The following is a 144,179-nucleotide window of genomic DNA, read 5'->3' on the forward strand; positions in this document are numbered from 1 at the left end:
AGAATAAAAGATATCCCCACTCTACTCTCCCAGAAAAAAGGAGTCCCTTATTACCATTGGTATTTTAAATATTCTGAATTTTTAAACAATATAATAAGAGATCTAGAAATACTGACATAAGTTTAGCCATAAAAAATTAACAGTACACAAGAGAAATTTCAGTTAGATTCACATTAATGTCTTTTAAAGAAGAGATAGATTATTCTATAAATGGAGCAGCAATGATTGGTTTTTTAAATGATAAAATTCTCATTTTGTATAAATATATTTTAGATGAGTTTAACATTGAAACAGATGAAAATCATAAAATAATTAGAACACAGCTGAATGATTCTTATCTTTAAATGGGGAAACCATCTCTAAACATAAAAACAAGGAAGCAAGCAGTTTTATTATTTTTATTAATAAAAAATAAAAATTAGAATTTCTGTATGTCAAGTGATACTATAAACAAAATTGCAATGCAAGTGACAGCCTTGTCTCTAACTGCCAAAGAGCTCCTATTGACCTGAGTGTTCTGACTAATAAACCAGGCCTGAGAGGCATCCACAAAGCAACAAAGGCAAGGTGAAGGGATTGGACATTTTCAGAGACAGTACTTTTGACACTGCTTGACAATGGCGGTTGCTCTCTAAATGCAACAGTCACTATACCCACAGCAAGTGAGTACCTTCTGTTACCTAACAGCCAAAATTCTTGTAATCAAAAAAATCAATGGCCAGAAGTCTATGCAGCTAATTAGAGAGTCAGATCAATAAACAGCTATAATTCCCTAATCCATCTTTCAAATCCCCATTGAAATGGCTATGCCTAGAAGCGCAATGTGGAAAACAGACTTGACTTTACTAAATATACTGAATTCTACTCTCTAATTTAATGATAAAAATTGGATCCAAAACATGTTCAGAATCCCCAAAGTAATGAGTTTGAAAAGGATCTGAAGGATTTGGTTTGACGGTGGGAACAAATGTTAAATCAGTTGAAATCAAGTGCAAAAACAAAGTAAGGCAGACATCCAAAATTATGTTGTCAAACTCTAAATACATTAAATGTGGCTTAGGATATAGGAAGACCTAAAACGATATATTGGAAATAAAAATTATAAAACTCAGCTTTATCTATGAAAAAAAAGGAAAGCGATATGGAAGGAAGAAAATTTCCACTTCGGTTCATTAAATCTAAAATGCCATAAATGATTAGATGATATCAAAAATTCTGTATTTCTTTACTGTCTATATACTGAAAGGAAGCTCCAGATTTTAATGTACATCTTGCAGAAGTTGTTCCAGTATTACTAATTTAATGCTGATGTACTCTAGAGAAATTTTAATATCTCAAAGGTTCTCTGTCCTTCTGGGAGCTGAATTTCTCTGGGGTTTTGAATTTAACATTTCATTTGACTTGCCGTTATAATAATTGGCATGTGCTAGATCAGTGATTGATTGGAATCTTCAACAAATTCAAGTATGATTAATAAATCTGCCTTTAACACTATACAGTCAAAAGGTAGACAATTTCCATATAACAAAAACGTGTCAGATTCATTGAGCTACCATGTTTAATCTCACCCTAAGAATTAATCTAACTCCAAATGCTGCTTTTTTATTTCAGCATATGTAAAATAATTGTAGCAATTTAAACGTGGTCCATTGTGAAGGTATATTTGATTTTTTTTTGATAAGGAACCAGCATCTGGAGGAGTCAAAAACAAAGCCAATCAAGTATTTGGAAAATGAAGACGGGAAGCCCGCCAGGGTTATTAAGTTCAAAAACTCTTTTATGCTCTTTCTATAAATACTTTTAAACAATTTTACAAATTAGAGTGTTTACAATTGGAAGGCTTATTCTACTAGTCTATATTTTCAGATATTTAAAACCGAATATGTAGGCTAAAATTAGGTGGATTCTGAAAAGTAAAACATTACATATGCTTCTATGCTTAGGAAACTTTTAAGAACTAAATACTACATGAAGATGTTAGTTCATAGAGTCCCAAGTTGATGTTTATGTGTTTCAGTCATCAATAGGCCCAGAGTAGTTTTAAATTTCTAAAGAAACTAGATATTTCTATCCATAAATCCAACCCAGAAACAAGTCAATCATATGAATTTCAAGTTACTGTCTATAATGAACATTCCTTTATGCTTCATATTATGTGCACTTTGTTTTGGATTGTATCTTGTGTTTGCTTATACTATGATTCTATGAAATTTTTACGTTATAGAATTTATTTGCATGAATCACAAAATATAATTTTAAAAAGGAGCTGCTGAAAAATGAAAATGACATTTTCTAGGATAGATTTGCAACGTTTGACAGATAAATATTTGCAATAGTAAAAATATTTGTGGGATTTGAAATAAGAACAATTTGAATACCTGAACTGGGAGACAGGCCAAGTTTACAGACAGGAAATTAAAAAATAAATATTAATGTCAAAAGAGAATTTTGAGAAATTATTCCATTTTACTAGACACCAAGGAAATTCAAATGAAAGCTACGAAATAGCAATTTTTTAATTCATCATGTTGGAAAAGATTCAAACTCGATAATTGTACCAGTATGTGCAAGAGTGCTATGAAATTGGCATTTCCATATATTGTTGGTGAGAATGTGAAAAGACATAACTTTTTTTTGAGGAAAATTCGGATATATGCATCAAAAACTATAAGGTTATTCTTATCCTTTCATCCAATTATTTTACTCCTAAGAAATAAAAATAGAGATATATGATACATTTTTGAAAAATGTTTTTATTAAAGATGTCCTTTTAACAAAAGGAAACTTTGAAAATACATCAGGGAATTAAATAAGAGTACTACCATTTTAAAGTGAATAGAGTTTTTTTTTTTTAAGGAGTTGATGTTGATATTTCAATTTTAATTTAAAATTACTCCTGCAGAGAACTTCATTGTGGATGTAACATATTTCATTCATCAGTTCCCTATTGAGGGTTAATTTATGATTCTGTCAACTTTTAATTATTTAAAATAATGTTGTAATGAGTATCTTTGTGCTAAGGGCATTTTGTATTTTTGCAATTTGGTAAAAATTCCTGAAAATTACATTCTTGGATCAGAAGGCAAATAAATCTTTTATTTTTAGATACTGTATAGTCCCCTCCCTGTGAGTTGTACCACTTTGAATCCCCAGCAGAAAAATATATTTCTTGTTTCCCTGCAGCCCTGCCAAAACACGTTTTCAAACTTTTAAATATTTCTAGATATGATGAGTTTTTCTTTCTTTTTTATTTTTTTGTTCATTATGAGCAAGGTTGGGTATTTTTAAAATATGATTTTAAAAGCCATGTGCATCGATTGTTCTTTGATTTATTTGTTCATATATTTTGCCCATATTACTATCAAATTGTTGGTCTTTGACTCAATTTCTGTGACCTCGTTTTATATTAGGGACATCAACATTTTGTCTCTGAGATAAGTTACAAATATTTTTCTCATTTGGTCATTTTCCTCGTCAAGCCAAAGTTTACTTTTCTTATTCCTTTTCGTTTCTCTGGTTCAACTACCAATCATTTCTTTATTTCTTCTGAGTATGAGTCATGGTTAGGAGGATTTTTCTCTAATTCTAGGTTACAAGGAATTTACCTATTAGTTTCTTCCAGTACATTCCTGGTTTTACTTTTTTCCTTTTGAATTAGAAATCCATTTTGAATTTATGCTGATTTTTGATGTGAAGAATGGACTTAATTTTAACTGTTTCCATGAAAATGTAAAGATGTTACAATACTATTTATATAAAAGTCTGTCTTTACCTTACTGGTTTAAAAGGCCATCTTTACCAGAGTCCAAATTTCCTTCTTTTCTTGGTCTATTTTTTTTTTTTTTTTTTAAAGATTTTATTTATTCAGTTTTTTCCCCCCAAAGCCCCAGTAGATAGTTGTATGTCATAGGTTCACATCCTTCTAGTTGCTGTACGTGGGACTCGGCCTCGCGTTGGACGGAGAAGTGGTGCCTCGGGGCGCTCCCGGGATCCGAACCCGGGTCGCCAGCATCAGAGCGCGCGCACTTAACCGCCAAGCCACAGAGCCAGCCCTCTTGGTCTATTTTTGAATGTGTTTATTCATGTTCCAAAACATAACATTCCCTTAGTTAGAGGTAGGATTAGTCTGTTCTTATTGCTTTCTTTTAAGGATTGCTTAACTAGTCTTGCTACTACTTTTTCATATAAACTTAATGATCAACCTAACTAGTTCCAGAAAGAAATTTTTAGAAACCTAACAGTACATTTGTCAGTAGTAGGTTAAATTGATAAGTAACTATCTTTATGATGTTGAGTTTGTATCTAAGAAAATAGAGTGCTTTTTTCATTTGTTCAAATCTCCTTTTGTGTCTTTTAGAAGTTTGTGAGTTTTCCTTATATAGACATTTCCTTAATACACACATTTCTTAAATTTATGCCTAGTGTTTTTTTCCTATTGCAAATAGTTTTCTAATGTTCATCTAAATGGCTGTCTGCCTGTTTGAAGATTATTGATATAAAACATTCCTAAGTATATTTCTACTGTGAAATAAGAATAGTACCTGGTTGTAATATTATACTCTAGTTTTGCTAGATGTTGCTATTGGGGGAAAGTGGGTAAAGGGTGCATGTTATCTCTCTGTATTATTTCTTACAATTAAGTGTGAATCTGCAATTATCTTGAAATAAAAATAATTAAAAAATAAGGATAGTTATACTGGATTTTGATCTGTCATATACTTATCAAGAAAAATTTAAATAATGCATGTTTAAGTAATTTTCAGTGTACAAATATTATGAGATAGAAGATACAATTATTATGACATATTTTTCTCTAATAGCCTAAAATGTAAGGGGAATTGAGACTACAACTTAGAGAAAGACTTTTATCTTACCCATAAATGCAGGCTGTTCCAAAGTTTCTCCCTCTGCTATCTGTTAGGTATATATACCATGAATGGAGCAGGAATGTCTCCTAGCACAGTTTCAGTACTTCTTAAGACAACACTATAATGATTTAGAAAATTAAATATTTATGCATAACCATTAAAACCATAAGTATTTTTTAGTGGCAATAACATTTATAAGCAAGATGCAATTCCTAGAATCTGTGAAAAAAGGTATTAAAAAATAGGACATAAAAATTACTGCACAGCAAAAATACCATGAAGTGATAATATAAAATATAAAATGGAGGAGAAATTACAGTATAAGTGGTAGACTTAATATAACCAGAGTTTGAACAAATCACAAAGAGAAAAAGATCAGCAGCTAAATAGAAAATATAAAAAGAACATGATTTGTATTAAAATGAGGATGAGGTATTGCTTTTGTTCTATCACATTGTTATAATCCAGTGTTTGATCACACAGTGTTCTGAGGGTGTAGAGAAACTGTTAGCTCCCATGACTATAAATGTAAATTGGTCTGACAAGTTTGGAGCAATTTGGTAATATCTATCAAAATATACAATCATAATACCCTTTGGTCTCTTAATTTTAATTCTAGTTTTTTTTTTTACCATATAAAATAAACTTATGTGTGTCCTGGAAAACACATTAAAGTTTCTTCATTGCTGGAGTGTTTGTAACATTAAAAGGCTGAAAAAATATTAAATATCCTGCAATAGGAGATTGGTTATATTCACACAAGGAAATACCATGCAGCCACTAAAATTGAGATAAATCTCTACATTGATGTAAAAAACATTGCTAAATATATCTTTGAGTGAAGAAAACATGTTGCAAAATAATGTGTGACACATGACGTGTATCGTTGTTTGTATTTTACTCATATGTGTGTACCTGTACATATATAGTACAATAAAATGTTAAGAATGGTTATATATGCGGAGGAAGACTTAAGGGTATGGGCTGGGATGAAAACATTTTTTTGTATATATTTTTAATATTTGAATTTTTATTATATATTTTATTTTTCTAAAATATAATAAAATATTAAAATGGGAAGTTTTATATCAGTTTTGACTAATGTTCCAAGAAAAGGAAGACAAATTCTCCTATACAGATCCCCAACTTACGATGGTTCGACTTAACAATTTTTCAACTTCATGGCGGTGCAAAAGGGAAATGCATTCAGTGGAAACATCTCAAATTTTGAATTATATTTTTTACCCCTAGTTAGTGATATGCAGTCTGATACTCTCTTGTGATGCTAGGCAGCGGCAGTGAGCCGTAGCTCCCAGTCAGCCACGTAGTCTCAAGGGTAAAAGACTGATATGTTTACAACCAATCTGTACCCATACAACCATTCTGTTTTCACTTTCAGTACAGTATTCAATAAATTACTTGAGATATTCAACACTTTACTTTAAACTAGGCTTTGTGTTAGATGATTTTGCCCAAATGTAGGCTCATGTAAGTGTTCTGAGCACATTTAAGGTAGGCTAGGCTAAGCTATGATGTTCGGTAGGTGAGATGTATTAAACGCATTTTCAACTTATGATATTTTCAACTTAACAGTGGGTTTATTGGGACATAACCCTATCATAAGTTGAGGAATATCTGTATTCCAAAATAAGGTGCTCGACGACATGAATAAGACTTGTAGAAGAGATAACCAAGAACTGCTTTTATAATCCTTATCAAGACAAGAGAGGGGTTTTATATCAGAAAAAGGATTTCTTTAAAGACCGTTGTAAGTATGTAAGACAGGTGGGAGAATCTTTCAACTTCAAGTCATTTGAGGAGGGTTTCAACGGGACTTCTTAGAGAGCTCGTCCTCTTCAGTTTGGAAAATACAGGGAGGTCATGTCTGATTCATACTTGAGAAATTGAAAGGCCAGAGGCTGTGTCTAGAGCCACGTGTTCCGATGGCAAAACAAGAAGTAGCTCTGCTCTCAAAATTTGATGGAGTAAATGGTGAGACCTCACCAAAAAGAGTCTGGATGGAGTTGTATCAAATACCCAATAGATGAGGGAAGAAATATAAGTGACTCACTATCGATGATGAATTACCCAGGTCAACTTGGAAAAAAAGACACAGCTGCAGAACAAAGGAGAGCATTTATTTGGGGTCTTAGAATTACAATTTGGGGAATACAGTTTCCAGCAGCAGCCAGAAAAGTATCTCCCTGAGGAGTAAAAGTCAGGAGTTTTTATTAGCAAAAAGGAGGGCCCAGAACAATTACCTCAGTTGTTGGTTAAGATTTACGATTGGAGGGTAAATTTATGTTACAGTTCATTGGTTTACTCAAGGACATCTTGTTGCTACCAGAAAAAGTCTATTTTTGCACAGTCCTTCAGAAAGTCATTTCTCAGCAAATAACTCCCTTTTGGCAAGTTAGCAAGGTCAGCACAGTTTCATATTTTTAAGAAGATGGAGTCCAGAGTACAAGATGGAGTCACTGCTGACAACCTGTTTCACATCCAAGATCAAAAGAACTGCTGGTGAATGTGTCCCAATGTTGAGGGTAGGTGGAGGGATCTTCAAAATTACTGTGAAAGCCCAAAACTCGATGGAGCATCAGCTTTAAACACTTGATAAATGTTGATAAATACATACAGTCAGGTATCCACCACTATATCTATAAAGTATAGAAACTTTCAGTCATCCCCAAAAGTTCCTTCACTGCCCTTTACTAATCCATCCTTCCCACACTCTGGTCCTGAGAAGCCAAAGATCTGGTTTTTATTTAACCATAGATTGTTTCTGCCTATTCTAAAACTTCATATAATAGAAGCCAGCTAGACTCTTAAACAAAAGAAATCATAAATTTGTAGCAAGTCATTGTCTCAAAGACTTGAGAATTACATGGGAAAATGAAAGGTGCAGGACAAAGATTCTATTTAGTTTAGGCTTTGTCAGAGAATGTGTGGTAAATGTGTGTGCATCCTTTATACATGATGACTTTCCAGGAATATCGAGCTACAACATGCCCAAACTATTGGGCATAAAATATGTTTTAACATTTTAGTTAAATAAATGATTCTTTTGCCTACTTGCTAGTTACAAAAGATTAAAAATATCCATTTTTTGGACTTTACTTTTTCGTGAAGTTCACCTCCCATTGCACTCATACAAAAACGGCACATTTGTATCAGGCATAATCTAATTAGCTGATTAGTTTCAACAAAGGTTTAGAATGTAGTACACTATAAAAAGAGATATAAACAATGGTCTAAATTTGTTTATATATTTGAGATAGGAGTCCTTTGTCAGCTAAAAGGTTTGCAAGTTTTTTCTCTGTCTGTAGCTTGTCTTTTCATCTCTTAATTGGGTCTTTCACAGAAAAAAAGTTTTTAAATTTGACGATGTCCAATTTTTTCACTTTTTTTTCTTTATGCATCATTTCTTTAGTGTACTGTCTAGGAACTGCTCACCAGGCCCTAGATGCAGAATATGTTCTCCTATGTTGTCTTCTGGAAGTTTTATGGTTTTATGTTACATATTTGAATCTATGATGCTTTTAGGGACACCTTTTTTTTTTTTTGTCTGTGGATATCTGATTGCTCCAGGAGCATTTGTTGAAAAGACTATTATTTTTTCATTAAATTGCTGTTGTATCTGTCAAAAATCAGCTGGACATACTGAGGTGGGACTATTTCTGGGTTCTCTGTCCTGTTCCATTGATTTGTGTGTCTATCCCTCTGCCAATACTAGAGTCTTGATTATTGTAGAATCATCTTTCTAATTTATTCTTGTTTTTCAAAATTGTTTTGATTTTCTAGTTCCGTTACATTTCCATATGAATTTTAGAATGATCTTTATATGTACAAAAATCTTCATTGAATTTTTGATAAGAATTGCATTAAGACTGTATATAAATTTGAGGAGAATTGACTTTTTTTTTTACTATGTTGAGTCTCTGAATCCATTTAAATCGTATTTCTCTCAATTTATTTAGATGTTATTTCATTAGCATTTTGTCATTTTCGATATGCAAATCCTGTACATGTTTTACTAATATACAAAAGTATTTCATGTTTTTTGAGTTATTGTAAACAGTATTCTGTTTTTTGTTTGTTTTTTAAGTCATGGATGCCACGTTCTTCTTCGGCTGCCTCAGCCTGGGAGGGGAGCAGCAATGTCAGCAGGGTTAGGAGCGCCCAGTACCACCTCAGCCCACACAGCTGTACCATAACCGGGTCCAGCCAGCAGCACAGGACAGGTCCCTTGGAGCCGCAGGCCAGCCACCGCGGTCTCTCGATCAGGTGCGGGAAGACCCTTGCTGTGCATGCACACTGGAGAGCCTGGTGGTCAGGTGCCGGTGGTCCCACCAGGTCTACGAGGTACGGGGCCAGTGCTCAAGCCAGTGTCTGGGGAGGTTTCTGGGAAGCTCCTTTCTGGGACCTTCGGTGTGCGGACTCTCTACCTTATACACTCGTGATGAAGTTAAAGTTGGCTCATAAGTCATCTCTTTGCCCTTAGCAACGATAGTATTGTGTTTTTGATTTCAGTTTCCAAGTATTCACTTCTAGGATCTAGAAATTCAATAAATTTTTGTCTGGTGATCTTGTATACTGCAACTTGGCTAAATTAACTTGTTACTTCTAGGAGTTTGTTTATAGTCTTTGGAGTTTTCTATGTAGACGTATCTGCAAATTGAGAGGGATTTATTTCATCTTCTCTAATTCGTATGGCTTTTATTTCCTTTTCTTCCCTTATTGTTCTGGTTAGAACTTCCAGAACTCTTTTGAAGAGCAGTGATGATTGTGGGCACCTTTGCCTTGTTCCTATCTTTGGTGGGAAAATTTCAGCCTTTCATAGGTAGGTGTGATATTTGCTATAAGTTTTTTGTAGATGTTCTTTATTTACTTGTGAAAGTCCCTCTATATCGCTATTTTTCTGAGAGTTTTTATCATGAATGGGTGTTGATTTTTTCCAAATGCTTTGTCTGCATCAATTAATATTTTCATGTAATTTTTCTTCTTTAGCCTGTTGATATAATGGATTACATTAATTTTCCAGTTCTGAACTAGCTTTGCATACTTGGAATAAACACCACTTGGTCATGGTGTATAATTTTTAATACATCACTGATTTATATTTACTAATATTTTGTTAAGAATTTTTACATCTAGGTTCATGAGGGATATGGTCTGTACTTTTCTCTTTATGTATTATCTTTCTCTGGTTTTGATAAATAATATTGGTTTCATAAAATGAGTAGGAAAGTGTTCCCTCTCTCATTTTTGGACAAGATTGTGTACAATTGATGTTAATTCTTCTTTAAATGTTTGGTAGAATTTGCGAGTGAAACCATCTGGGCATGGAGATTTCTTTTTTGAGAGTTTTAAAATTAAAATTTCAATTTCCTGAATAGTTAGAGTGCTATTCAAATTATCTATTTCAAATTGAGTGCATTGTGGTAGTTTGTACTTTTCCAGGAATTGGTCCATTACATCTAAGTTGTCAAATATGAGTAGTTGTTTGTAGTATTACCTTATTATGCTTTTGTTATGTGTAGGGTCTGTAGTGGTATCCTCTAGTTCATGGATTTTCTTTATTGACTTTTTCTTTTCAATTCCATTGCTTTCTGCTCTTATCATCATCATTTCCTTCCTTCTGTTTGCCTAGTGTTTTTAATTTGCTCTTTTTTTTCTAGTTTATGGAGTGTGGCTTAGATTTTTGAGATTTTCCTCTTTCCTAATGGAAGCATTCCATGGTATACATTTCCCTCTCAGAATTACTTCAGCTGCTTCCAACAAATACTATATTTTCATTTTCATTCAATTCCATCTTTTTTTTTTAATTTTTATTTAGACTTCATCTTTAATTCTTGGATTATTAATGTGTGTGTTTAGTTTCCAACCCATTGGAGATTTTCCTGTTATTGGTTTCTAGTTTGGCTCCATTGTGGTCAGAGAATACACTCTATATGATTTTAATTCTTTAAAATTTGTTAAGGTTTGTTTTATGGCCATTGTATGTCTATTTTTGGTATTTGTTTCTTGGGTCCTTGCAAAGAACATGTATCCTTGTGCTGTTAATTTGAGTGTTCTATATATATGATTAGATCCTGTTGGTTGGTGGTATTGTTGAGTTATTCTATATCCTTGCTGGTTTTTTGTCTAGTTATTCTATCAATTGTTGAGAAAAGGGTTTTGACATCTCCAAATATAACTGGAACTGTTTATTTCTCTTTTTAGTTCTGTCAGCTTTTGCTTCATACATTTTTTAGTACTGTGGTTTGGTGCATGCACATTTAGGATTGTTATGTGTGGTTTAATACTTTTACCATTATGTAATGTCCCTCTCTACCCTGATAATTTTCTTTGTTTGGAAATCTACTTTATCTGATAAAAATATCCCCCATTTCTGTTTTATTTGATTAATTTTTGCATGGTATAGCTTTTTTCCATACTTTTATTTTTCAGCCTACCTCTATCATTACATTTGAAGATAATTTATTGTAGACATTATCCTGTTGGATCACTTTTTTAAATCAATTTTTGCCAATCTCTGTCTTTTAAATTGTTTTTACATAGTTTATTTTAATGTAATTTTTGATAGGTTAAGGCTTAAATATGCCATTTTGTTTTAATTTCTGTTTGTTCTCTCTATTTGTTTTTCTTTGTTTACATATTTTTTACATCCCTATGGTATAGTAGAACATTTGTTTAGAATTCCATTTTGACTTTTTCATTTTGACTTATAATGTTTTATGTGTATCTCTCTTTATATATATAAATATAAATATATATCTTTCTCATTGCTCTTGTATTACATTATGTGTACAAAATGTATCACAATCCACTAGAGTCAACATTTTAAAAGTTCAAGTGAAGTGTACTAGCCTTACTTTCCTTATGTCCTTTTATCTTCCTCCATCTATAATCTAATTGTCTTAAATATTTTCTTTACATACATTAAGATATACATTAAAGAGTATTGTAACTTTTGTTTCAATCATCAAACATAATTTAGAAAACTCAAAAGGAGGAGGCATGTCTATTGTATTTCCCATACTTTGCTTTTCCTTATTATTTCTTCCTTTCTATTTTTCCAAAATTCCTACTTTTGTTTCCTTTCTGTTTAAAGAATTTCTTTTAGGCATTCTTTTAGGATAGGTCTACTGGTGAAAATTTTTCTTAGGTTTCCATCACCTGAAAATGTCTTGATTTACCTCTTTGTTTGTTTGTACCCTTTTACCAGCCTCTCCCTATTTTTCCCACCCCTCAGCTCCTGATAACCACCATTCTAGTCTCTGTTTTGGCTTTTTTAGATTCCACATATAAGTCATATCATCACAGTATTTGTCTTTCTCTGTCTGACTTGTTGCCCTTATCTCACTCATTTAGCATAATGCCCTCAAGGTACTTCCATGTTGGTGCAAATGACAGGATTTCCTTCTTTCTCATAGTTGAATAATATTCCATTGTGTGTATATATATGTATATATATATATTACGTCTTCTTTATCCATTTATCCATTGGGAAACTTAAGTTGTTTCAGTATGTTGGCTATTGTGAATAATGCTGCAATGAATATAGGAGTGCTAATATCTCTTCAATATCCTATTTTCATTTCTTTTGGCTATATACCCAGAAATGGGATTGCTAAATCATATGGTAGTCCTATTTTTAATTTTTTGAGGAACCTCCGCACTGTTTTCCCACTTTATTTCTAAAGTATATTGTCACTTGATATAGAATTCCTGTTTGACAGTTTTCTTTTTCCTTAGCACTTGAAAAATGTACCACTTCTTTCTGACCTCACTAGGTTATCATGAGAAACCCTCTGTTATTCAAATCCTTTATTCAAACCTTTTTTCCCCTCTAGGTAATAAGTTTTGGGTTTTTTTCCCTTTATTTCTGGCTGCTTTCAAGAGTTTTTCCTGGTCTTTAATTTTTAGAAGTTTGACTATGATGTGTAACGGCTTATATTTATTTTGAGATATTCCGTTCAAGGTACTCTTAACTGAGTTGAGTCTATACATGTCTTTTGCCAAATTCGGGAAATTTTCAGCCATTGTTTCTTCAAATACTTTTTCAGGGCCAATATTTTTCTCCTACCCTGTGGGACTCCAATAACATAAATGGTAGACATTTTTGTTGTATTCTTTCATGTTCCTGAGTCTCTGTTCATTTTGTTGTTTTTGTTCAGTCGATTTTATCATTGTTCAGATGTTCAGATTGGGTAATTGTTGTTGTTTCATCTCAAGTTCTCTGATTCTTTCATCTTTTTTCTCCATTCTGCTGATGAGCCCATTCATTGAGTTTTAAAAATTTTGGTCATTGCAATTTTCAGTCTAAAGTTTCCACTTGAATCTTCTTTGTATCTTCTATTTTTTGCTAAAACTTTGTATTCTTTATTTGTTTCAGGGATATTTGTAATTGCTTGTTGTTGTTTCATGATGACTGCTTTTAAATTCTTGTCAGGCAATTCTCATATTGGTGTCATCTTGTTGTTGCCATCTGTTGATTGTCTTTTCTCATTGAAATTGAGATCTCCCTCATTCTTGGCATGATGAGTGATTTTCTCTCAAAACCTGTACATTTGGAGCATTTTCTATGAGACTGTAGATATTATTTAAATCTTGTGTTTTAGCAGTCCTCCTCTGATACGACTCCAAGTTGTGGGAGATGAGGACAGTTTCTCATAACTGCTGGATGTGGTTGGAGTCTAGGTTTTCCACTGTCTTCCTTTGACATCCAGGGTCGGGCAGAGAGGGACTCCTCCTCACGGCTGGGCAGGTGGCTGGACAGGTTGCTGTGCTGGTTTGCTCTTTCAGTCTCCCTACTCGATCTCTGTTGATAGTACCCTAGCTGAGAGGATGAGGTCACCTTGTTACTGCTGAGTAGTGGTGGAAATCCTGATCTTCCCTAGGCCTCCTCTGAAACTAGCCCTTTGGAGAGAGGAAGGAGACCTCCTCACTGACATATGGGGATAGAAGTATAGGCTCCCCTTGTGGTCTCCACTGACATCATACTAGGGGCTCATTACCACTAATTTGGGATGAGAGTTCCATCTCCATACTCTCACACCACCCTGGTGGAAATTGGGAGTGAGTCATTACATTCTGGTTAGTGTGTATGTCTAGGCTTTCCACTTGGACTTCTTGGGGAGCCAGTTCTGGGGCCACAGGTTTTTCTTTGATGCTTGCCTAAAATAGATTGGTTATGTTAGAAGTCTTCTGTCTTGCTAGCCTGCCCTTTTCCTGCTCCTTTGACTAGAGAGAAAAGCTTTTCTTAGGTTTTTTTTTTTTTTGGTCTATGTCCATTGACATTTCTGGTTTGGTGCCTTCATCAGTACCCAGCTACTCAGTTTGATATATATGAGGTGAAAGAAAATCCAGAGAAATCACCACTGTCCTCAGGTCCTAAGGACCTGGTTTACCCTTTTCTCTCCACCTTTGTCTTATGACTCTTAAGAAAAACAAACAGAAAACAAAGCAATTCAATTAGATAATGGGTAAAGGACATGATGAGACATTTTACTGAAGAGGATATACAGATGGCAAATAAGCACATGAAAGGATGTTCAATATCACTAGCCATTAGGGAAATGCAAATTAAGACCATGAAGAGATATCATTCCACATCTATTACGTCAACTAAAATAAACCATAATGACAATACCAAATGCTGGCAAGGATACAGAGAGACTAGATCTCTAATATATTGCTGGTCAGAATCCAAAACGGTATAGTCACTGAAAAGTAATTTGGCAATTTCTTTAAAAAAAAAAAACAAAACTAAACATATACTTACCATATGACCCAGCAATCACACTCCTGGACATTTATTCCTGAGAAATTAAAGCATGCAAAAACCTGTGCATGAGTGTTCATAGCAGCTCTATTTGTAATAGCCAAAACCTGGAAGCAATCAAAACGTCTCTAGATAGGTGAATGATTAAACAACCACTGCTAGAGCTACACTCTGGAATACTCCTCTGCAAAAAAAGGGAATGAACTATTGATACATGTAGGAACTTGGACAGATCTCAAGGGTATTATTCAGAGTGAAGAAGCCTATTTCGAAAGGTCACATACTGTTTGATTCCATTTATATAGCATTCTATAAATGACAAAATTATAGAGATAGAGAACATAGTAATAGTAGTCAGAATTTAAGGATGGTTTATTTAGTTTCCTAGGCTGCTGTAGCGAAGTGCTGCAAACCAGGTAGCTTAAAACAACAGAAATTTATTCTCACAGTTCTGGAGGCCAGAAGTCTGAAATCAAGGTGTTGGTGGGGTTCCCTCTCGAGGCTCTGAGAAAGGAATTGGTCTATGCCTCTCCTAGTTTCTGGTGGCTGCCAACAACCTTTCGCATTCCTTGGCTTGTTGTTGCATAACTCCAATCTCTGCCTGTCTTCACATGGCGTTCTGCTCTGTGTTTTTCTGTGTCCTCTTCTCTTCTTATAAGGACCACAGGCACTGGATTTAGGTTCCACCATAAATATAGGATGATTTTACCTCAAGATCATTAACTACTTCTTTCTGAAAAGACTCTATATCCAAAAAAGGTCCCATTCTGAGATTCTGGGTGCAAATGCATTTTTGAGGGATCCTATTCAACCCACTACCGATGGTGAAGGGGAAGAGGTGAATGTGACTCTAAAGGGGTAGCACGAGGGAGCCCTTTGGGCTGATGGAATAGAGCTATATCTTGATTATATTGAGGGGGGCATGAGTCTACACATATGGTAAATCGCATAAAACTTTAAACATTGACTGTATCAATATCAATATCTGGTTTTGATATTCTATTATAATTACGGAGGATATAACTATTGGGGAAAATGGGTAGAGGGTGCATGGGACGTGTGTGTACTATCGTTGTAACTTCTTGTGAATCTATTATTATTTCAAAATAAAAGTTAAAAATAAGGAGGCCAGCTCGGTGGCATAGTGGTTAAGTTCACGCATTCCTCTTCCGCCACCCGGGGTTTGCAGGTTTGGATCCTGGGCCTGGACCTACTCACTGCTCATCAAGCCATGCTGGGGCGGTATCCCATATAGAAGAGCTACAACTCTATAACTATGATACATAACTATGTACTGGGGCATTAGGGAGAAAAAAGAAAAAAGAGGAAGATTGGCAACAGATGTTAGCGCAGGGCCAATCTTCCTCAAAAAAACCTGAAATAAATAAACAGTAAAGTTAAAAATAGGGCCTAGTAATTTTCTTGCAGATGACAACAACTTTTTCCCTAATTATTTATAAATATTACTTGCTTTTCTTTGTGTTTAATATAAGAAAGAGATGATCTCTGCCTCTTCAGGTAAGGAAAAACCAATTGATAATTGCTAAAGTGTGTCATGAGTCATATGTTCAATATTATAATAGATTGCTTATGTTGTCACAGACTTTATACATCTGCTCAGAATGCTGTAAGAATAAGTTCCAATAATTGTCTTACTGGCTACTCCTGAATTGTATATCAGGCCTAGAGTGTCATTTTCTATATAATGAAGCTAAATTAAAACTCAAATTAACTGTAAAGTGTCATATTGCATCTTATGTAGTCAAAACTCCTTTCTACCCTCAAACTGATTTATGTATATTTAATGGGTTTAGTTGAAAAGAGGATGATAGAACGATTAAAGATTTTTAAATGCACAGAAGCCTTTCTCTAAAAGTAAAAGGGGACATATGCAATCTCTGTATTTGCATAAACCTTTTACAAAATAGATGAAATAGGATATTGTCCAGGGAAAATCATTAGCAATGGAAATTTACAAAAAGAAAAAAAAAAGGAAAAGAAAACCATCAGTGGTAAATGTGTCATTTAAAGTGATTTAAATATATTATTACCAAAAGAACTATTTGAAAATGATTTTTATTACTAAAAATTTTTGAATTTCTAAAATGTACAGAAGATTTTCCCCATGGCATAAAGCCACGTGATAGCTATATTTAGGTAACTGACTAGCAGGTGCCTGTTCTGTTGGAAATGAGATTCCTCCTCCTCTGTCCACCTCAAATTTAACATAAAATATGTTACCAAGGAGAATTTAGACCTGATTAGGATTGACACTTCTTTTTAGAGAAAACCTCCATAGGTGGAATCAAAATGTCATAAGGGAAATAAAGCTATAACAGAACAGAATTGCAAAGAAAGGAAAAAAGAATCACAATTCAGGTTATGGATCATTTGTAAGAATTATGATGCTATTTTCTAATTAGACTTAACTTTCAAATTTTGTATTTACAGACAGAAATGAGCCATGAATTATTATTTTGAACTATCATTCTTAATCTCAATGGTAGTAGGCTTACAATGAATTTTTAAATGATACTCTTTCCCACTTAGTATCATAGCATAAATATTAATATCAAGAATAATAACCTACACTTATCTAGTGTCATCAATGTCTAAACATCAAAAGATATCTTACAGATTAAGTGCCTCACCTTTGTGGTAGAATTCACTAGAAATTTAAAAGCAGTTACAGTACATTGCAACCTGGTCTCAAATGTGAGGTGAAGTGTATAATTTATTTTTCAAAATCAAATCAAGTTAAAATGGCCAAGATAAAACAATTAAATAAGGAAAAGTGTTAAATATATTTTATGAATAAATATTGAAGCAAATATGAAAACCATTGACTTAGATAATTTCATATTTTCAGGATGTTATTCAGGATTCAGATATGTTTCAGTACCCTTATTAATGCAAACTTATTGTCTGTCTAGCTTGGGCTGCTATAACAAAATACCCCAGATTGATCTGTGGCTCAAACAGCAAACGTTTGTTCTCTTCAGACCTCTTCCCATGTATCTCTACTCTGCTCTTCTTACCTTTTATTGTTACTCTATTTATGAGATGGCAGAATAAAGTAAAACATCCCTAGGAATGAGTCTTAATTTATATAAAAATGGATAAAAGTATATTCTCAAGTCCTTGATATTTTAAATTGAGTTTACATTTTGAAATGTAATCCATGGCTTGTGTTAACATGACTTGCCTCACAACGGTGATGACCCTTCTCAGTGACAGAGCCGGAAAGAATTGATCTTTTTTCCGCCAAATGTTAAATTTTAAGATTTATTTTCCTTAAAAAGTAGTAACATTTCATCACTAGTAATTTTGCCTTTTAATTAATATAAATCTTAACAACAGAACCCTGCTGTAGAAGCCTAGATTGGTTGTGTGGAGACTTATTCTGACACTTGTTATATTGGACTAAATCTGGATTTCTTAAGGCAATATGTATTAATAAGAATCAGAAGGCATTTAAGAGGAAACAAAAACCTAACTGCACCTTTGTTTGAATAATAATCATCTAGTAAGTTAACAATCCCAGTTCTAATTTTTGTGACTCAAAATCTATTACTTGCTCCTTATTGATTGTGGAAAATCCCTGCAACCTAGTGTCAGCAGAGTTCTGAGAAGTGGGTTGAGGAAAGATCTGAATGGCCCTGGGGGCTCATGTCCTTTCTCATTTTGAGAGTTTAATGGAGAACCTGCTCGATAGATCTGAGTTAGCCCAAGAGAAGAATGGGCTGATAGAGCATCTGTGTTCTAGAGGCTGACCCATTCTAACCAGGCCACTTTCTGGACAAGGAAACTTCCATTGTCACAATTCACATAGCTTTCCCTCCTCCACCTTGTTCCTGTAAATATGGAAAACAATGTGGGGACAGGATTCTTCTCCAATGGGACTTTGACCTTGGTGTATGTGGATTATTTTTGCCCAGATAAGCTATAAGATGATTAGATTTCCTGGATATACACTATATACTTCTCTACTGCCTATTTTAATCTAATAAAACTTTCATATCTGCGTTATACGCACACACACACACAAACACACACCACCACCACCAAATACTGGTTGGTGTCAGAATAGGAAAATGCTATACATGTGATTTTTTTTTTTTTTTTGTGAGGAAGATTAGCCCTGAGCTAACATCTGTTGCCAATCCTCCTCTTTTTGCTGAGGAAGACTGGCTCTGGGCTAACATCCGTGCCTGTCTTCCTCCACTTCCTACGGATGCCGCCACAGCGTGGCTTGACAAGCGGTGTATCAGTGTGTACCTGGGATCCGAACCCTGGGCCGCCACAGTGTGGTGCACGCACTTAACCGATATGCCACTGGGCTAGCCTGCTATACATGTAATTTTAATATACATGAATGAAATTATATGTTGTTTTTATCTAACTTTATGTGAGAAAGTCAAAGCATTGATATGTAACTCATCTCTATCCTGGAGATGTCCAGGCCATGAAGAAATCATGAGGTCAAATCTTGTAAACATACTAATCAGACCTTCAGGTAGTGTTAATTAGTGGAAATATTACTTTATCCTTAGAATTCTTTTAGTGGAGTATGTCTAGGTTGCTCCTGGTAAATAAGTTTGGAATGAATGAATTTATGGAGCATGGCCTACTGGAAATTGTCAGTCTATCCTATAATTGTTTAAGTACAAAATAAAAATATTTCATGATTAAAATAGCTCTCTTTGTGGAATTGATGCCCTGTATACATTATTTAGAGTTCTCAAATATTAAATCTGGGCCAAAGCTTGCCTTTATGCTCCAAGGGAGGATCTTGACAGTCTCAGATTTCTGTATGCTTTCCCTGTGCCTTCTTATTTTCTGTATTCTTTTCAGTTTTATTCAGGTTTGGTATCAAAAAAGATATCTGATTCTTATGAATATGTTTTGACAATCCGACCCTTTGCATTACTTCAGTTATGTTTTGAAAGAGTCTTTCTTTCAAAGAAGAATTGTTCTTTGTTCAGAGAAATGATTGATGTTGGTATTCTAGCCACTATGACAGCCTAAGAGGAAGACTTCCTGGGGGAAGTATGTTTGATACAGAGGGATGGCAACAGCTCAGTAGTGTGATCTTAAGTGTCTTGAAAATCCTCCAACTTGCTGAAAAAAATATCTTGAATTCTTATTGAGTACATGGCATGGGACAAGTCTTTTGCCTATATTATGTCATTTATTCATAACAACAAACACATGAGTTATGTATTAATAGCCCCTTTTATTTTGAGGAAGACCAGCCCTGAGCTAACATTCGATGCCAATCCTCCTCTTTTTTGCTGACGAAGACTGGCCCTGGGCTAACATCCATGCCCATCTTCCTCTATTTTATATGGGACACTGCCACAGCATGGCTTGACAAGCGGTGCATCGGTGCATGCCTGGGATCCGAACCGGCGAACCCCGGGCCGCTGCAGCGGAGCGCGCGCACTTAACTGCTTGCACCACTGGGCAGGCCCCATAATATCCCCTTTCAACAGTTAAAAAACTGAGGCTCAGAGAGGCAAACAAACTCTTATTTGGAAGTACTGGTTGTTATCAATGAATGGGAGACCTTTCCATTCAGTGATGTGTAATTTTATCTGTCAGCTTGACTGGGTTACAGAGTGCCCAGATATTTGATTAAACATTTTTCTGGGTGTGTCTGTGAGGGTGTTTTGGGGTGAGACTGTCATTTGAATAGGTAGATTGAGGAAAGCAGATTGCTTTCCCAGATGTGGGTGGGCATTATTCAGTCTGCTGAGTGCCTGAAGAGAACAAAAGGTGGAGAAAGGGAGAATTTGCTCTCTCTGCTTGACTGTTTGAGCTGGGACATTGATTCTTTCCTGTCTTCAGACTGAGACTTACACCATCGGTACTTCTGATTCTCCGGCCTTTGGACTCAGACTGTGAGTACACCACTGGACTTCCTGGGTGTTCAGCTCGCAGACTACAGACTGTGGGACTTCTCAACCTCCATAATTGTATAAACTAATTCCTTATAATACATCTTTTGATAGGTATGTAGATAGATAGATAGATAGACAGAGATATGGATATACATCTATATCTATATATCCTATTGGTTTTGTTTTTCTGGAGATTTTGGTAATGAGTGGTTCTAGAGGAACAGAATTTTAAGGATGAGTTTTATATATTGGTTCTGGGGTTTCTGGAATTGGCTCTTTAATCTGATTAGATTTAAAGATGATAATGGCTTTATATCTAGTAGTAAAGACAGCACTGATAGTCCATAGCATGAACTGACAGTAGAGATACACAAAGTATCTGCATTGGATACTCCTAATCAACTACCTATAAGAAGCAAGGAGCTAGGTGACTACATGTATGATACTTTTGAACATTAGTGGGAAACTAATGAATACAATGAGATTGAGTGGTTGCTCCTTATGTTATTGGACAAAGTAGTGAAAGGAAAGGATGAGCTCAGGGATTTGAATTTCCAGCTCAAGTACAGCATAAATGACCTAAAAGCACCTGTGTGTTCCCTGAAGGAGACCCTCATCTCCTATAGCCTCAGGGCTGAGATTGCTGAAAGTCAAATGCAGAATCTCATCCTGCACTGGCTGAATTACAACATAAATTGAATTCACAGTCTCACAGGATGCCTACTGCTAATGTGAGGGCATTGGTTAGGGTTGTAAGCAGAGATGGGACAGTAGGAAGACCTTGATGAAGCTGGAGATGTTGAGTCTCTAAATTTTGATGAATTTTCTTTGCCAGTGGAAGAGACCTCACTACCCGCAATGGAAGCAGCCTCCCCATCCTTAGCAAAAGTGGCTTCCCCACCACCAGTGGTATCAGCCTCTCCATCCCTGTCATCTGAGGTTTGTGGGAATTAACCCTGTATAGTCTGAGGAAACTGTAATGGCCTCTCCAGAGGCAAGTGCCAAGCAAGACAATACTGATTATCCTCAGGACCTATCCCCACCAATCTTTTTTCCTTCTAGACCTGTAACTGGACTTAAGTCCTAGCAGGCCTCTAAAGGTGAGGTACAAAGTATGACCTATGAGAAGGTGCACTACACTCCAAAAGAACTATTTCTAATTTATACAGACAGAAATCCAGGGAACATGTGTGGGAATGGATACAAAGGGTATGGGATCATGGTGGAAGAATGTAAAGTTGCATTTGGCCGAATTTATTGATATGTGCTCCCTAAACAGAGATTCTCCATTTAATATTGCAACTTGGGGAGTTAGGAAAGGCTCTACCAGTTTGGTTGGTTGGTTGGTTGAAACATGGGCCAATAGGTGGCCTACAGTGAGTAAATTGGAAATACGAGGTCTGTCTTGGTTTAATGTAAAGGAAAGGATTCAGAGGTTTAGGGGTGTTGAATGTTAGAATAGATTTGTCATTTAAGAACTACTCATTCACTCTAAGAGGGTCCAGAAGGCACATCTTTCATCAATACTGTGAGAAATAAATTTGTGATGGGAACCCTGGCATTCTTGAAGAGCTCTGTGATCGCTCTTTGTGGGCCAGACTTCACAGTGGGAACTGCAGCCACTGGATTGGGAAACCTAAATGCAATGGGAGTAGTTGGATCCCCAGGTGACAGGGGCCAAATGAGGATACTCAGTCGCTAAAAGCAAGGTAAAAGTAATTAGCATAGTGGACAGCAGAGTCAAAGCTGCAATTAGAATAATCTGCCTCATGCAGACTTATGGTGTTGGCTAATTGATGATGGTGTTCCTAGAAGTGAAATAGATAGGAGATCTGCTAAATTCTTACTTGATCTGTACAAGCAGAAAAATTCTAGGTCAAGTGAACAAAAGTCTAACCTGAATCATAAAAGCAGAGAGTCATGGTCCCTCAGTTAATTCCCAGACTTTAGGCAGATTACAGACCCAGAATCCATTGAATGAAAGGGAGGCTGGATCCCCTTGAGCATGCAACCTGGTAAACTACCGAAAATTTGTACTTTTAATCCTTTTCCCAGCCTTTCCCAAAGGGACTGATGGCCTTTTTCCAGGGTAACTGTGCATTGGGGAAAATGAAATAATCAGAGCCTTTGGGGACAATTGGGCCCTAGCTGTGAACTGACACTGATTCCAGAAGACTCAAAATGTCACTCTGGCCCACCAGAGTAGGGGCTTGTGGAGGTCAAATGATTAATGGAGTTTTAGCTCAGGTTCATCTCAAAGTGGCCCCAGAGGGTCCCAAAACTCATTCTGTGGTTATTTCTCCAGTTCTAGAATGCATAATTAGAATAGATATACTCAACAGCTGGCAGAATCCCCACAGTTCGTTCCCTGACCTTTGGAGTGAGGACTATTATGGCGGGAATGGCCAAGCGGAAGCCACTATAACTGCTTCTATGTAGGAAAATAGAAAATCAAAAGCAGTACTACACTCCTGGAGGGATTGTAGAGATGAGTGCTACTATCACGTACTTGAAGGATGCATGGGTGGTGATTCCCACCACATCCCCATTCACTTCTCCTCTTTGGCCTGTGTAGAAGACAGATAGATCTTGGAGAATGACAGTAGATTATCATAAGCTTTACCAGGTCATGACTCCAATTGTGGCTGCTGTACCAAATGTGGTTTCATTGCTTGAGCAAATTAATACATATCCTGGTACCTGGTATGCAGCTATTGATCTGCAAAATGCCTTTTTATCCATCCCTGTTAATGAGTTCCACCAGAAGCAGTTTGCTTTCAGATAGCAAGTCCCGCAATACACTTTCACTGTTCTACCTCAAAGGTATATTAACTCTCCAGACCTATGTCATAATTTAGTTTTCAGGGACCTTGATCACCTTTTCCTTCTGCAAGATATCACACTGGTCCATAACACTGATGGCATATGCTAATTGGACCTAATGAGCAAGAAGTAGCAACTATTCTCGACTTATTGGTAACATATTTGCATGCCAGAGAGTGGGAAATAAATCTGACAAAAATTCTGGGACCTTCTACCTCAGTGTAATTTCTAAGGATCCAGTGGCATGAGGCATATTCTAAGGTGAAGGATAAGTTGTTGCATCTGGCCCCTCCCACAACCAAAAAAGAGTCACAATACCTGGTGTGCCTCTTTGGATTTTGGAGGCAACATATAAGTGTATTATCCAGTGTCCTGAAAAGCTGTTAGTTTTGAGTGGGGCCCAGACCAGGAGAAGGTTTCATAACAGATCTAGGCTGCTGTGCAAGCTACTCTGCTGCTTGTGTCATATAATCAAGTAGATCCAATGGTGCTTGAAGTGTCAGTGGTAGATAAGGATTCTGTTTGGAGACTGTGGCAGGCCTCTATAGGTGAATCACATTGCAGACCTTTAGGATATTGGAGCAAAGCTCTGCCATTCTCTGCAGGTAACTACTCTGTTTTTGAGAAACACATCTCCTGGCCTGCTACTGGGGCTTAGAGACTGAACACTTAACCATGGGCTGCCAAGTTACTCTGCCGTCTGAGCTTCCCGTCATGAACTGAGTACTATTTGACCTATGAAGCCATAAAGTTGAGCATGCACAGCATCAAATCATCATAAAATGAAAGTGCTATATAAGTGATTGGGTCTGAGTTGACTCTGAAGGAACAAGTAAGTAACAGGAAGAAGTGGTCCAAATGCCTGTGGTCCCCGCTCTTGATACATTGCATTCTCTCCTCCAGCCTGCACCTATGGCCTCATGGGAAGTTCCCTACAATCAATTGACAGAGGAAGAGAGGACTTGGGCCTGGTTTACAGTGGTTTTGCATTATATGCAGGCACCATTGAAAAGTGGACAGCTGCTGTACTATGGCCCCTTTCTGGGATATCCCTGAAGGACACTGGTGAAAGGAAATCCCTCCAATGAGCAGTACTTCAAGCAATGTGTCTGGTTGTTCACTTTGGAAAGAGAAATGGCCAGAAGTGTGATTATATACTGATTCATGAGCTATGGCCCATGATTTGGCTGGGTTAGGGAATTTGAAGGAACATGATTGGAGAATTCGTGACAAGGAAATTTAGGGAAGATGTATATTGATAGACTTCTCTGAATGGGCAAAAAACATGAAGATATTTGTGTCCCATGTGAATGCTCACCAAAGGGTGACCTCAGCAAAGGAGAATTTTAATAATCAGGTGGATAGGATAACCCATTCTGTGGATACCAGTCAGCCTCTTTCCCCAGCCAGTCCTATCATCACCCAATGGGCTCATTAAAAAAGTGGCCCTGGTGGCAGGGATGGAGGTTATATGTTGGCTCAACAATGTGGATTTTCACTCACCAAGGCCAAGCAGACCACAGCCACCGCTGAGTGTTCAATCTGCCAGCAGCAGAAACCAACACTGAGTCTCTGATATGGCACAATTCTCCAGAGTGATTGGCCAGCTACCTGGTGGCAGTTTGATTACATTGGACTACTTCCATCATGGATAGGGCAATGTTTGTCCTTACTGGAATAACGATTTACTGTGGATACAGATTTGCCATCTTTGCATGCGGTGCTTCTGCCCAAACTACACCATGTTTCTGGAACCATGCTTCTGGACCTACACCATGGGCCTTCCTGTGTCTCCGGCTTGCAGATGGCCAACGGTGAGAATTCTCAGCCTCCATAATCACGTAAGCCAATTCCTCATAATAAATCTTTTATATATATATGTATATATACATACACATATAAACTTATATATACATGTACATGTATATATATATAAATATATATGTATACATACACACACAGAGTCTGAATGTATGCATAGTCATATGAGTAACACATTTTCACACTATATTTTACAGGTACAAAGAACTTGTAGTTAGTTTATTTTCGGTAAGCTATATAATTTTCCTCACAAGTTTTCACTCTATTGGGTAACTTGGAAGCATGGGTGGAGGTAGATTTTAAATATTTAAATACCAGTTCCCTGTCTCTTCATTTATTAATTTATTCATTCTCAGCACTTATTTTTTGCCACATTCCGTTTTAGAAACTGTGGTTGTAGTTGAATGCAAAACAAAGTCCCTGCCTTATAGAATGAAAAGAGAGACAATAAACCTCTAACTGGCAGGAAATTACCCGTGAAACAGAACCATGGAAGAGGATCGAGGAATAGATGGGGATGGGGACTCTTTTAGATATGGTGATCTAGAATATGGAGATAGTTGAGACAAAGCCCACCTGAAATGAAAGGGAGGGAGGAAAGGATTGGGGAGAGAGAGACAGACAGAGAGAGGGAGAAGGGAGAGGAGAGGGAGAAGGGAGAGGAGAGGGAGAGAGAGAGATATCAATCCTCTGGTCATGAGGTAAAGGCAGCAAGCCAATTTATTACTCTTTTCAGCTGAAATCTGGCTGACGTTTCTAGAGTCTCTTCCTCCTTCCCTTGCCTCTCTCTGCCTCCCCCTTCCCCTTCTCCTCCTTCGTTATTGTTGTTGCCATCATCTTCCTGATATATCTGTCAGCATAAAACTGGCCCCACTAGCCTTTGCGCATGCACGACATCTACAGCTGCTGACTCTGGGTCCTGCCATCTTTACCAGTCATCAAGGCCTCACCCTTGGCATCTCCTCTGCCAGATGACTGGTCCATGACTTTCTTGGCATCTAACCCCTTCACTCTTCATCCATTTACCTTTGTCTTTTCAAATTTCCCTTGTCATAAAGGATGGACTTTCAGCTATTTCTTCCTCTGTGTAAAGGACTTGCCTTTGACATACCTTTTTCATTTCTTGGGGCAGTATTCCTTGGTCAATATTAAATAGTGTGGGGAGAGAAATCAAGTTTACTGATTAAAAACAAAACAAACACACACACACTCATTGGGAGGTATTTAGAAATATTATTACCTTTACACATATAAATAGTTTTATATAATGTGGACTTGATTTTTTAATGTAAATGTAAGTCTAAGAAGTTTTTTTATTATTATTAATTTCCCATCTGTCCTGCTCTTCTGCATAATTTTTTCTAACTTGGATAAAATAGCAATTTATATTTGTTGTTCATACAATTCCAATCAAGACTGAAATCCTACAATGAGAGGGAAAAAAGTAAATTTTTTTATTGAAGGATAAAGTACAATCATAGCACTTTCAGCATTACTGGGAAACTAATAAAAAATTCCCACTGTAAATTATACTGAACATTTTTATTTATAAATACTACAAACAGTATGGTTATAAATTTCACAGAACTGGAAAACTGTATGAATGATTCATCTGGCCAAGAAGAATGTCAAATGCTTTAACAGTTTTTTCTAAAATTAAAAAACAAAAAACTCATTAGAGAGTTTCAAATGGTTTCTTTTCAAATTCTGCTAAAAGTGGAATATTTGCATCCTAGCTGTTATTCTTTCCTTTGTCTAATAGGGGAGTTCAATTTAATACAATAATTTCGTCCTTCTCCCTTCCAAAGGAGGGGCAAACACTCTTAAATGCAGGAAAGAATCACTAACAGTCAGAAGAAACCATCATAAATATATATTTTTTTCTCCCTCAGTATGTGAAATCTCAGTAGCTTTTGTGACTGTTACCTTAAAACATACTATATATGGTCAGGGAGCATGGGGAATTGCAGCATCTGAGATGCATGAATACTAGCTTGCTTGTTAAATTGTACGTAAGGTAGACCTCAAAAAGAAAAGAAAAAATTGGTGCATTGTCAAGTAATTCTTATGAATCTTAACTGTATATTGGAACCACCTGACAAGCTTTAAAAAAAGCTCTGGGATTTGATCTAATTGGTCTTGGATATGGTCTGAGCATCAGGATACATGAAAGCCTTCCAGGTTATTCTACACTGCATCCAAGGTGGAGAACCACTGAAGTCCTATTTAATTTGGATTATTTCAATTTCAATTGAAACATTTTGGATGAAAGATAAGTAGTTACAATTGTAAATAGAACATATCTCATTTTCACATATGATTCAGCTTCGACTTGGATCTAAAATATGATTAAAAATAAAGCCCCAAATGAAAATATGATGTAGTGTCTGTTCAAATAAAATGTATTTGATGTAACTTCACAGATCCTCAAATTTTTTAAATATTAATTTCTACATGAAAATAAATGTGATCCTATTTGAGATTATTGCTTCCTAAGGGTTGAATATTGGTGGTTATTAATTCATGGTTCTTTCTTCAAGTAGAAAGACGTCTGTGACACGCAATGGGAAAAGAGAGAATATAAAACAAAAGAAGAAACAAGGTTAAATTGATTAGTGTTAAGCATGTTCACAGGAGAGATTCTTTGTAGTTTCATTTAAAGCAGTGTGTATACCAGTTAAGCCCTCTGTCAGAGGCTGGTAAAATGCAATGCATTTGAAGTTTGACTTTATTAAAATAAATTGATAGTTTTTTTACAGCTTTCTCTCTATACATGGGCTATTTTACTTGATTGTAATTATGACCCATATACAATTTGCAGCCTGACAAAATAATACATGGTGCAGTTAATAATATTTCTCCAGAGAACCACAGCACACTTTATTGAAAAATTTAGGTCCTAATTGTATATGTAATCAATTCACCTACAATTTACATTTGGTTGGACTACTTGCAGATAATTTTAAATATGAAAGATATTTTTAAAGGATATCTTTTAAAAGTTCTTTTTCTGTTGCTTCTCATGTGTTTACTATATCCTTGGAGCATAAGTAAGTGGTCAACAGAAATGAAATAAATAGAAGTTGTGGAAAGAATAAATATACTTAGTTCTTAATGATCCGTGAACCACACCAAGCGACTTGGCTGTCTATATTATGAACGTGTTTTCCATGAAGATGAGCTTCCCATTACTTCCCCTCTGGCATAAATGCAAAAGATAAATGTGTGAGTAAATGAGTGTGTATTTGTATTTTTGTGTTTTGTCTTAAGGTAAAACGAGTATCATCATATAGAGATAATATCTTGGTGCACAAGATACACATACACATACAATTTTTGAAATACGTAACAGGCACTCACACAAGCAAGGCTGAACAGATGTAATGATAAAGTAACTCAGGCTGGCACAATGACTTCACTCATCATTCTTGGGATGTATAAGGTTCTGTACTTACTTTATATTGCAAAACATAATACATAGTGTTTGGGTTTTTTTTTTTTTTTGCAAAACAGAAAATAATTAGGAAATTAAGTTATTAACTCTATTAATAATCAAAACTTCAGACATAATTTAAAATTTGTCACCTTCACTTCTTCCAGTTCAAGGGTCTTTGAATTAAGAAGGCTTCATTTGGGAAGGAAATGAGGTTAGTTGTTTATTTCAGATTCTTTTGGTCTTGGGGATCTTGGCATTGCTTTTGTGTGTAGAACATTTTTAAGTAAACTTAGTGGACTTCTGCTGCACACAGATGATTAAAGGATATTGACTGAGTCCAAGATATCCATCTTTCAACCTACCTTTCTATTCATCCATTTATCTGTCTATAGATCAATCTATTTATATGCTTATTTATATTTTTAGCTTACTTGAAATAGAATTTTTTCAGATAAGTTAATTCAGATAAGTAACCAATCAGCAAGATAAAATAAATAAAGGTAGTTCAGCAAGGAGATCATCCAACTATAAGTAAATAAATGAATAAGTGAATATATAAGGAAGAAATTTTAGTACCAATGAGTATATGTGTTAATAATTTGCACATGCCTAAGGACACATTGCTAAATATTTAGCTTCAGGTTTTTGAGTAGATAAAGTGAAGAGGTCAATGGAGTATGTTAATTCAGCGTCCATAAAATGAAAACAGATGATTTGATTAGGAGAAGCAAATAAATGTCTGGAAGAATTTTATCCTCTAAGGCCTCCTAAATGGACATTAGCTAATGTTAAGGAAAAAGTTCTCAATGTTAAAGTGCAATATTCAGAGTGAAAAATTGTGACTCTCATGAAAACGTTAACAGTAAAGTGTCGAATATCTTGTTCTAGTAATTCATTAATGAAGAACCAGTGAGGTGTTATGAGAGATTCAAAGATCATTTGAAAACCCAGATGTTTATAGGTAATGTTAGGATAAGATTGCTCAGTTGGATACAAAACTGGTTAGTGTCTGACAGGGCCATACAGGTAATCTGTAGGGTTATTTCTTCCCCTGGAAAGAAAGTATTTGCATCTCTACCAGACAAATTTTACAAATTAATCATAGGCTGAAGAGGTATAAAATAACCCAAGAGATAGAAATGTCAAGCCTGGCACTGCACTGAAAATACATCTAGTAATATCTTAATAAATCATTAAGGCTCAAGAAAGCATTAAGGAAGACTAAGATACCACTGAAAAAATAAAGAATGAAAGGAAAACAGATGAAGATATGCTGAAATCTAGATAAGCAACAGCAAAATAAAGTAATATAATACTGATGAAAAGAGTAAGCAGGAAAAATATTTTCAAAAAATATTCTGTCTCTTTCTTTATATTGAAAATTGCTTTATGTGTAAACTTTTCTGTATTTAACATAGCTTATTCAAATAAACTATGCCTGTGAATCTTATAGAGGATTTTATTTAATTAAAAGCAGCTTCTCATGCATAAAATCATTTTCCTTAAGAAATGAGTAAATGCATATTTAAAAATTTAGAGAGGTTTTTTTGAGCTAACAATTTAAAATCCCTTAAGTCATATTGAAAGCTCTAATCCCTAATTATGTTTAGCTTGTTATTCTCAGAATTCTGAGATTTAATGAAATTCTGTATTTAATCTTTGATTAAATGTACTTACATGTATATCACAAGAAACTGATAAAAACTCATCGATAATTTTAAGTGAAAAGCATATGGAAAAAGAGGAAGTGGGAATTAACAAAATAACATTTTGGTGTCAAAGCCCATGAAATCAGGATTTTATTAAGTACTTGTGACATATCCCTCATTAGTATCAATCATAATACATAGAACAAAATTCTAAAATTGAAAAGGTCGTTAGAAATTATCTTGCTGGACATTCCAAATAGTAGTAGATATTTCTAGCAAGTTATCTTTAGATATCTTCACCTTCTTGAATATATCCAGTCTTTGAAAATTTGCTGCCATATATGGTATCGTTGAAATCATTTTCTCATGATTCAGATGAAATCTTTTCCCTATCATTTCCATTTATTGGTTATATTTATTCTCTAAACCAAAATAAATAATCTGCCTTCAATATGACAGGCATTCAAATATTAGAATTTGGTTATCAGGACTTGCCTTAATCTTTTGCTCTTTGTGCAAAACACATCCAACATTATCAGTTGTTCTTCACATAACTTACTTCCCAATACCTGGTCCATTTTGTTCCCACAGCTTTGGTCTGGCTCAAGTTCATAGCTTTCTTAAAATGTATTGTTTAAATCAGACAACATTGTTTCAGACAAAGATTCCTGCCCTTCCTCAAATTTTTGGTTGATTTGCTATATGTTCATATTTAAATTTTGGCAATAGTCTTTCCACCACTAATAGGATGGAGTAATTCATTGCAAGTAAATATTCCAACTCAAAAAAGCTAGATGAATTTTTTAAATTATCAGAGAACTAAGACAGCAGCAAGGATTACAGTGACTAAAATTCCAGAGACATGAGACATTTTCATTGGTGTTCTTCAGGTGCATTACCCTGGGGGGTATTTTTTGTGTGTGTGTGAGGAAGATCAGCCCTGAGCTAACTAACATCCTCCTCTTTTTGCTGAGGAAGACTGGCCCTGAGCTAACATCCGCGCGGATCTTCCTCCACGTTATGTGGGACGCCGCCACAGCATGGCCTGACAAACGGTGCGTCGGTGCACAGCCGCGATCCAAACTCCGGGCGCCAGTAGCGGAGCACGCACACTTAACCTCTATACCACAGGGACGGACCCACTGGAGGTTATTTTTTGATTCTGAGCATGGGCTAATCTCTGAAAATTTGTGCTTCACAAGGAAAATGGCCCACGCCCTGGACAAAGAAACCATTTAAAATTTTAAATGTTGTGATGGGCTGACATGACAAAATTAGAAACTTGAAAGGCCTTAAATACGTAGTCATTTTCTTCCTTGAGACATTTACTGAATTCTGCAGATGCAAGGGGATAGAGGGTAAAGAGCTGAGCCAAAAACAATTCTGAAAAAGCAGATTAGAAATTCCAGAAGTCTCTTTTTCCTGAGGAAAAAAGCATACTCCAGGATTTCCATTGAAAGCTCTGGAGACAAAGATCTGAAAGCAGGGGTGAGTCAAGGAGCAGTCTGATTATTACCAAAAGAGTACCCTGTCTCCATGCAGCTCAATTCACAACTGGATTAATGTGATCAGTGTTCCCAGTTACTTATTAACTTATTAGGGGAATGGGGAAACCATTACTGGCACAAGTTAATGTTATCTGGAGCTTTTTTTTTTAATTCACAGTGGCTGACGTTTAATCAAAATTCATAGACATTAAAAAAGACAAGAACAGTGACCTCTAGCCAAGAGAAAAAAGAGACAACAGAAGCAAACTAACATGTTATATAGATATTGGCATTAGTAGACAAGTATGGTAAAATAACTGTAATTAATACACTTAAAAAAGAAGAAAATGTGGAGAAAGTGAGTAAAGAAAAAAGGAAAATATTATCAAAGAATTAGAGTCTATATAAAAACAATCAGCTAAACATTCTAGACCTGAAAACCACCAGATTTGAATTTAACCATTCTTTGGATGGGAGAGCAAATTGAGTATAAAAGAAGACAGGTAGACAGGAAGATTGTCAATAGAAAATCTGCTAACTGAAACAAAAAAAAAAAACCCAAAAATAGAAAGAAGAAAAAAAGAATTTAAGAGACATGTATTTAGGTTAGAGGTCATTGCATTTGTGTAATTGAAATCCAGCAGGAGAAGAGAGAAAAAATGGAAAAGATACAGTATTTAGAGAGATAGTGGGCAGGAAGTATTTAAAAGAGAAGAAAGGTATCGAATCACAGATTCAAAGAAGTTTAAATGAAATCAGAGCAGAATAAATACTAAGAAAACTATAAGTTAAGCATATGATAGTAAAACTTGTGAAGACTAAAGACAAAGAAAATCATAAAAGCACCCAGAGAGAAATGATATCAACATTAAAACTAAGAATCAACTTACCAACTAAAACAGTGGAATAATGTTTTTAAAGCAATGAAAAAAAAAAAAATAACTACTAACCATGAACTTTTATTCCTGTTGAAATTATCATTCAAAAACAAAATCGAAATAAAAACATGTTTTGACAAATAAAAACTGTAAGAATTAAGCCAGAAAAGCTTCATTAAATAAAATGATAAAGGCAGTTCTTCAAGCAAAAGAAAATCTATTGCTGATGGAGAAAGAAAAATGCAGGACGTAATGAAGAGTATTAGAAAGGTAAGTAAATTGATACTGTAAATGAATATTGACTGTACAAAACTCTGCTAATAATTTTTTATGAAATGTAAAATAGATGCACAACCAAAAGTCATAACAATGTTAAAGGAAAAAGCAGGCGGGTTAAATGGAGTTAAAATATTCTAATGTAAATGTTCTAAAGAAAATATAACTTAAAACATAAAAAAATAAAATAAAATAAGATAGAGGCGCTTAAAATTGGGAACTTAGCATCTGTTTATGTGCACTCGTGGCTTATAGCTTGGTGGGTTTTATAGTGGAGCATTACTATGCTGAAGGAAATCTTATGGAAATTTTTTTTTCCTGTGGCTATTTAGTTTTTCCAGAGAAGAATCCTCCAAATGTCTTGCAGAGGGAGGATGGCAGGTTGGAAAATATAAGGTAAACACTTGCCTCCTGGCATTCTAAGAGCAGGTTAGTGAAAGGAGGTATGATTGCTACAGTTCAATATGCAACATTCATTAATTTTCCTCTTCTTGAGGTTCTTCCTGAACCTCTCATAAAAATTCCTCCCCCTGGTGTCGCCTAGTTGATATTTCTTCTAGTTCAACATCTCCAGATAAAAGCCTTTATTCTCATGGAAGATGAAGTGTAGTAGTCATCTGGTAACTTGGGAGCCAGAATGGAGACCTAGGTGCTCAATGATTTTTTAGCATACTTTCATGATGCAGTGCTTTATTTTTTTTATTTTTTATTTTTTTAAATTTTTTGTTTATTGCAGTAACATTGGTTTATAACATTGCATAAATTTCAGGTGTACATCATTATACTTCTATTTCTGCATAGACTACATCCTGTTCACCACCCAAATACTAATCACAACCCATCACCACACACATGTGCCTAATTATCCCTTTTGCCCTCCTTCCTCCCCCTTTCCCCTCTGGTAACCACCAATCCAATCTCTGTCTCTAGGTGTTTCTTTGTTGTTGTTATTTTCTACTACTTAATGAGTGAGGTCATACGGTATTTGACCTTCTCCCTCTGACTTATTTCACTTTGCATAATACCATCAATGTCCATCCATGTTGTCACAAATGGCTGGATTTCATCATTTCTCATGGCTGAGTAGTATTCCATTGTGTATATATACCACATCTTCTTTATCCATTTGTCCCTTGATGGGCACTTAGGTTGCTTCCAAGTCTTGGCTATTGTGAATAACGCTGCAATGAACACAGGGGTGCATGTATCTTTACGCATTGGTGTTTTCAAGTTCTTTGGATAAATACCCAGCAGTGGAATAGCTGGATCATATGGTAGTTCTATCTTTAATTTTTTGAGGACACTCCATACTGTTTTCCATAGTGGCTGCACCAGTTTGCACTCCCACCAGACTTTCAAACTGCTTTCCTTTTTTTTTTTAGCTTCTTGGCTCATCCTCATATTCTAAGATATCAGTGCCCCCAACGTGAGTTGATTTGCTTCTCATTGTCTTCTCTTTAGATAATTTAGTGGGATATAATTGTGTTACTCCATGTGTTTGCTCAATATAAATATAATTTCTTTTCAATTGTTTTGGGTTTTGAAAAATACACATTTCTTTACAAATCAATTTATACAATATATGTATATATATTTATATGTCACATACATTAAACATTAACGTGTAGGTGTTAAATATGTTATATTTTATGCATGTGTATTGATATATATTGATTGATCTATTAATTGGAGGCATAAGATTATACACACATTAGTATGCATTTTATGTAATTTAGCACCAGGGAAATAGACATAGAGATTATATTAAGAGACCACAAGGAGGTCAAAGAAACAGGTTTGGAGAAATAGAATATTTAAAAAAAATAGAGTAGAAGAAAAGAACGAGAGAAAGCAAGGGAAGAAAGTGAAGAAAGTAAGGGAAATGAAGAGTATTCATGTGGTGCAAACGGCGATAGTTCACTGAGATGCTTCAGGTCGTCTGGTTTTGAAGACTAGCCATATCCTATTCTGAGGGGATTTGCTTGTTTATAAATAATTCTTTTCAGAAGTCATAATACTTTATCAGCAACTTTGGGTTCCTAAAACAGCAACAGACATTTAGATTTCCATGACCACAGATCAGACACTTTCCAGATCTTTTACCATTGTCCAAACAAGATAAATGCTCTATAATACTGCCCCATAATGTTTACATGATGCTTGTGAAAAATAATTGTTACTGTAGAATATTTTATGTTGTTTTCTGGTGTGAGAATAGTGCTTAAGAGGATATGACAAATTTATTATTTATTTTAAACTTGGCTAAACTACAAGAGACAATGGGAGACAATAATGGTATTGGAAAAAATAGCAACAGAAAGCACAAAATACAATCTTATAAATTATAAGACAGAACAAGCCTCGTACATACTTTGTACAGCTTGTAATTTATTTTATTCAAATCTACCAGAAGAATATTATAACAAAATATTTCCATAACTAATAGATCCTGTATGCTATTCACTAAATCTAGTAATAGGTACAATAGGTGCAAAGCACCTATTAAGATTACTCATACTGTTCTCAGACACTAAGCAAGTAAAGGTATACTTTTTAATGGAATAATTTGCATCCTTTTACTTAAGCTTGATATCTGTCTTAATATTCTGTATTTCAGACACTTTTAAAATAAAATACATTATTCCACAAAGATCCAGAAGTAATTTAACTACAAGATGTATTTTATGCCTACTACGTGCCAAACATGATGGCCTTAATGTTGATTTTTAATTTTCTTTGAAAGAACATGATAGCAGCTTCCTTAGTGTCTGTTTAAAGGTCACTAAAATATGAGGGCGTTAAATAATTAGAAAATAAATCATCTGAAGTTTGTTAACTCCAAGAAGAAAATGATTTTATGTGTTTTTCATCTGGATTTAAACGCTTTTTCCCCTAAGAGTTCATCATTAGTATCAGATGCTGTTTTATACACATCAAGGTGGACGTCTTGTCTGCATTTATAAGGGCGTATTGGATTATACTCTAGAACTGTACCTCACAGCCCACAGAATGTCTGAGAAGGTTCCATGCTGCTGGAGGGATGTAATTTCAACCTTATGAAAATTATGGGAATTAAAAACAAGAAGAAGACATAATTTTTTTTAATCTCGGAAAAAAAGAACCAAGTAGGAGAATGATTTCAGATTAAAATTCAAATAGAGGAATCACATAGAGCATTTTCCACTCAGCTTTTATTTTTTCACTTATATTCACATATCTTGGCATAACAAGGCCTCACAGATGTGAAAGACAGTGGACTAGAATTCATGAGACGTGGATTCTAAGCCTGAAATTTCAGCTACCAGCCACTGTTGCACCACCATGGGGAAGGCTTCAGACTCTGTAGAAATCATTTTCCTCATGTGTAAAGTGAAAGAATTGACCAATGACTTATATCATCTTCACTACCTATTTTAGGTATATTCCCATTATTTTATGTCTGTATTACCGATACACTAATCATTTAAATTATAATTTTATAGTTAAACATGAATGACCCTTCCAAAGCCCTATATATTTTATTATTGTATTATTAAAGTGAATTTAAGGGCAAATTAATATCTAGCACTATTTAAATATGAAGATCTTTAGTAAATGAACAGGGTGGAGTTTCACCTGGATATGTTTGTGGTGCAGAGTGCTGGGTTCATAGACACTCCGTAAGTATTCTTTATCATTTGAATAATCATAACTATATGACTGTCTCATACGAGCCCTGATCCATCCTGCTTGTTAACAAAACTGCCTTTTGAGGGAATAAATTATTTCATTTATTTTAACCAATTGGCAAATATGTGAGTGATTGATGACTTAGATCAGATCTGAACAGATGACCTTGAGATAAAAGGCTTAACATCCCATTATGAATCAACCCCTTGGGTCTTCTTTCTTCCCATTTGTGTTTTGTTTTTTTAAGCTATTATGTGCGTGACTGAGTACTGTTATTTAAAGATACTTTAGTGCTCTTAAGCACTTACTACTAAGTAACTCTAGTTGGTCTCTTGTTTCCAGGAAGATATATATTAAATATTTACTATCAGAATAAACAAAAACTACTTACACTATAATTGTGATTCTCCTAAAATAAATTTTATCATATAATTATACTAAACCATCTGTCAGCATTCAGAGATATGTTTTATATCCAGATTAAACAAAATTGTTAATATAGTAGCATTTTTGAGTATTATTTCATTCAGGGAACAAGATTGTCATTTTTTTTTCTTTTTCTTTTTCTTTTTTTTTTTTGCTATGGAAGATTCACGCTGAGATAACATCTGTTGCCAATCTTCCTCTTTTTGTTTGAGGAAGATTTTCGCTGAGCTAACATTTGTGCCAGTCTTCCTCTATTTTTTGTATGTGGGTCACTGCCACAGCATGGCTGCCGACAAGTGGTGTAGGTCCGTGCCTGGGAACAAAACCTAGGCCACCATAGTGGGGCGCACTGAACTTAACCACTACACCATGGGGCCATCCCCAAGATTTTGTCCTTCATTAGCTAAGTTAGCAAAGAAAAGTCTGCAAATGTATGTTTTCCAAAGAGTAAAATCAGAGCATGTAAAATTTTCTTTTTGAAAGGATCCATCCATTTGTCTATCCATTATCAATCTGTCCATCCATCCATCCATCTGTTCATCTGTCCATCCATCTATCCAAGAAGTATTTGTTGAAATCTGCCCTGTCCCAGGTACAGTTCTAGGTGCAGGAACAAAATAAAGCCTCTGCTTATGTAGGAATAATACATTTCTATAAATTTAATTTTCGATTGATGAGGCACAGTAGGTTTCTACTCCTTCCAATATATGGAATGCTAGGTGAAAAACAGAGATATTGGACAATTCTGAATTTATTTGACTTATCTTTTTATTTTTGCCCTCTCTCTTCTCTCCCTCTCTTCCTAAATCATACCTTTTATTTTTTCCTCTGCCTTCTGTTTGTATTACTCTAACTTACCTCCTATTTCACTAATTTATTTTACTATTCACATCCTCTATCATTTTTTTTACCTTTAACAATTATGTTTTTCTTGCCAGACAAAATTTTATGTCAAATATTTTTTCATTGTAATTTGATTTCATTTTATTGAAAGTATAAATTGGCTACACTTAGGAAAGTTGAGGTAAAGAGGTCACCTTTTCTGTCTTCTCTTAATGTAATTGCTGATTTTCAAAGTTCCTTCAACTTAAAAAATGAGAAACAACAATAAAAATACTATATACTTTTAGCTTTTAAAAATAAAGCTTTTTAAAAATAAAGGGACAAAAATAGAGTGGTATAAAGTGTTTGTCTGGAGGAGTACATTTCTTAACAAGAGTGTATGGGGAGAAATTTTTTCCAATTTACCTGCTGATGTCAGGCAGCTATGTGTTTCAGAACACACAACTCATGTGTCTTTGCAATTGGCCTTGAAGGCAGGCCTATTAAGTATGGGATGAAATTCGTCAATCATTTTCAGTGCCATATTTCCCTGCTGAGATGTTCCAGCCAGGGGTGGATTGCTACCATATGGCATTTGATTGTTTTATTGGAGAACAAATAGGAAGTTTCTGCTATTTCTTCAAAGGAAATGTTTAAAATAATTTCTTTTGCAGTCTCTATGCCCATTAGATCCACAAGCCTTACTATTGCTCCTCTTTGCATACATGCATCATTAATAAACATTAATAATATTTCCAAAAGTTGACTACTAGGTATATCTAAGAAAAGTATGAAGGCCTAATTTAATTTATTATTCAAAAATCACATGCTATATTTTTCTTTTTTGTGTGAAATTTGTGAGAGGAGACCTTAAAGGATAACACTTCGTAAGACTTTATAAATCCCATAATTCTAATTTCCTAAAAAAAGTGGCACATGTTCTTTTAGGCATTGTTTTTATTCTGATAGAAACGTACATCCATTTTTTAGCATCATTCACATTCTCCTGTTGACTGTCTTCTTTGGGATGCTTATTTAGCACTGCATAACTTAGGTGTATGGTAGCATCAGTAACATTTAATGGTTAGGTTGAAGCACGAGTACTTCATATTTAAAGCCATAAAGCAAATTATTGTTAGGAGAATTTACATTTTGGTTGCCATTTTTTTAATCAGTGCATTGGTTCCTGCACAGCACTTTTTACCTATCTTAACACAATATTATATGATGCTTAATGTCAGTTGATAATTTACATTGAAGATATATGGTCTCTACTTGCAAGTGGAATAAATGTATTTTAATTTAAAATCAAGACGCTACAGAAGTTGTTAGTAAAAGTCTTAAATGACTGGCAGGAGAGAACTACACTCAAAACAACAGAGGAAAACATTATTCAAGTGAAAAATGAAAGAGGATAGAATAAATTTTCCAAACACTCCCATCTCTATTAATGTGAAATAGTTTATATCCTAAGAAAGTTTTAATGCCAGCATTTGTTCATTTCTCAGTCCCTAAATTTGGTAGTCTAGCCTAGTTTGAGTAGATCAAGTAAAGGTCATCTCTGGAACTGAATGTTGCACTAAATTAAGCAAATAAGCTGTGTGACGAAATCAATTTCCTCTTCTTCTGGACACAGCCAACATTTCTTAACTTTCTTTGTACACAGTTAGGTATGACCAGTTGACTGAGTTTTTGAGATTGCAATGTGAATTGAAGTGATGTATCTAAAATATCTAGTAGAAGAGATAGATTATGCTATCTAGCAAAAAAAAAATGTCACCTGTGTTAAGGTATGGTTACTGTTGTAACCATTAGACCTCCCAAAAGCAACTCAAATTTAATGTCACTTCACAAACCTCCCATATGCATTCTTTCCCCTCTCTTGCAACTTGATGCAGACAATAACAAGCCCTCAGGGAGTGGTGGACCCCTACTTGAAAAGGACCTGGGTCTCTAAGTTACTTGATGGAAAAGAACCGCTTAAGGATTTGTAACACCACTTTTGAACTGTTACGTAAATAAATAATAATAGTCTTCTGTTTTGTTTGAGACATTGTACATTTTTTGAGGTGAGATATTGTACATTTTTTGAGGTTTGTAAATAGCAATGTAGTCTACCCAGATGAACACGGCATCATTTTGGCTGAGGAGAGGTTCCCTTACAAGTTCCTTGTTTTAGTCTGCTTCTGTAGTCCTAGTTCTTTTTTTTTTTTTTTTTGTTAGGAAGACCAGCCCTGACCTAACATCCGATGCCAATCCTCCTCTTTTTTGCTGAGGAAGACTGGCCCTGGGCTAACATCCATGCCCATCTTCCTCTACTTTATATGGGACGCCGCCACAGCACGGCTTGCCAAGCGGAGAGTCGGTGTGTGCCCGGGATCTGAACCGGCGGACCCCGGGCCGCCGCAGCGGAGCCTGCGCACTTAACTGCTTGCGCCACCAGGCCGGCCCCTGTAGTCCTAGTTCTTTACCAGCTTCTGGCCTTCTACGAGGATTTGTCTGTGAAACATTCTAATCTGTTTTCTGCTTACTTTCGTGGTTCTTAAATGACTGTCTCATCGTATGTCTTACATGCTCCTGTCTGTCTTCTGGTAACTGATCAATGGCCTGCTAATACTTTAATATCTATACACCTCTTGGCTCTTCATCTAGACTCAGTCGGACTCCATAGTAACCGCAGACTTCTGGGACTGTCCTTAGTCTAGCCAGCTCCTGCGTCTGGCCTGTATATTTGCACCCCACCTAGCCTCACAGTCTGATTTTCCAAACTTGTCTTGGATTGAGAGTTAATGTATAATTGTATAAAGTCCTTTTGGAGGACTTGAAATGCCAGCAGCTAAGTATCTAGGCGAGGGTATCTGTGGCCATTTAAAGGTGCAGAGAGAGACTCTGAATAGCATTCTGCTTAAGAGGGTAAGCTTTTTCAAGTCAAGCCGCCTGCATTCCAGTCCTGGATTCATCACTTGCTAGTTGTAAATTCTAAGTTTTAAGTGACCTAGGGAAAGTTTCCAAACTTAGTTATTTCCATAGCTTCGAAAATATTTGAGTTTATCGTCTTTAAAATATTGTCTTTTCCATTGTAATGGGATCTACTCCTTATCTTGTGCCCAGAAAAATGTGCCTAGAAAACTGCTCTAGGCACTCAAGAAGCATTTGTTGAAAGAGTTAAAATAGATATGCAAGGTCTCCTCCAGCTCAGCAGTCTTAAATATATTTAATTTGAGCCATTCTAATGATTTTTAATCTTATCTCCCCTTTTAAGACTAAGGTTTTCCAGCTCCTCTAATATCTTACTCATTAAATGTTTGGATAAAATAATAACATAGCAATGAAAAAATAATATAAGAAGAATTGAGAATGTACACACCTTTTGTTTATTGAGATATAATTGACATATTATATTGCGCATTTCTATTGGTAATTTTCAGAGTATTATTGCATCTCCTTTGGAGTCTTCCTAAATGTTTAAATTAAATAATGCATCTAAAATTCTTTAGGAAACGATTGGCATGTAATTGGTACCTATTAGAAAGTAGGCCAACTTGATGAGGAAAAAATAAAAATAAAGCAAAAGCCAAACAAACACACATAGATAAACAAACAGAAAATATCGGTAAAGTGGTTTGAAAGTAATAGTAGTTTATCCCTAATTCATGTACCAGTGCTGGGCATTTAAACAGGTTGGCAGAGTGTCCCTCCTTCAAGTAATCATGCGTGGTTAGCATTGACTTTCAGGGTCACCCTCAGAATGAGCTCCATTCCAGCTAATGAGAAAGGCAAATGGTCATGAGAGAGCTTCCGAAGGAAGTTTTTATGGTCTAGGCCTGGAACAGGTGCATATTACTTCTGCCCACGTTCCAAATGCCTAGCAGTCACATGGCCACAAGTAAGTTCCCTGAAGCCTTGGAACTCTTTCCAGGAAGAGGTGAAGCTCCTGGATTTTAGAAAGTAGCTAACAGCCTCCGCCATGAAAATCTTGTCATCTCCAGTTCACTTTCTAGTGATTCCCACTCCACAGAAAGCTAGTCCAATTGATTTGCATGTTATTAACCTTAGAGTTGTCATAGAGTTCACAACATACAACACAATAATCAAAGGTAGAATTAATAAGCAAATTAATATGGTAAACAATAATGTTCTCCACCTCATTAAGAACCTATTAACATATAATATTTTAATTATGGTGATCATAAATTATTAATGAGTGGTATTTTCAGCGTCTCCCATATTTATTGTTTAACTATTTCCGATCATTGTAGACAATTTAAAATTACACAGTACCTTTCAAAAACTTTTAAAATCTCTTTATAATTTTGTTGAGAGTCTTCCTTGTTGCTTTTTTAGAGGTGTTACTAAAAAAATGCATGTCTAGGTGGCATTTCAATTTAGTGGAGGAATGAATTATTTAGTAAAAGTTGCTAGCACAAGTGTTAGTCATCTGAAAGAAAATGTATTTTGACCATTGACAGCCATATTCAGAAATAAAGTTTGATGGATTAAAAACTTAAGTTTTTAAAAAAAACTTAGAGGAAATTCTGAGAGGGAAGTTATTATCTATGTTAAAATAAAACATTTGTAAAAAGTGAATATATGAAAAAATATTTTTACAGAAAAGTATACTATTCAACAAAGTAAAAAAAGATGGATTGATGGAAAAAATATTGCAATTCTAGGTTGGATAAATAGTTTATAATGTACAAATCTTTGAAATTAATGAAACAAAAAACAAACATAAGATATTTGATGAAAAAAAACAAACTCAAAAAGATAGACATTCAAAGAACAGCAAATATAAATGATCATTGTAAAATCATATTATACAACAATAATAGGGAAATAGCAAGACATCTCTTTTTCACCTCTCAGAATTTCTAAAATTTACATGTGAGAATACTTAGAGCTATGGTGCTCTGATACATTGTGGATGGAAATGTGAATAGGTACAGATATTTTGGAATATTATCAGACATTATCTATTAAATCAAAATATGCATATGCTTTGTGACCCAGAAATCATACTCATGAGAGTCTATCCTATGTAAATTAAGCTACCAATATGTAACATTACAGGAACAGACATATTTATTACAGCTCGTTTCTAGTGCGAAGAAACTGGAAACAGTCTGACAAAGGGAATAATCGAATATGATGTGCTGTACCACAGAATACTTTGCAGCCGAGAGAAATGAGACAGAGCTTTCTCATATTTTCTCAGAAAGGTTGCAATGATGTATTTTTTGGGTGTGAAAACAGAGCAAAGAGTTGTGTATAAAACGAACGATTTTTGTAAAATGACTACTAATAGATTTCTACTAAGTGCGTAGTTTAAAATGTACATATTTAAATTACTACATACGCACTTTGCGGGTATTGTGGGCTGATAGAACCTGTAAGCGGCAAAGTAAGTAAATAATAAAAAAGTTAAATTCATATCAGTATCTGTTGTATTAATTTTCTGTTGCTGTACAACAAATCACCACAAACTAAATGGCTCAGAATACCCCAATTTTACTCTCCCACAGCCTCTGAGGCTCAGTGGTTTGGGCGTGGGTTAGCGGGCCGTCTGCTTCGAGAGTCAGCAGGCTGCAGGCCCGGTTCTGCCTGGTGCGGCGCTGCCTTCAGCTACCGAGTCCTTTCTGAAGGCTGTGGGCTGGTGATTGACAGAATTCAATTCTTTGTGGCTATAGGACTAAGATTCCTGCTCGTTTTGTTTTGTTTTGCTGACCGTCAGCTGAGGGATCTCTCAGGTCCTAGCTGTTGCCCATATTTCTTTGCGACGTGTCCCCATAGGCAATTCCCAACATGGTGGCAGTTTGATCCTTCTTTGGGGCCAGCAGGACGATATCTCTGATTCTTCACTTTCTTTCAAAGAGCTCACATTATCAGGTTAGGCCACCCACGTTATCACTCTTTTGCTTCACCAAAAGTCAACTGACGAGTATCCTAATTGCAGAAGTGATATCCTGTCATATTCACTTGTCCTGCTCACACTCCGGGGAGGCGATCATAGAAGGTGTGGATACCAGGGGGCGGGAACCATGAGGGCCATCTTATTCTGCCTACCACAACTTCCCACAGCAAAAAAATGTTTCAATTATGTGATCCAACTTTGATGGCAGGGCATATATATGCATATACAATTAGATAAAAAATACATGAAAGAATAGCCATAAAATTTCATTGGTAATTGATTTGGGGTAACGAGATTTTTCTTGTTTCTCAGATTATTTGTTACATTCTCTCCTAAGCTTTTCTGTAAAATCTAAAATTTTCTTTTGCTTTACAATGAGCATATATTATTTATATAATTAGAAATAAGGTATTTTTATTATTAAAGATAGAAAATAGCCTTGTGTATTATACTTACATTTAGGTTACAAACAAATGTTTTAGGAAAGCATTTAATGAGTATAAATGGGAATATTTTGAGTAACATCCTTTGGTGAGTTGTATAATTATACAGTTATATTGCACTTTTTATTTAATTCAGAAGAAATTAAGAGTTCTGTGAAACTCAGTCCTGCTATTTAATCATAGTAGTACTCTTCCACATCTAAAATTCTGATTCTTACTCCAAATTAATAACTAATACGTAAGATCCAATACCAGTCAAAGGATTCTTAGTCTGTTTTGATGTTTTTTGGCAGAATAGTGTATAATGTATTATTTCTTTAATATTGTGATCATTTAATTGTTTATTAACAGATGGTAATTTAAACATAGATACATATAGAATTCTAGTTATACAATTTACTATTGATTTGCAGGTTGAGTAAATTTTAGTTTGCAGTGCATATAACTTTTATCACTATAAAGACATATTTATTAAAATTCGCCCTGTTAATATATTAACATAGATATTTTTAGGATGCCATGTATAGAGAGTGACCTTAAAGATTAAAATATTTTTTTCTAAGATGAAATTATTCATCTTCCTGAAGTAGCAGATATGTGATTTATTTACATAGAAAATTATTTCTACCAGAGCCTATATGTCAGTGTGTGTGTGTGGTGTTCATAGATAGAGATAGACAGATGAATTAACTTTTAAACCAGAGTTAATGTATACATTTCAGGTGAAAGTCTGGCATAGATCTTGTCTCATATTATTTTTCAACCTGTACTTAAAATTTTATTTTCTTATATGGTGATCTAGAAAGAAAATATCTGGAGGAGTGGAAGGATTTGTGAGCATCTACTGTTTTTATGTACTCAACAGCCCTTCATCACCCTTCTGGTAACAGAATTATAAGTTTTGGTTTGAGGAAACATCTCCTTCATCGAGATTTGAAGGGGTGATAAGTCAAAATGCCCAGTCCTCCACTTGTCAAGGGATGTGAGAGACACACCTGCCACCCTGGTTAGTACTGTCAACTTCACCCTAAATACTCACTGCAGGGTAACACAAAAGCAGAAGACCGTAAGAGCCTATTCTCCCTAAGACAACCCTTTGGGGCACTGTCTATTACTTATTACTTCTCTAGTTTCTGTATTTTATGAAAAGCCAGGCCCTTTATCTCTTTCTTCAGTGACCTTATATCTACAACTCCCTTTTTGCTTATGTTTGGTAGTCCGTTTTTTCTGTTATTAATTAAAGAATCTTGTCTGATAGAAAAGGTTGTGCAGAAGATGCTTTGGATTAAATAAAACATATCAACCTGGAAACACTCGTGTACTTCAGAGTCGAGAGATCCAGCGATTGGTTACATTTGTCATACTGTAAGTGTGCCCCTTGTCCTAAATGAGCCTTGGTGTAGGGTTTTGTTTCCCAAAAGATTGTATGTGTTAAATTCATTTTAGTCATTTGTTGCTTTGTTATATACGAGGAATATCAAATTATACTAGGGCTTCTCTATTTACAGGCATTACAGTTATAATTATGTGCAGCCTTACTTGATTATATTAGTTTTTTTTTAAACTATGCTTCAAGATATTTAGTAATCATCCAGCAGCCTGACAATCTTCAAATAAGTCCCCTGAGGATGCTTTCAAATAACTTGGGTTGTCTTTTACATCTTGTATCATTCCTTAGATGTAAGCACTTAGTGAAAATCACAGTGCCTCATTTTATTTTAGAATATTGGAAAGAATAAGTGTACTTTTGGAAAACAGTTACACTTCAAATCCAATGGACAGTATGTCAGATTTTCATGTCAATGGACACAATATTTTACGCAATTAATTTCGAACAATTTTACGATAAAGTAACATATAACAATGATCTTATTTAAATAAGAATTAAACCATGAAGACAAGCTCTTTTGAAAATTAATTCTTCAGTAACTCTCTACTAAAACATTGTTTTACCTTGACTGAACTATAGAAAGGAATACAAATGTTTCAGTTTGTAGTCCAGGAAGGTATGTCTGCTAACAAGAGAATGTTAACTTTCTATGTTATGAAAGAAAGACGAGACAAGCAAGTCCTGTCATAGAAATTGCAGAATAACTTATTTTTATAATACTGTATCTCTTCCTTTTGATATTTTCTTATAGAGGTTCTTATAAGTCATTGGATCAGTTGACTAAAGAAAAGACTTGAAGTCAAGATTGCTGAGATCCAATTCAAGACTTTTATTGATATGTTTCATCTTGATTTAAAGATCCTATTCTAATATGTAGAACATTCCTACGTGCATCTTTCTGAGAAAAATCTCTTTCGAGAATTTATCAATCATAAAATAACAAATAAGAAAATTTGGGTGGAGAAAGGAAAATAAATGCCTATATCAATACACTTTTAAAACTCTGTTTTCTTTGGGAGGCATAAAAATCTCTATTTTATACTCTTCATTTCCTTCATCTTCTACTTATATCTTATCTCAAAAATTACGTAAGAAGCAAGAAGTTAAAGGAGGAACAGAGGAGCATTAGCAAAAATGATTTAATGTGTTTCAAAAATACATTTAAATTTGTATCCTTAATCTTCGGTTGTAAAATGAGAGGGCAAGAATAGTCTATGTAATACAAATCAACAGTTAACACATACACATGTTTTTAAAACAAGAATGTTATCATATTCAGAAAAGACACCAATTCACTCAGTCATTTTCCATGAGCCTGTCCTGGAACCTCCTAGACTGACAATAGTTTTAGAAAACCAGGGCACAAAACAAGAGATAAAGAACAAATACTAAGTAAACTCAAGTGATAAAAAGGTGTGGGCATTTTGAGAGCTCATTGTAATGACATTTCCTCACTCTGTGTAACTGAGTCAATTTTCTTAGTGGGTTTAATATTTACAGAGTTATATTAATTATTTGGAATTTCAGTATAATAAAAAATAATAATGTGACACTAATTCTACCTAATTTATAAGTTATTCATAATATGCATGATCTGGTCGAGTAATTAGTTTATAAACTTAATATTTATGGCTAAATTAGAGAAAGCAGCCTTCCATTTTCTGGGTACTATTCAGGAAAGAGTTGATATTCAGCTGTGTTTAAAGCAATTTTGAATTCATCCTTTATTGTTTCCTCATCCAAACTTAAAAAAAGCAAAAACAGAAAAATTTTTAAAAGTAGATTTTCAAAATTATGAGATCGGATACCATCATTTCTTGTTTTCAAGCTACAACCTGTTTCAACTGGATCCCACGATTTCTTGTTTTCAAGCTATATATATATTTTACTGATAAATATTCAGAATGTTATTTTTAAGTCTGACCCCACCCTTGGCAGAGCCAAAAATGACTGCCGTTATCTCAGAAAGGCCACGTTATTTTCTGTAGCCTCATGGTTCTTTAATGATATGACAGATCATCTCTCCTGCCAACCTGAACTTGTAGTCAGGAAATAATGATTAGGATTGCCATCACGTCTTTCAGTCCTCAAGCCACAACGAGGACAATTCTCCTTTAATGCCTTGTGAACCTCTCTGAAGGGGACAGGTATTACGCTGCAGCATACATGGAAGCCACCAGTATGAGGTAAGGAAATATTGGTTAGAACCAGGAGCAAAAATCTAGTTCTGAATGGGAACAATGATAGAGAAACCCGACAAAGGAGTCGCTCGCTTCCTAAATCATGTAAAATAGATTACCTTCCACTGAGCTATATAAGGTCCTTTATTACAATATTTTAGTCCCCATCAGTGTGCAATGTGACACAGAGAGCTAGGTTGATGAACTAGATTAATCTCATATAAGTCTGCGGGAATATGGGTTAAAAGTAATTAATATACACAAAAGCTTTGAGCGTCCTTTAATCTTTCCTACAATTCATAGTGAATTCTTTAAAACTTTTATCATCTCAAACTGAATAACATAGTAGTAAGTACAAAGTGGTATGAGTTTCTTGTGGGTTCAGGAGCAAATATCTAGAATAGTGTTCAATAATTATTTGTGAATTTGTACTAATTTTCACATTGTCAATACTAAGTGACAACAAGCTTTTAATGTACTATAATAATAGTAACACCTTGTATCTATAATAACTTTATTTTTTTCCTGCAGTTTTCACTCTAACAGGGTTAACTGTTCCTGGTTATTCTCACAAATGTCCAGTTATCAACCTTTACTCTAAATAAAGACTGAGATGGAAGGTGGCAGTGATTCTGTATTTATCTGCCTGTCCAGTACAGATTTTATTTGTGAGTATGTTTCAGGGAGAATACCAGAAAAAGTAAGCCTGATGACTATCTTTGTAATTGTATTTCTAATCTTGCTTCATATATCTCTGTGATATATGAAGCAAGATTAAAATGTAAGTTATAAAATTGAAAACAAAAGGAATAAATAGAAGGAAGTAAGTTGTGATACCCACATTGCTACTTCCCTTTGAGAGGTGGTTTTGGAGTCTTTGCATCTCTGAGAATAGATTTTAAAATTTGTTAATGATACTTTGTAATTAGCGTAGTTCCCCAGAGAGAGGAAACTGTCTCAAGCAGAGTTCTCTTCATCTTTTATGAGCATCTTTTATGAGCATTGATATCAATGACTCTCTCACCGCTTGCTTTGTATTATATTAGTGAAGAGTCTCCTGGCTACTGTCACCGTGTGAAATGAAAGCACAATCCGTTTGCTTTGCCAGAAAAGGCTTCCTTGAAATTTGGTCAGAGTTCATTATGCTGCTAGTGCCTCATTTAGGCCCAGGCACAGAGAAACATAAAACTAAAAACGTAGCTTGAGGCCCAGACAGAATGGATTTCAGTTTTGTAAGGAATTAGAAACTGCTTTAGGATAGATGGATTTTATACAGATAGGAAATAAATGTCCTCAAAGAAAAACTAGACCGTAGAGAGAAAGAGTGTAAAGTATGAGGAGAATGCTCAGAGGGGACGAGCACACAAAGAGAATGAAAATGACAAAGAGGTGTATATGAAAAACTGTTAAGAAGGAATATTATGAAAATGTGCATGCTGAAACAAAAAGCAAATGCAGCACTAGCAGTCTGAAGGAAAATAGTGCTCGTATAGCTGGCCAGAACTGCAAAAGGAACTAAATTTGAGAAAGAGAGTTATTATTGAACAAGTATACAAAACAAAAACGGCAATAAAATCTACGAGATATGGAATCATGTGCACTTTGTTACAAGTGTGATGGTGTGAGAGTAACTGAAATTTGACAGAAAAATAATTAACTAGAGTATAAATATAACAAAATATAAGCTGTTTTGGAAATACTCAGAGGGGTAGTAACAAGATGGAATTCAAAGAAACAACTACTTTTCCCATGACTATTACTTTCGTATAAGACAGTGTATTATATAAATTTTATACTCAACCAATTGCCTTACTGAATAAAAACTGAAATTAAATTAAATTGGTATTCTTGGTCAGGGTTAGATAGTAAAAGGAACCAATATTCTAAACTTACCTTTAATAGGGCTGCATTTTTAGTGGTTCCTAAATACACATTATAATTTTTCTTTTCCTGGGATTTGTGAGTATTTCTCTTTTTTTTTGCCATTTAACTTGCCACCAATTTTCCCACCCTGTGTAACATCACAATCACTGCAACTTTTTCATGGTGCTCTGCTGTCTTTCTATCTGCCTGTCATCTATCTATGGATCTATTTATCTACCTATTGTTTTTCTAATTCTGTTTTCTAATTCTATACATACACACACACAATCCATATACATATATAGATACTTAATTTGTTTATTATTTTACGATTTTATTTGTTCTAGGTCAGGCTGAGAGGCTTCTAAACTCTTTCTGTAAGGAATTCAAGGATAAAATATGGGAAGGTTTGAGGTTCCTGAAGCCAAATTGTGAATGCGATCCCACTCCAATTTACCACTTTCTCTCTAACGTTTGTCCACAAAATGGAGAAACTTTTGTTTAGAGGTCTGGTAAGTAGATAGACTGATTTTCTGGTCACACTGCACTTCCTAATTTTCTGCTAGTATATCTTATAAATCATCCATAGAAACCTATATTGAGTGCTATCTTTGGGTGAGAAAGTGAAAAACTATATAAAAAAAACATATAACAAGGTAAAGTCTGATTTACAACTTCCAATCCACCATTTTTAGTTGTCTGAATGAGGAGACTAGCTTTGCCCCTCTAAGCCTCTGGTTTCCTCATATGTAAAATATAACATATATAAAAACTACTTTGAAGTATTGGGGTTTTTTGGTTTGTTTTTTGGCTGAGGAAGAGTCACCCTGAGCTAAAACATCCACCACCAATCTTCTTCTTTTTTTGTTTGAGGAAAATTAGCCCTGAGCTAACCTCTGTGCTGATCTTCCTCTCTTTTGTATGTGAGTTGCCGCCAAGCATAGCTGATGAGTGGCGTAGGTCTGCACCTGGGATCTGAACCCGCGAACCCAGGCCGCTGAAGCAGAGCACACCAAATCCAACCACTACACCATGGGGCCAGCCCCGAAGTATTGTTTTTAATAAAATAATAAATATCAGGGTTTAGTACAGTGCCTGACACATAAAAAGTGTTCAGTGAAAGTTAATTATTATTATTATAAGATGATGATATGTATATATATAATTACATATATACAGTAGAATTATATAGAGATATATAGTAAAATTATAGGGTGGTTCATACTGAAATTGCAGAACGTTCCCCTTAGCACAGGAGTGGGGGAGATATTGAGATAGTTTGCAGACATTGGAGGAAGGCTGGCTAGTCAGAAGAGAGATGGGATTGAAGCAGTAGGAACAGAATGTGGGAGGCATTATTAACAGAACTACAAGGTAGGCAGTGCCACAGAGACAGAATGTAACATGGTATGATTCTAGAATGAGTACGCAGAGGTTTTGGTTTTGCAGCTTACTTGATTCTTTAGATAAATTAAATAAATTTGGGTTTTTATGTATCCTGACAATCTTGAATTTTTATTTGGACCCAGTTGGCACGTCTTCTAGCATGTTCAATAATGTGCTTTGCCCTGAAAGACAGATGAGACAATTCTCCAATTGTTGCAGCAATAAGATTTTTCTTTTCTTTAATAATTTCCAGTCTGACGGTATCTCCAAAACCAGATTATTTGTCTTTGCCCTGTTGCCCATCCCCCAGATTAAGGGAAAGGTCACATTTAAGCTTCTTCTTTACCATCATTTTTTTCTGTCTTCTTGAAACTCTCCCAAGACACGTCTTGGGGTTTTATTGAAATTCACTATATTGTGAAACATGATCTTTGTCAGAAGTGAGAATCAAGAACATAATGCGGAGTGTTGGCAAATTCTTGGATATTTATAAACTCATCCGAGTTGATAGACACTGTTGAGAAAAGATGTAAGCAACAATTCAGCAACCACTGTGGAATTTTCTGCTTCCTTTTTTTTTTTTTTTAAATTTTTTGTTTATTGCAGTAACATTGGTTTAGAACATTGTAAAAATTTCAGGTGTACATCATTGTACTTCTATTTCTGCATAGATTACATCATGTTCACCACCAAAATACTAATTACAACCCATCACCACACACATGTACCGAACTATCCCTTTCACCCTCCTCCCACCCCCCTTCCCCTCTGGTAACCACCAATCCAATCTCTGTCCCTATCTGCTTCCTTTTTGATATGAAAACCGCTTTCTTGTTTCCTCAGGACAATGGCTATAGCATATACCCCTTCTCTAAAGCCAAATTTAAAAACTTCAGAAGTTTGTTTCTCTGTGGTTTGCACTCTTGTGTTGCATTAGTTGCAACAGCCTTAAAGTTGAAAGCAAATTGAGAAGTATTGATTCAGCCTAGGCTTAGAGAGAGTAGCTTAGAAAAATAAAATCGTATGCTTGTATCGTAGATCTTTGTTATAAAGCAATAATTTCTTTCTTTGAACCAATGCACGTTCTAAAACAGGTTTGAAATAATTCTTAATATAGACTTCATAGGCCCTGCTCTTCTCAAAATGTAAGAACATTGTGTTATACTGACTAGATTTCTAATGTTTAAATACAGTATTTAAAAATTTTGATGCAATTTGTATTTTCTCTTTAAAATAAAAGTGCTTTGTGGAATGTATAGCGATCAGCTGTCCTAATTTGCCTGAGACTGAGAGGTTTCTTGGACTTGGCTTTTAGTGCTCATACTGGACAGTCCTGGGCAAACCTGGATGGTTGGTTACTCTAAATGTATCACACAGAAAAACAGGTAGTGTATATAAAATAGAAAAACATCTATGTGGCCTGCATCTGCCATATAACCACATTTTAAATTCAACCAATAATAATTAGTTCAGATTCTTAGATAAGATTCAATACATTCTGACAATTTTTTGTCATGAATATATTTCTATAAAGAGCAACTCTGTTGGAATATCTATGGTCATTTTCAAATGAAATATATTTGCCCCAAGGAAATCAACATTTAGTATTAATGATAATATTCATAAAAATTTTGCTATTTTAATTAAGGTGAGATAATAAATTATGAGTCAAATTAAAAGAGAAAACAAATGTAGTATGTAACTGAACAGATGGTGGTCGTAGATACTAAAGGAAGAAAGACGTAACAAGGAAAAACCTACAGTTGAAATCGATTCTTTTTCTATTTCTAAATTCCTATTTTATTTCTAGGGTCCATTAAAGTTTAAGGTAGCAATTTAGGAAAACCCAAGACAATCAGATGCTAATCTAGGATAATTTGTTTCAGCTGGAATATTGATTGAACCAGACAATATTAGGCAGTTACTTTGCATTATTTATGAGCATTAGCTAGTAAGCATTTTATGTATTGCTTCAACTATATTAACAAGGATAAACAAAACAACACCAACAACAGTTAACAGTTGCTTAAAAAGTTCTGAAAGTCATTTGAGACAAAATATTTTTGTATATAAAAACTTAAAAAACTCCTGTTGACATCAATTAATTATCCAGATATTGCTCCATTTCTTTGCTGTCCATCACAGCAAAACTGTGCATATGTATAGTTTAGGATTTCAGCCTCTACCTTCTCCCATGTCATATTATTCCTATGTATATGCTTATTTATATATCTAGCAATGATTTTTCCAATATGTTCACAATACATAACAAAATGCCCATTAATATCTTAACATCTTTGCTGTCAAGTAGGCATCTCAAGCATAAGGAGGCAACATATAATTTTTGATCCCAGTCTGTGCCTCTCTCTTTTTTCCTCATCTCAGTAACTTGCATCATCAACCACCTGCCAAATGAAATCAAATCCAAGAGACATAATTGATTCCTCTCTTTCTGTCTTCCTAGAATATTGTGTGGCGCTTAGTTTGAGCTCAACAAATATATTGTTAAATCTCTTAATAAATATTAATTATATTTAGACAAACATAAAATTGAAGTAAAAACTAATCTGCATCAAGCACCTTCTCTGGGTAAGAAACTTCACACATATTTAATTCACGTGTCTTTAATGATAAGAAACATTCAAATAGCGCTTTATAGTTCATGAAACACATTCACAAAATTTATTTGCTCACTTGCTCATAACCATCTTGGGGGGATACTGAAAATTGTAAGCTCCTTGAAGGCCCGAACTATGCCTTCTTTATTTCTTTATCCATAGCTTGGGACAAAGTAGATGTTTAGTGAATATTTTTGAATGAATGGAGTAACTCACTTAAAAATTTCCTTAATTTTTAAAGAGTGGAGCCAGCACACAAACCCATACCCTCTTGTTTCAGATCCTATGAGTTTACCTTTTTGAAACATTGACAATATTCACACACAAAAAATGAAGGGTGTATCTAAAACCAATTGTTTATATTGAAAAGAAGTCATGATTTTCTCTTCTGGTCTTTTTATTTATCAGCTGTTAGTTTTCATTAGGCTTGTTATCTCAGTTGACTACATCTCATTCAATGTGATGAAAGAGCACTGTAGTTGGGGACTAGTCCTAGAAAAGTTCATAGCTGACAGTAACTAGGGTCCTTGGACAAGGCACTTGATCTATTTTGTCTTGTTTCTTCATAGTATTAGAAGTTTGGGCTAGAAGATCTTGAAGATCTATTACAGGTCTGATGATATATATATATATGTTTTATTTTTTGGTATTTAAGTTGCTTATGTGACCAGAATTTCAGATATGATTCCTTTATCAGTTAATTTTATCTTTTATTGTTTGGAATTAAAAGCTGTACCTTCAAAACCTACCTCCTATTGTATTCACTCATGCCATTGATCTCAAAGGAGTCTGTGCTATAGAATATTTCCTTATCAATGAAAATAATTCAGTTTATATCTTACTTATTGAAGCTTTTATATTCATTATGATTATGGACAAGTATCATGCCCATAGGTAAAAAACAATTATAAAAGTCATTCAAGTTCCACCAAAATATAGTTTCCACAGGGATACCTTCTCTAGCAGCCTTGCTAAAGTCACCAATCCCTGCATCCTCCCATCATTCTCTCTCAGGTTATGTTTCTTTACTTTCTTCATAATACTATCCCAACTAAGACTACCATAGGTATTAAAGTGCTTATTTTCTGTCCTCCCTCTGCTCTGGCCCTTACTAGAATGTAAGCTCTCTGTCCACAAGGACCTTGTCTGGAATCTATACCACTATAGTCTCAGAATCTATAAAAATACCTGTCATCTAACAGATACTTAACAGTATTTGAAACAAAGAATAAATGAACATTTCTAAACAATGATCAAGGTTGCGGAGAAAATGGAAAAGAAGACAATATACATAGAACATGTAAATTTCTAACGGTAATTTTGGACAACTTTCTTATGAAATTTTTCTCAACATCAATAATAAGAAAAATATAAAAGATGCTATGGTCTGAGTATTTACGTCCCTCCAGATTCACATGTTGAAACCTAACCCCCAAGGAAGTGATTAGGTGATTAGGTGATTAGGCCGTGCCCTCCTGAATGGGATTCATGCCCTTATAAAAGAGGTGCAAGAGATCTCCCTGGCCTGCTTTGGCCATCTGAGGATACAAAAAGTCTGTAATCCAGAAAGGGCACTCACCTGACCATGCTGGCACACCAATCTTGGACTTCCAGCCTCCAGAACTGTAAGAAATAAATTTCTGTTGTTTGTAAGCTACTCAGTCTGTGGTATTTTGTTATAGCGACCTGAATGGACTAAGACAAATGACTTGTAATATAATAATAGAAATATATGTAATCAGTGAATAGAGTGATAAGGTTGGTGCTAGCCAATAGCCTGAAAGAGGAAATTGTACTTCCAAAGCAACCCATGCATATCACTGTTATAACACCTTACATAATTATTATTGCAATTGCCTGTTTTCCTGTTTGTATTCTTGTTAGACTGTGATCTCCCTGAGGGCAGACAAGGGGTCTTTTTCTAGCATCAGCCTGGTGCAAGTGTTTTCAGAGTGAATGTTTGTTTTTTTTTTAACAGTTAGGTGTGAAGGAAGCAGACTGGAAGGGAGGGAGGGAGGAAGAGTAATAAAGAGCATGGACATGACAACCAAAGACTGCTCTTGAAAATTTTATATCCAGTTGTTCTGCAGTATTCTCCTATGGTGATGTCTCTTTTAAGGTGACGTGACCCTTAACCTTGTGCCTCTTCCCTTTTTTTTAAAGCTTCATATCCTGGTCATATTTCATAGACTAGGCTAATGTGTGTGGCTGTCTGGCTATCTGTGTCTATCTCTGTGTCTTTGTCTATATATCTCGCTAATGTTTCTTTAATCCCCTGTTATTTCATCTAAATTTTTAAAGATGTGGGAGCAAGTGTGTAAGTAGTCACAGGCACAAAATTCTTTACTTCACATATTTATTCAAATAAAAGAAACTATTAGAAGTCATTAATTTTGAAAACATAATTGAAATATTGTAACTGAGTACTAATTCATTCTGTTAGTGGTTTGACAAAGCATTGGTCTTACTACATATTAATAGTCTTATTATCTATGTTTACTTGAAAAATCACAACTGATATCAATTATTTATTTGCTTATTTAAATTATTCCAAAAATTTTGTGCTTTTGTTTGTCCAGTGAATATTCTACTCTATTATTTTGAATATAATCACTTCCATGCAAACTTTCACTATAGTCTAAATTGCAAAGGGCATGACAAACACCCTTTTCAATCACTGTCAGCCAATCAACAAGAAAGGCTACCCTAGACCCCTTTACTCATTTGATTAAGTTGTTTAGTCTTCTTTTAGTTAAGAAATAGCAATCCTTTCTTGCTACTTCATTCTCTCTTAGGCTAATATGCTTTTCCTCCACTTAAAGGCTAAGTTTTTTCAAAAAGTGGGACAATCAATGTCTCTACTTTCTCCCCTTATGTTTCCTCATTAGTCATCATCCAGCTTTCATATCCCCAGCAAGACAGGTTTTCAGCATCTCAATCTAAACATTTTGTAAAATCCACAGTATCCTTCATATCATAAAGTCCAGTGGAGCTTTTTGTCTTTCATTTATTTGTTACTGTTGACCGTTACTTTTCTTTGAAGTCACACTCTCTCCCCTCTTCACCTGTGTTGTTTCCGGAAGCCCCTTTTGCTCCTTAAATCTTAAACTACAGTTTCTGTTTCCCACACCTCTTTTCTTAGCTTTCTTTTATTTTATTTTTCTTTTATATTGTGTCTTTGAAAAACCACTACACATCATTCTTTTCAACTAAAATATTGAAACTAAAGGACAAAACTAAACTCATTATCCTTACCCCCAAACTACACCCTGTAATCTACTCTGATTGCTTTTATAGCACCCAGGTCATTATCCAAGGCTTACTTCAGATTTCTTCTCCCACTCAGTCTGCAACTTAAGGTGTCTTGTCTTTTTTCATAAGAACTGCTAAGATATATTACCTACAAATATTCTTTATATTTCACTTGGATGCTGTCATCTCCTAACTATTCTCTCTGCCTCCAGACTTTAATCTCTCTTTCCAATTCTCTAAAAAGCAATTTTAACTTTACCACTTTTGTTTAAAATATTATAATGCCTCCTTATAATTTTGAACACAAAAATTATAAATTTCTCAGTCTAGTAGTAAAGAGCCTTTATGATTTGACTATTTTTTCATTTTCTTCTCCCCATGTATCCTCCATTCCATATTATGCTCAAGAAAGATAAAACTACATGCATTCTCCTTAAGGTGTTTTTAACATCTTTTGTTTTTGTTTTTGTTTTTTTGTGAGGAGGACTAGCTCTGAGCTAACATCCGATGCCAATCCTCCCCTTTTCTGTTGAGGAAGATTGGCCCTGGGCTAACATCCGTGCCCATCCTCCTCCACTTTATATGAGACACCACCACAGCATGGCTTAGCAAGCGTCAGTGCGTGCCCAGGATCTGAACCTGCGAACCCCGGGCCACCGCAGCAGAGCATGCGCACTTAACTGCTATGCCACGGGGCTGGCCCCAACTTCTTCTCTTTAAAAAAAATATGGTGTTTGTTTTTCTGAAATGCCATAATTTCCAGTGCATTCCAACAAAATCCAATGTATCTCTCAGAAAAAAAGAAGACACCATTTATTTGGTTAGGTCTTCCCTAACTTCTTGACTTGGACTTAATAATCGCCTCCTCTGTATACCACTAAATTTTATTTTGATTTTATTAATTTGAGCATGGCACTCTGTTGCCTTCCTGTAGCTGATATATTCAGGTGCAGGGCACAGTCTTATTGAGATTACTATCTCTGTTATCTGTCATACTAAGTTTTTGTCAAGGAATGCCAAAGATTACCACCAAACCACCAGAAGCTAGGGGAGAGGCATATGACAAATTTCCTTCACTAGCCTCAGAAAGAATCAACTCTGAAGTCACCTTGATCTTGGACCTCTAGTCTCCAGAACTCTGAGACAATTAATTTCTGTTGTTTAAGCCATTCAGTTTGTGGTACTTTGTTAATGCAGCCCTAGCAAACTCATACAAAAATCAATAGCCTTCGCAGAGAAAAACAATAACAAGTTAGACATCATTATAGTAAAGAATCCCCATTAACAAAAAGGATTACATATTTAGGAATAAACTTAAGAAGGAATGTTCAGAACATTTATGAAGAAAAATTTAAAATACTCCTGAAAGACACAAAAATAGGTTGAGAAAATTGGAAGACATCCCTGGTTCATAGAGAGCATAAGTCAAAATTGTCAAGACAATCAGTTCTCCCTTAATTAATTTGTAAATTAAACACAATCTTGAAAAATATACCAAAATTTTTTTATGGAGTCAGACAAGTTGATAATAAATTTCATGTTAGAAAATAAGCATCGAAGAGTAGATAGGAAAACACTCAAAAAGAAAAGCTATGAGAAGGAAGTAGACCTACCAGATATTAAAACATATTGTAAAGTCTCTATAAGTGAAAGTTAAGTAGTGATATATAGAAATAAAATAAATTATTGGATTTAAATAAAATGCCCAGAAATAGACCAAAAAAAACGAAAATTTTGTATGTCATATAGGTAAAATATCAAATCATTAGAGCAAAAAAATCTATTCTTCAGTAAATGATGTGTGATCCAATCTCATACTACACAAAGGCTAAACTGCAAATGGATTAGGGATCTAAGGTAAAAAAAATTAAACCATACAGGTACAACAGGGTGAGATTCTATTGGGTGAGTTTCTCTTTAACATTGGTGTAGGAAAAGAATTTTTAAGCTATCACTCAATATTCAAAGACAATAAAATAAAAGATTGATATATTTTACTACAATAAAAAGTTGCATTGCAAATAACACCAAAAGCAAAATTAAAAGACAACTGAAAAAGGAATATTAACCACAAAGCCTTTGTATTTCTAATGTATAAGAAAGTCTTAAAACCTGATAGACATGGGGACAAAATCCAAAAAGAAAAATGGGAAAAATGACATGAACAGGAAGTTCATATACACACACAAAAAAGATGTAGAAATGGTCCTTAAAAGGGAAAATCTCAAACTCTCTCACCTATCGGATTAGTAAAAATTTAAAAGTATGGAAATTATGAGCATGTATGGGAAAAAGGCATACTCATACATTGCTGGTGGGAATGCAGTTTGATACGCCTCTTCTGGAGAGAAATTTGGTAATATTAAACAAACTATATATGCCCAGACCTGTAGAAACTATATGTGGAATCCCACTTGCATAGCAATTATTGCTAGAACTGTGGTGTATTTCACATACCCCCTACCATCCATATATTAATAATTAAAATCAACAAGGATAGGAAAAAGGACAGACCCAGGATTGAATACACACAGTCACAAAGGAAGCTAATTGTATTACAAGTGAATAACAAAGCATAGTGAAGAGGGTTTGGGAGAAAAGAACTAACCTATGTAATTTTGGAAAACAGTATTTTAAATGTATATATTAAGGCTTAAGATTAGTAAACTATTTACAGATATTTTAGTTAATAAATTTGTTTCTTACAGAGGGATTTGTTTGTGATTCTGAAACACCTTCATGTATGTACTACATGTTTACTTACGTGTATTACTACAGTAAGTAAATGTATTGTGCATAATGATAGTCAGATTTGCCACTATCAGAGAAAACAATTACAAATAAGGAAAGGAGGAAGATCCCTGTGGTGATAGATTGGAATCAGAGCTATCAGTATATATACACACACAGATGGGTAGGTATAGAAATATAGAGAGGTATGTGTTAGTATATAGGACTTAGTACCTAGTAGCGATGAGAACACCTACTGTCCAAACTTTGGTTCTTAAATACTATTCTCCAATTAAAAGAAAAATCAGAACTTGGAAAAATCTTTCATTCCAGGGTGAGATTAGGGAAAGTGTAAGATGAGCCTAGAACATCTTGTGATGCTCATTAATAAAGTGCTCAAAAATATGATATAGTCATAAAAAAAAAAGACACAAGCACCAACGAAGAAGCTCCCAAAGGCCAAATCTGGGACAATTTGAGCAACAAAATAAATAATAGTATTAATTTATGGATAGTTTATGATAAATTATGGGTATGCAAATTATGGGTAAACTGTGGACTAATATAAATATTCATGATCCTTCTTATATAAATGAATACTGGAAAAAATAAGTAAGTGAGGGAGAAGAAAAGCTCTTTCTTAAAATAGAATGTAGAAATGGAAATAGAAAATTATCATTAGACAAATACTAGAGAAATAAATTTTGCAGGTAAGATCCATCAATGATGCTAAAATTAGTGGGTGAAACTATGATATGAACATTATTTGCATATTATTGTATTCAGGATCACTGAAAACTTTGTTGAGGAAAGAATGAACAAGGCTTAAATTTAAGTAGAAGATATGTTAAAATGATTATGGGGAAAAATGTTTGATCAATGATATGATCAAACTAGTATAATTAGGCATGTATATTTGGAAATCTTTAAGTAGAAAAATGGAAACTCTCTTCTATGAAACTGTTGCTTAAAAATATATACCTTTTGTGTGCATGGGATGAACAAAAAAAAATCTCTCATAGTCAGATGTCAAAGGGTGAGAAAAATGCATTCTTTTGGATGCCTGACACTAGGTTTTCTTAGGTCAACACCTTCTTGATGAATTTTGAAGTGATAAATACAAGAAAATTGTGAAATTGAGTTTTAACCTCCACTTTACTATGTTTTGTTTGAGTCTTTGGGTATTTGGTTTTAGGTTTCTGTGCAATATATTTTTGTAAAAAAAAAATCTTTCTATCACCTTAATTTTTAAGCTTCGCAAATGAAAAAAATGATGTATATAGGCAATTGCTCTCCCTTTCATCAAAGCAATCTGAAAGATAAATGCATTGGAATAAAATTAATTAAGCATATCTGAGAGTTAAAACACCTTAGTAACATTTCTTTAGATATAGGCAGATAACTTTATATTCAAGAATTAAAATTGGAGATAATATTAATGAGTTTATTTTATTCTCTTCAGAAGAGTAAAATGAAAATGATCATAGAGAATTTGTTAAAAAGAATATAATTTACCCATTTCCATATATTAAAAAATATTAAGCAATAAGTTAAGCCCAAAATAAACTCTCTTTTAATCTAGGACAGCTTATGTAGTACAAGAATGATGTATCAGAAAACTTGAAGGAATAAGCCATATTCTATAAAAAACTGTAGATATTAAAATATTTAACCCAACCCAGAAGGGAAATCCAATGCCTGGAAATCCTACTGAGTGTATAATTAGTAAAAACAATTTCTTATGGAGTTAAAATAAACTACAACAAGTCCTACAGGAAGGGAGTAAAAACGAGAAGAAATATAATCTGAACAAATAAACCTAATGTTAAAACATTAAGACTAAACTAAAATGGCAACGAATACGTTAATCAATGGTTACAAAACAAGGCTGAATATGATATTTTTTCTTTAATATAGAATATTTATATTTCATAGAAATTATTGGATTTGCTTCATAAACAATCTCACTACATTCAGTATGTCTTATGAACCTTCTGCCACAAAAGTATGCTAAGCGACACATTCGATGCTATTACTTCTCTAGTGAAAGACTTGTAAAGCCTCGTCTTGTGCTGAGCGGGCTTGGCAAAAAGGTTTCTATTCTTGGATCATCCATTATTTGTTCAGAGACTATTTTAGCTCAGTGTGAAAGTGTGCTGTGATCAGTGACAAAATAATTAAGCCTGTGTGGTTTGAGATGGTAATGATAGTATGAGTGCAAGAATGTGCCATCTTTGTCATATTTTATGGATTTTATCTCCTTACCAGGGACACACAGCCTGTCACACTTTGGTCTAGACCCTATCCGACTTTCCAGCTTCATCTCCAGGAATGCCCTGTTTGGAACTAGATCACTTGTAGCACTCCACACCCCTCTTGCTTCATCTCTTGGCTTGTGATCTTCACTCAGTCTAGCATCTAGAGGTAGCCTTGTCACCAATAACCTACCCCATCTTTCTTTCATTTCAACCTCGCCCTTCCCAGCAAATATTTTTGCCCGGCTAATTCAACTCACCTTTTGATCACAACTTAGGCAGAACTTATATTACTTGCTATTTATTTAACGGAGTAACTACTGTGTGTTAAATGCCATGCTGGACTCTGGAGGTAAAGCTCTTAAAAATAGACTTTTTCCCCCTGTCCTCATGGATCTTACAATCTAGAAAGAATAAATTTATACAAGTAATTATAGATTTATACTCGAGATAGGTTTTATTGATGAGAAAAAGATCATGTAAAAATCATCCTGAAAACTTCCAGTGTATGCTGAGTCCCTCTTCTGTGCTGTTTTCTGTTTTCTCACTAGAATATAATTTTCAGGGGCAGGTATAAAGTACTGAGTACAGCACTTCATCCCTAGTAGGGATGTGAAATGATCGCCCATAAATCATCAGTAAATTTATTTCTTTGATATCTTGTTGATAAGGATATTTATACCTCCAAAAAAATCTTTGCAGATGGTACATTCATTTTCACTTAAGTGAATTTTCACTTTTCCCTGAGACCTAGGGGGGAAAAAATTGCCACTCTCCCATATGCTATTTCCCCCCAAATGAAACTATCTATCAAAGACTGGCTTACACAACTCTCAAGATATGGACTCTTGGAGCATTTTAGAAACAAAAAAGCAAGTCGGGACATAGCAATATCTGAAATTGCTTTTAAAAAATTTTATTTAAATGTGATTTGGTTTATTGCCTGAGGCATCAGAGACAAATATCTGAAAAAATATAGACGAACTCTGAACATTTATTGAATTTTCTTCACTAATTCCTTAGAATAGATCACAAAACAGTCTCCACTATAATTATGAAGTCTGTTCAGGGTTGCCACTGGCTATTATCTGTTTATTTATACAGAAAATAAAGATCATTATATACGTTTGCACATTTCTCTAAAAAATCAGTCCTAACCTCCACCTTGCCCGGGTTCACAAAGGCATGCAGGCAACCCAGCAAGAGAGTGGAATTAAATCAATCCAACTTATTAACATGGTTCAGAATATGATCAAATATTTGCCTGATATTTCATTGGTTCTTGCTTCCATCTCTATATTTGAAAGAAGTCCCAGACCAGGAGGTACATGTTGTCCCTTAGATTAGAGTATTAGCCAGAAACTACACATATAGTAGTTGGCACGTTTCCCACAATTATAGGACTGATTTTCTATGGTGGTTATATTTTAATGTAAAATTGAACTCTTAGGACACACCAGAATTCATACTGCAATCAATGCAGACTGTAACACTGATACAAAATGTAAACTTTTCAATTTAGCTAGAATTTCAAATTTTTTAAGTGTTTTGGGTATTAGGTGAAAATTTATATGAAAGTTTAGTATATTCTGGCTATATAGGCGGCCGGTAACACATTTAGGTACTATATTGACAATTGTTGCAATCATTTGATTAAAAAGGGAAAACAAACCAACATGTATATGACTAATATACTTAGAGGAAATCTGTTAATAAGATGCTAATTTTCATGTAGTTGGTTAAGACATTAATTTTTTACTCTTGAAATATGTTAGAAGCTTCTAAAATGACTAATACAACTTTCGTAATAGTTTAAGATAAATCTTGAGTTTCTAGTGTACAATGAAGATTTTATTCCAATGTGATTAGCCAATATCACTTTTTAGATTATTTATTTATTTATTTATTTGCTGGGAAAGATTTACTCTGGGCTAACATCTGTTGCCAATCTTCCTCTATTTTTATTTTTTTTCTCCTCCCCAAAGCCCCAGTACATAGCTGTATGTTCTAGTTGTGAATCCTTCTAGTTCTTCCACGTGAGCCACTGCCACAGCACGGCTACTGACAGACAAGTGGTATGGTTCCACGCCTGGGAACCAAACCCGGGCCACCGAAGCGGAGTGAGCCAAACTTTAACAGCTAGGCCTTCAGGGCTGGGTCATATATTAATTTTAACAATGCTTCCAGAAAGATCTCTTAAAATAATACACATCCATAGAAAACATTTTCCTGTCTCTTCTAGTCCTACCTCAAGCCTCCATGTTCTAGATTTCACCTAAACCCAATATATCTCATGCAATAAACCTAAGCCTTATATTTTTGTTCTCTCATTTGCTTAATGATTTTTTTTTTTAATCTGTGAATAATGATATTGGGTCAGTTTTCTTACTGGTATTCTACTTGATGGACCCATTAAAATCTAACTTCTCTTTCTTTTCTTCACAAATAAAAAGTTAGTTAATCAAAATAAATAAATAAAAAGTTAGTTAATCAAATAGCAATTGAGTGCTTAATATGTACTAGTCACTTACATAATTTTAGCGGGCCAGTCAGGGAAACCATGAATGTGTAAGGTGACATCTCACATCTGCAGGAGATCAGTTTTGCAGACATATTGCATCCTGCATTTTACATATGCAGCTCACATCGTTGTCTTTGTATCAGTGTCACTCAGCAAGAAATGTGTATCAGAATTTCCTCTAGAGCTTTTTAATAGTGTGCATTTTTGAGGATCTGGTTCAGAGTTACATAATCACAGTCTCTGGGGATGAATTCTGACCACAGTTTAGTTAAGGACCACTAATTTTTATTGTGGATCCATTTACAATCTTACTTTCTTATATGTCTATGTTTTTACATGTATATATATATATATATATATTTCTTATATATATTATATATTTTCTATAGATTTAGTTAAGTTTTAATTGTGGGCTTTAATATACTGTTTGTATTTTGGAACTAAAGCAAGTGGTGTTACATTGCTATCAAGTTGCTTCAAATGTATTGAAGTCCATTACCCAACTAGATTGCTAGTGTCTTGCAGGAGAGAAAATGGTTTATGCTACTGAAATATCTAACGAAAGTTTCAATTCTGTTTTCTCATAATAATTTTTCTTGATTGATTGATGCGCTCTTCTTAATAATGAATTATATTCACCCTCCCACTTCTCTATCTAATTTCTCTCCTAACTTAACACTCTTATATGTAGAGATTAGAGCGTTAGACAGCAAGAGCGTACCTCAGTAATTAGTGGGATTCTAGGCATATTTTCAGGGGGAATAGAGCAATAGCTATTGATCATCACCCTTAGAACATCTACATAGTTGACATCCAGAGTTTTTGGAGGTCCTGCACTGAGAAAACAAAACTATGGCTCTGTCACTATGGGCTAAGTATAATTGATAAAAGGCTATTTTTGATACCAAGGAATACAGAAGAAATAAATCCAAGCTCTAAAGTGTTTTTAAGGTTTTTGAAGAGTTCTCTTTCCACAAATCATCAGGCAGGCAAGTTTGACCCAGAAAAGGTTGCCAATCTTCATTCCTTTGTGGTTGCTATCACAAAATTGCTTTCAATAATAAACAACCACCTAAATATTAAGGTCAAACATTTAATAGTATATCATGGGCCAGGACTTGTGCTAAGTGCTCTACCTGCACTGTCACATTGGATTCTGACAATAGGTGGTAGGTACTATTATAGCTTTTATATTCTGAGTGTTTGCTCATATGTGATATTGACATGAATTTTATGAGAGTAATTTGAGCATAAAATACAGATTTTCAGAACTCATTCAGCAAGCATTCGGTGAGCCCTTGTATAAGTAATATACAGAAATAATGATTATAAGCACTTGAGGCACCCTGAAATATGTTCAATACCTTTATCTCACCAATCAGCCACTGGAACCACCACAATATTGTGTTCATAAAAGAAAAACAGAATGGTGATATATGCTGGTAAATGTGGCTCACTCTCTTTGCTCCAGTCATTTAGGAAAACAATGAGAAGAACTCAGAATGGGCATGAAAACTGAACATAATGATAAATCAATATAAATGTACAGATTAAATGATAGGATGTGTAAATCTTTATTAAAATAACCTGGGCAGAGTGATTGGAGAAATTGGGTGGGGATTTAGGTGAAACGATATTGGCCATGACTTATTAATTGTTGAAGCTGGATACTTGGTATATTTATATAATTTTCCATTATAAAACATTAAAAATTAGAAAAAAGTAGATCAATACGCAATTTAAAACTCTGATGAGTTCACAAGCAACCAAATAGTTGTTTCATCTTAGTATTGTAGCTCAGTTCAGCAAGTGCATGAATTTCGCTTCCTCAACCAAAATGCAATTAGCATCCACGAAATTATACAATTTTCCATTTGCCTTTGCCAACCTATAATAATTGTGGCTAAGGACCATCTAAATTATTCATTTTATATGGTGAACAAGTGATTATTCTTAAAACAAATCCTGTGCTCTTTTAAATTGCTTTTCTCCATTCTCCAGTTGGCCCAGACCATTACTGAATTAAATGTTGCTTAATGAAGAATACTGCCTCACTGAACTTTGCTTTGTCTGCATATCAGCGGGATAATTTGAAATTCCTCAAGTCCAGAACTGCATCTAAAAATTAGATGGCAAAATGTTAAAATTTTGTATCTCTTTACTAAGGGCCTTTTTCTGAAATGCTTTTTTCTTTTTTAGAAGCAATACACTCTCAGAGGACATATTTTAAATCTGTAAACCTGGATACAAATAGTCTGTGTGCTGATTATTTTAGGGAAGTTGATTTTATCAATTAAGATATAAACAGAACTTAGAAAATGAATAGAAACAATCCATATGAGGAGAGAGTGGCAAAAAGAAGGCATAGACTAGTGTTTCTGCTTCCTTCTCCCCACCTCCCCCTGCACTTCCTATAGAGAGAAGAAGCTGCTAATCAAATTGCCTGAGTCCAAGGCACTGGTAGAGTTATATTTTTTAGAAGGTGAGACCACTGTGCTAAAGCTATTTTGCCTCTTCATTCTTTCTTAGTTTCCACTTCCTTTGTGTACCATCCACTTCTGTATGGTTAAGTTTTGCTGAAGTTGGCTGTACATATCTGATGATCTCGCTTGTCCTCTTACTTAGATTCCCATTAGGGAAGTAGATGAGGAAAATAAAGCCAAAGTTTAAGAAACAGGGGAAGTAAGGGTTTCCATTAAACTATGTACTGCAGCACAGTCTTTATCAGACTCTGTGTCATAGTGTAGTTTAGCCTATATGCTAATAACCTGGAATTTTAATTTGGATATTGTTCCTTTCATATATCCCTCTCTTGATGGGGTGTGTGTGTATGTAAGGGTGTCTTCAAATGAGGGACATCAGAGGTGATTGGTGAAATGTCCCTGCTATCCTGGGTCAAAAAATAACGTAAAACTACCACCAGAAAACCTTAATTCTACAGACTGTACATGCACACTCACCAACAGCATTATTTTAACACTATATAATTTTTTGATTTAATAGCTGAAAATTTGGTTTATTTTATGAAATTATTTCGGTGAGCAAATAATTATTCTTAAGCTTGTGGACCTGACTCAATGGCTATGTAAACAGTTGGTGCAAACATACCAAATTAGAACTTGAAAGTTACAAAATCCAGCAACATTTACTTTTATTTCACCTGTGTTTGCTTGAGCTTCTGGTTGACACAGCATGTCTCTAAGATATGGCAATCCCTTCTTTTTCTTTGCTCCCTTCAGGTGCCAGGAATTGATTTGCAGCCAGCAGGAGCATCATGCCCAGCTGTGTGCTTTTTCATTTCTGCCTTTCCTTTGACTTTCCCTTATAGTTAGTCAGAAAGCAATCACAAACCCCAACAGGTCAAAATTGCAGTATTCTAAATGTCTCAGCTATGCACCTCCAAACTTCCAAAAATCTCCCGACTGATTCTTACAATCAAGGACCCACATATGCCTAATCAAGTGCCTTCATACAGAGACACTCATTTAGCTAAATTATTATGTATCGTAATAAAAAAGTAATTATTTGAATGCAAAACTTTTCACTATAGTGATAAAATAAGTACTCATGTAATATTTAAATATGAAGTGAAATTAAATAAACGTGTAGACACAACTTTACTGTAGCTTATGAATGTAATAAATTAGCATTCTTTCAGTATACAATTTTTAAATGAGCATTTTCCCTCCACTTTGGTTATATAGGCAACCAATTTAAACTTTATTTAAAATAATAAATATGAAGGCATAATCAAATATAAAGTTTGGCTTCTAAACTTACATTTCTTTTATCCACATTCATTCTCACTTATTGTTAACCAGAGTAATTGCCCAAGAAATAGACCTGAAATAAACAATTTATCAACTTATATGGATAACAGTACTGAAAATCCTATGATGGCCAAATGTATTGAGGTGTTTAGGGTATTTTGTGGACTTATATGAGATGAGATGTATTCTAGGAATGGGGATACAGCAATCAGATTTTCATCTCTCTCAGATGTACAAAGGCCATGGATAAACGAAGTTCCATAAATCAGATTTCATATCTCTCAAATGTACTGAAGCCATGGATAAGTGAAGTGTGCTGGTGGAAGGTATAAACTCAGGGTGAAGGGAGCCACAGCTGGTAATTCCAATGCCTCAAAATATGATACTAAGTCTTCATCTTCTAACCTACTACAATTGCTGCTTAGGAATTCATGCTTCTGGTTTATATATCTTCTGATTTAAAAAAAAAAATTAAAAAGCCAGAAGTCTGCACTTTATAATTGTGATATATACAACTTTGTAAATGTTGGCCAAAAAATTTTTTTGAAAACTTTTGTATAGGCCGACCCTATACAGGCAAAGTTAACACATCTTTCAGAGGAATTCCATCTGGAAATGGTGTGTAGACACTGAAGTTTTATTTTCAGTTATTTATTAGATCAATTTTCCACTTAAAATCCTTTAAAGTTTTTCTGTAGTCAGCCAATTAAATACTGATTTCTCAGCAAGCCATTCCCTGTCCTCCACAGTACAGGCCCATCCTCACTTAAATCCTTATCTCCTTCTTTTCCAATACTGGCGAGTACTCTTCTTCACACTACTTCCATACATTCCACTCTTCCAGTTTTGTTTCAAGGCCCATCTCAAGTGCTATATTCTTCAAAAAAAATTTTTTTTTGCCCCTTGACCCCACAATTGAATTTTATCTTTCTTTTTTGCCAAAGCACCGGGAGATATTTATTTTCTCAAATGACACAAGTCAGTTTGCTCAATGGTCATACAGTTGCTTGGGTGTTCCGTAGACAAAATGTCTGCACCTAAGAGCACATGCCAGCCTCCAAGCATGTCTAGCTTTGGCTTGGAATATCAGAGTGTTTTTAATGTTACATGTAGTTATGATGGCACCTAAGAGAACTAATGTGTACTGAGTGCTTATTCAAGGCTGGGCACCTGGTTTTATTACTGGAAAATATTCAAGTTGTTTTTTATTCTGCCAATGCTCCATAGGTTTGATTAAAACAACTGTTGTATTTAAGCTTTAAGAACTGATATATTTGCCAGGAGCTTTCTGTCAGAGAAAGGATACTTGATGCATGTGTTTCATAGCCATTCATTTACTTATTGCTATGCCTATGTTGTCAGCTGGGACCTGATATTAATGTACCCTTCAAGTGTTAAACAAAATGACAACTGTTGGCTGTAATATGAAAAAAGTAATGATAAAATTGATTCTTCTTGGTTATTTTTCTAATAGTAGTTAAAACAATTTTATGCCTATTGTTTATGAAAGGGGTATTATCTCAGAAGATCAACTCTTATTCTCTGCTGTAATTGATGCTCGCTCCAGCAGCTTCCATCAGATCAAACCACTTGCTTCCAGTCTCGCATCCTTCCACTTACTCCATGCACAGGTTCCAGAATCATCTTTTTAAAGTACATATTGATCATGCTACTTATCTGCTCAAAGGCCTCTCATGGCTTCTTGTGAATTTTAGAATGAATTCCAGTTCCTTACCAAGGCATTTAAGAATCCCTATAATCTGAATCTAATCTATCTCTCTCTATCATTATTTCTCTCCTATAATCCCACGATGTTGGACAAATTTGTTGCCTTATCAAAAATATTTTGAAGCTGTTTCAGTTAGGGTTTAATCAAAGAGATAGAAAACTCTCTAGGTATTTTAACAAGAAAGGCATTCAGTACAGGAAATTAAGTGACTACAAAACTGATAGAAATGCTGAAAGCCAAAAACTGGATTCTAACTTGGGGTCCAGGAATAATTCTCACAACAATGAAGAAGTGATTCACTAGAGCAGCCACTTCCTCTGAAGCCACCACAGGAGCTAACGTCAGAATCAAAAAGCCCCTATCAGAGATGACACCTGACTCTCATAATACTGAAAAACGGGCTGTGGAACAGAGCTGCAGAAAAACTAACACCAAAACTGTGCTGAAAAGTGATGTCTGCTTCATTTATTCCTCTCAGTTATCCTTTCCATCACCACTGTGGGGGAAAATCAGCTTCCTCCTTTGTGGAGAGAACACAAACTCTCTGGGAGACAGTGGTTGTCCTTCTCGAAACGCTTCTATTTTGTTTAGAGAGTTTCTTTTTCTGATATATCAGCATTTGATTGAGTGAGGTCCTCGACTGTTTATAATATAATATGATTATTTAAAAGAGAGAAAGTGTTCTCTGGTAAACTATTTAAAATACAGATAATTTAAGAAAGTGAGAGATCAAGAAACAATTCAAATATCTAAAAATCTAAATCTATTTTAACAGATTCTATTTCTGTTTCTTAATAGCTGAGCATTATAAGGAAGAACGTTTGTGATCTGGCCACTTTACACGAGTTACCTCTTAATCTTTCAACCACTTTTCATCCACCACCCTTCTAGACATTTTTATCCCAACTTAATAGATGAGGAAAATTAATCTCAGTGAGTAAAGAGATTTGCTCAAGTTTAAATAGAAAAGGTTAGCATTCAAAGCTGATGATGACTACTGCTAAGGCTTTCTCTTCTGTAAAATAACACTCATTGCTTATGTTTAAAATTTATGCCACTAGAAAACATTAAAAACTTATTGAGGTTTTGCATCGTTTAAAACTATGGAAGGAAAGTAAGTGGAAATAAACATGTTTCAGTTAAACTCCATAAAAAGGTAATTCTAAGTATATATTATTGTGAAAAAATAATTTACGTTATTTAAATAGTGTAGAGAGGATTATTTGGCAAGTTTCAAGTTACTCACAGGGGAAAAGCAATAGTATTTCACATTGTGGACAATTATTGGTACAATGTATACTTTTTTCCCCTTAATAATTGCATGTTCCCTTTTGTCACATCTGCACAAGACAGAATAATTAAAGTACATTAGGTGCATTGTGGAAGGGACATTTGGTTTTAATTAACATTGGACCATAAGAAAGGCAATTTGCTTTATAGTACCATTCATTATTTGATGCACACATACACACACACATACAGAGTCTGTGCACAGAAAGGCAGCCATGTGAAATGTTACAAAGTCTTCTCAATCTGGAGTTACACTAAGCCTCCCTAAAAATACACAAAATGTTTTACGCAGAAGGATTCCTTTCTTCTCTTTGACATTTTAGACAATTGTGTGACATTCTAATGTAAAATGATTTAAAACCAGAAGTCAGTTTTATAATGATTATTCCAAAAGTGGACTGGACAATCAGCAAAGCTACCCGGTGTTCATACACCGGGTAGTGGGAGACTCTTCTGAAATCCAGAACTCACTAGAGATTAAAATCACAAAGCATATTCAAGTTACACCTTAAAGAAGCAAGACTGACACTTCTGACTTGTCTAATACATTTTGATGAAAGAGAGGTTTTATCTTATAATTGAGTAAAGTGTCAGTTAAACCTATTTCATGTAGGGTAGGAATCCATTTAGATTGCCTGTGTGATAAACTGAGTTAACCTTATTCCCCGACCAGGAAGATATCGACATGTGTGTCAGTTAGCTTTCACTGCATAACAAACCACTCCAAATCTTAATGGTTTAACATAACAACCATTTATTCAACTCATAATTCTGTGATTTGGCAGTTGGGCTTGGCCTTAGTTAGGCAGTTCTTGTCTTAGTGGGGCTCACCCGTGTCTGAGCTCAACAGTATGGTCAGCTGGGAAGCGGTTAGATAGAATGAGTAGCTGGGAGAATGTCTCTGCTCTCCGATGTCTCTGACTCTTCAGCAGGCCAGCTGGGACTTGTTTACATGACAACTGAGCAGAATTCCAAGAAAAAGAGTGGAAGTGACTCTGGACTCCTGAGCCCTAGGCTGAGAATTGGCATGCTGTCACTTGTACTACATTCTGTTGGCCAACCAGGTCACACAGCCAGCCCATATTCAAAAGATGGAAAAAAGAAACTTCATTCCTTAATGGAAAGAAATTTTAAGCCACATTGAAAGGGCATGGACATTAGGAGGACTGAAGGATTGTAGCCAGTTCTTCAATCTACTATACCACATTGGGAAACAAATTTTGTTGGTGAGGTAGTTTTCTTGATAAGTGTCCTACAAACAAAAATAGCCTTCAGAGGAGGGATGTGTATATCTGGCTCTTCCAATCTTCTCAAAGCTTTTTTCATTGTCACCTCTGGCTCAACGTAAATATCTCCTGTGACTCCTCAGTGAGATTCATTCTGAACACCTTAGACGGCAGTGCAGCAGTTCTACACTTCCATCAATTTAATTTATTTTAACATCTAAATATTTGTACATAAATATTTTTAAGTATGGCCTTTCTCACCCCCGCAAGTTGATTCCCTGAGAATCTCTTACGAATATCCATGTCTTCAGGTAGTATTCTGTGTTTCTCACATCTGTATTATTCTTCTCAAATTTACTTCATACTTTTAGATATATTCTCTACATCTAAGGTCTTCCTTGCCTAAGATTCATTGCCTTTAAGGTGTCTTCTCTAATGAACTACACTTAATCTTTACCTTCATTTCAATTCACTTGGAAACTCGCTGTATCACATGTGTTTTAAGTATCTGTTAATAGTGATGATTTTATAACGTAGGGCAAGGGTAAAATTGTTTCCTTTGTAGCATTTATACAATTTACTACTCTAGGTATCTAATTGTTATTGGGGCTAAATTAATATATATCTGTGTATTTGTATGTGTGTGTGTATGTATGTATATACACACACAGAGATATGTACATATGTAAATATATATACATATATACCTACACATATATATGTACGTGTGTGTGTATAGATAGATGGTTACTTAGATAGATAAATAGAAAAATAGATATTGACACTTAAATTACCCATTTGAATGTCAGATATAATAACCAACATATTCTTAAAATTTTAAAATATTTGTAGACTCAGATAAGGCATTCTATTTTCTTCTTTTCACACCTTGATACATTCCTGACTAACAGTAATCAATTATATGTTGCATAATTGTGCCCATGGCGAAATTTTAAAAATTATTTTTGACAAGAATTACAAAAAAATTTATACTCTGAAATAAGGAGTTAATAAAGGGCAATGAAATGTGGAATGAAAATAGTAAGACTCTTGAACATAATGTACTGGTTTAATTTTTTTTTAATTTAATGTTCAGTATGTAAATGAAAATGAGAATTAAAGTTATATTCCTCTAGATTCTGCCAGAAACAATATCTTTGACTAATTTTGAATCTATGTAACAACAGAATATAGGTATTATAAATGTCATGACTTTATTATATTTCAATGTAATAGGAGTCCAAAACCTAAATTCCTTCAAATATCAGAGATATTAATTCATTTGTTTTAAGATTGGGGCGGAACCTTGTTTTTATCTTGATGATTTGTAGTTACGTATCTCTGATCACACTTAAACTATAACCCTTGCCTCCTTCAGAGATACTAATAGAGTAGTTGTTAGGAGCTGAAGCTCTTGTGTCAAATGGTCCTGGGGTTTCATCTCTGTTGTATCACTTAAATTATTGTGATAATAAGATACGTAAACTCTCTAGTGCCCAATTTTCTCATCTGCGAAATCTGAGTAAGAATCACACCTATTTTTCTGGTTATGGCTAGATGAAAAAATATACATAACATTATAAAAATGGTACCCAAAAAAGGTACATGCATCCTAACTTTCCTACGTACCAGTGTTTGTTCTAAGAAAAGTCAGTAAATTTTTCTTAGGCTTGTATTATTTGTGAAAAATGGGAATTAAAAATAACTACTTCATGGTATTATACATATCATAAATAAGATAATATGTATGCATGCACCTAGAATGGTTTCTAGGAAATCAGTATTCAATAAAGGTCAGCTTCCTTCTAAAAAAAAATCTTGAGGCCAAATTGTAGTGGGAGACTCTGTTAGCAGGCTAGGTAGTGAGGACAAGGAGAACAAGGTCAGGTGACTGTGGGCTGTCTGTGGTGCGTACTGTAAGTCCCCATCTTCCACAAGACCGTGAGAGTTGGAATATGGTGCGCTTGGCCAGAGCCAACACATATGGATAATAACACGGGTTGGTATGTATGCTACCATTTTAAAAATGAAGAAATCAAAGTTCACAAAGCTTGACATGCCCAAGGACATCCAGTTAGGTCCTCTGATTCCAAAACTCATGATTTGTTCTCTACTACTCTACTCTTTCTTTTAGTCACACACACACACACACAAAACCCTGAAAACAGTTTTGTCTGAAACAGACTTATAAACAGAACACTTTTACTTTACTTTAACATCTTATGACCACTGGTCTCTACCTCATGTTGCTCAACATTTTTTACCTATGAGCATAGGACAAAATAAATAATTGGAATGTTTTTAAACTAAATGTATTTCAAGGAGACCCTGGGCATTTACAAATCAAAACATCCTTCACAAGATTTATAAACTGAACTAAAATGAAAAATACTATCACCCAAAAATTATAGCCCACTTGAAAAGAAAATAATTTATGGTATTTAACGCATACTTTTATACACTCAAGTTACTATTCTAAATTATATTTTAATAATAAGCCCTTTAGACACTTAACTTTGTCTTATGTGAAAGAGTCTATCTAAATTATTTTGGCTTCTATTTTGTTTAATTAGAAATAGAATTCACAAGACAAACAATGCATATAAAAATACACATTTCGTGGAAACCTCCAGCTTCTCTAGCCAGATCAAACAGTCTTTCGTTATCATCTACCCCTTTAGTGCACAGAGCAAAGATTTTTCTGCCTCCTCAACAGTGAGTTCTCACATCACTGTGTCCTCTCCTGCTTTCCAGGCTTCTCTCCAGCAGTTTTCTGGTTCCAACCAGAGCCAAAGGATTAGAGCCCCCTATAACCAACCCATCCCCAGGCAGCTTCCTTGGCTCCATATTGTCATCACAGCCTGATAAAAGTAGCAGCAAAATTCCTTCCACTGTGGTGTCCAGCCGGAGTTGGCCAACCTGAAAATGCTGAGCCATCCCAAAGTGCCAATGCTAGACCACATCAAGGACTCCAGACCATGAAATACAAGGATCAAAGAAAAAAGAATCTTTGAGTCGAGATTTGGAGAGAAAGCTGAAATGTAAGAATGGCCTTCTCCAAAATGGAAATCAACAGTTAACATCTGAGAAGATGTCTTGCAGATTGCTGTGTTTCAGGTTCAAATGACAGTAGGGCACAAGATTTAGCACAGTGCAACTCAGAACATGCTTGACAGCAAGTTCCTATCTCACAAGTGAGAAGTAGGTCATTCTCAAAAGGAGATATGAATGATCAGGACGCAATCCAGGAGAAATTTTACCCACCACGTTTCATTCCAAGTGCCAGAGAACATGTCAATTGAAGGAGGAAGATTCTGCAGAGTGGACTTCAAAGTGAGTGGACTGCTAGTTCCTAAAGTTTCATATTATATAAATGGAAGACCGGTTCAATCAGATGATGTTCAGAAAATGATAATGTCTTATAAAGGTTTTCATTCACTCATTTTGAAGTGGTAGGAGCTTCAGATGCAGGGGCTTATGCTTGTGTTGCCATGAACAGAGCAGGAGAAGCCACCTTGTCTGTGCAGCCAGACATCCTTGCAAAAAGAATGAAGCACCAATGTTTATTTACAAACCACAGAGCAAAAAAGTTTTTGAGGAAGACTCAGTGAAGCTTGAATGCCAGATCTCAGCTGTACCTCCACCAAAGCTGTTCTGGAGAATCAGTGATGAGATGGTACAATTCAACACTGACCAAATAAGCTCATAGCGTGATAACTCTAGATTAGTTACTTTACTGATAAACAAGGAAGATGCTGGGTGATATACTACCTGCATTTAATGAAGCTAAGTTAATGAGTGACCCGACGTAACACAAGATTAGATGTTACAGCTCTTCCAAACCAAACTCTTGCAGCTCCTAAGCAGTCACACGTTCAACCAACTTTCAGCAAATATTTAGCACTTAATAGGAAATGTTTGGATGTGAAACAAGCTTTTAACCCAGAAGGAGGGTTTCAGCATCTGGCAGCTCAATCTGGACTCTATGAAAGTGAAAAATTTGAATATCTTTACCAACATTGGAAAACACAACAACTACACTCTTAATAACATATTTGATTAAACTTTTGAAATAAATCCATAGCTATATTAACAGATTATGGCTTTAATTAGGTAATATAACTGACATACACGTAGATACACAAATGTACATACACAAGTAATATACCTGATTATACACATTTGTATGTATAAATACATATATTTCTAGTATTATTTATCCCTTGACTCTTGCACATTTTAGGTAGGTCTTTGGTTTGTGAAGCCTATAGAAAACCTGGGTTTATAATTGTAGAAGACTATATTAAAATGTGGAATTTTAACATTTAAGTCATACACATCGTACAATTGCAGATCATGAATTAATATCAACTTTTTTTTTAACACATCTAATGCTTCTCATAAAGTTTACTGATACTACTCTCTAAATACTGTTTAGCCCATTTTCTCTTATACTTACTAACATTGTATATATTGTCTGAGTATTCCATAGTTTTATATCAAAAGAGAATAAACTTTCAAATGTTTAAAACAAACAACTAAAGAAAAAGCCATACATTTCCTCTTACACCAAAATAAGTAGCTATTTATCTAAGTTATTTTTTAGGGAAGAGCACCCAAAAGGGAATTAATTTGATTCTTTCTTCTGAGTCTGAGTTTTGTCTTCTTGCAACTCTATTCATAATTTTCCTACTACTTTATTTTCCATCAGATTCATTATTTTAAACAAAACATTTTTTAGAGAGCTATATAAATTGTGGTAACTTTTCAAGTTAAGAAAGATAACAATGACCCCAGGAGGAGACTGAATATAATCACACAGTCAATAAAATGTCATCTGATTCTTAATTTGCTCACTCTTAGAGTAATCACATCAAGATACTAGCTTTTGCTTTTCTGCAAAAGATATGTAGTTGATTTGTGAAATCACAAAATATATACTTGTAATTTAGTTTCTAATTCCTAATTCAAAATAATGCATTGCAGACATAGGAACTTACATTTTAGCTGCCAGGAGAGAAGGTGAATAATATTTAATGGGTCAGGCATTATGATGCTTTACATTTATTATTTTATTTGGCTCCTTCAAAAAATCTTGCAAAATAAATGTCATCCCCACTTTACAGATGAAAAACTAAGATTTGGAGAACTTAGGTCACTTGTTCAGTAGGATGTATCTATACCTGGGAGGGCTGGGATTGTTTCCTCGCCGGCGTGATTCAAAAATTAATGCTCTGATGTCATGCAGTCTTCTTAAGATGTACTTTTTACATTGTTATTTGGGTTACTTCAAGTCATGTTTTCAAAATACTCTTATAATAGTCACAACTAAAATTCAAAGGGCATTATGACAGACGATAGATTTATGCAAACTCATTGTTTTAAATCATATTTATAGGTAACTGTGAAGCTACTCAGCTTCACGAAAGGCAAGATGATCTGTTCCATTTCTTTTGATACAGTACAAAAATAGTAAAAGAAAAGGTGCTTTTTATTTTGAAGTGTCTCTCCTTCATTTTCTCTTGTTATGAAATAGAAAACCCTGTTTCTCAAGCTCAAGAAGATGGAGTTGAGGTTAGGTGAACAAGACCAGTAGCAGAGACAATGAGCCTTATTAGAGTTTTCAGAGCCGTTGTAAGAATTGTTAAATATGCCCAAGGTGAAGTCTTCAAATAAAGATAAAATGGATGAAAGTTAGTATTGAAAGAAACCTTCACAAAGATAAATGTTAATTGCTCATTTTCAATTAATAACTCAAGCTAACTAAAAACTGAATTTCAAAATTAGCTTAGTTATAATATTTATTATAAATAAATATTGGAAAACTTATCTGTGTTTTTTTTTTTTTGGTTGAAATTCTTCTCCATTTTGTGACATAAATGGGAGCTTAAAAATGAATAGCTCCTGGGGCCGCCCTGTGGCCTAGTGGTTAAGTTCAGTGCGCTCTGCTTCGGCAGCCCGGTTTCGGTTCCTGGGCGTGGACATACACCACTAATTGGTGGCCATGCTGTGGTATCAACCCACATACAAAATACAGGAGGGTTGGCACAGATGCTAACTCAGGGAGAATCTTCCTCAGGCAAAAAATAAAAAAAAAAAAGGAAGATTGGCAACATATGTTGGCTCAGGGTGAATCTTCCTCAACAACAACAACAACAAAAAGGAATAGCTGGCATTAAATCTTGTGCTACTCTCAGAAATATCTAAGAAAATGGGAGTATGTCATGCTGGTGGCAATGAGATTTCTCCTCCTCAATGGAAAGCATTTGTATCATTTTGATTTTCATGTCCCTTATAATTGTAAAAATTGGCACATTAAACCTCTAAGTAAATCAATAACTTAACAAGTTATAATTATTAATGTAAAAACATTTACTTTTCTCAGAAATCTTAGTTCCTTATTTACATTGAATAAATGTTGTTGTATATACAGTTTGTTCTTGTCTGTGGGTAGCTTCGTTTTTCTCCAGTCTTTGAAAGCATGTGGGCAAATAAAGCTTAACCAGTGTAACTTTATGTTTCATTCACTCTAGCCATTACTTCCTTATGTGTGTGGCCTCCAAGAATATTATTTGAAAAAAAATCCATTATATTTGATCAATGATTAGGTCATATCCAGACATATTTTATGTCACCTAGTTTGTACATTGAGCAAAATATTAAACAGTTATATTAGTTTATTATTTTTGGTTCTTTTCAAAATTCAATTCATTTTGATTGTACCTGGTAGGATCCTGTTCTTTTCTTTCCTGATTTTTCTTTTCCTTCCTTTTTCTTTTTTTTCTCCCTCTCTTATTTTTTTTTCAAAATGGATATGCAAGCCTAAGAATATTTTTAGAATGGCAATTGTAGTTCAATAATTTCTTTTCTAACTTACTATACAGATGGCAATACCTGAAAAAAACTTCCATTAATAAAGGTGACAGTCTCTGCTCTAATCATTGAGGTTGAATCCAATCACAGGGTGATGTGAAGGACTTTGTCCTGATGCTTCCTATGTATTAACAGTTAAATGAATTAATAATGGCTTTGATTTCAGGATTGTCAATTTGGGATGTAGAGTGTACAGTGGTAAATCTTAAAAGGTGAAAAATAAGCTAATGAGTTCATAGGCCCATTTGATATCATTTAGTGTTATATGTCTTTCAGTATGAAAGTTGACTTATTCTATTAACTTGGTTCACAACCCCTGAATCATCTACCTGCCTGCTGCTATAATATTCTCCATGAGGTTATCATTTCCAGGACTATAATAATATTCTGTGGGTTTTGAGAAATTTCTTCAAATCATAATTATGACAAACTAAGGCATGGGACATGGGAGACTATGCAATTTAATGGATCAGTGAACTCTGAACATAAAATCTATTTTTTAAATTACCCTCTTGAAGTTTCTTTTAAAAAGTTGTGAAACCATGTCTATATACATCTGTTCAAAAAATGAATGGTTTCTCCCAACCACATTCTGTAAAACCTTGACCCATTTGAAAAATTGTTATAATCTTTGATCCCACATGACCTTCAATTTATTTGCCCTTCCCCCCATGCCAGTGTTATTTCTTATTCTAATGGAATGTTATAGATAGATGCTTCTATTTGCACTTATATGACTGTGCTATAATTATTTGCGTCTGTTCTTTTGTCATTTGTTTCAGGGTGAACTTGTTGAGGTCAAGGACATTATGCCATTCTTTTTTTTTTTAACATGGTTCCATAAACCTTTTATTTGTTTATTTATTTATTTATTTTTTAATTTTTTGTTTATTGCAGTAACATTGGTTTATAACATTGTATAGATATCAGGTGTACATCATTATACCTCTATTTCTGCATAGATTACATCGTGTTCACCACCCAAATACTAATTACAACCCATCACCACACACATGTGCTGAATTATCCCTTTCGCCCTCCTCCCTCCCCTCTTCCCATCTGGTAACCACCAGTCCAATCTCTGTCTCTATGTGTTTGTTTGTTGTTGTTATTATCTACTACTTAATGAGGGAGATAATATGGTATTTGACCTTCTCTCTCTGACTTATTTCACTTTGCATCATATCCTCAATGTCCATCCATGTTGTCACAAATGGCTGGATTTCATCGTTTCTTATGGCTGAGTAGTATTCCATCGTGTATATATACCGCATCTTCTTTATCCATTCGTCCCTTGATGGGCACTTAGGTTGCTTCCAAGTCTTGGCTATTGTGAATAATGCTGCAATGAACACAGGGGTGCATGTATCTTTTTTTTTTTTTTTTTTTTTTTAATTTATAAAATTAGAATTTTTATTTATAAATACAAAGTAGGGTTTTTAAATTCTGGAGCCCTGAAAATGAACTAGCTTTATGACTTGGATCGAGTCATCTAACCATTTTGTTTTTTTTTTTTTTTTTTTTTTTTTTTAATTTTTTGTTTATTGCAGTAACATTGGTTTATAACATTGTAAAAATTTCAGGTGTACATCATTGTACTTCTGTTTCTGCATGGACTACATCATGTTCACCACCAAAATACTAATTACAACCCATCACCACACACATGTACCCAATTATCCCTTTCACCCTCCTCCCTCCCCCCTTCCCCTCTGGTAACCACCAATCCAATCTCTGTCCCTATGTGTTTGTTTATTGTTGTTATTATCTACTACTTAATGAAGGAAATCATACGGTATTTGACCTTCTCCCTCTGACTTATTGAACACTTAATGAACACAGGGGTGCATGTATCTTTACGCATTGGTGTTTTCAAGTTTTTTGGATAAATATCCAGCAGTGGAATAGCTGGATCATATAGTAATTCTATCCTCAATTTTTTGAGGAATCTCCATACTGTTTTCCATAGTGGCTGCACCAGTTTGCACTCCCACCAGCAGTGTATGAGAATTCCCTTCTCTCCACATCCTCTCCAACACATGTTGTTTCCTGTCTTGTTAATTATAGCCATTCTGACGGGCGTGAGGTGATATCTCATTGAAGAGGGACATTTGTACAGTGACGGATGGAAACTAGACTTTTGGCGGTGAACACGATAAATATTTTTATTTATTTATTTTTATAATATATATTTTATTTTATAAAGATAAATATTATTTATTTATTTTTATTGTAACATGGGTTTATAACATTATATGAATTTCAAGTGTACGCATTCTATTTTGACTTCTGTTACACTACATCGTGTTCACCACCAAAAGTCTAGTTTCCATCCGTCACTGTACAAATGTCCCTTTACCCCTTTTGCACCCCCACCCCACTTTCCTTCTGGTAACCACCAGTCTGTTCTCTGTATGTATGTGTTTGTTTGTTTGTCTATCTTCCACATATTAATGAAATCACACAGCATTTGTCTTTTTCCATCTGATTTATTTTGCTTAGCGTAATACCCTCAAGGTCCGTCCATGTTGTCGCAAATGGCAAGATTTCATCTTTTTTTAATGGCTGAATAGTATTCCATTGTGTGTATATATATACACATATACCACGTTTTCTTTATCCATTCATCTGATGGGCACTTTGTTTGTTTCCATATCTTGGTTATTGTAAATAATGTTGCAGTGAACAGGAGGGTTCATATATCTTTATGAATTAGTGTTTTTGTATTCTTTGGATAAATACCCAGAAGTAGAATAGCTGGATTATGTGGTAGTTCTATTTTTAGTTTTTTGGGGAATCTCCAGACTATTTTCCAAAGTGGCTGCACCAATTTATATTCCCCTCAGCAGTGTAAGAGTTTTTTTTTTCCTCCACATCTTCTACAACACTTGTTTTTTCTTGTCTTTTTAGTAGTAGTCATTCTGACGGGTGTGACGTGATATCTCATTGTGGTTTTGATTTGCATTTCCCTAATAACTGGCGATGTTGAACATCTTTTCATGTACCTGTTGGCCATCTGTATGTCCTCTTTGGAAAATGTCTGTTTAGATCCTCTGCCTATTTTTAATTGAGTTGTTTTTCTGTTGTTGTTGAGTTGTATGAGTCTTTATGTATTTTGGATATTAAGCCCTTATTAGAGATATGATTTGCATATATTTTCTCCCAGTTGGTAGATTGTCTTTTCTTTTTGTTGATGGTTTCGTTTGCCATGCGGAAGCTTTTTAGTTCGATGTAGTCCCATTTGTTTGTTTTTCTTTTGTTTCCTTTACCTGAGGAGACATGATATTCAAAAAGATACTGCTAAGACTAATGTCAAAGAGTGTACTGCCTATGTTCTCTTCTAGGGGTTTTATGGTTTCAGGTCTTATGCTCAAGTATTTAATCCATTTTGAATTAATTTTTGTTTCTGGTGTAAGATAGTGGTCCACTTTCATTCCTTTGCATGTGGCTGTCCAGTTTTCCCAAGACCATTTGTTGAAGAGACTATCCTTTCTCCATTGTACATTCTTGGCTCCATTCTCGAAGATTAGCTGTCCATATATATGTGGGTTTATTTCTTGGCTCTCAATTCTGTTCCATTGATCTGTGTGTCTGTTTTTCTGCCAGTATCATGCTGTTCTGATTACCATAGCTTTGTAGTATACTTTGAAGTCAGGGATTGTGATACCTCCAGCTTTGTTCTTTTTTCTCAGGATTGCTTTGGCTATTTGGGTTCTTTTGTTGTTCCATATAAATTTTAGAATTCTTTGTTGTATTTTCATGAAAAATGTCATTGGGATTTTGATAGGGATTTAACTGAATCTGTAGGTTGCTTTAGGTAATATGGATATTTTAACTATGTTAATTCTTCCAATCCATGAGCGTGGAATTTCTTTCCATTTCTTCATGTCTTCTTTTTTCATGTATTCATTTCATTTATAAGCTGAACTGTACCTGGAAGAATAAACATTCTTCAAGGAATTTTCCTGAAGGATTTTTGATCCATAATAGGAGCTCAACTAATGTTTTTTGAGTGTTTTTTGAATTGACTATATGCTTTTGTTTCTTATTGAACAAAATATTATGAGTTAGAGAGCAGTTGACTACAGTGGCTGTAAGTATTAGCTAAGAGACAGCTTTCCTCTAAGGGAACAATTTCTTCTAGCCTGTCTCTCAAGATACTAACTTCACATAATCTTGCTTTCCTTGAAATTTTGAGTCCCTTCAATTTACAGCAGACAATTATCTGCATAAATGATGTTCATTTTCTTCTTTCTCATTAACATCAACCCATTTTGTGGGGCAGTACTGGAATAAGTTTCCTGAGCTCCCAACTTTTCTTGTAACCAGAGATTGCCTGGTCTGCATTACTGCTGTTGGGATGTGAGTAGGAATTGTTAGTTAGAAATCAAGAAATTGTTTCAAAGGAAGACAAAATAAGTTGGTTGGGTTTTTGCTTCCTGTAGTTAAAGATATTTGAGTAGGAAGAAAAAAGCCTGCAACATAAAGCTGCTATATCACCCCTGAACTTCTCTAATACTTATTTGGTGTAAATAAATCCAATTGGATTAAAACATGTTTCTATTTTATGAAAATAAACCAGGAAAGATGTTGTAAATAGAACAGACATTTAATAGAAGAATGCTTCTATTAAATAGCATTTAATAGAATGAGAAATCGCAAAATCTATTTTATAATTAAAAAAATTATTTCTAAATGATTTCAACTTGATTTGGTAAAGATAGTGTTAATAAGAGAGAAAGGTTTTCAGTTGTGTTTTTATGATGTTTGATAATAAGAAAAGGTTATCTCATATTCTTGAGAACATTATTCATAATATTTAATAATAGGACACAAAAGTAGCATAAGATATATACAAGAAAATACTTAAAATGAATATATAGAAGTTTAATTTGTTGAAATAATTCAGCATAACTAATGTCAAAAGGATAAAAGTCAGTGACTTTACTTAACAGAAAAGAACCAATAAAGCACTAATCACCATCATAAAATTAAATTGTAAAAATATTACTTACTAATGGAGAAGCTATTCCAATAGCAGTAGGATATTAAAACTATTATAACACACAAGAGGAAATTTTCAAAGACCATAAAGATGGAAGCAGAACCCATGGAGATGTCATGTTAGATACTGTCTGAAACACGGATGATGAGGTGAATCTCTAAAACGTCCAAAAGAGATGCTGTACTCTTGTAAAAGATCCCCTGTGGCAAAAGTTTCACAACCTCTCTCTGAAGCCTATCCAGCACGTAAAAGTTAGTACGAGTCTATTAGTCTCTCTTTTCTAGCAGAATATCCTTTATATTGTTTGAACCCATTGTCATACAGGAAATACGAGCAACTGGTCTTTGTTCTCAGAATAAACCATTTTGAAAATCATAGGCAATTGTTTGGTCTCTTGAGTACATCTTTTCAAGATTGTATAAAGCTGAATTAATTTTCTATTAAAAAATTTTAAATTATTCTACTTATTGTCAATGTTCTTTCCAAATAATTTTTTAAACAGGAGAATAATAAAGGACTATAAAATTTTAAGAGAATATTATAATTCTAGGTTTAAAAATAACTAGGGGCCAGCCCTTTGGTGTAGGGGTTAAGTGCACACGCTCCGCTGCTGGCGGCCCAGGTTTGGATCCCGGCCGTGCCCCGATGCACCGCTTGTCAGGCCATGCTGTGGCAGTGTCCCACATAAAGTAGAGGAAGATGGGCACGGATGTTAGCTCAGGGCCAGTCTTCCTCAGCAAAAAGAGGAGGATGGGCATGGACGTTAGCTTAGGGCTGATCTTCCTCACACACACACAAAAAAATAAATAACGTGAGGGGTCATTTAAACTTGACCATTATACTATCACCAAGAAATCATCAGTAAGTAGTCTCTAGCTTCTCCATGGATTGTGTAATGAAGGACTGTATGCTGTTCTCAATTCTAAATGAATCAAACTTTTTGCTGGTTGGTTCCTAGATCCTGCTTTTACTCTCTTTTTCACATGATAGCCCTCCACGTATTTGAAGAGTTGTCATGCTCCCTCTGAAGACTTCTTTCTATTCTTTAGGCTAAATCTCGAGCAGTCACCTCAAGTATCTCTAATATGAAGAGGATTTTCAATTTTTTCAGTGTAACAGTTTCCCTTTTGTAGCAAGTATGCATTATCAAAACTCTTTTTTTTTAAGTATGTCCCTTCCCACCTCCAAGACTAGAAAACTGTGTGCTTTCAGTTGATTACTTGAACCCAAATGTGGTTCTTCACACGAATAACAATTTTGTTTTTTGAGAACTACCTAAATCCTTACTCTTGCTAGCACATGGAAAGCCTTCAATAAACCTTGCTGAACAGATCCTCGGATGGGTGAAGGAATAAAAAAATTAATTAAATTAGTTTTCCATGACCACTTCCAGATAAAACAAAAACTGGCTTTCTTTCATGTTTGCAGCTCTTTCTAAAGAGAAAACTATTTTAAATTATCCATTACAGAATTCTCCTTGAGAATAATGGAAATCTCAAAATTTATATTTTGGAGGGTACACTTTGTTTTTATCAGGATTGTTTTTCTTCCTCTCCAGTCTTCCTTCAGCTCTCCCATTCCCTATTGTCCTCTCAGTTCACTGCCATCAGTTCAGGCATCTTATCTCTACATTATAATAATCCTGTGGGGATGTAATTTGCCCAAATCAAAGGATTTAAATCCCTGTGTCTCTGTGTTAAGGCCCTATGTTCTTAGGAGTCAAGCTCCACCAGATACCATTCATTATCTCCTCTACAGCTTTATAAGTACTCTTTGGGATGAGTCAGAAATGAAATAGGAGCTGACGAATTAATTATGTTTTCTATGTTGTTACCTTCTATTACAGCATTTAGCCCAAGCTGCAGGCAGATGAATTCCTTATGTTTCTGCTTTCCAGGACAGTAGCTCACTGTACACTTCAGCTTTCCAATTAATTTTCTTATATGTTAATGACAATGGCTTGTCTTGCATCTGGGACTCACCATCTCTTTCTGTATTCATTCAGATTGCTCAACATTGATAAGATGCTGTCACAGATTTCTCACCAATAGCAGGAATACAGTGTATAGTCTCTCCAGCTTATTCCTACCATGCGAATTTACTTCTCTTTCTCTCTCCTTTTATTTCAACTCAAATAGTCTTCCATGTTCGTTCAAAGTCCTATTTTTGACATATGTCAACATCACTTCTAATAAGTCAATTTTATTTTTCATACTATACTTTTTCATTGCTGTTTCTTTTTTTCTGTCTTCAATCTCTTCTGACTTTATTTGCTAATTTACTTACATTCAATGTATGTCTTATTAAGTGCATATCTTCAGTTTTTGCATATGTGTACATTCAGCGACTAATCAGATGGATTTATTTATCTAACATTTAATTCATTTAATAGTCTTGATTGAACACCAACTGTGTGCAAGAATTTTACAAAGTCAGAGACACAAGAATGGAAATGACAAAATTTCTAACCTCAATTGTCTACTAGAAGAAGATAAAATATTTTAACAAGTGTGATATGTATGCTGCTCTCTGTTAAAATAATGTTTTCCTCCCACTCTAGATCTTATTCTTGTTTTCCTGATCTGAATAAGTTTTAATATAAACTCTTACAATCATTCCTCTCTTAGACTGAGTTTGATGATCAACCTCTGTGATCTGACAACACCCCATGCATAGGGTAAGTAAGCTGCTTATTATGAAATACCATAATGTCTGGCTTGCTTGTCCATCAGTCTTACGGCCTATAGCTCCTGGAATACATATATACATCTTTGTATTCCCAGTGCTTAGAGTGCAGACAAAATACCCAATACATTTCTTTTGAGTGCCCAAATGAGTGAGTGACTTGTACTGTAATAAAGGTTTGAAGTACACAGCATAGGGAAGATGGATGAATTATCTTCCTTTGCACAATATTTTTTGTTTACATTTTATTAAAATGAGTTCATTTAGCTCGTGAACATACTCTTATTCATCCATATCAAATTTACGAAATATCCTCTGCATTTTGTGAAATAGAAAATTGTCGATCATTTATATTCTTCTTCTTAGAGTTTTAACGTGCTCTAGCTGAAGTAATCTCCAAAGATTTTGAATATTATTATGTTATTCTACCAAATTATGATTTAAATTAGATATCTGTTTTTACAATTATATGAGTGCCACTCAATTAAAACTCTCTCTTTTGATTAGGTGGGTATCATGACTGTCGGTTAAAGATGAATGGAGATCTCATGTTAATATCATCATATTAATTTCCATTTTAAGAAGGACCTTGTAGCAAATCTCATAACAAATTCTTCAGATAAACACCAGGCTTATCTTACTCTCTTGAACTGTATGAATGTTTCCGCCATATTTTATATCCCACTAATAGCATCATTAAGTGGCTGGCTCAAACTTAATTTGTTGCTATGCATTTTTATAAATGTCCTTTGTGGGATGTGCTTTTGTAATTTTCTATCAATGAGGGTCCCTGAAGTACCTGAGTAGAGGCTTCCAAGAAACATAAAGGTCTACGTGGTCTGCTATTTATAGAGACCAGGACCAAAAATTTGTTAGGATGAATCAATTAGTTTCAGCTTTTTGTGAATATAAATCTAAGCAATGTATTTTAATTCCCAAGATTTAATTTTATCCACTTAAGAGTGTAAATAATGAGCAAAGTAAAATGGTGCTGATTGATCCTAAAACTCAGTTGTGCCCCAAATTAAAAATATATATTAAGATAAAGAGAAGATCCCTTATTTTAATCTGGCCTCTTAAAATATTTATAGTTCTGTATCTCAGTATTATCATTTGTAAAGTGAAATATCTGGATATCTTGAAGCTGTGACTGAATTCACTTGGTTTCTGCCTTGCTACATTTGAAAATCAATATCTAAGTTAAGAATCAGTAAAGAGAGGTAACTCAGGCCCTTGAGAGAATGATTTTCACGAGCTCAAAGGGCTAGGAGGAACTATTGGAATACCAACAACACTTGAGCACTTGATTCACTTGTTGGATGTGCAGACTTTTCTCCTGCCATTGCCAGCCCCTTGAGAAAGTCAATGGTATTTTAAGAGTAAGACTGCAGGAGAGTTAAATTACACATTAGATTGAGAAGAAAAGCTGATGCAAATAGATTGTTTACATGTCTAATTCCTTATCCAGCTCTGAGTACAATGTTCTATGCAGCAGAAATGGGAGATCAAGTTTGAGGATAATTAAACATTTTCTGCTGCCAAAAGAAATGATCAGTTCATGGGATAAAGTGCCACAGAGCATGTTCCTGTCCTGAGATTTTCGCAGATATAAGACACACAATAAATTTAGGCACATTTCCTCTGCTGTCTTTTAATTAAAAATGAACATGAATAAAATTGGATATTATTACTCCTACTGCCCTACTACCTGTAAGAACACTAATATTGATACCAATCCTAACAAAAATAGTTTAATTAAACTATACAGCACCTGTGTGTTTCATCTCCTTTCTTTTGTAGCAGAATCACATGAAAGCATATTTTTAGCCTATGCCCCTTTGCTTGATAAACTTGTGAGCACAACAATTTTTATTCATTTGAGTCATAAATATTAGCACTCTCTTGTATTATTAGGTTATATATGTTTATCTTTTTGAATAATACTGATAACTTTCTTCATTTTTTCATTTACAGTAGGATGTATTTTAAGACATTAAAGCAACTTGGGGAAAAGAGAATATCTTAATGGAGTTAAAATGACAATTTTTATTAACATACCTTCACAAACACTTTCCTTCTTATCTTCTGTAACTACTAATAAATCCTGTTGAACATTCCTGATTCTCTTCCCTAAATACTATTTCGCATGTGCTAATTTCCCTTAAATCCTTAGCTAACATATGCAGAGATATGTTAAAGGCAAACTCTCTTAAGATAAAAAGGTAAAGTTTTAATGAAACTTTAACTATGAAAAATCTTACCTTATTTTCTATTTGCTGAAGAAATATAGTCACATTTTTAAGTATATCACATGATAAGTATTGACAAGTGCTGAATCTAGTATGTATTTTGAAAATATTTTAAAATAGCTGTCAAATTAACAAGAATAATAGTGATTCTCAGATCTATTTTTGATTGAATTGTATACAATTGCCAATATTTGATAACTTTTGACTTACAAAAATGGCCATTTACTTCATTTAAAGTAAACATACAGTTATATTTAGAGGAATAATAAACTTAATATTTCCCATTATAATAAGAGACCCTAGTAATTATGACTTAAATGTTGTTTCATTTCCCATTATTCAGAAAGTGTAATGTAAACATTGCAATGGGAAATATACCATATATCCTCTTTTGCTATGAAAGTTTTCCAGCTTTAAATGGAAAATTCTTCCATCTGAAGAAAACTCTCAGTTACCATTTTCAGACAATTTGCAGGCAGCTTGGTATTAAAGAAAGAGCTTGGTCTCTGGAGTCAGGGAAAGACAAGTTAGGCTGCTTGCTCTGCCATTGTGTGAACTTTGTCCTCCATAGTCTTGACCTCTCTAAATCTCATCATCTCCATTATTTTTTAGAAGGACACCAGCACCTTCCTCTGGGGTTAAAATGAGTAACAGATATACAATGCCTAGTCCCATGCCCAGGACAGTGTAGGCACTCCCTCCTGCTGACCTGATTTGTAAGCACTGAATGTGTCCTTGATGTAGGCTGTGCCTTCTGTCTTACTTGGTTTGGGTAAGCTAGAAATGCTCAGGATAGGACTTTCTTGAATGCTTTCCTCGCAGTAAAATGTAGCTAGCACTCTCTAAACTGGCATATTTTGTTTTGTTTTTGTTTAATATCTTCGTTATTAAGAGCAATGGATTTTGAACAAAGAAAGACTAAAGTCTCAGCATTACAGCTAGCAAAATGAGCCTGACAGTACAAATGCAGACCCAGAGATGAGTTGGGGGGAGCCAGCAAGTTTCAGACTCCTAAAAGGGTAGATCTGGAATCCTTTTGTGCTGAGATTTTGTGGGAAGTCTTAGTCTTTCTCTACCTAGAGCCATAAGCTGTGAGGACTATTATATATTGCAAATATTTCAGCTATCTTATGAGCCCTACTACAACTAATAGCAAATAATATGGAGTGATTAATATACGCTAATTGCTATATTAAGGCATTATCCCATTTAATCATCACAAAAACATTATGAGTTAATAGTATCATTATCATTTTAAAGATGCAGGAACAGAGGTTTAGAGAGTTTAAACAAGTGATAGTGTTAGAATTTTAGCCCAAGATTGCCTGATATCAGAATGACAAGTTCTTAGTCATAATATCATATTCACTTTCTACTTACAATTCAATATCTGGATCATATATGGAGAAAGGATATTTCTCTTTCAGAGAGGCTGTCAAATTTATCAGAAGAGACTAATTTTTGCTTAGTTTTATTTATTCGTTTAGAAATGGTTTTAAAAACAAATGTATGCGGGGTTCACATTTTCATATTCCAAGAATGAATTTGAATGTGCTTAGAAGGGAAAGTGTAACACAAGCAATCTGTTTAACTTTATTCCATTTCATTAAAAACATCATTTTAGGGCCAGCCCTGGTGGCCTAGTGGTTAAGTTCTGTGTGCTCTGCTACAGCAGCCTGGGTTTGCTTCCCAGGCGCAGATCTATACCACTCATCTGTCAGTGACCATGCTGGGGCAGCAGCTCACATACAAAAAGAGGAAGACTGGCAACAGATGTTAGCTCAGGGTGAATCTTCCTCAGCAGAAAAAAAAAAAAAATCATTTTATTAAAGATGTGGAGGGCCGGCCCCGTGGCTTGGTGGTTAAGTGAGCGCGCTCCACTGCTGGCGGCCCGGGTTCGGATCCCGGGCTCGCACCGACGCGCTGCTTCTCTGGCCATGCTGAGGCCGCGTCCCACATACAGCAACTAGAAGGATGTGCAGCTATGACACACAACTATCTACTGGGGCTTTGGGGGGAAAAAATAAATAAAATAAAATAAAAAATAAAATCTTTCAAGATGTGGAGCTATAACTAAGTTTAGCATCAAAGAAAATTGTCCTTTGTTTCTAGTCTGTTCTCCCGGATAGATTTCTAAATAACAGCTGCTGCTGAAGCAGCTCTCCAAAACTGTTACATAACAGCTATACCACTTTGCAGCTCTCTATGTCACTAAATCTCTGGAGCCTATCATTTAAAAAATCAATCTATGTTATTTATTTTTATTAGTAATCATATCAGATAATTTTTAGAATTTAGCTGATAGCTCTCCCTTCAGAAACTGTATAACACACGTGTTTTTTGGTTCTCCCTAGGAATTAACTTGAGTGTGTGCCCTGTGTCCCTGGTTTCTCTGAGGAACCAGGATGAAAGGGAGTTTGGATTGGTGCCAAGTCCTGAAATGGTGGTGAGACAGAGGCTTCTTTGCCTGTGTTAACTCCAGATTCCCTTTAGAGGGCTCTTCTTGGAGAAGTTCTAGGCAGTGACCCCTGTCCCTCTCTGTGCCTGTGAGTCAGTCTGGAGAGAGAAGGTAATCTGCCACTGCGCCACCTGAAAAGAAGTGAACTGCAGTGTGAAGAGGCAGATCTATACGGTCCAGCCTGGTTCCGCCATTTGTTGGATGTGTTCCGCAGTTTCCTCGTCTATAGAGTGATTATAGGAGTGCTGTGGCATGAGATAGATAAGAAAGGTAGCAATATTTATTGAGTAGATAATACATTCCAAGTATTGCTCTTTTATATGAATTATCTCATTTTCATAACCCCCACTTGGCAAATATTACAGTACTTTTGTTTACTGTTGTATCACCAGTGCCTAGTGGAGCACTCAGAATATAGAATGAGCACAGTAAATATTTGTTGAATAAATGTGGAAGTGTCTAGTTGTGCATTAGTGAAGCCCAGCAAGTCCACTGTTTCCATTGACCCTTTTCCTAGCCTGGTATTTCTTGCCTTATTCTTTCTTTCAAAACACCAACAGTTTATTCCCATCCTACCTTTCAGCTAATGACTTTGCTCATCGTTTCTTTGAGAAAAATAGGACAACTACAAGAGAACATAAGCTCCCACTACTTCCACCCACCTAAATGCAATGATGGTTAAAAAGAATACACTAGAATCTATATAAGAAAATCTGATGGAATTAACATTATAGAGTTTTAAAAATATGGGAAAAGTTTTTAAGCAATGGATAAAAACAAAATGAAAACTTGGGAAATACATTTACAATATATGTAAAAAAATTAATAAACTTATACAAAAGCCATTGAAAATTACTGTGAACAATAGAAATAATAAGCAAAAAAAATGTGGGTGAAAACTTCATATGAGAATAATTTAAGATGATCAATATACACATGAAAATGTATTTAACCTTACTAATAAGCAAAGTAGGTTTAAATGTTTCTCTCCGTCATATTGATAATGAGTAAAAATATACAAAATGCTCAGTTTTTATAGGGGAATCAGCCTGTGAAAATGCCCAAACAAGACAAAATTTAACATGTTCAAGGCATGAAAGAAGGTCAGTATTTCTGGAATACACTAAATAAAAGAGAGTTCATTTGGGCTGATAAAGCTATGGGTTAAGGGGTGGATTTATTTAGAAGTGAAATGGGAATATCTTAGAAGTTGTAACCAGGCAAGTGACAAAATTTATTTAAATTTTGGAAAGATTACTGTGGCTGTAGTGTGGGGATCAGATGAGGGAGCAGAAGCACAGTGACTCAGTGGTGTCAACATTGCTGTATGTGAAGGATCATGACGTTCTAGACCAGCATAGTGGCTGCAAATATGGAAGAGAAGAGTTGAGAACAATTTGGGAAGCTGAATTTTCAGAACTTGCTGTTGGAGTAAGTATAAAGAATGAAGGATAGTGGAAGAACAAGCAATTTGTTCCAGAGAATATTTCATAAATGACAGAGCTGGTATTTGAGCCTGGCTCTGTCTAATTCAATGTCCCATGTACTTTCACAGTGGTAGATACATTGGGATGTGAAAGAAACTTAAAATTAATTTTTCACTTACTCAGATGCCTTCAAATGCACTGAGGTGGCCCTTGCACTGTGTTCTTATGGCACATGCTTCTGTAAAAATACTTTAACTATGGTTCAGTCCACTATCTTTCTGCTCAGACTCCTTCTACCTCCCAATTCTCCCATGTTGGGTGTGACCAAGATGGCCTTAAAGTTTCCCTCAGTTTGACTAAATGTTAAACAGGCCTCTTCCTGACTCTAGGCACTAAACTCCCTTTCCTAGAGTGTTTGGTTTAGAAAACATATGATTGTAAATTCTTTCTCTGCTTGTTTGAGAAGTAAATCTTTTTAAAATCCTCTTGCTGGTTTTCTAACCCAGGATTGTCTTTCTCAAGGATCTGGGATCCATCTCTCCATCCATAAATGCAATCCTCAAGGAAGATAGTGTACCTATCTCCCAGTCTTTGTGGGAGGGTAGGACCCTAACTTTGGTGGGCATCTTGCTCTAAGTGGTAAAACTGCCTCCTGTCGTGAAGATATCAGAAAGTGTAATTTGCTTTAAGTAAGGCCAGTTAGCAAACACAGATGAGCTATGACACTTCCCACCTCAGCTCTTAAAAGCTCTTCCTCCTTTAGTTTCAGTGGAGTTGAGTTCAGATTGCATTCTGGTCTCTCTCGCTTATCACAATAGCCTTGAATAAAGTCTTCCTCACCTGTTTAACTTTGCATGGTATAATTTCTGTTTTGACAGGTGCCTTTGGAGTAACCACAGTCATTTTGGGAATCTAGCTAAAGAAGAGTTAAATTGGGGATAAAAATTATTTTAGGTTTGGAGTGTGTATGTGTTTGAGATATTTGATATTTCAGGTACTTCTGTGCATACTTCAGTTATTGCTAACAAGTTTTCACAAGCTAACAAGAAGAACACTAAGATTAAATCTCAATCTGTCTAATATGAATGCTAATGCTCTTAACACTATACAACATTATCTGCCTCAGGTTTAGTGATCCATCAACACTGGATCCCTAGTCACTCCTAGAATTTGACACTATGACCTGTCTCCTTATTGGCTCTACACATGTTTTCCAATCCTTTCACCCACTTCTGTCCCACCCATACACTTTACTCTCCCCTACTCTTTGTCTCTGCTTGACTGTGCCTTCATTCATGTTCTTGCTTCAGCCTAAAATGACTTTCCCCATTACATCTTTACAAGTACTTGTTAGTTTCTAGCTGAATGATGCAAAATATTGAAAATGATAATGATACAACAAACCAAAAAAATTAAAACAAGGATTTAATCAACAGACAGTAATCACTTCAAAAAAATATTAAGCCTAGACATTGCACAAGAAAGAAAAAAAAAGAACTCCTAAAATCTTAAAGTTCATACAAGAAAGAAACTCAAAAAAGGTTTTTCCATATTTGGAAACAATTCTAGAATTTATATGACATTTCCAATAACAAGTTTGAAGCTTAAAGAAATTTTTCTAAATAACTAATAAAAAAAAGTCTTTATCAACTATGATAGAAGAAAGACTGAATTATATTTTTTATTTCTATATGGACAGTGATTTTACAAAATTTTTTCATTTGACAAGGCAATCAGAAATAATACAATCAAAATGTAAGAAAAAGTATTATAGAGGTGGTGAGAGTTATTTGGTAAAAATTTATTTTTCTGGATTTTGTGATCTTGCAGTATTTGTAATTTTCTGAAAGTTGCTCTTGGTTGTAATTTATATAGTCACTTTTGGACTTAATTTAACAATTGTAATTATGCTTTCTTTTTCTTACAAGATATATCAAATTTTCTAAGCTTCAAAACCTGAATACACCTCTGAAATTTCCTCTAAAGCAGTCTGCCTTAGTGTGTCAGGCAGCATTTCATAAATACATTTCCTTAGAGAAATGGGCAGTTCATAAAAAGGAAATAGAGAAGGTTTCTGAGATTTTAATAGGACATGATGTTAGCATTTTAATTTTATGGAGCTGGTCAGAGAGCAGACATAGTTTTAGGATCAATGAAAGTGGGTCTGAGGAATAACAGCGGCAGGATTGCGGGAGGATGTTAGGTTCCTGAGGACTGTGCAGCACAATACATCCCGAGGCTGGGGTATCAGATGAGGCCTTGAAGGCTGGACTCCAAATCCAGGCTGAAAGAGTAAGAGTTCCTAATAGGGACAGCATGAGAAGATGAGGGGAAAAACACAACACAATTATTTGTTATTTGAATCTATTTGGTGGTTTCATGCTGGCAGTGGATATTATAATATTGTATTTAATGATCCATTTGTACTTGTTAAAGAATGAACCCAACTGCAATACAAATAAATGAGGACTTCCCAGAAGTTCAGTCTGGTAAAGAAAGCTGTGTGAGATGGTCAATATAGTGAAAGCAGCGTGTATTAGGAAAAACTTGCAAACAAAAGCATCGCTTTCACAAACTATATCTGTCTTTAAAAATCAACCATTTCCCAACTTAGATATTTCCCTGTGGCCCATTTTATTTCCATTCTGGGACAGTGCAAGGTGTAGTAACAAAGAGCTCAAAGTTAGTATTATTCTGGACATTAATTGACCGTCAGTCTGTTTGGTCATGAGGAAGATAATACAACATTATAATATAGTAATAATGAGCACAGCAAGAGAGAGAAGTCTGGGGAGAAAATTAAATGATTCTGAGAAAACTCATTATAATTATATTCAAAGAAGATTAAATTTCCGCAAGTTAAATTGTTTATAGAGCAGAATTTATTGTTTTCACTGTACCTGGTTTCATGGTGGCAAATAGTTATTCTCAATTTTAAAAATATATAAAATTTAAAAGCAAGTGCAATTCCTCCCATGCTTTGTTTCATGTACAAAACATCCTCATGTCTATTAAATAGGCATTTGGATATTTGTGCTTTGATAATTTAGACTTTTTTATATTAATTGGAAAAAGAAACTTTAATTTTTAAGAAGTACCACTAGGAATCTCAAAAGACATTTTACTGCATAGACGTATATTGATTTATTTTACTAATTAGCACCTATTCTTACACTCGATTTTTCTTGGTTGAGGAAAGTCTTGTTTGATCTGAAGATCGTATATGATCCTTAAACTCATCTGATTTTGAGCTAAGGATTGCGTTCTTTTGAGCATCTTAGCAAATTTTTTATTGCATATTGAATATAACATTTGCAGTATTATTTAGTCATGTAAATTAACTACTATTGGAATATAAACGAATATGTTTATGTATAAACCTGGAGAATATTTGGTGAGTTTATATTCATCTATATCTATACCCCATCATATAAGACTTTCCTGGCCACAAACCACTATACCAAATCCTTAGAGATACCAGATAAGTCATATGTATGTAAGAAGTGGTCAAGTTTCAAGAAAATTCAAGCTGACCTCTCAGTATATCTTTTGTTTTTCTTACTTTTGATAAAGGTATGGGTATAGAAACTGTTATCGATTGAATTGTGGCCCCACCCAAAAGAAAGTCCTAACAACCAGTACCTTAGAAATTGACCTTATTTGGAAATAGGGTCATTGCAGATATAATAAGTTATGATGCAGTCATCCTGGAATAGAGGTGGAACCCTAATCCAATACCTTGATTTTGGACTTCTAATCTCTGAGACAATAAATTTCTGTTGTTTTAAGCCACCCAGTTTGTGGTGCTTTGTTATGACACTAAGATTTTGATAGTAGGAAGTGGAGTGCTGCTATAACGAATACCTAAAAACGTAGACGTTGCTTTGGAATTGGGTCATGGGTAGAGGCTGGAAGAATTTTTAGGTGCGTGAAAATAAAAGCCTAGATTGCCTTGAAGAGACTCTTGGTAGAAATATAGATGTTAATGGTGATTCTGCTGAAGGGCCGGATGGAAATGTAGAATGTGCTCTTGGAAACTGTGAGGAAAAGTGATCCTTGTTTTAAAGTGGCAGAGAACTTGTAAGCAATGAACTTGCATATTGAGCTGAAAGGATTTCCAAACAAAGTTTTGAAGGCACGGTCTGTTTTGTTAGTGCTGAAAAAATAGTAAAATGCAAGAAGAAAGAGATAAATTGAAGAAGGAACTGCTAAGCAAAAATAAACCAGCACTTGAAGATTTGGGAAATTCTCAGCCTATCCAGATAGTGTGCTCTGGAAACGATGGAAAGAGTGAGGCTGGACAACAGTTTCCTAAGGAGATTAGGCATGTGATTTATGGATCCAATCTACCATCTCAGCAGAAGCTAGGAATAGAGATGTGGTTATCTAGGAAAGATCTGTGGAAGTCCCTCTTGTCTGATGGCTTGGACTATCATGAATTGCACAGGAGACTGATAAAATTTTGAGAATGTTATACCAGCAGAAACATGGCCAATCTGGACTTAAAGAAACAGAGATGGGATGAAATGAAGGAAGAATGAAACCCAAGGCAGAGTCACCGATGCAGAGGTCTAGGCTGTCAGGACCTCTTTAATTCCAGGCAATGAGCGGCTGCCAGGGCAGAGGGGCAGGGCCACCCCTGTAGGCCCAGAGAAGAGCGCATCCAGCCACAGATAATTATCCTTAAGCCTTAAAACATAATGGAATTTGCCCTGCTGTGTTGCCAACTTGCTTTAGACCATTGGCCTCTTATTTTCCTTCTACTTTCTCCCTTTTTGAATGGAAAGTCTATTATATGCAGATAATTTGTTTTCTGGTTTCACAGGTCCACAAATGGAGTGGAATTTTGCCCCAGCATGGACCATACAATGTGTCTCACCCATACCTGAGTTAGATGAGGTTTCAGAGTTGTTGCTGGAATGAGTTAAGACTTTTGGGGATGTTAACATGGGATGAAAGTATTTTGCATGTGGGACAGATATGCATTTCGGGAGGCCAGAAGGTAGACTCTTATTGGTTGAATTACACGCCCTGCCCAAAAAGTTATGTCGAAGTCCTAACCCAAAGTACCTCAAAATATGACCTTGTTTAGAAATAGGATAATTGCAGCTATAATTAGTTAAGAAAAGGTCATACTGGAGTAGGATGGGCCCCTAATCTAATATGACTAGTGTCTTTATAAGATAATGGCCACGTGAGGACAGAGTCACATAGGGAGAACATCATATGACAACAAGGCAGAGGGATTGGAGTTATGCAGCTATAAGCCAGGAAATGCCACAAATTGTCAGCCACCCACCAGAAACCAGAAGAGGCAAGGACAGATTTCTCTTCAGGTTTTAGAGGGAACATGGTCCTTCCAAAATCTTGATTTCAGACTTTTAGCTTCCAGAATCGTGGGGCAGCACATTTCTCTGGTAAGCCACCCAGTTTATAGTACTTTGTTACAGCAGCCCTGGGAAACTAATACAGAATCTATACTCTTCTGTTATAAAAAAACAAAAAAAGCATTAGTACAAGAAAAATGATAGATACCAATCAACAGGCAGTCTTAGTGGTGGGAACTGATAGGAACAGATGTAGACTGTGGCAACTAAGACAATGAATGCCCTATCCGAATGGCGTATTCTTTGTTAATCTCCTGGCACATCGAGATTTCAGGGTAAACCTTCCAGTTTGTAAAGAAAAAATGAAAATGTGGAATTTTTAAATAAGATTTTTTTGTGTGTGTGAGGAAGATCAGCCCTGAGCTAACATCCATGCTAATCCTCCTCTTTTTGGTGAGGAAGACCGGCTCTGAGCTACTAACATCTATTGCCAATCCTCCTCCTTTTTTTTTCCCCAAAGCCCCAGTAGATAGTTGTATGCCATAGTTGCCCATCCTTCTAGTTGCTGTATGTGGGACACGGCCTCGGCATGGCCAGAGAAGTGGTGCGTTGGTGCGCGCCCGGGATCTGAACCCGGGCCGCCAGTAGCGGAGCATGCGCACTTAACCGCTAAGCTACGGGGCCGGCCCTAAATGAGATTTTCTTAATTGTAAATTATCAGTTAAAAAAATTTACCACCCAGCAGATCAAACAAAACAGAACTCAGTGAATATTTAGGTCATAGATCATTGATTGGCAACCTCCAGAACTAGTGTTTAAGGAGTAGGTAGTCAAAATACTCCTGGAGCATGATTATGACTGTTAGAATTTGTTTGTACTGCACAGCTATCACTATTTTTACCAACCTTTTAAGTGTACCAAATAAAACCTCCCTCTGCCATTTTAGTTGTCCATCAGTGCAACCAAAAACAATGGAAAGGAAGAGCATTGCTTCACCTTGCCTGGTGTTTTGCTACCCATCTGTTATTCTAGGCTAAGGTAATTCTTATGCTTTTTATTATTAAAATGCTTTCATCATTACAATTTTACTATCCTACTCAGCTGATGGAAGCAAGATATATGAAAGCAGAACAATTTGTTAATTATCAAAGAGAAGTATGGAAAGTAAATTCAGTACTTAATTGTTCTTGTTTAAAGTAAGCCTCATCAATTTTTTTTTAAAGCAATGATGCCTAAATCAGGGCTTAAACTATTAAATGCACTCATTAGATTTCAGTAATTTTGGCGTAATTGCTCTCTTTTTCTAGTGTGCTCCAATAGTCATTTAAGTTTCAGAATTGTCTATGTCGCAACATCAGAAATAAATATTGAAAGTCCCATCTAGACAGAAGATGGTCATGACAGCATGGTTGTGAATGGTTTCCTGTTAAACCCTACCTGCTGTCCACTGTACCATCTTGGCAGGTGATTTCCTGTTAAAAATTACCTGCTGCATCTTCTTTGACTCTAGAGGGCAAACTGTTTATTTCTACAAAGAAAAAATACAAACTGATTGGCAATGTGATTTTTGGCAATGAGGTAAGGTTTATAAAGAGTAAATTTGTAGCTCTTCAAGCAGTTAATTTTCAACTGGCTGTAGAAATGAAAGGTTAAATATTAATTCAGTTTTCTTATTTCGAATTGTTAAGGGAAAACACTTTTACGGCGGCAGCATTTCATTTGTTTTGGTTTCAAATCCATTATTTTAATAAATCAGCTTTTATTCATATGAATATTGATTTGGGCTTTGTTTTTTAAAAAGAGAGAAAATGCACTTAAGCGAGAAAACCAAAGAATTTACAACACCTAGAAAAAGAGAGAAAATAAATGAACAGAATATAAAACCAAGTCCCAGTGCAAAAGCCATTTATAGTATGGTTGAAAAATACTCTGTAAATAAAAATACGCTATTTATAACACCTGTAAAAAGAAAACAACATTGGCAGAAACTATTTATTTGCCATGCCTTAACACTTAGTGGGGAAGGAAGGTTTATAGATTTTTCTCAGAAGGTGCCAGCTCCTCTCTGTCTGCCCTGCTACAAACTGTTAGTAATTAACAGTCTGCCAGTGGCTCCTCTGAAACTTCTATGCCTCCATTTCCCACAAGTACCACCCAATGTAATCCCCCTATTTCAAAGACCCACATCCACACTGCGAGAAGAATCATGTTTACCTGCCTATGCGCTGGTTTCTGATTATCAGCCCTTCTAAAATTATTTTTGGAATATAATTTACAAATGTTCTTTTGCTTTTGATTGCAAAAATATATATTAATGGAAATAATATCCTTCTAAAAATTAATGCTTATGTATACTGTGTGCTCATGCTTATGGCAAAGCATGGATATATTTACTCTACAACCACAAGGATAAAAGAGGCATCTTTCTCAGAATTCTATACTGTTTACTTTCTTTCCCTCTTGGCTCTTCCCTACCTGCCTCAGGGTGCAGCTGTCCTCTAGAGAACAGCTTCAGCCCTAAAGTATCTCCAGGGACTGACTACTATCATCTACCAGGACCTGTCACAGGAGAATTCTGAGGGGACGTTTTGCCCTGCCTAGCTTCTCAATCACACAGAGGTTACGATTCAGACTTTTGACACTATCTATGAATGAGGCCCAACTCTGCGTGTTTCCATATGTGCTTGGGTTTCCATGTTGTTGTTACATAAACATTAAAATTGATCACAATATGTATCATACTATTTGATGAAGGAAGGGAGGGAGGGAGGAAGGAAGGGAGGGAGGGAGGAAGGAAAGAAGGAAGGAAGGAAGGAAGGAAGGAAGGAAGGAAGGAAGGAAGGAAGGAAGAAAGGACATTGTTGAATATTTTGTTTAGTATTGATTTTTGGTTTTTATTTCTTTGGTTTTGTACCCCCAGAGCCCTGCTTCCCAACCACTCTGTATTAATATGTATGTCTCTAGATGGTCTATCTGAATTCTTGGAGGAGTTTCTTCCCAAGATATTGCCTCTCAGAAATACCATCCATCTATTAACTCAAATCAACATATCGTGAGCATGTTTCAGTTTCTTCCCTTGTATTCTAAATAGGCTTTCAAGAAATTGCACAAGGCCATGAGTCTTTTCATCCCCATCTAGGGATGGAGACCTGACATTTTCCTAAGAAATAACAAGAATCAAAGTATAAATCAAATTTCAGTTTAAAAAACTATCATTTTATTAGAAAAAAATAAAGCAGAAAAATAATTGAAGTTTTATCAATTCTTAAAAGAAGAAGGAAATCAAAAGCACTTTATACTGTGAAAGCACAGAAAAATTTTGTTTCATCAAGTTAGAGTTTATTCTCTAGGGGTTCAACATATATAAATATGGAGAAACAAGAAACAGTGGGACCAGGCTATACATGTAACCCTCATCTTGTTGCATTACTGATCTTTGTTTCAAGTGTCAATCGTTCCTGGGGCTATAGAAACATCTGATGGGATAGGTTGACAAGGCAAATGTGTGCAGGGGTTATAGGTTAAATAACAGATCAATTAACATCTTACCCCAAGTTAATCAGTGACTCTCTGTTCCTCTTCCACTACATTTTATGAATAGGGACTGCAATGCAAAGTGAACAGCCCATGATATGATGAGGTCATCTTTTTAAAAACAAATAATTAAGCAATGGGATATAACTCAAAATGTGAACATTTTGCCATTAGGCATAATTACACCCCCAGGTTATTTTCAAGGCTTGACTTGCACTAAAATGCTTCTAAGCCCCAGGAGGGTGATTAATATATTTTATGTGATAACCTTATTCCCCACAGTTGCCTCATTTCAAAGATAAGGAATGTAATTATTAGAAATAAATATTATTCCAAGAGATAAAGAGGATAGGTAGGCGGTATAGCGGGCTGCAAGGGCTGCACAAGAATTTGAGACTAATTTTAGCATGATGGTTAAATATGGATTTAATTGATTTGGTGTTAAAGGATATACCTTCCCATCAAATTGAACTGTGATTCACATTCACAAAAAAGTGACGATCCTGCAGAAATTGTTTAATAGCTTAGAATTCCACCCTTAAGAAACACTCACTCTCCTTCTCCCCTCCCACTATAACGTCATGCCACTACATAAAGTTGCCTTAGATTTTAGGGTCTGCTTGTCAAGAAAATTGTAAATCTCCTCCAGTTCCCTTATTACAAATCTTTCCATCTTATCTAGAGCATTTCTCATGCCTCTAGGCTGTAAAGCACACCTGGGGGAGGGGTAGAACACTATATAAACAAACAGGTTGTTCTGAAAGAAAAGTCCCTGAAGTTTTGTAAGCAATTTTCCTACTTGTTTGTGCAGATTTATCTTTTACTATTACCAAAGAATATTATTCACAAAGAAATGAAGTGATTTAGTTCTTTTAGTGCATTTAATGTTTGTCTATCCACAAGCATGTCTCCATTTCTAGTGTTCTGTATAACTCTGTAGATATTAAATAATAATTGTGATTTAAAAAATGTATCCTCAAATGGATTGTATCCATGGATTTTGGAAACCTGGGATTAAAGAAGTCATGTAGTGGCCTTGTTAAGAGAAAGGGTAGGTTATTAACAAACTGTAAATTCTAAGGCTTCTTCAAATATATACATTTGGAATGTATTTATCTTGCATAACTGAGACATTACATCCTTTGAACAACTCCTCATTTCCCCCTCCCCCAGGATCTGACAATTATCATTCTACTACTCTCTGCTTCCATGAGTTTAACTATTTTAGATACTTCAAATAGGTGGGATCATGCAGTATTTGTCTTGTGACTGACTTATTTCGTTTAGCATAATGTCCTTCAGATTCATCAATGTTGTCACATATGGCAGGATTTCCTTCTATTTTAAAGCTAAATAATGTTTCATTGTACATATACCACATTTTCTTTATCCATTCATGCATTGATGGATATTTAGGTTGTTTCCATATCTTGGCTATTGCGAATAATGCTGCAATGAACATAGGAGTACAGATACCTCTTAGTGCCTATAGTTAACCATACTGTATTGTACACTTAAAATTTTGTTAAGAGGGTAGATCTGAAGTCAAGTGTTCTTACCACAAAACGAGTAAACAAGAACAAAGGAGCAGGAAGAAACTTTTGGAGGTGATGGATAAGTGTATTACGTTGATCGTGGTGATGGTTTCATGGGTATGTGCATAAGTTCAAACCCATCAAATTGTATACATTAAATATGTGCAGTTTTTTGTATAAAATTGCACCTCAGTATAGCTTACAGCAAATAGATACATTTAACACTCGATGTAACTATTGCTCGCATAATGGACAACTCTAAAATTCTTTTGAAATTTTTCGATGACTCATGTCTTACTCAATCCTTGTGATATATGGATTATTAGGTTTTAGAAGTGACAGATAGATAAGAAAAGAAAAGAGAAACCCATTTAGGAGAGATTTGAATTAGGATCAGGTTTAGTTGTAAACACATGATCCATGAATAAAAGTTTGATAAACTTGATTTCATGTATATTGAGAACTTCTGTTGTTCGCAAGACACCTTCAAGAGAATGAGAAGATAAACCAGAGAATGGAAGAAAGTACTTGCAAGACACATTTGATAAAGGACTTTTATCCAAAATATACAAAGAACTCTTAAAGCTCAACAATAAGAAAATGAGCAACACTCTTAAAAATGGGCAAAAGATCTGAACCTCACCAAAGTGGATATACAGATGGCATATAAGCATATGAGAAGATGCTCAATATTACATATCATTAGGCAATTGTAAATTAAAACAAGATACTACTACATAGGTAGGTACTACATACCTATTAGGATGGTAAAACTCCAAAACACTGACAACACCATATGCTGGTGAGGATATGGAGCAACAGGAACTCTCAGTCATTGTTGGTGGGAATACAAAATGATACAGCCACTTTGGAAGACAGTTTGGCAGTTTCCAGCAATCACACTCCTGGTATCCAAAACCTAGTTGAAAACTTATGTCCACTCAAAAATCTGCACACACATTTTTATTTTAGCTTTATTCATAATTGCCAAATCTTGGAAGCAGCCAAGATATGCTTCAGTAGGTAAATGGATAAACTGGTACATCTAGACCATGGAATATTATTCAGCACTAAAAGGAAATGAGCTATCAAGCCATGAAACAACATGGAGGAACGTTAAATACGTATTACTATTATTCAACCAAAAGAAAAAAATCACTTTGAAGGCAAGAAAAGACATGGAAGAACCTTAAATGTATACTTCTAAGTGAAAGAAGCCAATCTGAAAAGGCTATATACCGTATGATTCCAACTATGTGACATTCTGGAAAAGGCAAAACTATAGAGTCAGTTAAAAGATTAGTGGCTGCCAGAGGTTGTGGGAAGGGAGCGATGAGTAGCCAGGGCACAGTGGATTTTTAGGGCAATAAAAATACTCTGTATGTTACCATAATGACGGATACATATCACTATACATTTGTTCAAAATCATAGAATGTAAAACACCAAGATTGAACTGTAACGTAAACTATGGACCTTGGGTAATTATGTTTTGTCAGTGTAGGTTCCTCAGTTGTAACATATGTGCCACTCTGGTGGGGGATGTTGATAACGGAGGAGGCTATGCATGTGGGAACAGGAGGTATACGAGAAATGTCTGTACCTTCCCCTCAGATTTGCTGTGAACTTAAAACTGATGTTAGAAAATTATCTTAATAAAGAAAAAAGTTTCCTACTTCCATAGAGCTTACATGAAACAGTAAAAAAGGTGAATAAATACAACAAAGAGATTCTTTTAGACACTGAGAAGTATTATGAAGAGTATACTAGTTTAAGTCAAGGGAAACATCTGTGAGAAGAAGATATCTGAGTTAAGACATGAAGACCAAGGAAAATTCAGTCATGAAACTAGAGAATATCACTGCAGGCAGGCAAATTAGGAATTGCAAAGGTCCTAGTGGGAATGAGCAGAAATAATGATTCATGTACAAAAAGCTAAAGATGTCTAGTTTTTAAGTACAGTCCTTTATCCAAAATATGAAACTTCTGCAGCTTATGCTATTTCTGATAACAGTTTCTAAATACTAAGGTAATAGATATAACTTTAAGAGTAAACTCTTGTGAAGGCAATTCAATTTATTGGTTCACTTCATTTGGTAATATTGGCAAGCTGCGTTACTGTACTTGCAGGGGCAAGATTAAGACAGGATTATTATCTGACTCACTGGCGATCAAATTAAGTTATACGGCAAATTCACGCCAAGAGAAAAACATAACTTTGGTTGCACTTATATTTTAACTTTTATTGCTTTTGTTTGTTTTTATCTGTTTTAACTCATTTAATTCTCTCAAAATATGTCATAGATGAAATGTGAGAGTTAGTGAAGTTTTACAGACTCCGATATGGTATTCCTGAATGACGTTCTATTCAAAATTTTCCGAGGTGGATTTTTGGGGTCCCTGCTTTCTGAAATGAACTTTGGAGCTGTCTTGAATCTCAGGCAGGAGAATAGAAGCCAGTACACTTGAGAAATAGATAGATGACAGCAGGTATTTACTACCTGAGTAGTTAGATATTTGTAGACCAATTTTCTTTTCCCTGTGCTTCACCAACAGTAATTTATAAGGTGTAGCCATCGATTAATTCAAATTGCACATGTCAGGCTGAGCAAAATATTATTTCATCAGCTTCTAACACTGACATCTAAAATGGAGAACTGTCTCTTAAAGAAACTAAGGTGGATTGTGAGGATATTTTAAGGTATTTTAAATAGGAAAGAACTTCTTTTAAATCAGAATCTTTTCTTAAAGAAATTTTAACCATCTTTTTAAAAAATTTAAGTGGGTTTTTAAATTAAAGGCAATAACAAATATATTAAATATGTAGTCTGATTACGCTCATTTCTCTTTTTAATGTATTAAATCGGCAGCCTATTCTACATATACAATATAAGTTGTTTGCATTTATATGTGTGTATGTTTGTGTTGTACACATTGTATGACTATGTTTTAAATGTTAATATTTTTATTCATATTTGTGTATTTTTAAATTCAGTATGTTGGAAAGGCTGCTACTGACCATGTATTAATTATTCTGAGAAATTACTTGGTAATATAATGAATAGATGGATTAAGTACTAAATTCTGAATGGGTACAAAAATAATGGATTCCTAGAATAAAAAATGAGTTGTTTTGTATTTTTGACTACTATTTATAGCTAGGACACAAAGTCATAGTGTAGAAACTATGACTTTTTATCTGTGCTCATTATAAGCCATGTAATTTTGATAGACTGTTATTATTTTCATTTTATTATAACTAAAATTTTCCTAATATTTGCAATAGTAAACTAATATGATAATAAAGATTAACACATAGGAACTTAAACACACCATTTGATTTATATGAGAATGATAATTGTAATGTCTCATAGTTGTTTGTTTAGTTTGACTAATTTCATAAAGTCAACTATTTTAATTAATATGTTTTTATTTCTAGGACTTGCTGGTTGAGAAATTATTTTCTACTTCAGTAATTCATGTACAAAAATAGTATGTGAAACAGGAAAACACATGGGTAAAAATATTCATAAAATAGTAAAATGCATAAATTATTCACTAAAATAAATTAAAATTATAGTATTACAAATCATTTCACTAAAAGAACATGAATGAAGAATAGTTTGATGAGTAAACTGCAGGGAACTAACTAACTGGTTAGAATTCCTGATTTTTATTCAGATTAAATCTCAATACTGTTTATTCAAGTTGTGAAAGCTTCTTATCCTTCATATAAGAGATATATGACTGGACATTATTTGTCCCTGCTCATTGATCTTCCGGTAGCCCCAGTCTAGATTTGCATCCCACTATTTATCACCCCAGCACTTATCTGTCCAGAGGTCACAGATGGTGTCCTTGACTTAGAGCCACTAGCTATGGCTACGATGCCCATGGCAGCTAACTAGATTATTTGGGGATTAAACCATCAACAGTAATTTACTGTATTTAATCCTGTTAAATATAAATCCCAAGAGGCATGTTAATAAGCACTCATTTCTAAATTTAGGCATGGTTTAATGAGGCCTTGACTTGTAGTAATAATATGGACTGATGTGGCCTCCTTGATAATTCATTAATATTGTAGGGCACTAGATAATTATATATAGTAATAACAATTATTTTTATAAACAATAGATGATTATAGATGATTATATATATATATAGCTTATTAGATATTTAGCTCTTCTCATAATGGCCTTTAATTCAATTAAATTAATATTTTCAATAGCCACATTCAGAGAAGCTAATCTAATTCTGTTCAATTCCCCAAAATAACACAGATCAAACTTATCTTACAATGAACGGCTATTGACCTTTAACATGAAAATTACTACTTTGAGAAGAGTAAATGTAACAGAAAATGAACATATGAAATTTTGTAGCACAAAGGCATTTATCCAAATGTTCTATTTTTGAATCACGGTTGAGATAGCAAATTTTATCACACTGTTAGGCATAATTAATTTCCTCTTTGTATTTTTAAATAAAATATAAATTCTTTCAAATTTTATTTTAATGATGTTAATATATTTTTAGAAACTATTTCACAAAATGGATAAAGATAAGGCAAAGTTGAGGAAAAGACAAAAACTCAAGAAATGAAATTATTCATACAAACACATAGATTATTCCTACTTGCTTATTAAGACAATAATAATTTTTTTAAGGAAGCATACTGTATTACTTTCCTAGGGTTGCTGTAACAAATTACCACAAATTGAGTGGTTTAAAACAACAGAAATTTATTCTCTTACAGTTCTGGAGGTTAAGTCTGAAATCAAGGTGTCGTCAGGGCCAGTGCTACCTCCGAAAGTTCTAGGACACAATCCTCCCTTGCCTCATCCTAGCCTCTGGTTCTGGCAGAGGCATTCCTTGGATTGTAGCAGCATCACTCCAGTGTCTGCTTCTGTCTTCACTTAGGTGTCTACCCTGTGCATCTGTCTATCTTTCTGACACCAGTCATTGGCTTTAGGGCCCATCTTAATCCAATATGACCTCATCTTACCTTGATTATATCTGCAAAGACCCTATTTCCAAATAACATCACATTCATAAGTACTAAGGATTAGGACTTTGACATATCTTTTGGGGGGACACAATTCAACCCACGACACATACCATGAGCTTAACTTTCACATTAACATATAACATAAATAATGTTTAACATATACTGATATGTAACATATATAAGACAAAGTAATTGAATTTTTGGAAATATTGGCATGCATAATTAAGGTAGTACAATATTCATCTTATGACAGAATCCACTGATAGACTAGCCTTACACTTTTTGAAAAGTAATCTCAGGTTAGTCAACATTTGTGTTTCAGCAAAAGAAAAAAAAGTGACTCGAGAAAACTGCCACTATTTCTCATCTTTGTCATTTATTTGCTGATTATGGCTGCTGTTACTTTAGTAGTATTGAGTCATTAGTCTTATTTGAAAAAATAATCGATATTGAATACTTGATTTTTTGAGAGTTCTACATTCACAAGATTGTATGTAAATGAATCATTGTTCTCCAAATTTCGTAGTTGAATCTCCTAAGTTAACTGTGCTCCAACTTCTTAAGTTTCCTTAAAAAAAAAAAAATGAAAATGTCAGTCCCCATCATAGAAGTTTTTCCTGAGTATCACAACCTCTAGCATCAAAGTGCCAGAGAATATACATTGTTTCCATGATTGGAGTGTGTTAGAACTGTACTACTGAGACTATACTGGTGATCCAGATGCTATCAAACAGAAAGTTTTTAACACTTTTGGAAGAAAACTTTTTAATACACATATATTTTCCTCCTTTCATAATATTTGTATGATTTTCTAAAATTACATATCAATACTGCTATTGCAGAAAGAAGTGATTGTGGCAGAATGCATTTTACATATAATTAGCAAATCTTCTGTGGTATTTATAATAATAACACTCTGAATGTATCCCATTTTATCAACAAAGCTAAACTTTATGTAATAAACACTATCTAAACACGTAATTAAAAATGTAGTATTTAGGGGCTGGCCTGGTGGCGTTAGTGGTTAAGTTAGGCATGCTCCACTTTGGCTGCCCAGGTTCGCAGGTTCCAACCTGCACCACATATCAAGCCATGCTGTGGTGGTGACCCACATACAAAATAGAGGAAGATCGGCACAGATGTTAGCTCAGGGTAAATCTTCCTCAATCAAAAAATAGGAGGATTGGCAACAGATGTTAGCTCAGAGCAAATCTTAGTCAACAACAACGACAACAAAAATATAGTATTTAAACAGAGCTTAAATGAAATTATTCATTCTTAGGAAATGTTTCATGCGATCATAAGCACTGGGAACATGTTAATAATTATGGATCTGTTTTATTAGTTTTTATTGTTTATTTTACTGAGGCAATAATAATATACAAAAAAAGTCACAGATCTTAGCATTCAGTTGAGTGAATAACATAAATTAAATGATACTTCATATTCCCTGTTAAACACCACTAGAATCAAGTGAGAGAGTATTTTTACTGTACCAGAATGTTTCTCTGTGCCCCTCTCCAGGCAATTTCACATCAGCCTTACTTCCCAAGAAGTGACTTCTCTGTGATTTCTATCACTATAGATTAGTTTTGTCTGTTTTTGAATTTCATATAAATGAACTCTTACAGTATGCACTTCTTTTGTATTTCACTTCTTTTTTGCTTAACGTAATGTTTTTGAGATTCTGAATATAATGGTCTTTGAGATTACTGTTGTATCAGTAATTCACGTTTTATTATTGACTAGTATTCAGTTATGTGATTATATCATAAGCTTTTATCCATTCTCTTATTGATCATTTTTTTTTGTTTCCAGTTTTCTTTCTATTGTGAATAATGATGCTATGAGAATTCTTATGTATTTTTATAAACATATGTTTTCATTTCTACTGGATAAATACACCCAGATGGGAATTGGTAGGTCGTAGGGAAGATCCATGTTTAACTTCATAAGAAACTATTGAACAATTCTCCAAAGTGGTTATATTATTTCGCCCTTCCATCAATAATGTAAGTGAGTTCTAGTTACTGCATATCTTCACCAATTTTAGTGTTATTGTTGAATTTTCAGAGTTTTTTATATATTTTGAATAATAATCCTTTATCACATGTCTTTTGTAAATATTAATGCCCAGTTGGCTTGCCTTCTGATTTTCTTGACAGAATCTTTCACAGAGCAGAGCTTTTTAATTTTAGTTAAGTCTAACATCAATTATTTCTTTTATGAATCACGCCTTTGATGTTGTATCTAGAAAGTCGTCACCAAATCCAAGGTTATCCACATAGTCCCCTATGTTATCTTCCAGGAGTTTTATAGTTTTGTGTTTTACATTTAGGTCTATGATTGATGTAGAGTTAATTTTTTCTGAAGAGTGTAGGGCCGGAATCTAGCTTTGTGTTTTTTTTTTTAGGGTTTTTTTGCACGTTTCACTTATTCCAGAACCATTTGTTAAAAAGACTGTCTTTTCTCTATATTGCTATCTTTGCAACTTTGTAAAAGATCAGTTGATTATACTTGTGTGGGTCTATTTCTGGACTCTCTATTTTGTTTCATTGATCTATTTGTGTATTCTTTCACCAATACCACACTGTCTTACTATAGCTTTATAGTAAGTCCTGAAGTCTGTCAGTCCTCCACTGCTGTTCTCCTTGAAAATTGTTTGTTATTTTGATACTTTGGCCTCTCCATATAAAGTATAAGATTGTTTTTTTGAAATACACAATAACTCTTGGGATTTTAATTATGACAGTATTGAATCTATAGATAGCATTGGGAAGAACTGACATCTTGGTAATATTGAGTCTTTCTAAACCTGAACATAGTATCTCTCCATTTATTTAGTTCTTTGATTTCTGCTATCAGAGTTTTCCTCATATAGATTTTCTTCTATCAGTTGTTTTCCTCATATAGATCTTGTACATATTTTGTTAGATTTATACTTAAGTATTTTATTTTGGGGAGGGCTATTGTAAATATTATTTTTTTTAAATTTCAAATTCTAATTGTTCTTTGCTGGTGTACAGGAAAGCAACTATACTTTTGTATATTAACTATACAAAAGTATAGTTGGTATAACTGCTTATTAACTCCAGAAATTTTTTTGTCAATTCTTTCGGATTTTCTGTATAGAAGATCATGTCATCTGTGAAAAGTTTTATTTCTTCCATCCCAATCTTCATATTTTCTATATCCTTTTTTTCTTTTTGCGTTAGCTAGGACTTCCAGTGCAATGTTGAAAAGGAGTGGGGAGACGGGACATCCTTGCCTTGTACGTGACCTTAGCGAGAAAGCTTCTGGTTTCTCGCTGGGAAGTATGATGTTAGCTGTAAGTTTTTTGTAGACTTTTTAAACAAATTTGAGGAAGCTCCTCTCTAGTCCTAGTTTGCTGAGACCTACTGATATTTTTATTGCTATAACATCGATTCTGTAAATCATTTGGTAAAGAATTAACATCATGTCATTATTGAATTTTCAATCCATGAGCAAGACATATATTTTCTATTAGTTTTTTCTAATCATTTTCTATAGTTTCAAATATTTTCAATAAACTTTCAAATATACTAAATCTGAAAACAATAATGAGGAAATATTGAAACTGAGATAATAAGCATAATTAGACATAAGTTTTTATTCTCATGACCATCACTATCCCTATTTTATACATATTGGATTGTTTTATATCAGGGAGACAATTCTGGTCAAAATTTTTACAATTTTCTACAACATTCAAGCAACTACCTCCATGTATCTTAAATATTGGGATCCATAAGCATCAACATGAAATTTACTTTCTTCAGAATAGAAAGCCTGTTATCTGGACTTCTGAAGTTTAATATTCCGTATATTGTGATATTAAATTATATGTCCTGTCATTTGGTGTTGTGTAGGATATAGCAGAATTTGTCACGATTTGCTTGCAGTCATTATATTTGTCATATTAGGCTGGGAGTTGTTTGTACAATTTGCACTCCAGAATTGGGGTGGAAGGCTTTTAGGATGTGGCTCTAGATTTGAGCAAGCACCTTTGGGTATTAAAAATTTATCTATGACCCTCAACTTCCAAATAAATTTTTTGACCAGGTAAAGTCCGGGAATTTACTATATTTTAGAGAACAAATTATGTTGATAAAGCATGAAGTATTGTCTGCAAACCTAGTGCAAATTTTTTATTAAATATTCATTGATACTTTTAGTGGTTTATTCACTGAGATAAAATTTTTTTTTTGGACATACAGAGTGGCCTAGAGTTGGGTAAAAACAAATCATTCTAAAATTGCAGCCTACACCTGTTATGTAACCTCTTCTGCCTTTATAGGTTTGTGTACACACACGTATCACATTCCTTAATTAAGCCTTACGTCATTGCTACAGATCAAGTGTGAGTTGGATCTTTTTAAACCATATGGAGAGAATCACAGTTGTCACTGCACTTACGGATGCAATTGTGGTTTTACTGTGGGCATTATCAAATACAAGAGCAGAGTTACAATAAAGTGAGTAAGAGAATTGTTCAGAAAAGCTGATAAAGAGTGTAGGGGAAACAAGTCCCTGGACCAGCAGAGAGGTAAGAGGAAAAGCTTTATAAAACTGCATAACTAGCAGAGAAGATGTTAAAGGTGTTGTAAAATGAGTAATTTGTTAATAAGTTTCTCCAAAGAGATTTTCAGGCGCCAGAATATATGTGGGGTGGGTGGCTGTGTGTGTGTACCTGCACATGTGTGTGAGTGCATGTGTATACATGTGTGTATATGCATGTTTTTGATGTTAATACTGGTGGCTAGAATTGAATCTGTGATTGTTAATTAGATTTTGCCTGACAGTTAAAGATTGACAACATAATACAGTAAAACCTACAAGTCATATTGCTTAGCATCTCTGGGGTTTACTTTAATGAGTATATGCCTTCAAAGCTCCAAAGAAATTCTCTAAGAACCTGTAGTCCCAATGGAAAAAACAGAATGCTTGGATATATCCACTCTTCCCAAACACACTCTTCCTGGATGAGGAATTTCCAACCTTCTATATGCATTATTAATATGATTCTCAATCTGAAACACGTTAATCATAACCAGAGGATTTTTCAGATTAGTCATGAAATTCACCTTGCCAAAGAGATGCCAGTGAGCGAGTTCAAAACACAATACTCTGGCCAATAGGGTATTAATGGGGAGTAGGGTTGAGGGATTTCAGTGAACGGTAAAAGTCAGAAGAATCCAAATAAAAGTCAAGTAAAAAATAATTGATGAATTGAACACTTACAGCAAAAGAAATCTGTAATCCAACACTGTATGTTGAATTGAAGCTATGAAGCGAATAAAATATTATTTTTAATCTATTTGGAAATAGATTTCTGTTATTTGCAGTCTAAGTAATCATAACTGACACAATTGTTGAATAGTTGTTCAAGGTAATAAAACAAAAAATTAGGGTAAAATGAAGAAAAGTATCATCTTCTTTAATCTTTTTCTCTTTTGAGTTCTACAACTAATCGCACTTCTTTAATGTTTAATTCTTCATGCAGTGAACTAATCCCAGCATAGTGTCAGCCTGGCAATGTTAAACCACTTCTATATTTATTCACATATTCAGTATACGACCAAATACGATGAAGCTCTGGATTTTCTCCTTTCTGTATAACCTATATATTGTCTTTTTCTAGGGGAGAACAGGAATAGGAAAATATTTAACAAATCTGCTCCTTGGTGGTGACATATCCTGGGCTTATTACATGAAACCTACGGTATGAAAATCTACGTTTTCGTAGTATGAGAAATTGAAAGATAACAATGACTAGAGCCTCAGAAGAAGAGAGCACAGTAACAGTTTCTGGAAAAACTGGTCAAAACCAGCAGGATAACAGCTAGATGTTAGGAGTTTCTGACTTAATGGTAACGTCAGAAGACCAACAAGCCCCAAGATGCTCTCCCAAGCCTAATTTGGCCATGAGACTGGTTGTGAATTTTGGCTTTGAACACACTGTAGTATCTCCTTCCCCTAAAGGCTTCATCATGCAGAGCCTAAGTTCTCTCTGTTAGAGCAGGTTTCCCTACTCTGGCAGAAGGTACATGTAGCTTAGCTCCCTCTGTGTTTCAGTCTTTATTTTTCCATTATCAGGAAATCATGACAATACTGATAGATACATGACACAGCAAATTAAAGCCTCATCTACTAAAAAACAAAAATTTGTAAGCAATTCTCATATAAATAGCATTATACAGGACTGGTTCTAAAGTTTGGGATGGTATAGCAAAAAGGTGACTGTAATAATTTCATTTTTGTCTGTTACCCTTGTCTCCTACTATATGCTGAGATTTCTTCTGAACCAGAAGTATTTTAGGTTTCATTTCATAGAGAGTAATTAATAACGGATAATGAAAGCATTGATATTGCCTATAAGGGAGTTTTAAATTACTAGTAATAGTACAAAAAATGAAGGAACCAAATTCGTTTTGGAAGGAAGCAAAACATTAATATAGTATAAATATTTTTGAAAAGAGTAAATTATTTTCGTTTAATATTCAATATCCTTTTTACCCCTACCTAAAAGGTTTCAATGTGCATGGATTTAGATAAATATTTAAAATATTAACAGAGACTGAGTAAAATAATCTTCTGTGATTATGTCAAACATTCAGACAAATATTAAACATTTTAGTTACTTATTCAGATACTTTAAAGTAGGCATAATTATGGCATCACATCAACTAAATATTGAGTTGACTGATGAAATGTGCTACTTTCCAGATATTTGAAGATTGTTGATCATTACTAGTGGATCAACAAAGTACTTTCTTTTAAATATTATTCCACTAAAAATGGAAAAAATATATGTACACATGTATGCTTCTGATGATTATGACAGCTCACAGAGTTTCTGATTATTGATTTATAGAAAAATAGATGTTTACAATATAATTTAGAGACATTTAGAGGATTAACTTGTTAAAAGTATTAAAATTTTATCTGTTAGGAAAAGTAATATATTTAAAGAAGAATCAGTGATTTAGGATGCTTCTTATTAGAACAAACCACATGCCATAAAATAATATTTGTGTTAATATAGGTTATTGAAGTGGCCTATAGGAAGTTCAAATGAAGTTTTGGTAAAATCCAAAATTAAACATAAAATCAACAGGTATATAATTTTACTCATGTATTATAGTGGTTTTCTTTCATTTTATAATTACTATCAGAGAATCACAAAATCATCTCTATATTTTATGGGCATACTTGAAGAGATAAATGTCTTATTTAACAAAGAGAGTTGGGATATGAGGGAATAATTGCTGCTCCACAAAAGTGTAAAAATAACCTGGTTTTATTTTAAATCATTTATGTTAAATCATCCCCAAATCCTTTGGAAACTGTTAAATTAGTAAGTGATTTTACACCAAGTGTAGCAAAATAAGAACTCCATCAGCCTTGGGGAATGTATCTTACTCAAAAAAAAGGCTCCTGGATCCTATTATAGAGATAAAGGAATTTCTAACATAGTGATTGCAAGTACTATCTGTTCTGCTACACCATGTGTTTCTACCAACCAGCCATATGTGATTGTTAAATGGGAAATGGTGTTAGTGTGACGAGAAAGTTGTGTTGGTTCATCAACATTTTGATTTAGGCATAGTGGGGGATTTAATTATTTCCTTTGACAGTAAAGGAAAAAACCTTCAACTCTACACACAGATGTGAACCCTCTTAGCTAGAAAGGGATGATTAAAATAGAAAATTTTGAGCTCTATATTTATAAAATTAAAATGCCTGATATATTCAGTTGCACCCAAGATGTGAGACTGTGCTCATCACACAACAGGAAAACACTGGATAAACAAACAAAATAATACTTGGCTTTAAAGCCATCTGAGTGTCTTGGATGTAGCAATGTCCGAAGGACCCAATTTCAAAGAGAAATGAGCCTTTCATAAATGAGAAATGGCTGGAGCTACAAGTTAAGGGAGAGTAAAGGAAGAGGCATGCCACAGAAGGAGAGTCTTTTCTGGGATGAGGAGAAGTAAGCTAAACTTTTAATGAAAGCTTGGGCTAGTATGACTGTTTGGAATCTGGAAGAGCCCCAGCATAAAAATAAATCTCTTGGCCAGACAGTTATAACCCATAAGAATTTGCTAAGTAAGCATCTGTGGGTATAGGGTGGAAAACATGGAGAGATATCACAGTGTTATGGAAGCATAGGTTCAAGGGCCCAGCTGGAATTCAATTCAGAGTTGAATTGAAATTAAATAAGCTTCAACTCAGTCCCAGCTCAGCTCAGCTTATGATTAGCTTCATGCTAACACCCTGTAAGAGGAAAGGACAAGCCCCAACTGGGAAAAATATAACAGAATAAAGGCAAACATATTAAACAGTTCAATCTTTATTTCATCTTTATAAAACAGACCATATGTTTGAACACATCAAAAATTAAAATGTATGTAAAGATGCAAGAAAATGTGAACCTGTAATGAAGATAAAATAATAATAAATAGAGGGATTCTCAGCTTCAACTTAGGATATATAAAGCTAGAAAGAATGCTGCTCTCATCCTTTATATCATGTAAAAGTCAGATGCTCCATAAAATATAACATTTCTTGAACACATCAGAGAGTTCAGGTCACAGGCCAACCAACTCCTCTGAAACCGAAGGAAAGACAGATACCTCCATGGAAAAGATGGGTCATGAACACTTCCTTTCCTGGGGCAGGCATTGGGAAAATTATTAATTGGTAAGGATATGTTAATGTCTTAACATGTTGCTAAAGGCAATTGTGGGGTAGTGTAAGGGTATAGCATCTCTAGGAGCAGCAGACACAAGCAAAGGGAGTTTCTTCCATTAGCAGGCTCTTCTCCACAGACCTAAGTGAGTACTCAGGGGTAAGACTGGGCTTATGGGAGAGCTTGGAAAAGTCTTCCTCCAGGAGAAGGGTTTGAGGCAGCCATTGTTGGACACGAGACACAATGCCCTGTCTGAATCTGTCTCCCCAACAGCATTGGATCCAGTGGTCTTAGATGTATTTTTTCTCTTTTTGGTGGGATAAGGGCACAGGTGAAGACTAGTTGCAGCTGGAGGAACAGAACAGAACAGAAATAAAACTCTTCTGTCACTTGGGGAGAGACAGGAAAATGTCATGATCTCAGACTATTAAAGATCCCCTACTACTTGGAGGAGGGAGGGTAACTGAAACATGCCCTTTGAGAGCCAGGAACATGGTGCCTCCCACACCTGAAGTGAACCAGAGCAGAGTATGCCCTGTCTCTCAGCCCACCACAGCCTGGCTAGCAAGAACTGAGTGACAGTTAACATCAGCATACTACTGGGGAAGAGGCAAGAGCATGGAGAGAGACCTCTCTGAGGCACAAGTGTAAAGGGAAATCTTTAGTTGAGGAGGAGCAGACTGAGAAAATTCCCCCAGACGACCAGCCCACATGTTAAGTTCAAGGTGACACTAGAACAATTTGAAGCCTGTGGTACGCTCAAGGGAAGTGTAACAACAGCTGAACCAAAACACAGCTCCTTTTCTGGCTATAATGACTAAACTCACCAAACCAAAGGGAAATTCTTCTAGAAAAAGACAATATCTGAATTGAAGAATTCATCAGGTAAACTTAACCGCAGACTGGAGACGGCATTTTTCTGTGTCCAGGCCATTGAACTTAAAGACAGGTCAATAGAAAATACCCAAACTGAAGCACAGAAGGAAAGAGAGAATGATAATAACTAAATAGATTTAGCAACATGAGGGAAAATACTGTATAATAAACATACATGCAATTAGAGTCCAGAAGAAGAAGAAAGAGACCAAGGAAGGCGTAATATTTGAAGAGATAGTGCAGAAATTGTTCCAAGTATGATCAAAAATACACAAACCAACCAACAAAAGGAATACACGGATCAAAAAAGTTCATGGAACCTCAGTCAGGATAAAAAATACAAAAATACATACCAAGGCCCACCATAGTCAAACAGCTAAAAACTAAATAAAAAAAAAATCTGTAAAGCTGACAGAGTAGAAGACAATTTACATTAAGGGGAACAATAATATTTTCTTCTTATCATAAACAGAGGATGACAAAATAAAACAATTTAAGTGATGCAATGACATCAACCTGGAATTCCATATTTAATGAAGATATCTTTCAAAATTGAAAGTAAACACTCTTTTCAAAGAAAAAAAATGGTGAGATAATCTGTACTAGCAGATCTACACTGCAAGAACTCTTAAAGAAGTTTTACAGGCTAAAGAGAAGTAATTGAACCCACATCTGAAGAATGGAATGGAAAACAACAGTAATTGTAAATATTTGGTTAGATATAAACAACTATATTTTTCTTAGTTTCCGTAGAAGACTATGTAGTGTGTAAAGCAAAAATGATGAAAATGCATTATAAAATATGCAGATTTAAAAATATGCGAGAATACCCTAAAGTCCAAGAGTGAGATAAATAGCATAATCTGGTAGAATCTTATATTACAGATGAATTGGCATGATATTTATTAACTGTGGACCACCATGCTGCTCTGAACGTTCTTGTGTGTGTTTTTGATGCACAGTGTGCAGGCCTGCTCTTCTGTTGGGTGTAAAGTTGAGACTGATGTTCATAGAGATGTGCATGTTAGATTTTAAAGTACGTTGCCAGACAGTTTTTCAAAGTGGTTGCACCAACTTACACTCCCTTCAGTAGTGTGTGAAAGTTTCCGTTGCTTTTTATCCACCCTAATCTTTGATACTTTCATTCTTTTCAATTTTCACCATTTATTTTTTGTTACTGTGTTTTCCATTTACGTTTCCCTCATTACTGATAAGAACGAGCAAAACGTCCTATGTTTCTCATAATGATGTCTTAGGTAAGCAAATGTTTTTAATTTTAACATAGTCCAATTTATTGTTTACTTAGTAGTGTACTTTATGTGCATTTAAAGTTTGCTTTCTTACCCCAAACTCAGGAAGCTATACTACCATATTACGTTGCAGTCATTTTATTGCTTTACCTTTAATGTTTAGATCTGCAATCCAACTGGACTTGATTTTGTGTAAAGCATTAGTTGGGGTCAATTTTCACTGTTTCCCACATGCATATACAATTGACCTGGCACCATTTATTGAAAAGACTCTCTTTCCTGCCTCGCTCTGCTGCATCTCCTTTACATCACCATGTGCATGGTACTGTAATTTATAGTAAATTTTTAAAATTATGCTATCTCCAGTTCTAGATGCTAACAAGTAGAAGAGAGAAACTTAGAAATTTATAGGATCCTTTTACTGCTTTTCAAGCACTGACTTGCAAACCATTGTCACAACGTGGATTAAAGAAAACCAAATCAGAGACTCTCAGCTAATCATTGTTCTATGTGTTTTCAATGATAATTGGCTTTTATTTTCCTGGGTGGTGTCCGTCATGGCTCAGTTCATGGATGTAATAATGTAAGGAATAATCGATGGAATAATGTAAAATACATTTGTTTGAGAATTTAAGAACACACAACATTATCTCCATTATAGTAACGCATGCATTAGGCTTTAATTTATGCCATTTCAGTAGGTGCTAACAGAAGTTAAATGAAAAGTCAGAGGTGAGAAATTTTATGAAGCTATGCAACGGAGGATGATATTGTTGATGGAAATTATTGCTATGAATAATTTTGCAAATGCCTCTTAATACACGTGTTTAGATTTTCCCTGAGGATATATCTAGAAGTATCATTCCTAGGGCTATAAGGAATGAGTTTTTTAAACTGTAATAGATTACGGATGCCCAGTTTTTTTGCAAGTGTTTAATACCCCCGTCAGTCTGTGTGTTCTGTTAGCTCTAAATCATTACCAACAATTGATGTGGTCAAGTTTTTTGGATTTCTAACAGTCTGGTGGGTGTGAAATGATATCTTAAGATTGTTTAAATTTGTGGTTTTCTAGTTGTCAGGCTGAGTATGTTCTTTCATTTAGTCACCCATATTTTCTCTTCCTGGGTAGCATTTTTTCAAGACATTTACTTTCTTCTCTTAGATCCTTTGTATATTTTAGGCTACTGTTAGTGTTTGTAGCCATTTTTTATTTTTATGGATACAAATCCATTAGGAGCAGAGTATGTGTTACAAATGCCTTTCTCCAGTTTTCCCCTTGCCATTCCACTGGATTTAGTGTATGTTTTGAGGAATAGAAGTTTTCAAAGCTTTATATTTTAATCTTTCTCATATCAGTTGGTAGTGCTGGAAAGGATTTTGGTGTATGTGTGTTTGTCTTCCAATTTCTCTTGGATGTCTCTGCATTATTTATTAAATATTCAAAACTTTCTCCATTAAACTGCGATGCTAGTTGTGCCATAAAGTTTCCATTAAGTTCTATTGATCCTTAATCTATTCCTATTCTAATATACTTTCTAAGTTATTATAGTTTTATTCTAAATTTTATACAAGTTAAGTCATGCTTTCACATATTTTTCCCATTGATGCCTTGATTATTCCTTAATCTCTATTTCTCCATAAAATTTTAGAATATGTTTTTGAAATTTTAGTCATGCACACACACACAAACCTACACCAATGCTTGCCAGGATTTTATTTATTTTCATTGAATATATAGATCAATTTGGCTAGAAATGAAAACTTTAGGTATTAGAACTTCTAATCATGAATGTTTCTCTCTTTTTTTGGCATTCTTTATTATATGAAATTTTAATAAAGTTTTATACATTTCCATAAAGTTGTTCCATATCCTTTGTTGGATTTTTTTTTTAGGTTTACCTTTTACCATTTTACATTTTATCGTTTATATTAGCATCAAAATGTGAAACAGAGATAAAACTGACTAAATATGTATAAGGCCCAAACACTAGAAACTATAAACACTGCTGGGAGAAATTAATGAATAAAATAATGTCTAAATAAATGGAGACATATACTGTGCTCATGGGTCAGAAGACTCAATATTGTTAAGATGTTAATTCTTCCCAAATTTTCTTATAGATGCAATGCAATCTCAATGAAAAAATACAGCAGACTTTTTATTAGTAGAAATTTACAAATTGATTATAATGATATGGAAATCCAAAAGATTACCTACAATAGCCAATACAATACTGAAAAGAAGAGCAAAAGTAAAGGAGTAACAGTACCTGATCTCAACCATTGTTATATAACAAACTATAATAATCAAGAGAGAGTGGTATTGGGATAACAGTATAAAAATAGATTAATAAAACAGAATAGAAAGTCCGGAAACCCACATATAAGGCACCACTGGTTTTTAAAAAAGGTGCAAACACAATTCAGTAAAAATAAGATTAGTCTTTTCAAAAATTGTTTCCAGGACATTTGGATATCCACATATAAAACAAACAAAAAACACCACCTTAGATCCGTACCTTGTACCAGACACAAAAAGTTAACTCAAAATGTATTGTAGGCCAAAAGTAAAAACCTAAATTATAAAACTTCCAAAAGAATATGTAGGAGACAGTCTTTGTAAACTTAAGTTAGAGACAGATTTTTTTTTATATAGAACACCAAAAGCGCTAACCATAAATAAAAGAAAATGACAATTTGGACTTCTCAAAATTCTGAACTTCTAATCGTTGGTCAAAACCATTAAGACAATAAAAAGAGAAGCCACCAACTGGTGAAAACTGTTCACTAGTCATATGTCTATTAAAGAAATTCTATCCAGAATATATAAATAATTCTCAAAACTCAATAAGGAAATAAACAATTCAATAAAAAAATGGATAAAGGATTTGAACAGTCACTTCACCAAAGATAAGTGGATAGCAAATAAAGACATGCAGAAATGGTCAGCATCATTAATAGTTATGGAAGTGTAAATTTATTCTACAATGAGAAACTACTACATATACATTAGAACAGGTAAAATTAAAAGTACTGACTGTAGCAAGCATTGGCAAAGGTGTGGAGGACCTCACGTCTTGTAATGATTTTATAATGGTGAAAATACTTTCAACTATTCCTTTTCAAATGTTCTTATTGTAGCACAATTTTCATTCAGAATATTTTCACTCATTTTTAAAACAGTGGTTTTAACTTGACGGTATTGACTAATTATATCTGTATTATTTTTTTTCCCCTTAAATAGGCGCTTGGCATCATATACTGACAGTCACTTTCCATCACAAACTAGGTCAGCAAATTTGGAACAATTGCTTTGAATGGAATACTGAACAGACAACTGTGCAGTGCAACTATTTTATGGTCCATTCCCATTTCATGGAAAGTATTTTCATGATTATGTTCCGTTCTAAAATGTCTTGAGTTTATAAAATTAATCATATTGATGAAAATGTATAATACATTAAGAATATTAGCTCAATGTCTCAGAGGCATCATTTCATTTATGAATCATTTAGTGAGTGACTGACACAGGTAGTACAAATTCACTGCACAGGTAGTAAATTTATCACTGAGTCATTATAATGCCAATCAAGTCAACCAATACATCCACGGTTACATTTTCCTAGTTTTTCCTGAAGCATCCTATTAATTTTTACAAAATCATTTACTGTTGAGTATGTATCTTTTATGAATTATCTTCCTTCTAGTGACCACTAAAAATAATAGCTTTGGGGCATTTCATTTTTTATACAAACTCTAAAAATTTCCATCCTTTTCCTGATGTTTGTCTCTTTTATTTCTCTAATCATCATTTGCTAAGAGAAGAATGCATTTTACCTTATTCCCATATTGTTTTCTGTATATCATTTTATCAATTTTTGTGTAGTTGGAATGGACAATGTTTTCTCAATGGTATATGGTTATTAAGTTGTAAATGACAAAGGAAATTTTCAAGTATGTAGTTTTCAAGGATGATGTTTTCAAATATTGCTAAATTTAGTGAAATTTGTAAAATATTGGAATGAGGATTATATTTCTTTAAATATTGAAATAAATGATAAACATGTGGTTGCACATTCCAGTTGATAACCACTAGCACATATCTCAAAGCACAATATACTGTTAGGATAAAATTTATTATTAATGATAACAGATTAAAATAATTATTTCAAATAGTCACCACCTTGATTTTAAATATTTTTGTTGACTTTTTGTCTGATTTGATTATCACAATTTTGACTTTTTTTTTTTAGTGAGGAATATTGGCCCTGAGCTACCATCCATAGCCAATCTTCCTCTGTTTGTTGAAGAAGATTAGCCGTGAGCTAACATCTGTGCCCATCTTCCTCTATTTTGTATGTGGGATACCGCCACAGCATGGCTTGATGAGCAGTGCATATATCCATGCCCAGAATTCAAACCTGTGAATGCCAGGCCACCAAAGCAGAGTGCATGAACTTATCCACTATGCTACTGGGCCAGCCCCATCATTGTTTGAACTTTTTAATGTGACTTACAGTATACTCTTGATAGGAATATGAAGTCTGTCATTTTTTCATTCTCCTAAATATTTATTATTAGTAATATTTTTATATATTAATTTTGAAGATATATTTAAAACTATTTTCTATTTTTTGAGTATTAGTTTAATTGAAGTTAGACATATGAAAGAATTACATATTATATATTAAATATAGAATTATTTATATAAAATATAGTAGATATAAAATAATTTTTTATATATAAAATACATATTATATCTAAAGTTAAAATATATTGTATAAAATATAATAATAAATATAAAACAATTATATACATGCTGAATATATTTTATATATTACATATAAATATATATTTTAACTTCAGTGTAATATGTATCTAATATAGATCTAAAACAATATATAAATTTCAAATTTCAAAAAGCTATAATAATCCATATATAAAACATACATATACATACACATTTTTAACTTCAATTTTTGGGAACAGATACACAGCAATACATTGCAGCTGCATCACCCTGAAGATGAATATTTGCACCATTTTCACATTATAGAACTAACACTCTTCCATCATGGTATCATAGGTAGTAATCATTCCTTTGCTTAATACATTTTTTAGTGCTTACTCTCTGCTATATACTATATAGCAGTGAAAAAAAGACAATGTCCTTTCCCTAATGAAGCTTACAATTTTAGAAGTACATAGACAATAAACAAATAAATATGTAATATAATATCAGATATAGCAAGTGGTATGAAGTAAAATAAAACAGATAATGAGCACAGAATGAGATATGAGTCAGATATTTATTTGTTTACTTTTTGTTTTTTATTTTTTGGTGAGGAAGATTAGCCCTGAGCTAACATCTGTTGCCAATCCTCCTCTTTTTGCTGAGGAAGACTGGCCCTGGGCTAACATCGTGCCATCTTCCTCCACTTTATATGTGGAGCACCTGCCACAGCATGGCTTGATAAGTGGTGCATAGATCTGCGCCTGGGATCCGAACCAGCTAACCCCGGGCCACCAAAGCCAAGTGCATGAATTTAACCACTATGCCACCAGGCTGGCCCACGATACGAGTCAGATATTTTTAATAAGATAGGTAAGGAATGACTTTCTTATGAAGGGATATTTTAGCAGACGTCTGAATAAAGTGTGAATTGGTGCCATGCCAATATCTGGGAGAAGAGTGGAAGAAAGAGCAAACTCAAACTCTGAAGTAAGTATTTGCTTGGTGCATTCAAAGATTTGTAAGAAATGCAGTCTTGACTGAAATGACACAGGCAAGGAAACAGAGAGAGATAAGAAGCCAGAGAGCTTTTTGGGTGCAAGTTGATATGGTGAGGTAGCCATTGTAAGGTAGTCATATATTACCCTATGTGTCATAGAAAACTATTGGAAGAGTTCATTGGAGAAGTGATATGATAAGATTGATATATTCATAAGGTCATTAGATTCTACGGAGAAGGAGACTGTAGCTGGGAAAGAGTGCGGACAGGGAGGTAAGTTGGCTATAACAGTAGCCCAGGCAACAAAGGATATTGATTGGAACCTGTCACTGAAAAGCAAGAGGATCTACTGATGCATTTGATATGAGACAAAGAGATGGTTCAAGGTGCCATAAAGTTTCTTGGGCAAGTATCTGGATAAGAGGAGGTTCCATGTAGAGAAGAGCAGATTTGGAGGTAGAAATGTGTATTTTAGCTCCGGCCGGGTAATATTTGGATACTTATTAGTTATCTAAGTGGAGATGTCAAGCGGGTACTTGGATATGTGACTCAAGATTTCAGGAGAGCGACCTGAACTGTAAATAAAATTTGAAACTTGTCAAAGTATGGGTGGTAATTAAACTTAAAAGAATGAATGAGACCTAGGGAGAGATGTAAAGAGAGAAGGTACTGAGAACAGAGAAAAAGGGCACAGCAACATTTAGAAATTGAAAAGAAGAAGATCTAGTAAATGAGACTGAAAAGAAGCAGAAATATGATGGAAAACCAGGACAGTGAGGTGGCCTGGAGATCAAGTGCAGAAAGTTTGTAAAGAACTAGGCAGTAGCCAGCTATAATAATTACCACTGAGAATTTGAATATGACAATCGAGAATTGACCCATGGAGTTTGGCACTGTGGAAATCATCAGTGATCTTGTCAAGAGCTGTTTCAGAAGAATTTGGGGATTAAAAGTTTGATTGGATTGAGTATTCTTTAGTTAAGAATAGAAGTTACATGTTATAATTTCTTCCTACACCAGAAGGGATTATTTTGTGCCCTCCTTAAAAATATATACCGCCTTGTACCCACTAGGATGCTTTCTTCATATAAACAGCATCTGTCTCTAATGTCATTCACCCTTTTATGTCTCTATTTCTTGGAATGTTGCCAGTTACATAAATGTTTGTTGAATGAAGTTATGAAGAGTACCAGTGTAAGTTTCTTAATCGCTTTTTATTAACTGAGAAATTAGAATATGGAGAAAGTTGATAAGACTGAACTAAGTAGAAATTTGAACAACCTCATTTTTAATCCAGTTTTCCATTATGTAGAAAATTGTATAATACTCTTGCCCATTTCTTGATTATCTTTAAGAACTAAGAGTGATTTATCTTTCTTCTGAGTTGGACTTTCGAGTTAGTAATAAGAATGTAAGTAATATTTACAGCCTCTCATGCCACTATGCCAATGGAGATATCAATAAGCTTGAATTTATAGCTCTGGTTTAATGACAAATTTGTTATTTTCGAAATGAGATGTCAAAAGAGTGAGTTGGTTTTTATACCCTCTAACGTAGGAAAGAAGTGACTAACAAGACTTCAGTCAGTGCTCTTACACAGTTCTCAGTTTCACAGTTATGTGTGAAATCCGTTACATTACACTGCTTGGACTTGAGATTGCTGTGAAACCATACAGAAAATACACACATGCCTAAAAATTAAAATCCTTTGACTTCTACAGATCTGTTTTGATTCTATTCCCTTCTAATTCTCCTTTGCTTCTGCATTGAACCCCTTTGTTTCCTAGAGATTTTCCTGACATCATGGATATATTTGGCAGATTTGGGGTTGTTTTGTATGAAGAATTTAAGATTTCTGCCACCAATGTTTGTCAGCCAGGTTAAAAAAAAAATTCAAGTTGAGAGAGAAAACCTATCTACTGTGTTATTAAAAATATTTTTACCTTCAACGATATTTGTGTATATTTTGATACCTAGATGGAATTTTCTTTTCTGTTATAACCAGCACATTGAACAAGCATGAATCATGGGATATCAACAAAAAACAACTTTATTATTCTTTCCCACTGACATTTAAAATTCATTTAGTAGAGAAAGTTTTTGTATGACAGTGCATGAAAATGGGGAGAAGAATCATGAGTTTTTTTCATTTTTTTATTGAGATATAAGTGACACATAACATATTAGTTTCAGGTTACAACATAATGGTTCTATATTTATATATATTATAAAATGATCACCATAGTAAGTCTAGTTAACATCCATCACCATATGTAGTTACAATTTTTTTTCTTGTAGTGAGAATTTTTAGATCTACTCTCTTAGCAACTTTCAAATATACAATACAGTGTTATTAACTCTAGTCACCATGCTGTATAGAATCATGAGTTTTATAGTTACTCTCAAGTAATGGCAATAAGTTGCAATTAAGTAATTAAAATCCCCAACTTTATTAATTAATCATAACCACAATCTTGGTTTGGAGTTAAATCTTCTCCGCTCTCCCCAATGGGTCATATTTATGTAGGACATATTTTCTGTTAAGGTGGAATGGGATGTGGACAGTTACCACTTCCTCTGGCTTGCTTATCATGAATTTTGACCCCTCCAAGAGTTGAGAATATGGGTAGAAAATGGGAGGAAGTAAAGACTTCTTTGGCTTTATAGTAACTTTAAGATGGCCTCAAACACTCCGGTATAAGCAAGTGTTTAAACCTGATTCTCATGTAGGACTTTTTATGGGTTTGTAGAGATGCCTTACTGTTCCCTTCCGCCTGCAACTTTTCATTTCACAGACAATAAATATTTTATTGCTCTAGCTGCTGCTCTTTCCTCAGTTCCTGAGGAATTTCCTCATTCTTCCTTGTCATCTGAAGATCTTTGGGGATTGAATATAAAATCTTTCTTATATGACTCATCTTAGTCCATGGGAAATACAATTTGCTATGCTGTTTATAATGCTACTTCCTGAAACATTCTCTCTCTCTCTCCTTTCTCTCTCTCCCACCTTTCCTTTTTCCCTCTCTCCCTCCCTCTCTTTTCTACCCCTCTTTCTTTATCTCCATCCCCTTCCATATTACTACACGCCAATAATGGTAGAATCCAGTCTTAGATTCTTCAGGCATATGTATCGGACACAAGCTCAAAGGGTCACGTTGAATGTAGGAGACAAGTACCACTCTGTCTGAGTTGTCTCACTGTGGCCCTGCTCATTAGGTTTTAGGTGAGGGGCATGCACTCCACTCTCCTTCTTGTGACTGTTGAAACTCACAACCAAGTAGCAACTCTTAATGCAAATACATTTCACATTAATTTCCCCCCACAAAATCTCTTCTGAATGCTTTTATATGCTTAAAGTTAATGAGAGAATTCAAGAGTCATCTAAATAGTTCTAATTTATTTCCCTTATAAATCTGCATATTGGTTCACTTCCCATCTCACTTTGATATCTTATGTATAATACATTTCAAGCACCAGTCAAAACTTTCAATTGAACATCATATAACACTATCATGATAATTCTCATGTTTATGGTGTGCTTAACCAGTCATCTGAAGTCATAGGGAATTGCTGTGGTGTGCTTGATTGCAGTTCATGCCACCACCCTTCTTATGTGTCTACTTTTATACTATGTTTTAAAGTAAAATTGTCTTATCCTTAACCAAATTTTATTTTAAAGATTTTAATCATTTAAACATCTTGGTGTAAATATGGACATTTTAGGTCATTAAACAACTAGGAGTTACTCATATTAGGTATATAAGCAAAGAACATAAACTTCTGATAGTCCGAGAAATGATTATAATTTTACTTCATTAATTCCAATATTATCTGTTAATATATATGACACATTATGCATCTAAATGCTGGTATTTCTGCTACTAAGGAGGATATGACTGTTTCCCAGGAAGCTTTTTCCCATGATGCTATAGATGCTAGACTCCTTTGAAAATGTATAATTTAATGTATTACAATGAGAAAAGTTCCTGTGAAGCTTCCAACATTTGGTGAACATTACTTAGTGGTATAAAAATCTGAATAGAATCTGTACAGTGAAGGGAACAAAAGTTTGAGGAGAATATTAAATATTTTCCATCTTTATGTGGATCTTACTTATTCTGAAAAATTGTCATTTCCATGAGTCTGTGAATTTGATAATAAACTCATCTTACTTGAGTTAAGAACAAGTTTGGGCATTGCCCTTGGATAGGGTTAATAAGCCTGTTTGTCGTTGTGGGGGAGGGGAAAACTCCCTTTCCCTCCCACCTCCCCTCTGGTTCTTATGGCTAGTTGAATAATTAAAATAACATAAGGCACATTAACAGGAGAAAATCAAATTTAATATATGTGCATGGGGAATTCATATAAGCATGAAAAATTCCAAAGACAGTCAGGCAAAGTGAAGTATATATGTCTTTCTCAACTAGGGAGAAGGAGGTAGAAGTCTGGGATTACAAAAGGAAAGAAGGCAATTTACAGGAAGATGAAAAGAGTTAATGTTTGGTAAAGAAATGTTTTTTGGGCCACCTAGAGACAATGGGAGCCAGAGAGGACTTGAATCAAATGGGCCTTGCTAGGTTCCTCCCTGTCTACGACACCTCATTCATATTATCTGGAGTTATCTGTGGTGATAGATCTTTTCTGGGACAGGCTCTTCTATCTTACGTTCTTTTAGGCAGTTTTGGAGAATGTCAAAGGTTCTTCCTGAGTCTTCTGAGTTTTGATTGTTTTCAGCTTGAAATAATCTGCATACCAGAGTGGCAGATCCTGGGGTGGCCTGCCCTGAACCCCATCATCTTTTTGGGGTTTGATTTGTTTCTACTTTTAGATAAAATGGTTTTTGTTTTCCCATAATATATTTTATGAGTGAAGATAACTCTAGCAAACTAAGTCTATACTTTGCCTGAGAAGAATTCCTCAGTTTACAAAAAGCACATCCTAAGCTTGGCATGGAAATAAACTGAAATCCACCCCCAATAGCTATTTGTAGATACTCCAAATAGCAGGATTTTTTTGCAGAATAAAGGATTTATTTATTTATTTACTTTTGGTGAGGAAGATTAGCCCTGAGCTAACATCTGTGCCCATTTTCCTCTGTTTTGTGTGTGGGTCGCCACCTCAGCATGGCTGAGGAGTGGTGTATGTCTGCGTTCAGGATCTGAACCCACAAACCGGGCTGCCGAAGCGGAGCATGCTGAGCTTAACCACTATGCCATGGGGCTGGCCCCAAGCATTTATTAGCCTAGTTTGCTTGATGCAAAAATTTGACTAAAATCTTGATGTAATTATGATATTCTGACATTCTGACAATTTTGTATGTATTAAACAATGCAAGCAATCAGTTTGTTTTTGTGGGTGGGGTTCTTTAAAACAATTGCAACTTTATTAAACAATGGCATATGGCAGATATGAATATTTAGGATTTTTGAAAGCAAATGAGGGTATTTTTAAATGTATATGAAAATTACATTCATTTGAGATGATAAAGAAGAAAAATGAAGTAGTACCTGAATGAAAGGGTGTGTAAATGATGCTTTTAAGAAGATTAGAAAATTATTGAATTATGAAACATGTCACTAATAGTCACTAATCTTAAAGTGCTATCAATCTGTGACCAAATGAATCACTTTAAAAATACAAATTCTATACTTTTAAAAGGGTCATTTGACATATATGTGCTTTAAAAAGCTGATGCACTTAAAAATTAAGGAATTTAAATATAAAAGTGCAATATTTTATAAGTGGTTAGATTTGGCAACTTTTGGATTCTTACAGAATATGAATCATATTAATTAATGATTTTCTTTTTGAAATACAAAACCTATTTTTTTGCTAATTTTGACTTTATTCTAAAGGAAAAATTATAAATGATGAGATTTTTTTCCCTGATAGCAGCTTCAACTTGTTGATTACCAATTTTTACCTAGTCTAGGATGCCAAATACATTTTCGGCAATAGTTAATGAGATCCTCCTATCTGGCCAGCTGTGCTAAATATTGAAAATATAAAAGTGAGTCATTTCCATCAATGAGGGGCAACCACTTAATCACTGAGCTGTCAATCAAAGTTATTATTGGGTCAATAGAGATATGCATTCGGTGCTATGGATGCAAAGACCAGGAAACACAAACACACCTTTGGGTACTCTCTCATTCTTGAATACTTTTCACCTTTTCTAATTTTATATAATTGTATAGTTCTTTCCTGTTATATCAAATGTATTAATTGATATTTATAAGAGATTTATATTAAATTAAGTAGCAAATATTGGTACTTTATTATTTTAAAGGAAACACGTGATTCATGCGAGGAAATTTGTGAAAAATATACTTTTTCTTTCAAAGAAATTAAAGACAATAGTCTGATATTCAAAGTTACCAATTTCAGCTATTTTACATGCAGCTGTAGTCAAGGAGATGAATCACTTTATTACCTCACAAGATAACTTACTCCTTTTCCAAATTTGTGAGGAATTTCAGAGTAGAGCTCTAAAATCCAACCTCGCATTTAATGATCCTATACACATTGTTAGCACATGGTCTCAAGATTCTTTTAAGTTCTAGTAAATCGTCCTTTAGGTAGGACAGGATAAAACCTGATTCTCCATGCATATAGTCATCATAATTATCTTCCCCCTATGTTTCAGTTTTATAAATACTCTCAGTTGTTTCCAATAGCCACATATCTCTAGACACCCAGTTAAATTGATAAGGGGATTTACATACAGGAGTTCTCGGTAGAACTATGCTGTCAAACTTACTTTGATTTATATTTCAGTCTAGAATAAATTATTTCCTTTTCAACACAGGCATCTTCTGGGTATAAGAGAGTTGGGTGAAGAAAACAGGGAGACATTTTATCCATATTTTCCTTACTTGTGACAGTCAAGTCTTATTCTTTTTTGTTAGTTCTAAATTGTTGAATAACAGACGAATTGGATTTAATTCTGTTCTATCTTTCAATTGAATTTTAAACTTCTCTTAATATCCATAGAGTAGAAAACAATCAATATACAAAAATAAATTAATTAATTATCTAGAATCTTCACAGAATATAGCCTTCTTCAAATTCATATCACGGTGTAATTCATAGGATGGTGTAATTTATAGACGTTTTGGGGAGAAGTTTTGAATGGTTACAAGCTCCCTCCTTCAAGATCAACCTGGATGAACCTAAATAAATAAGACAGAAGCATGCAAGAGATAATTAACAAAAAGGACAAAATATTAGAAACCTTTGGGGAAAGTTCTTGTGAATTTGTGTGTGTGTGTGTGTGTGTGTGTGTGTGTGTGTGGTAGGGAAGAGTGTTCATGGCTGCAGCCTAGGGTGAAATACTTCTAGGGGCAGCAGTGAGAGTATTGAGTGAAGGGAATTCTTTTTTTTTTTGGTGAGGAAGATCAGCCCTGAGCTTACATCCAATGCCAATCCTCCTCTTTTTCGCTGAGGAAGATTGGCCCTGGGCTAACATCTGTGCCCATCCTCCTCTACTTTATATGGGACACCGCCAGAGCATGGCTTGACAAGCCGTGCGTCGGTGTGCACCTGGGCTCTGAACCTGTGAACCCTGGGCCACCGAAGCGGAACACGTGTACTTAACTGCTGCGCCAGCAGGCAGGCCCTAGTGAAGGGAACTCTTGAAGATTTGTTCTACCTGTTTCCCCATACCATCATTGTCTTCTAATAATAATTTCCTGCCTCTTCACCACAGAAATTGGAAACAGCTGTCCAGGCCTTCTCTCTAGGGCCTATCAGGCAGGGTAAAGTCCTGCTGGGATGAACAATTTTTAAAAGCATTTGAAGACTGATCATACTGACTTGAGTTCTTGTTCCACAAATGCATTATCTCCCCTTCACCTTCGGGGATATTGGTTTACACCCAAGGTGACTCTTTCCTTCCAAGTCTTCATATTTCTAAGAATTTAATAATGAATACTTGAACAAAGAAATTGTCTGTTGGAATAAAACCCAAGGGATGTTATCCTCACTGGGTCAGTGGTGGTTGGGGATCGTCATCCTAAGACTAATTGCTTCCCCTCTCCAATTCAACTGGAAGGATAAGATTTGTGCCTAGCTTATCCCTTCCTCAATATATTCTATATGTTAGAGTAGCTGATCTGGTGGTGTGCTGGAACCGGATTGTACCTATTTCTGATAGTCAACTGTGAACCTCTCTTCCCAACTCTGAATTCAATGATGACACTTTGGTAGCTTGATATCGGCCATGGTGGGAGTATTTAACTACAGAAATTGGAAAACATCCCAAATCATATACTTTTTTTAAGGATTGCTAGCTTACCAGAATACTACCTCTGATAATGAACTCACAGGTAAAAATAATAGTCAACTGAGGAATGTAAATATAATAAAACAAAACAACAAACTGAACTTATACCAATAGAAACAGAATTAATGGAATATTTTTTAATGAGTGTAATGAATAGATTTAAAGAAATAAGGAAAGTGTATGCAATAAGTTGTATTTAAAAGAGAAGCTTTCTAAAGATAAAGAACAGATAGCCTAAAAAGAAATAAGATATGAGCCTCCTAGAGGCAGGAAGACAATGGATTAATATTTTAACATACGGAAGGAAAATATAAAAACAGATAAACAATTTGAAACATTTGGAACCTGAAATTTTGTATCTAGCCAAAATATTATTAAAATTCTAGAGTAGTATAAGAATATTCTCAGACAAACAAGGCCTCAGAATGTTTATCATACAAATATATTTTGAAAATACCCTTGGAGGAGATATTCAAATAAGAAGAGAAATAAATACAAGAAAAGGGTAGCAGAAATTAAGAAAGTGAAGATAATCATATACTTTACATATACTTAGTAGAAGTTTGCTTTTAATATGTTATATTGATGGAAAAACTAGATATAATAAAAAAGAAGAAAGAAAATGTCTCTTAAGAACTCACTGTCAACACTTCCACAAGAAAAGAGAAAAAGGAGGTATAATTATTGGAAGGGTAGAGATCAATTTCTCATTATTTTCAAGTGATATAATCAAATACCTAAAGAAAAAAATGGCAAAATTAATAGAAAAACTATGTGAAATAATTATGTAATTCAGGAATATTGATAAATACATGATAAAATAAAAATAGTATTTTTATGTCAGCAATAACTAACTACAAAAATAGATCAAATGATATACAATTTGCAATAGGAACAAAAGATCTAAAATACAGTAGAAATCTACATATTAACAATACACAAAATTTCCATAGTGAACAGTTAAAAATGAATAAATAATACATATAATGATCTGGATAATTGGCAAGATATCATGCTCTTGAAAGGAATTGGAAGTAGACTGAAAATGAGCATGGACATAGAAGACTTGAATGATACTATCAACTAACTGTAGTAAATTGACTCTGATAGAACACTCCACCCAACAATAGCAGAACACACATTCTTTTTAAGTGCACATGTAACATTTTACCAAGAAAAGCTATATTCTGGGAATCAAAAGAAGTTTCAATAAATTAAAAATAATTCAAGCTACTCAAAGTTATGTTCTCTGACCACAATCGAATTGCATTAGAAATCAATAACAGTAAGATCTCTGGAAAATTCTCAAGTATTTGAAAACTAAACAACACATTTCTAAATAACCCACATGTCAAAGAAGAAACCAGAAGGGAAATTAAAATGCATATTAATCTGAATGAAAATGGAAACACAACTTATCAGAATGTGTGGGATGCTGCTAAGATACTACTTAAGAGAAAATATACAGTACCCAATGTCTGTATTTCAAGACAGAAGTATATGGAATTATTGACCTCGATTTCCATCTTGAGAACTTAGAAACAGAAGAGCAAATGAAATGCAAAGTAAGGAAAACAAAAAAGATGAAAGTTTGGAAATCAATGAAACAGAAATCAGGGGAACAATAGAGAAACCCAATGAAATAAAAAGTCAGTTATTTGAAAAGATAGCTAAAATTGATAAACCTCAAACAAAACATATTATCCTCCCAAAATATGACAATATATTTCATAACATAGATGTAATGGACCAATTCTTTGAAAGAAACTACCAAAACTCACTCAAGAAGACACAGATAACTGAGTAATACTATATCTTATAAAGGAGTTGAAGTTTTAGTTAAAAGCCTTTCCCCCAAGAAAACTCAAGACCACATGTATTTACTTAAACATTCTAACAATATTTATGGAAGAAATAATGATAAAACACACACACACAAAGATATTGAAGAAAAGAATACTAAAGCTTAGTATCTCTTTAAACATAGATGCGAATATTATTTTAAAAATTTAATAAAATCCTACAATATATACAAAGGACAATACATCATGGTTTATTGGCATCTATCCCAGGAATGCAAGGTTGGTCAACAGTAAAAAGTCCAGTAATAGGGGCCAGCCCAGTGGCGTAGTGGTTAAGTTCACGCATTCTGCTGCGGCAGCCCAGGGTTTGCAGATTCGGATCCCAGGCACGGACCTATGCACCGCTTATCAAGCCATGCTGTGGCAGGCATCCCACACATAAAGTAGAGGAAGATGGGCACAGATGTTAGCCCAGGGCCAATCTTCCTCAGCAAAAAGAGGAGGATTGGCAACAGATGTTGGCTCAGGGTTAATCTTCCTCACACACACACACAAAGAGTCCAGTAATGTAATTCATCATATTTACAAACTAAAAAAAGAATAAGCATGTGATCATATAAATCACAAATGCAGAAAAAAAGCATTGGTAAAAATTCAACATCCACTCTTGGTAAAGTCTCAGTAATGTCAATTCCATATCAATAAAACTGCTGAAAAACTTTGAGATATTCGGTGTATGCCCACTAACCTGACAAAATTTTAAAAGCTGGGTAATGCAAACTTTTGTTTTGGAACTGAGGACGTAGCGATTTTCATACTCTGTTCTTTGCTGGAGCAAAAACTGGTAGTTTTACATTAAATAAAATGCACATTCTCTCTATAACACAGCAAATTTTCTGCTAGATACATATCCCAAATAAATTCTCACATAAAACATGAGGGTATAAACAAGAATACTGATTGCAGTGTTGTTTGTTGTGACAGAAAGTTGGACGCAGTGCAGGTGACCGTCAGTGTGGCAGTACTTAGGAAAACGTGGCTGATGCACACAGTTGGATACCACATGGTAGCTGGAAGCAGCAGACTTGATGAGTATATTAATATAGAAGAGAATGAAACAAACAAAAAAAAAACCAAAGCAACAGACTAGATGAACTTAGAAATATAGTGTGGAATGAAACAAACCAACCAAAAAATATTGCAAATTATTATACAGGACCATTTGTGTTAGTAAAAATTTTATTAAATTAAAAAAAAAAGGACATATCTTAGCATGATACATACCAACAGAAGGATGTACATCAAACACATTAACATGGCTGCCTCATTGGGGTGGTTAGGATCAGGGAGAACTAAATAGAGAGAAAAGTACATGAATAAATAAATAAATGAATTTGAAAAAACAAAAATAATATAGGTCTTGAACAAATTAATTATTGTAATATTCTATGAACTATGTAATTAACTCAATCTTTTATATATACATTAATAATTAAACAAAATAAAATATTAATTGCCCCACATGTTCACAAACTACTGAGATATTATAGACCGGGTCATAGCCATTATAAATCAACTGATGGTGGATTGGCCTTGTTTCGCTGGTCCCATTTCATGCCACTTTCTAGTTGTTTGGCAGGGTAGGTGAGTTCACAGCTTGGTGCAGTAAGTAGAGTGTGAGAATTCCCTATGGGGGGCTTAGAATAGCTCAGTTGGCCCTCTGTTAGGGAAACATGCCACGACCAGGTAGGGTCTTGTGCAGATACCATTATTGAGATTCACAACCCATGCTGGAATTTCTCAAAATGTTGCTATACCCTGTCCAATACACATTTCTTTTATTAAAGATCCAGAGCAAGAGAGGAAATATTGGTGTAAATTAATGCTTCAAATAGGAATTGTCCCTTGAGAAGAAGATACAAATCCAAGGAAGCTGAGGGATCCAGAACAAATGGTCTTTCTGCAGTTTCCCCCCTGTTGACTGGCAAGACAGTGAGAAAATAAAGAGCTAGGAAAGACTTCTAACTTGTGCCAAGCTCACAAAAAGTCTTGAAGAAACAGAAAGGGAAAGGGGCTCCTTGTCTTTTCTTGCATTAGCTAGTTGAATTTGAGTTACACGAAAACTCTGACAATTGGTGTAGATGTTTTTTTACTGTGTCACAGCTGCCATTGAATATTCTCAGTTAAATCCCAAGGGAAATAACTGAGCTGCACACGAACAGCAATGGTCGGCAGCATTCAGCATTCAGAACTTCTGGCAGAATGTCCTTCCTTTCACCTCCTTCTCTACCTCCACAGCCTCCTTGATAAAGATGATGAAGGACTGGGCTTCTTTACAAAAGGCTCTCTCTAAGAATTTTGTAAAAAGTAAAATCTTGTCTATTGTCAGTGATAAGAGATCTACAAAAACAAAGAATACGGAATTATGGAATATGGAATTTTAAAAAGGCTTAATAAGTAGGACTAGGATGATAGTGGAATTGAGAAAAAAAGCCTGTCTTTGCTGAGTTTCCATGAAAAATTAGCTAAAATATAACGTGGGGTATGGGAAAATTGTTAAAGGGATATAAGCCAGAGTGTTGGGCATATCTCACTCAGGTTTTTAAATAGTAAATATGCTGTGAAATGCGTGTACTAATTCTCTGTCCTTGCAAGCAAGCATATCGTGAAGACTTCAAAATGTGTGCAAGTTGTGAGAGCTGATTTATTTAAAATTATCAGAGAGGTCAGAGAGTACAGTGTACTTAGATGTGAATAAGACTTAGTAACACAAAATTCCTGTCAGAAAAATTAAGCAAATTCCTTCATAAATATTCTCTTAAAACTTATGGGGGGGTGTGCCAAATACAGTGACATATTTGATAAGGATATGTGAGAAATCTAAAAACCTCCACCTATATCATTTTCACGTTGCTTATTACACTACAGTCAAATGGTCTTGGAATAATTTAATTATATTGTCATATATATCACATATAATATATATCATATATATACATCAAAACTGGTACTCCTCCTTTCTCTTCATTCTCTTTCTTTTTGGGCATTTGGATTATGTTGCCTTTTCTACACTCTGATATAGAAGTTATTTCTGTTCTGAATAACATGTTATAGTCCACATTCTACAAAAAATGCTTTTCTCTTTTCCATATGAGCTGGCTAAGATGGACTTTACCTATCTATATATGTACAAACCATTATTTCAGCAACAATAATTAAAAACACTTAATTAGTCAAATGCAAATAAAGAGTTCTTTTTAAAAAATATTGTCAAAAAGGCAGTGATGCTGAATTTGTAGTTCTGGTCATATATTTTTAGGAATTTATATTATGGGTGTTAAGAAAACACATTGAATTGCTAATCTTCAAGTTTTAGCCTACATCTTCAGTTGCTAGTCAGATGACTATTTTAACTTTTTAATAGGACTGGGATATAGTAAACACATATTATAAAGGGGGAAGTTGAGGGTCTTCAACACATTCATGACAAGAATAAAGGTTTTTTACATTTCTTTGTAATTATTCAGGCAGTTCCTGCCACTTTGCTCTAGGAATAGAGTGGGAAATTCTTCCAATTGATGTATCTGTATATGAACACTAATTATTTTGGCTACGTGACTTCCTGTGCCACCATCTAAGAATGTCAACATAATTTAGGTTAGATCTGTGCCTAGTTTACTACTTTTTCTTCCTCTATTTCTATTTAATAGGCTTTTCATACTTGAATTATCTATGAAATTTCTTGGTGGATTATGATTATGATTACATCCGACCACCTCTGTGTAATGATTCTGATAAGATTATCTTTTGTGTCTGCCTATAATAATACAACCAGCGCACTGTGAACAATGTCTTGAAGTTTCGGTTTAAAGTATACTGTAATTACCTTGTAATTATTTGCATGTGGCCATGGCAATTAATAATTTTTAAGAAGCATATAAAACTGTCAATTGCTATGTAAGAGAGTTTTTATTTTAAATATAATACCTCTGATACTATGTTATGCTGTGTGTATGTGTGTATATATATATGTAGGTACATAGATATATAGTTGTTATTCCTTTTCCTCTAAGGAAATTGGACTCTTTATTATTATTGTTTTATTCACTACTTTATGCTCACATTTTAAACAATTCCTGGAATTCAATAATATTCAATAGTATTAATGGATACTGAATGAATTAGTTAACTAACCATGGCTATTTGCTAGCTTCCTTCAGCAATAGTGATGGGCATAGGAAAGTTGGGTTTATTTGTAACAAAATGAGATGTACTACCTTGGTTTCCCAATGTAAGATAGCTGAGATATCCGTGCTGAAATGAGGAGGAGGGAGAGGGGGAGGAAGAGTAGAACAAATAAGCAACACAGGAGAGCTTTGTTTTGCTGTGGTTTGATTTTTTTTTTTTTTTTTAGTGAGGAAGATTCACCCTGAGCTAACGTCTGTGCCAGTCTTCCTCTGTTTTGCATGTGGGTTGCCAGCACAGCATGGCTGATGGGTGGTGTCAGTCCACACCCAGTATCCAAACCTGTGAACCCAACCCGGGCCACCGAAGTGGAGCGCGATGAACCTAGCCACTATGTCATGGGGCTGGCCCCGGAAAGCTTTTCTGTAAAGGGAATCAAAGACCCCTAAGGGGGCTATTTCAGGCTTACCCACCACCCTCCTCCAGGAAAAACTTGACATCAGTGTCGCCACATTGTTCATACGCAAGCTCTGCCTAACCCACGGTACATAAGTTTGGGCATATTTCTTAACTTCTATAAGCTTTACTTTTCTCAGTTGCAAAATAGGGTTAATGATAGGTCCTACTCCCTAAAGGCTTTTGCAAGGATTAAATAAGAGAGAAAAACACTTAGTACAGTAGTTGTCATGGAGAGAGTGCTCAAAAAATGACTGTAGATAGATCGATGGATTTACTTGGCAGTGTAAAATATAGAATACATCAGTAAATCATGCAAATCAGAAAACATGTGGGAGATTAAAAAAGGGGTAATAGAATTCATAAAAGACAAGGAGAACATGATGACAGAGTGTAACAGAGATCCAAGAAACATTTAGTGAGCAATTGTGCGTGCCATGAGCACCATAGTGGAGCCTGGCCTACCTGTTTAGAGTTAAAGGAGAATAATGGCAGCTCTCGAGAAAGTAGGCAGTCACCAAGGCAGTGATTTTGGCCCAGAGTGAATTGAAATGAACAAAGTGGGGACTAGAGTTATATGTTTATGTTTTAAATTTCTGAATATGACACTCTTAAATGTGCCAGACTTGATTCTAACTCTTTACAACTAAGAATCCATTTCATTTTCATATAACCCTATGAGGTAGGATTGTTATTAGTATCCCTATTTTACAAGTGAGACAACTGAGGTGCGGAGGGATTAAGTGACTTGCCCAGGGCCACACAGCTAGTGACAGGAGGAGCTGGGGTTTGAAATTCTGCTATTTAGCTGTAGAATCTAGAGTCTCTGTCACACTGCTGCTTCTTTTGTTGAGCTCTAAATACCACAAGTGGGTTTCTAGATCAGAAACAATTGCAATTGGTAATGAATCACATTGTGGATTTACATAATTACATTATGTAAATTACGTGAATGACATAATTATATTAATTACATTTCGAATTAAATTGCTTCAAAATTTATTTTGCCTGTCCTCACGACTGAGTTTAGAGGTAGTGGACAGAGGTGATTGCACATTAAAGCCAAGTGTCTCAGGTGTGTGGGGAGTATGTTTCAAGAATCTGTAACCACTGCAGGACCAGAGAAGTTCTTAAGCTATTGAAGAATATTATTTCATTACATAGGTAATTCTATGTTGCAAATTTTAAGATAACTGTACATAATGTGTATTCTGTGTATCAGCAATTATTGTGTTTTTAAAAAAAAACTGTAATGTTTTCTATCACAAATACTTTTATTACCATTTATAATTTATGAATACCTTATTGCCTTTCATGAGCTGTGGACAGTTGCATCCAAGTCATATAGACCAAAAATAGAATTAGATAAATTAAAATTTATAAAGAAGGTCAGTTGCATAGCGTCAGCATGAAATTGATGCCTACTATCATTCACTTAAAACTAGTCATTGTTTTCTGTACATTCATGATTATGTAAAGGTGTATTAGAAATCGATTTTCAGAACCCCAAATGCTTGATTTACATGAGTTCGTGGTTCACCAGATGTATAAAATGCAGTCTTTGGTGGTCTACTGTCCATTCTATTTCCCCCTACCCAGACTGTTGGGAATGTCTGAAATAAAGAAAGATTTCTATAAACTTCTTAGTTGTAAGATTGTAGAAATAGAAGTTTGATAGCGTTTGCCATAAAGCAAACTAAAAGCCAGTAAATGATACAGAAAAGCTGAAATTCTCTACCCAGATCCGCGTTAAATTACTGAAATCCCTGGGTGTCTTCGGTTTGTCTCCTGCACTGGCTTGCATTTTGTGGTCCTGTCCTTTCGCATTCTCCAGGGACTTGATAATCTGAATCAACTTCAGATTGAGTGAAATAAGAGAAAACTCTACTTCTCTGGCCCACTTTAAGTTGGCCCACTCTGGCCCTGTACGTTAGTGGAAAAACCAAAAACAAGTAATAGCGGATGCTTTCTTGCATAAAATTGTTTTGTTTTTAATGCAGTGTCATTTCTTTTTCACTTCCCTATTTTGTGGAGGAAGAATCACTTCCACTTTTTCACTAGGCTTAATTAATTAGTTACTTATTTGCCATTCTTTTGCCTTTGAACTTTAGACTAATACAAATAAAAATATAACCTGGATTAAAGTAGTTTCCTAAATCAGATATTTTATTTAGGACAAAAGCAGAGGGATTAATTTATCAAATCCATGGCTTTGTCGTGAGTAAAAGCTCTAATTTTATTATATTTTTTAAAAATTAGCATCATAATTATAAAGGCATTGCAGTGCTTTATTCTTTCTTGATGTTTTTGGTCCATGAACCAGGCAACACTGTGTAAATGTGTTCCCAGTCCAAGAGGATGTCACTCCAATGTCAATATATGGTTCTCGGTTATTCTGAATCAAATGCATTCACTTCCTACTTATGTTTAGAAATAAGGCATACATTGTTAGGCAAGCATTTAAAATACAGTTACAAAAATCATGAATACAACCTTATAAATCATGTGAATTTTCACCTCATTCCCTCTCTTTTCTCTGTGTAGCAAAAGCAAAAAGCATGTGTAGCAAAAAGCATGATGCATTTCTAGGAATCATTGTTTAGGAACTGACCATACCATTCTGTAATTCTACATCCTAAACAAAGATTTCAGTGAGGCTCCTTTTCAACCTATAAAATATGAAAATAGTTTCCTATTCTATCTAACATAATCCCTTTTTTTTTTCTTTTGTGAGGAAGATTAGCCCTGAGCTAACATCTGTTGCCAATCCTCCTCTTTTCGCTGAGGAAGATTGGCCCTGGGCTAACATCCGTGCCAATCTTCCTCTGCTTTATGTGGGACGCTGCCACAGCATGGCTTGACAAGCTGTGTGTAGGTCCATGCCCCGGATCTGAAGCCACGAACCCCAGGCCGCTGAAGTGGAGCATAAGAACTTAACCACTACGCCACTGGGCCAGCCCCCATAATCACTTTTTTTAAAAGTAAAATTCTATTGGAGTATAAAACGTGAAGAAAAATACACAAATTACAAATGTTCAGCTCAATAGATTTTCTCAAAGTGAATGCACCCTGGAGCCACAAGCTTGCTAGAAATAGATAATTACTACACCCAGATGCTCCTTCTTGTGTCCTTCCAGTAGTCATCACTTTTCCCTAAAGGACTTGATATCCTGACTTCTATCACCATTGTTTAGATTTACCAGTTTTGCATCATTTGTCTAGCTGTTTTCAGTTAAACTTATGTTTGTGAGATTCATCTGTGTCATTCATTGATTGTGAAAAAGTTAACTCATTCATTCTCATTAATGTACATAGTTTCATTGCCTTAATATATCAGTGTTTTTTAAATCACTCTACTTGACATTGTTAATGGTTTTATTTTTGTCATTCTGGTAGGTGTGTTATACTATCTCATGTGGCCACTGAATTCTTTAGAAGGATAAATATAATTTTACAAAAGCAAAGCCTAGTTGCTATAACTTGAATATGATTTGAACAGACTTCATTCATCAAATATTTACCATGTTCTTAAAATGAACCAGGCATTGTTCTAGGCTCTAGGTATTAGAGTGCTGAATTGGACTAACATTCTTACAACTTAAATTGTGAGAGAGAGGGGATAAACAATTTACAAGTAAAAAACAAAATATCAAATAGAGACAAGTGTTATGAATAAAACAAAGCAGTTTTATCAGTGAGTTACAGTTAATTTATTAATCATGAGATGTAATTTATTTTAGGCAAAACATTAAACAATTTTGACAGTTGAAAGTTTCGATAAATATGACTCCTATTACAGCCATTAATTGGACCAGGAAGAAAATCAGATTATTCTTCCTGCTGAATCTGAAATCTCTGATTTTTCTCTTGACTTTTCAGGACTTTCAGACTAAGAAAAACTCAGATATATCTGCTCTTTAATTTTTAATTGAATTTCAACCTTTAATGTTAAATATTGGCTAAGATGTGTACTTGTTTTCTTATCTTTAAATTGTTCACTTTATTAGTTTATTCCTCAGATCCAAAGAGATTTTATCCTCCAACATTTTGAGCCAGTTTCCCTCGAGTCATTACCTACAGTCTAAATAATTTAAATAAATATTCCCAGTGATCAATGTGCAAATGGCTCATCATTAAATTTATATATATGTGTATGTGTGCATGTGTATAATCCCTATTGAATTAACTATACAGTAGTTTGCAAATCTTTATATTAATGTTTCATTCATAAGCATTATTTTTAATTTTTGAAAATCTCAAGTTATTTTGCTAATTCATCTGATGTTTTCACCACTTTAAGTTTACATACTGATACGCAATGAAAAAATGCAAAATAATAGAAAAGATGCATTATAAAACAAATTGAGGT

General features: G+C 34.6%; 1 pseudogene; it reads left to right on the forward strand.

The window, feature by feature from the left end:
* Positions 1-7,336: 7,336 nt before the first annotated feature.
* LOC101395637 (myotilin pseudogene) lies at positions 7,337-76,456 on the forward strand (annotated as a pseudogene).
* The last annotated feature ends 67,723 nt before the right edge of the window (positions 76,457-144,179 follow it).

The sequence above is a fragment of the Ceratotherium simum genome, chromosome 4 (genome assembly GCF_057802395.1).
Source record: "Ceratotherium simum simum isolate JZ-2026a chromosome 4, ASM5780239v1, whole genome shotgun sequence".
In the NCBI taxonomy this organism is placed as follows: Eukaryota; Metazoa; Chordata; class Mammalia; order Perissodactyla; family Rhinocerotidae; genus Ceratotherium; species Ceratotherium simum.